Source organism: Epinephelus moara, chromosome 22 (assembly GCF_006386435.1).
Source record: "Epinephelus moara isolate mb chromosome 22, YSFRI_EMoa_1.0, whole genome shotgun sequence".
In the NCBI taxonomy this organism is placed as follows: domain Eukaryota; kingdom Metazoa; phylum Chordata; class Actinopteri; order Perciformes; family Serranidae; genus Epinephelus; species Epinephelus moara.
The window spans coordinates 16,733,002-16,846,745 of record NC_065527.1 but is presented as its reverse complement, the minus strand read 5'-3'; the positions used below and the strand labels follow the sequence as shown (position 1 = coordinate 16,846,745).

Genomic DNA, 113,744 nt, shown 5'->3' with positions numbered 1-113,744 from the left:
AAAATGTGATAAAACGACATAGTATAGTATGACCTAAAAATCTGGAAAAAAAACAACAACATAGTATAGTATGACCTGAAAATGTCATACGACATAGTATAGTATGATCTAAAAATCTGAAGAAACTACATAGTATAGTATGACCACAAAATACGATAAAACGTCATAGTATAGTATCACCTTAAAAAAACGACATAGTATAGTATGACCTTAAAAAAATGAAAAAACGACATAGTATAGTATGCCCTGAAAATGTCATAAAACGACATAGTATATATGACCTAAAAATGCGATAAAACGTCATAGTATTACTATACTATGACGTTTTATCGTATTACTATACTATGACGTTTTATCGCATTTTTAGGTCATACTATACTATGTCGTTTTATGACATTTTCAGGGCATACTATACTATGTCGTTTTTAAAAAACCTTAAAAACCCGAAAAAACGACATAGTATAGCACGACCTGAAAATGTCATAAAACGACATAGTATAGTATGACCTTAAGAAAAATGAAAAGCCAACATAGTATAGTATGACCTAAGAAAAAAATAAATGAAAAAACGACATAGGATAGTATGACCTAAAAAAAAAACAACATAGTATAGTATGACCTGAAAATGTCATAAAACGACATAGTATAGTACGACCTAAAAATCTGGAAAAACGACATAGTATAGTATGATCTAAAAATCTGAAGAAACTACATAGTATAGTATGACCACAAAATGCGATAAAACGTCATAGTATAGTATCACCTTAAAAAAATTGAAAAAACATCATAGTATTGTATGACCTAAAAATCTGAAAAAACGACATAGTATAGTATGACCTGAAAATGTCATAAAACGACTGAAAAAACAACTAAAAATCTGAAAAAAGCAACATAGTATAGTATGACCTAAAAATCTGGAAAAAAAAACAACATTGTATAGTGTGACCTGAAAATTTAAAAAAAACAACTAAAAACCTGAAAAAACAACATCGTATACTATGACCTGCAAATGTCATAAAACGACATAGTATAGTATGACCTAAAAATCTGGAAAAACGACATAGTATGGTATGACCTAAAAATCTGGAAAAACGACATAGTATAGTATGATCTAAAAATGTGAAAAAACAACTAAAAATCTGAAAAAACGACATAGTATGACCAAAAAATGTCATAAAACAACATAGTATAATAAAACCTAAAAAATGTGATAAAACACCATAGTATGACCTGAAATGTGATAAAATATGATTTCACCATATAGTGTAGTGTGCCATAAAAATGTCAAAAACATCATAGAATATTGTACAATAAAAATGCCATAAAAATCATGTGTAACATGCAAAAAATGTCATAGTATTGTATGCAAGAAAATGTCATCGCTGGCCTGTCCAGTAAAAATGTGATGAAACATTATAGTGCCACTAAAAATGTACAGTATAGCATGCCATAAAAATATCATAGCATAGTATGCAATGAAAAATCTAATAATATTGTGCGGCCTGAAAAATGTCAGTGATAGTTTTCGGTAGTTTTTCGATAGTGTCAACTTTTAAATACATGACGACCTCACGGACACCCTGATTTCATCGTCACTCAATCACCGCCATTAATATAAACCTGTGGTTAAATGCAATAGAGAAAATTAAGAAAAAGCATACATTTTAAAATCACAGTAGAAAATAGGATTGATAAAACAGATAAAATTTTATTAGATGACAATAATACTATATGTACTCATTCAGAATCTCATAATAAAAACATCCAGAATTGAAGTAAGATGGTGACATACAACTGGCCATCAATACATTTGGATCGAGATAAACAGGAGAAATGCAAAAGAGAAGATTTCAGAGAATAAAGTCACAAAACAGCATCTAAAAACTGATTACAGTTGTACTTCATCACATACAAAAATACAACCGTGAGTGACAAACAAAATGATCACTTCACACAAAACTGACAATGCCAGCCAACAGTCAACAAGGTAGCTGCCTTCAGCGACATCCAACAAATGACTCATTGTATTTCTCATATGGCTGCTGGGTGCTCGTGGATTTCCTTGATTTCTGCACAGACCTCCTGCTGGACTTCTGCTTGAAAATAGGAGAGCGGAGGAACTGCAAGTCTGTGAACTTGTCTCCACGCCGCAGTTTCCTGTCAAGATGACAGTTGAATTGTTGAGCACACATACAGTAAAATGTGAATTATCTCAAAGCATTTACAGTAAGGACAGCATCGGTGTGTGAACTTACGCATTTAGCGTGGGTTCCTTGTAGTCCACCACCATGGTGCAGCGCCGCTTGCGAGCGACAACAGGGGTGGAACATCGGGCATCGGAGGGACGTGAGCCACCACAGGAGAACTTGCGATAGGCTGCAGGGGACAGATTGGTCACATCACACAGACTCATGCCCCGCCCTGCTGTCCTTACACCAAGCCCACCTGTAGAAACGTGAGGGAAGATGTGATCCAAAAGCAAGAAAAAGAAACAGGAGCTGTGTGTTCATGTGCACACAGCAGTGAGGAGTCAGAGTGTAAAGGAAGCTAATGCATTGTGAAGTGACAATACAATGAAAACATGACCTGGACTAGCCTCCCAAGTGCCTACTGATGTTGTGGTGAAGCTCAACTTTAAGCAGTCATACTGAGAGATTTTATTTCGAAAAGCAAGTTTGGTAAGTGACTAAACATACGTTTCTTGCACGTCTTGACCCTCTGGGGGGTTTGATGGGGTAAAAGAGGAGGAGCTTCACCAGAGGAATCTCCAAAATTGGACAGGACACTGTCTATTCTCATCATCTCAGCTTCAACCAGAGGACTGACAGGCAGCAGAGAATCCTTCACAATAACCCCTCTGTCAGGCTCTGAAAAACACAAAAACAAACAAACACAAATTATTATCAGCAAAAACAGACACTCAAGAGCAAAAACAAGCCATGCAACAATTTTCTAAACAATTCACCCTAATGTTTTTGTTATAGGTCACAGAGAATGTCAAATGAGTAAAGTCATCATAAGCCAAGAGGATAACACTAAGCCAGCTGTTTGGGCTGCACTCAAGATCAGCAGAGCAAAGAGGTGCCTCAATTAAGTTAAAATACATTACGCAGGAGAGGAACAAAATTAGAGTCTTGATTATGCACCATTAATATTGTTAATTTCGTAAGACGCAACTAGTTGATGCAGACCACATTTTATTCATTCAACAGGATTACGACAGACTAAAAGCTCCTTGTTTGACACGTCTGGCCAACAGATGGATGTCTTAATAGTATCTTTTGATATTACTCTGCCTGAAGGCAAGCACTTCATTTTATGACCTCATACGTCTTATCATTTTCAGAATAATGGTTAGTAATTATTGTTTTCATGATGTAGCTTTGAGCACTCATCCAGTGTTAAAGGAAGGACAATGCATTACGGACAATAATATATAAAATCGATGGACCAAGTTGTGAATAAAGGGAAAATTTTTGTTGCCTATTACTATTGCCTAAACCAGTAGTTCTCAAGTTGTGTGCCTTGATGCCAATCCAGGTGTGCCGTGGGATTTCATTATAACCACACATTATTATTGCAATACTCAACTGGACCTATACAAGAAGTTATGAATGACTGTTTTACTTGACTGTGTCAGTATGTTGTGCGCACCCATTTCTTAATAAAAAGGCAAACTCTAGCTAAAAATCTAGTTTAATTTAATATTAAAAAAACCTTTACGGTGAACCTATCTGTCACCATTTGTGTGTGGAATTAAGTGTGTCACATCAAAAGCCCTGACTGGCAGCTAGTGTGAGGAATGATAACATTTAAAAAGGAGAAAGCCATGAGTGGGACAATGGATCTCTTAATTGTACGGAGCAAATTACAACAAAGCACCAGCGAAGACGGGCTACCATCGAAAGAAGGGAGAGAAATAAAAACAGTCGGTGGACAGTATCACAAAAGCTACCTGTCTGCTTTTCTTATTTTTATTGTCTTATGTCGTGATAAGAGTGATAACACACATCATAAATACAGGTGTGCCTTGAGATTTTGACGTGCCATTTGGTGTGCCTTAGGTACAAAAAGTTTAAAAGCCTCTGGCCTCAATAGGCAGACATGCTGAAGACAGCCCATAAATATGGAAACATAATTCATTCACTTGAGAAAGGAAAAACATTCTGCTTGTTTTTCTTAATTAACTAGATGATGTAAAAAAACAACAATTTGCGTGATTATCTTGTTTATTTAGGAACAAGAGCAGACTTTTTTCCCCCATGAAAACGTATCTCAGAATTCTGAGATCTTGTTAATTCAGAAAAACCTGGCAACATTTATTTTTCTTAAATGAATGCATTATGCTTCCTTACATAAATGCACATCAGCACCATGTTTGTTTGCTTTTTCAGTCTCCACAGATGCATTATCTATTGTCTATTATCAGAGACACAAAGCGGATGTGTTGCTAAACAGTGTCTCACCTTGGTGATTTTCCTGTGCCAAAATAACTGGGTCAGGGCTGTTAGAGTAGCTAGAGTCAGGGGAGCGATGAGCTTCTTCCTTTTCAGGCTCTACAGCTTTGGGACTTGACACCTGATCTCTAAAGACTACAAAATACAAGACAATGAAATACATTGTTTAATTATAACAATAAAAACTCTAATAAACCATGAATTAGACATAAAGTTGAAGTGAGGAAGGACAAACCTAAAAACTCACCAGAGATCTCCTGTTTCGGAGGGATGTTTTCTTTCTGACGGACGACTTTAGAGGGCCGGCCTCTTCGTGTGGTGATCACTTTGGTCTTGTCAGGGGAAGCCTGTCTCCGTCTGCTCTTCTGAGGGACATAAAGGCTGTCCTCCGATTCAGAAGATGACGATAACGAGCTTGAGTCAGTCTTTTTGGAAACCACAGCTTCAGTTTGTGGAGTCTCTTCGCTGATGGGCGTGGACGGCTGATTGTCCTCGGCCTTGGCTTTGAACGGTGTGACATGAACCGTCTCTTCACAGTCAAAGTCAAACGTGTCATTAAATCCCAGTGATGTGTTGAGCTTATTCCCCTGTGACGAAGGAGCTGTTTTGGCCCGTGTGGCTGACCGGTCCCGACTCTTGGAGCGAGCTCTGGGTTTGGGATTTTCCCAAGGTTTCTTTAATGGGGCACGTTCTGGTTTGCGGCCTCTCTCTGCTTTCCGTGCCGCAGGTTCTGGTTTGGTACGGGGCTGCTGCTGGGCTTTTTTCCTGCTGGGCTTCTGCTGGTTGCTGTTGCTGTTTTTGGATGGGGCAGGTTCAGGAGTAGAATGCTGAATCTCCTCAGTGTCAGCAGTATCTACTAAATCTGGTTCTGCTCCTTGCTGTGGCTGGTTAGTAATAACACTGTCACTGTGAATAGGACTTGCCATTAAAGGACCCAAGCATGTGGTGGGGTTCCCCTCACTTAACGCCCAATTTTCTTGCAGGCGCTCAGACCTCCTCCTGCTTCTTCTATCTGCATGGCGACGCCTCACACCCACTGTCGATGGCAAGGCAACCTGCTTGTCAGATGGTGCAGTCTTCTCAGAGGGCTGAGGGTCTATCAAAGAAGGATAAAGTCAAAGTTATCATTACAACAGTTCAGTTTTTCTGGATACATGCAATAGTTTATTGCTAAAAGAATAAATATATTAGACTATTTCATTTGAAGATGGAGTGCCTTGGGTTTTTCCATGGTTGTCAGCATTAATTTGAAACGTACTGGATTTTTTTCTTTCACTTTTTTCCCTATTTCTTTAAATAATTAGTCAACTCAATAATCTGAAGAACAGCCTGTATATTCAAATTATTTACAAAATGGTATGAACGTACTCAGCTGACAATAAGTTAACTATTATGGCTATTCATTATCATCAATATTAGAGCAGTAATAGTACTAGTAGGTTTGTGTGTATGTGTGTGTACCTGCACAAATTGGTGAGGCTTTGCACACAAAGGGCTCATCAAGGTTCTGGCTGCTCCGCTTTCTCCTGCAATGGAGAGAGAGATAACAGATCGTCTTAGTCATAACACTCAAGTAAAAGAATGTTATCAAATTTTATGCACTGAATTTTTGTTTTTAAAAAGTTACCTTGCCAAATCCACCTGGCGGCTGGGCTCAACAACTGTGTTCGAAGGTTTAGTCTAAAACAAAACAGGGAAAAAAATATTTCCTTTACAGAGGAACGCAACATTTCAAAATTATATACCCCTAAACTTGTTGATTAGTAAATCAACAAAGGACAGACCACAGAGGTCTCCTAGGTGTACCTCTGAAGCGCTCGCTGCCAGGGCTTCCTGCTCCTTGAGCTTCTTCTTGAGCAGAAGTAGGTGAAGGAACAGGGCCTGTTGCTCCCTTTTCAGCTGCAGGATCACGACATTGGCCTGTCTTGTTTTTTCCTTTTCAGATTGCAGGGCTACAGCCAGCGCCTTGTTGTTCAGCTGGACACCCTTCAGGATGGTGTGGGTGGAGTTAGCCACTGGGAGAAAACATGGGATGGATGTTATCAGAATCAGAATCAGAGATACTTTATTGATCCCTGGGGGGAAATTGTTGGCGTTACAGGTGCTCCTTACAAGAGTAGAGAGATATATTATATAGTGCAAAAAAATATATAGTAACCTATCAAATATACACAGATACAGTGGCAAAAATAGATAATAAACAGAATATACAGTAAAGGTAAAATAAGCTTGTTGAAAGGAATACTTCACGTACAAAACGACCACTTGCAAATCAAAGCCGAAACCTCAAAATCAAAAAGTCATGCCACATTGCCTTGAATTCCTCAAGAAATTGTTGTTTTCTTACATGCCTCCACGCAAAACGTCAACTTATTGACTCACTGATTGACTGGAGACATTTCACAACAGCAAAACCATATCAAAGCATCCTTTTAATAACTCTCACTCAACTCGTGCAGCATCATCAAAGTCTCATGCATCCTGTCCTATGCTCAGCACTTCAGAAACACATGGATTTATGCTAAAAAGCGAGGGAAGTACTGAGCATATGACTGGATAAATAAGACTTGGTTTATACTGCATGAGTTGTGTGAGAGTTTGTAACCAGATGTTTAAACCTTTGATATAGTTTTGCTGCTGTTGTGGCCCCCAGTCAATCAATAAATCAATATGTTTTCTGTTTTCCGTGTAGGCATAAGTTACAAGAAAAATTACAGTTACAAGAAAAATTCATAAATGCAAGATAACATGACATGATGAACTGATTTACATCTGGTCATTTTGTGAGTGGAGTGTTCCTTTAATGCAAAACTTAATCTGTATGTCAACATCTTCTGCACATCTGCGTCTGCCCTTCTAATGGTTTTGGAAAATATATGTCAACATAATTGTGTCTGAAACTTAAATTAAAACTGATTAAGACAGGCCTCATTTACTTACCATTGCTTTTATTTATCCCTCTGGACCGTCCTCTGCTGGGGGCTGAAGCACTGGCCAGTCGTTTGTTCCTCTTCTCCTTCATCCTCTCCTTAATGTCCTCCAGACTCTGCTGGTAGGACTTCTTCTTTGCCCGTTCTTTCACCATGGCTCAGGACCTTTAATCAGTTCAGAGTTTTTCTTTACGTTATCCAACTTATCAACAGCGCAGCCAACTGAAAAACCCTCAGCAAAACAAACGACTAAGCTAACGTGCTAGCCAGGTTAGCATACTATTTAACGTTAAGTCAATTTAACAAGCTATGGCGTCGTATTTGAAAGCAGCGTAAGATAAAACTTACCAGCGCGTGCACGTGTATATCGCCAAACTATCTGGTGTGTAAATTGACGTATTAATAAAATGCGTTAGCGAAGTTAGACAGCGATATAATCCTTGTAACACACATCATATCCGTTTAAACGGATGGTAACGTTTGAATTACGAGCCGCGGCTGTTGATTGGTAGGGATTTGAATATACGTCACTTCCTTTCTTAAAGGGACAGTCCGCTAGATGGCGCTAATGTATAGCAAAATAAAGTCTGTTTCCTCGCTGAGGAGATGTAACTGATTTGGTATTCATAATTCGTCTGCATCCTTTGAGACCAAACAGCAGACCACCACACAGCACACCAAATATCTAATTATAACTCTTGCCTTTTCAATCAGCATCTTTTCACCCTTTTTCCTGTCTGTCTGTTTGTCTGAGGGAGGCAAACAAAGCAAAGTGGAGAACACTCACCACTGGGAAAATGGAGGTACAGTAAATTTCTTTAAAAAATGGAAATTAGATTAGTACCTACTCATCAAGGGTCAGGCTCATTCAGCCCATAAAAAATGACTAATTGGGTATTTATAATTGACTGCTGAAGATAAGAGCTTGAGCGGTGCTGTGTAAAGTGCTCTGCTGCGTGTGGATGGAGCTGATAATTGTGTTAATCTAAAAGCCCACTGGCAGGCAATGTTTGAGTTATATTCCTTGAGGTTTTGCCGAAACTCTTGTGGCTCTTTCAAAATTAGATTGCACAGTAGCTCAGAAAGCAAGTCAATTATGGGATGAATGAACATTTTAATTTGTGCTAGTAAGTCTTGCTCCAGTGTCCGGCCTCCAATTGTATTTTATTTTATTATTATTATTTTTAAACAGGGCCTAGGCTATATACACACACATACTCCTTCATGCAGGTGAAAGAAGTACTCTAATCTTTTACTTATCTAGAAGTAGTAATAACACGTAGAAATACTCAAGAAGTCCTGCATTCAAAATCTTACTTGAGTAAAACTACAAAAGTATAAGCAATATGCTAAAGTGCTCATTATGCAAAATAGGCCAATTTCAGAATAATATATTGGCCTATTATTATTCGATTATATTGATGTATTAATGTGTGCATCACTTAATGTTGCAGCTGTTAAAGGTATGCTGGGTAGTTAATGATAAAGCCTGTAGTAATAAATCATCATGTATTAGTTGATTATATTTTCTATTAATAATCAGAATCTGTAAAGTAAAGCTGTCAGACACATTTAGTGAAGTAAAAATATAATATTTCCTTCTGAGATGCAATGGAGTGGAAATATAAGGTAGCAGCAAATGGAAACAAGTAAAGTATGAGTACCTCAAAACTGTATTTAAGTACAGCATAGAGAGCGTGGGCCCTCCAACAATGTGTTGGGTGGAGAATGGGCCCTTTTGAGTGATTGACACTTTGGAAATATGCCTGTTTTAAAAGAAGAACTCTCATTATATTACAGTCCCTTTTGCTATACATGCCATCTCCATCATGTTTGTTTTCTTTTTTGTAAAATAGGCAATAGCATCTATTACAAAATGATATGCTTATTCCTAAAAACCTACAATAAACTTTTAAAATTGTTAAATTGAATGAATAATTTCTCATTTTCTTTGGTATTTTTTGTGATATACAGAATGCAATGATGATTGCTGGCTAATTTGTATGTTAATGTTATCCAATGTCAAGTCTCTGATCATGTGATGAGATGATATGTGCACAATAGCGTACACTATCTGGCCCTTCATAACAGGGTGTACTGTACTTACGACACTGGTATTTAGTTACTTTGCACCACACAGCTTTGTTAAAGCCACCCTGCTTTCATGCTGTTAAGAACTCATTCCAACCCCTGTCAGGTTCTTCTCAGTAAATGTTCTGTAAATATTGGATTACACTGAATACCTATGATCTCATTTACTTTCCCAACTCAAAGTCAATGTCTTACTTGGCAGGTTTCAGGGAAGAAACTCGCACCTTTCCGGCATGGCACTGCAGTAAATGCAACATCCATTTGGACCTTCTTTCTGTGAGGATCCAAGAAAGTGTCCATGACAGGCCACTGAATGGCATATTGAGGCTACAGGAGGGGTTTGGTAAAGCTTGGGTGTTGTCAGTGTCACCCACTGAAAACAAATGACTTCAGCGGGGCACCTCGGCTGTACTTTTGGGCAAGACCCTCGAGAGAAGCACACAGACAGTTCTAGATTTAGCTGACTTTTCTCACAAATATTTGACACTTTGTACGTTCTCAGTGGGGTTTTTCCATATTGCGTATGTAGGGTTATGTAGCACTTAAGTTTTATTACAAACTAAATAAATACGACCTTATTACCCTAAATCCCTAAACTGCAGCTAACATCATACGTTTTTTTAGTAACACTTTTAGTATGGCTTAAAGGTCTGAGTGAGTGTTGTAGTGCTCTGTTACTAAGTGGCCCATGCAGACCTGTAATGAGTCACTGTTTTAATAATAAGATCACCTCTGTTTACCTAAAAGGTGTATTATTCTTGCTAAAAGCAAGTAAATGTTACAGCTGTTGCCTCACAGCAGGGAAATAGTGAGTGGTGTGTTTTGTGTGTGAGAGTGTTTTTGTGAGTCTGTCTGTATTAAAAAGAAAAGGAGAGAGACGAAGAAGGAGGGAGAGAAACGTCTGAAGACAGGCAGATAGACAGCCAGAGGGACTCCACAGGTTTTAGCTCAGCTTGCTTTAATGGACAAATCCATCACGTAGTCATTTCATGCCACCCCTGACTATCCACGTGTCAGACGCCTGGAGAGAAACGTATTATCACAGGTACAGCTAAAGGACAGAACAAGAGGGACTGATTAAAATAAAAATGGAGACAGTGTTGTGGCAGCAAGAGAAATTAGAGCACACGTAGATACAAAGAACAGATGACAATGAGCATCAGCACATAAATTCATCGCCTTTTTTGGTGCAACAGTAGCAGTTCTATTTATCCGCCGACGTGACGCATTGATATCATTATTAAGAGATAACAAACTCATCTCTGTCCAGTCTCATATCAGGCTCACTCATCGCTGTCCAGACGGTCTGACTGGCCAATGAAAAGATCATCTTCTCTTCCACCAGATGAAAGGTATTAGCTCTAATCTGTGCACTCGCCTCAGCTGGGGCCAAGAATACACAGCCCTACTTTTTTAATATGGAAAATATGAGTATGGTGCCATATTCACAATTTATGGTAATGAAATCATAACACAGGTTGTGTAATCAACCTCAAAAGCAACCTGTAAGACAGAGGCAGCTTGGGAAATCACATTATGACTTGTTTTAGGGATTTTAGATTGATGGGTCAATGTCGGACACGTAGCCAGCTACATCTTAAGCTGTTTTTCTTTGTTTGGTTGTTTTTTAGTTGATATAGGTCACACACTTCTATGAAAAACATCAAGGCAAGCAGTTATTTCCATTATGATCCTTGATGCAAGGTAGCAAAGATGCAGGAGACTAAATGACATTGTGCTACCAACAAAACAACACAAGTAATACCTAACGTTATATCATTATCAATAGAATCACCCCCTATCAAATTAAAGTATTGTAATTACACAAAATTTGTTTCAGTTGTTATTACCTGACACTCTCAGGCCTCCATAGTCAATATGTGGAATGTTTGATACTTAGTTTCTGTACCCCTATGTTCACCTTTGGGTGTACCCTACCTATAAAGTGGTGTCTCCTGCCTTGCCTCTCCACTTTTGCTGTTGTGCTTCACGGGAGAGGTAGGCAACATTGCTCTGATAGTAATTTCCATGTTTTAAGGCTGTTAAGCTATGTTTGGTAACACTTTACTTGAAGGTATCTACATAAGGGTGACATGACACGGTCATGAACCTGTCATGAACATTATGTACATGTCATCAACGTTTATGACTGCTGTCATTAAGTGTCATTCAGTTATTGTAATGACAAGTTGACATTGTTTGAGTTGTCTTGATTATGACAACTTGACATTAATCAAAGTGACATTACCAGAATATGTCTTTGTCATGACAAGTTGACATTCAATTTGTTTGGGATGTCCTTATTGTGAGAGGTGCATTTCTTATTAATGTCATCCTGGTTAATGTAAAGTTGTCATTATGAGGACATCCCAAACAAATTTAAAGTCAGCTTGTCATGACAAAGAAAACTTCTGGTAATGTCACTTTGATTAATGTCAAGTTGTCATAATCAAGACAACCCAAACAATGTCAACTTGTCATTACAAAAACCGAATGACACTTAATGACAGCAGTCATAGATGTTTATGACAAGTTCATGACGGTGTCCTGTCATAGATATGACAGTGTCATGTCACCCTTATGTAGATACCTTCAATTAAAGTGTAACCCTATGTTTATACATTTATTTTTCATCTTAAACTTATTGTATAAGCTAACATATTCATGTGTCACTTAATTTGTGTAGGGGCTCAAGTTTGTATGGTCATAACGGGCGGAGGATTTTGTTTTTATGGAGATCGCTTCCAAAGATATCCACGGTCTCAGCCTCTTAATATCAACGCAGACATCACTTGAGTCCACCGGTTACATATATTTTTTTTAAAAATGGTTTATTTTCCCACATTTCTAGTGAGCTTTAATAGAAACATATTTTTAAAATTGTGGTGGCTGCTTATTGTAATGTGCAAAGGTCACTTATTGCTATTTTCAGGTTCCATAGAAACCAAAAGAGGTGATCATTTGTATATCACGTACACACCCTGTGTTATGATGAATTCCTGAAAAAAATTGCTTTCTCCAATGCCTCCAGTGAATGAAGAATCCAAAAACAGAGAAAATACACTTGAAATCAGATGGGGCTGCATTTAACAGCAAACTGTATCAAAACATGCGTTTACGAACTCTCACACAACTCGTGCAGTATCATCTAAGTCTTGTTTATACAGGTATATACTCAGTACTTCCTTGCTACCTTAATCACTTTCTGTTACTGTGTGACGTCTGGTTCTGATTCACCAAAGTCACACAATGACAAGCAGCTCCCGTGTTCAGCAAGGTAAAATGATTGTTTTTGTAAATGGAGCCTAGCTTTGAAGAGTGTAAAGATAACTTTCAGTTCAGTTCTGCATTGGAAAGCGTTGTTTGGGAGGTATACTGTGCATGTGACTGGATAAATGAGACTTGAATTATACTGCACGAGTTGTGAGAGAGTTTGTAAACAGATATAGTTTTGCTGTATGTATTCCTTTAAACCACAGCAGGCACAACAGTAGCTCTAGTCAGTGTTAGATTAAAGGGTCTGTGGTCCAAAAAATGCCCTCTCAAACCCACACAAGAGAGACGACATTTTGAGGGGATAACTGCTCCGCTGGTGCAGTAATTACTATATCTGGAACATCCCACAATGCATTTCAATATTGCAGAGGGACTCTAATATGACAATTTTCCCTGGATGTGAGCAGTGATGGACTGCACTGCTAACACAGTAAACAGGAGGAGTACTGCTTTACCACTACAGCCCTTTGAAACCAGACAACAGCAGCACTGAGCCCCAGACACACAATCAACTCTCTGTGGGGTGCAGCTTGGTCATTATGCCTTGCAGCCTGCTCTTGAACACCCTGCCGAGCCATTTACTTCACAGCCTACATCCCCTCTGTTTACTGAACTGTTGCTCGATGCCATACCGCTGCACAGCCTCCTCAGGACCGGAAAGCCTCACAGGGACTAAATAAATCCTGTCTGGTGCTGCAAGAGCAAGAATTGCTACTTGCGAGAGAACTTGAATCCACGGCAGTGTTTAAATTAACTCCGGACAACTGTTAAAGTGTGTTGACCCAGACAGATGGTGCTTGTGCCACAGCTCCCCCCTGCCCACTCATCTTTTGTCTACCCACTAGAGCCAGAGAGACACAGCTCCCAAGGGCAGCTTTTACAGTATGTTTGGTGTAGGTGTGACAACCTAAGCTGAAATGTCCAGTCTTAATGCTAAGCTAAGCTTACCGGCTGCTGGCTCCAGCTCACCGTCACCATTCTCCCGTCTTATAAGTATAATAATGGTATTTTTGTGATATATTTCAGCCGACAAGATGACATGATTTATAGCTTCAGAATGGCCCTTGGTATTTATTTTTATTTGACTTAGTAAACTGAATTTATACGGCACTTATTTGCATGCAGACTTCTGAAAGTACTTTGGAAAGACAGTTTTGGTTTGAGTTTCATAAAATATATTTTTTCTACCCCTCATTTCTGTTGGTTGCACTTTCCACACACTGATCCATCACTTTGTTTTATGATGTGACTTTAAGTGCAACGTGCAAAAATCAAAATGCTGCATCCCCACGCCAAGAGCTTATTATAGTCTTTTTCTATGTGAACTGCCCTCACATGGCATGCAAAGGCCTGCTTTATACCTTTGTACTCCCTCCAGGTAGCAGAGAATGAAAAATTCCCTGGATGCCAAGTCAGGCTTTTGTGTTGCTGACATATGTTTGTATGTGTGTGTGCGTGCCCTGCCACGAATTCGCTGGAAGACTGAGAGACAGAGAGGCAGTGGAGAGAGTAGCCGTGAACGTATTGTGAGATAACGAAAGAAAGATGACAAAAAGTGAAAGAGAAAAGGCAGTGAAGGCTGGCGGGGGAATGAGCCAGGGAGTTAAGGGGCCAGAGGAGGTCTGGATTCTGACAGCCCGTGGAGAATTGAACCTTCCACACACAGATGTTCACAATCACCACCCCAGACAATTAATAATAATGATAATGACTGCTGTGACAACTGGGAGAATCAGGGAGACCGTGATTGATTGGAAGATAATTCTCTGAATTGGACTGTAGAATTATTTACTTTGGAGCGACTGTGGGAGGCAGAAGCAAAAAATATCTAATTAGTCCAGTTTGGTGTCAGTTGGCTGATGAAAGACCAAAACAAGAAGATAGTCTGCAAGGTTGTGGAAAGTTGAAAAAGCAGCAATCACACAGCCCCTGACCTGATGGAATAATTAAGACCTTGACCTCTGAGAAAGGCTAAATAACCATTATTCACATTGAATCTCATCAGCGATCACACAAATGCAGCCAGTTGTGACAGTTTTTAGTTGTTTCCTTTTCGCACAAGCCACAAAACGAGACAATCTGACCTATATCCACAGTAAACCACCAGCAGTACACACTCTTGTTATACCTCTTCCAAAATTAACTTCCTATAAAACACGAGCTTACCAAAATGGGCCACACATTGCTTGAGGCTTCAGTGTAGTAAACATCATCAGAAAGACAGACAATAAAGACAGACAGAACATTCCTGTCTTGATTTATTTTGGAGAATGGAGCTGGAGGGGATGTGGAGGGGTGAGGGAGGTGGGGGTGGCAAAGGTTTATCTGTAGTCTTAAGTAATAAATTGTCGGAAAAATATGTTTCATTAAGTCCTCCGAAGCCAAGTAAAGGCTATGGATGCACTCTTTTTTTTATTTTCTTAGGGAAATACCTGAGCACACACCAAGAAAGGACTGTTTTGCGTGCTGCTAAGTAGCAGAGAAGGATGAAGCTGGCTTAGGTCAGTGTCTGAGTGCAGAGTTATGGGTTTGGGCGGAGGTGATGCGCGCCTACATTTCTGGCAGTGCTTGGGTGAACACGTACGCAAGGAGCTGGAAAGACTAACATACATGTTTGTTTCAGCATATGTGTCTTATTTAATACTTCTGTTGGAACAAAGATGTATCAGGACACCATATTTCATTGGACAATATTGAATTAAATGGAGTACTGAATTGGTAATAAAGAATTATCTGGAATCAATCTTGAGTATCCACAGCTATCATTTATTGTAAAATAATAAACATCTTCAGTCAAGCATGCTCTGATTGGCAATCATACTTATATGCATATCTGCACACACAAACACACGCAGTTATAGTCATCATGGAAGTTCACCATAATGCATCTTGCTTATATCTATACTGAATAAGCGGTTTAAAGGGACAGTTTACCCAAAAATCAAAACTATAGAATTTACCTCTTACCTGTAGTGCTATTAATTCATGTGAGTAGCTGAGTGTTGGGGATATCGGCCATAACGATGTCTGCCTTCTCTCAAATATAATGGAACTACATGCAGCTCATGGTGCTCAAAGTGTCAAAAAATAAAAAATAAAAAACATCTGACAAACTGTCTCTTTCCAGAAATCATAACCCGCTTATTTAAGATAATCCACAGACCTTGAAACTAGAAACTATTTTCTTATGACTGACCTTTACCTACCAACCACATCATCGTGCGGAGGGGGCGTCTACTGCTGAGCTAGCTAACATCATGGGTCAGCTGAAGAGGACGCCATTAATTTTTACATCTCATTCTATCACGAGCATGAGCCTTTCATCCATGAGTAGGTGATGCGGTTGGTGGGTGTTGTTGGGTAGACAGAAAATAGTTCCTACATGAAACTGCTCACAACAAGGTCTGTGGATCATTTTGAGTAACCGAGTCATGATTTCTGGAAACAGACATTGCTATTGAGTTGTTCATATTTTTGTTTTTTGGCTGTTTAAGCAACACGAGCCGAGTGCCATCTAGTTCCATTATATTGGAGAAAAGACAGACATCTCTTTGGCTGATATCTCTCAAACTCTGCAACTCACGCCAAAACAATCTAGACTGATAAATAGCACTACAGGTAAGAGGAAAAATATGTTTTGTTTTTCATTTTGGGGTGAACTGTCCCTTTAAGAGGGATTTTCTTGATTGTTATATAGATTATTAGCATCTATAAAACGTGTTTATTTGTGGAGGAATGAAGCAGTAGTGCAGCAAAATGTAAAAAGTTCTATGATGGCTGTATCTGCGCATGCACTCACACACACACACAAACACACTCTCATCAGAAAATACTCTGCTTTTGCTCATTTGCTGTTTTGTACTTCCTCCATCCCATTGGTGGTATGAGCCTTATGGTTTTGGGCCACACAAATAAACTTCAGTCCTGGTCCATGACACCCACAGTATCTGTTGTTAGTAAGCGCTGTGTTATATCACATCACGTCCAAGTCTGCGTTTAACTGTAGTTCAGAGCTGATTGAGACGTCGACGGGGTCAGTAGGGGGAAAACAGAACCGGCGTGTGTGTGGAACAGATGTGTCCAGGGGCCGGGTGCAGCAGGGCCTGAGGGAGGGGCTGACTCTGAAACAGGGCGGGGCTCGAGTTCGATGCAGGGCGTAGAGGGAAGGGGGGCAGTGTTGCCATGGCAGCAGCAGCGGCAACAGAGAGTTGGCGCTGTAGGAGACAGGAGGCAAGAGGTTTGGTCAGGTCTTGGTTCTTCCGTAGAGCGAGACGAATCTGAGGAGGAAAAACACAGACAAACAAACAGCAATCAAGGTTTTTTTCTCTCTCTCAAAAAGAAATTGAGAATTTAAGTAGGAAACCAGAGACGGACGAGGAGATAAAGTCTAAGCAGCTACTTGGCTGACAGAAGTACAGGTTGTCCCAGAAACTGCCAAAGAATCTTATCATGAATCTGCTCCCCTATCTATCATAATCTGCCCCTTTGTCTCACTCACATAGGATTACAACATTTCAGACATAAGATTCTTCAACCCACATCACTGACGATATGTCTCATTGGAAGTAGGGAGTGGAGCTTCCTGGAAGAGGCTCAACAGAGTCAACTTGTTTTCATAAACAAAATGATGAGGGATGAAAGTAAATCAAGCAACTGCAAACTACTCACTGCTTGGAAACTCTGGTGACGCTGGGTGGGAGTGTAAGGGCTGAACTTCGGCTTGGCTGGTTTACCTGCCGCTCTATCCTTATGTCTCCGACTGCTGATGTGCTGGAGTGGAGGAGAGTAACAGACAGATGAACACTAGACAGGCTCAGGCAGTAGCATAAACACAGTGGACAAAGAAGGAAAGCAACCGTCACCGAAATTTGAATAATCAGAGAAGAGGAAATTAAAGGAAGCCTAATCACAGCTCTGATTTTGACAATTCAGGCAGCATGTTGATATTTTGTTGGCTCCAACTTTGAGATCCCAAATATTCATGAGGGGGCGGGTTTGGATATATTTGTGATTTGACTGACAAGCACAAACAGATGGCTACGGCCACACAATCAGCGGTGAACTGCTAAATATTCATGAGCACCTGGCCAAAGTTAACTTTTAAACATTCAGACCAACGCTGTGCATTCATATCACGAACAGAGATGCTAACATCGTATTCAGATGCTCCCTGAAACAGGCTCAGTGGCTTTGTGCTCATTATCTTCAGGGATCTGTGATTTTAACTCACCTGCAGCGACAGGTGTGAGATGTTCACACTGTGATTTGGAATAGAATACACACGGTCCTGAATTGCCTTTCTGTAATACATGAAGTGATGATGAGGAATCTGTTGGTACGTTTTTGCGGCTCCATTGTGTAAGTGGCAAATCTGTGTTACAGCTGACCTTTTCATAGCTTTACATTCAGAAGAGGGACTAACCAGTAAGAAGTGTGATGTGCCACTGTGTCGTGTCACCCACCCAGTGTTCACCCTGCTCGAGCAATGACGCAACTACAGTCACTTAGTCTTCTTTATTGTGTATGTATATTTGCATTTAAGACAAAAAACGTACATATCTAATAATAACAATAATAATACATTTTATTTATAGAACACTTTTAAAGGTAATCAAAGATGCTTTAAATTGGTTAAAAACAATCACAAAATAGACTACAATGAAATACACACAACATCATTCACACATTAAAAGCCATTTAGAAAAGATGTGTTTTGACAAGTTATTTGAACTGGGACAGGTCAGTGCAGTCTTGAATGTGTTTGGGGAGAGTGTTTCAGAAGGAAGGGGCAGCTATGGAGAAGGCTCTGTCGCCCCAGGTTCAGTGACTGGTCCTGAGTAGTGGAGTCAGGAGGTTGGCATCAGAGGAGTGGAGGCTGCGAAAAGGAGTGTGGCAGTGGAGCAGGTCAGTGAGGTAGGAGGGGGCCTGGTTATGGAGGGCTTCATAAGTGAGGAGGACTTTGAATTGGATGCATTGTGGGACAAGGAGCCAATGGAGGTTCTGAGGGACAGGGGTGATGTGATCGCGGAATCAGGAATGGGTGAGCAGATGGGCAGCAGACTTCTGGAATTATTCAGGAGTTTGGATGGTGCACCATAAATAATGCTGTTACAGTAAGTCAATTCTGGATGTGATGAAGGCATGGGTGAGAGTTTCAGCAGCAATGAGGGAGAGAGATGGGTGGAGATGAGCTATGTTTTTTAGGTGGAGGAAGGCAGCACTGGTGATATGATTGACGTGTTTTTCGAAAGAGAGGCTGTTGTAGAAAATGACTCCGAGGTTGCGGGTGTGTGGGGAGGAATGCAGAGTTGAACTGTCAGTGATGAGGCAGAGGTTGTGAGAGGTTTTGGTGAGGGATTTGGGACCGGTGATGATCATGTCAGATCTTTCAGAGTTCAGTTTGAAGATTGTGGCTTGCATCCAGGACTTGATGTTGTTGAGGCAGGTGGTCAGAGTGCACAGAGAGTTTCAGTGGTGATGGATGTAGTGGAGATGTAGAACTGGATGTCATCAGCATAGCAGTGGAAGTTGAGACCATGGCTGCGAATGTGTTGCCAAGGGGAGCATGTAAAGGATGAATAGGAGGGGACCAAGCACGGAACCCTGGGGGTCGCCTTGGGACAGAGGAGCAAGGGAGGAAGGGCAGTTGTTAATATTGATAAACAGATGCCGCTTTGTGAGGTATGACCTTAGCCGGGTGAGGGCAGCACTGGTGATGCTGAGGGAAGATTCGAGACGGGAAATGAGAATTGTGCAGCTGATTGTGTCAAAGGCTGCTGTAAGGTCAAGAAGGATAAGAACTGAGAGGTGACCAGAGGCGAGGAGAAGATCGCTGGTGACTTTGAGGAGGGTGGTTTCCGTGCTGTGCTGTGAGCAGAAGCCAGATTTAAATGGTTAAAACAGGTTGTTGGAAGAAAGGTGGGCATTACGTTGAGAGGCAACAGCACGTTCCAGTATTTTTGACAGAAAGGGGAGGTTTGAGATGGGTTGGAAATTACTCATGTCATCAGGATCAAGTCCAGGTTTTTTAAAGATAGGGGTGACAGCAGCCAGTTTGAGCGCTTGAGGGACTGAACCAGAACTGAAGGATGATTTGATTATTTCTACTTGACTTTTTCCATGTAATAATACTCCATGTAATACATTTTACTCAGACATACTGTATGATGGGCTTTTAAATAACAACACATTATGAAAGATTAACCATATGAACTCTGGTGGAAACCTGGATCAACATCAGTTCCCTTGTATTGTGTTCAGACGCCTTTCATGAGCATTTAACCCTTTGACAGCAGAGCTAATTGGTTTAATTTCTTCCAAAAACATAGAAAAAGGGAAATGAGCAACTTGAGCGACGACATGTCCTGCAAATTGCAAGAAATAAGTAAAAGGTGACAAAGAAATTATTTATTTACATGTAATTTTCTTGTAACTTTTTACTAATCTCTTGGAAAGTTTTGGGCCATTTCTTGTTAAGTTGCTAATTGCCTTCTTTCCATGTTTTTAAAAAGAAATCAAGCCAATCTGCTCAGGTTACGCAAGGTTCCCAATCTTCTGGACTTCTGACCTCTTACGAAAAGCAGTATGTGCTTGGGGCCCCTTGTCATGTTTCAGATGTCTATCTGTGTATTTATCTTGTGACCCTTTGGAGGGCGACTAAACTACCTGACAGTACATAAAGTAGTTAAAAGCAGCTCCACCTTGATGCATCAGTATTAACCAACAAATAATGTCACATATATTATTAAATCAGTCACTCACAAGGGACATTTCTCTGCAAAATGTGTTCTTTTTTCTGCTAGTACTTTATACTTTTACTTGAGTAGGATATTGAATGCAGGACTTTTGCTTACAAGGAAGTATTTTAAACTGTTGCATCGGTACTTTAACTTTAAGTACAGGATTTGAATACTTTTCTCCACAACTGCTGCAGCAGTGAAACAGATGAGAACACAACTTATCAACATTGCAATGCAAGAAAATTCTGTTTTCTTCTGTCCTTAGCTCTACAAATAAAATCATCATATAACGAGCATTAACACATTAAATTGACTTTGTCTTTAATTGAACCTAAATTACACAACCAACAAAGTTTTCTCTTTAGGGAGACCATTAACATGTCTGTTCCTATGGCTTATGGTAGTGTGACTGAATACTGACCATGTTTCCTTTTACAAGGAAGAAACAATTTGTGCTGAGTTTTGAAAATATAAAAGAAATAAATTGTACAAAATTACAGCTTTCCAGGCATTTCCATGCAAAATATCCCAGTTAAAGATTTTTGTAGTACGCTGCTGTTCACACAGATATTCACAAGTCTGTTCCAAAGCAGGATCATCTAAAATTTATGTCTGACATTTGGATTTTTCCATCCCACGTCTCCACTGATGTCTAAAACTGCTCTGAACTTAGCTTTGTAATGAACTGTGGTTCTGTGTTAATCAGCGTAGCAACTAAGCTTCTGAGCTTTTTTAGTAACCAGACATTTTTCGCAACTGACCTGTTTGAGCTGAGTCTCAGAGTTGACGTGCACATCGCAGATCTCACAGTGGAAAGTTTTGTTCTGGAGTCCCGTTGACGACTCTGACGGCACGACCAACTTGGCTTTGACCCCCGTCCTCGGGAAGGACTTGATGGCTCCATCGCCGCTCCTTGCCTCCAGCATCGTCTTGTGCTTAGTGCCTGTGCGGACATAAAGTCACATCAACAGAGCGTCAAACACAGAACAAGCAGGCTTGATGCATCCAGCGCCAACAGTTTCTCACCGCTGTTGTGGGCCTGCAGCTGGGAGGCAGAGTTGACGGCCACCTTGCAGAGGGAGCAGTAGAGAAGACGTATAGCTTTCTCTTCTTCTGTTTCCCCTTCTGGAGCCACATCCACCTCTCCGTCTCTGTGTGTCTCTTTCTCTGGCGTCCTCTGGCTGGGTGACAGGGAGGGGTCAGAGGGTGCATTCACAGTTTCAGTGGGGCCGCTGCTCACTGGTGCCACCTCTGACGTAGGGTCTGGGGCTGAGGGTTCTGAAATAAACACAGAGAGAAACAGAAAGATATTAGTGTGACAGTGGAAGTAGTAGTGCTGTAATAATCCATTGATCTGGATCAATGATTTGATTTAGTGACTGACGATTCAATATAATTGATGCAAAGTAAAAAGATCGACCCATATCATCATCTTTATGATATCCCCATGGCACATCTGTGGCACTGTGTAACAGCGCCAGGCAGATTAATGGCAAGCAGCCAAGAAAAAGACGAGGGTAATTACTCCCCTCTCAGAATTAAATCAGCAGTGATGAAATATTTTGAATTGGGAGAAAGGATGGGTCAACAGACAAAGCATACGCTATATGCAAACAATGCAGTTAAGGGATAAAATACTGAGGAGACATGACAAACCTGGCCAGGCATCTCACTCTGCTTACTTCTTGCTCTCGTTAAGGCAACACTAGCAGCTCTGTTTCAACAATATTAGGCTAGAAATTCAACCGTGCTGTCCTGTCAGGAGATGCAGTGACTTTAACCAGCGGTGAGTAAGAAAAAGTATGAATAAAACATGTAATTTGTTAAGCTATGAGTAAAAGTCCGCTAGCCACTAAGCCAACAATCAGCAGTGTGTGTGTCAGCTCATCTCTCTTTGTCTCTGATTTTACACCACTGACAAATATGTGGAATAAGTAAGCATGGGATGCGTTTTTTTTTTATCATTTATCATAATCACTTAATTTATATCTTGTCTAATATGTCATTTATATTGTTTAAAATAGATGATCAGTGCATGTTCTTCACAGATTTGCTTGAGGAAAAAGTCGACCAGATGCCAAAACTATCACTGCAGATTGTGCAGTGGTGCGTCCAGTGTGAACGACCCAATGGGTTAACATGGGCGCAAGAAAGGTAACTCCACAGAAAATTTGCTGTGCTTTAACGTCCAAACCAGAATTACAGTTGTTGTTGTTTTTTCTTTTATAGCCAAATATAAAAAAAGAAACAGGTGGATGCTTCTTCTGTAAACTTCTAAAAGGGCATATGATCTCATCTCCAAGTGTTCGCAGACCCCTGAGTACTAAAGCGAAATGGTATCATGGCAGACTCTGTGAAATCAGCAAATATTGTAATGTTGTCCAAAGAATCTATATCGTATCATGATTAAAGTGGTGATTTGTGAGAAACAAAAATATGCTAAGAGAAAGAGTAGAAAAAGAAGGCAAGTAAGAGGGATGGAGGCTGAGAAAGTCCGATGAGACAAACTTGAACATTTCTCCACAAATTCCTGAACTCTTGCTGCTTACAGTACAATAAGAAGCACTAATTTCATGACACGCTCAGAGACAAAGATAAAAACTCACCAGGCTACAGGTGATTATGAGCTCTATCAGCCTCTCTAATCGCAGTAATAATCAATGATTTCCCCAAGGATCTGCCTCCCAGCACTTAAACTCACAGTTTTGTAAAGAGATGATTTGGCTCTATTATCTTTTGTGAAACTGACTTGTAGAGGTTCCCTGGAGGAGCGCGTGCTGATTTAAGGATTCGCTCTTTGCTAATAACAATGATTAGCCCTGCCTAGCTGAGTGGGTGTCTGTTTGTTACCATTGATTCTCCACTCTTAGAGGCCGGCGAGGCTGTTTGCTGAAGTAATCTTCAGAGAGCTCTCCTGCCGTCTCATCCACTTCCCTGAAACTAACTCCAAACTGGAAATGATCACTCATTCTCTCACCCTTCAAACACACTCTCGCATCGGTGATGTCAAGTACAATTCTTCGGTCTTTTTCCTTTCTGGCTTGCAGCGAAATGTATTATTTTCATTCTGTAACGCCCACACACATGCAAGAGTAGCACATCAGGATTGGCACACACATATATAGGCATGTTGGAGAGCAGGCGATGCTTTGACACACCTCCACATTTAATGTTGACACATTTCCAGGCACACATGTACTCACACACGTACACACACACACAGTTATCCATGGATCATATTCGCAGCATTTTCAATGTGTTTTTGATCTCAGGAGGCCACTGCTCAGGTCAGTAAATGTAGATATGTAGAAGGAGCAGAGGATAATGCTCAACCTTTAATCTCCTCACTGTGAAACCCAAAGCAGCAGAAGGTTTATCACATCAAAGAGTTAAAGTCATGACTGGGAAAAGAAGGTTTGAGCCGTACATTCATACATCTAACGCTTTCATACATTTGATGTCTGCGCACATACATACACACACACATGCTGATGCACAGGGGAAGCATGCGTGCCTGCAGAGACACACACCTCCTGATGTTGTGTCAGAGCTGGAGGGCTGTGAGCAGGGTGACGAGAGGATTTGCGATGTGGTTTCCTTGGCGACTGGTTCAGAGGTCCTGATCTTTGAATCGGGGGCGTCCATCGCTTTCAGCCTTTTCGCGTGTTTGGTGCCACAGTAATGGGAAGAAGCCTGCACCTGTGTGCACAACAGCAAACAAGATGGTATGAACTAATTGCACAAAATTATTTAGTCATGTTAAACTGACAATGTTTTAGTTTTAAGCCACTATACATGACTGAAATGTGAATGTAGTTTCTGCACAAAGTTTCAGAGGCTGCTACCCCCTCATTAACAGATGAGATAGAAGTTTGAAATGTAATGTAGCAATAGGAGTGGTGAGATTGCATTACAGTTCAACACATAATGGTGCCTGTCTATGAATCATTCTGTAATTAGCACAACAACATGAAAGGTGTGCACATTTCACCAGATGATGAAATCCGGCAGGTCTAACCCAAGGGCCAATCTGTTCAACTGTCACGTTAAGGGTGTGTGTGAGAAACAAAAGCACCCTGAAAGTAAAACAGTTTAAAGTGTGTGTTTCCCACAAGACAACACCCACCTCAGAGTTGAACCTCAGTCGACAGACACCGCAGGAACTATGCTTCCTCTTCAGCGGCGATGTTAAGCCGAAGCCTGGGCCAATCAGAGCTTTATGAACGTGATCCATCTGCAACAAAGGAGAAGTGTAACATTGAGGTCATGACTGGTTTAGGAGTGTGAACAGCAGGACTGAGTAGGTAGTGAAAGTAATCACCTGGGGTGTTAATGACATGCTGTCTGCAAGCTAACATACTCCTTTCAAGACAATATGGATTTATAATATCTCAGGTTAGAGGTGGGGGCTGTGGGAAGGAGCTGAATGGGGGAGTAGCTTGTCTGGCACCCGGTCATGTATGAACACTGCAGAGTGTATAAATGGCATGCCCTGCGCTGAGGCTAAACCTTGACTAACCCCGACAGGTTTGAAGTGACTGTGAAACATTCAGCCTGTGTATGTTTAAAAGGTGGCTGTCAGAGGCTTGTAGTTTGCAGAACAGCAGCTGTGGTCAGCTCACATTCACAGCACATCAGTTTATTAATAGCGACATGTTTTTATGGCAGAAAGTATCAGTGTTTTCATAAACCTGTCAAACCACTCTTTCAGCATGATGCAAAAACATGGCGAGATTTATCTCAGTTCTCTGTTCAGCTTGTAAGCATTAGTTTGTTCAGTTACAGCTTCCTGATTTTCCACTGTAAGAACCACTTATTATTGCTCACTAACTGGCAAACCTAGAATTACAATATATACAGTATTGTGGAGGAGTAGGCACAATCAATGTCTAAGCTATACTCTGTCTCTGTTACTTTCATATGTATTAAAAATTAGAAAAACTTGAATGTAGGCTTATATTTGTGATACTTAGGCTTTATCACTGTTGATTCTGAGGGTTTTTCTAAGGGTTATGGAAATTATAATTCAATGAATGGTTATCTTCTCAGAAGTAGCTTTCATTTATTGCATATTCGTAAAGTCGCTGTACTTGCTTATGATACATAATGTGATATAATAGGAAATGAGTTTTCCAGTGCTGCATGGCTAAAGCCTTGACATTAATGCTGTACTTAATAAACAAAATGCAGCATAACTGAGTAGCAGTTAGATATGTGCACAATCAGTCAACTAGTGGATTAAACATTAAACCCCCGTTAGTCGGCACAAGACATGTTAGTTGGACAGACTTAATGCTAATACTTTAACCTGTTGCCAACTTCTGGCAGCAGGTTGCAGCTGCACTATCTTCAATAACAGCACAAATTATTCCAGTTAACCCTCAAACACTTATTTTAAATAACTTATCCACAATTAATACATCACAATGTAAAAAACGAATATTACTTGCTGGCCTAACAGCAGCAAAAAAAATAATTGCAGTAAGATGGAAACCACCACACACACTTAACATCTCCCACTGGTATTTAACTTTCCTTGATATTATCTATCTAGAAATATCTACAGCCCGAATCCATAATGCAAAACAACAAAATATTTTATTTTGGCATATGGCAGCAGATCAAATTAAAGCCAGACTTGAAAGATGAATTTCAATTGATACANTGTCTGATTTCTGATGACTTATTATTATTATATTATATATTATATATTATTATATATATATTATATATTATATTATTATTATATTATTAATAATTACTTATTATTACTAACGCATTCAGTGAACATTTAACATAATTCAGTATTAACTGTAGCTCCATGTAAAGTGAATAAATGTGATGTTTCACAGCTAATCCTCCACTCGTCTGCATTAAAGACGCAGTTTGCACATTTTTTTTAACTTAGTAATATAAAGAAGTAGCAAAAGAAATAACTTTTGACATTCGTTTTTATACGACATAAAGGAAGTACAGTACATCAGTAACACATTCTCAGCCCTAATGACTAAATACATATTTCAAGGTTTGTTGCTAAGTTTATTTTATAACGAGCAATTTTCTAATGTAGGTTGAGAATGAAGTCAGACGGGGAAAGACAGGGATATCATGTACTGACATTGAGTGACGGACCTGTCAGTCTAGGTGTCATTCTCTTCTGCAAATTCCGATTTAATACTTTTTCACTATGACTTGTGAAACTCTTGTGGTTTTATTTCTCATATTAATGGTTCCTTTTGCAACAGGAACAATCCCATTTTTGTTCTGGTTACATGTTCAACACACAGTTGCTGAAGACAAAAATTTAGCTTAGACTGGTTGTTAGTCGTTACAGACACGGACAGTGCAACAGGTACCAGAGCTCCGCTAAGACATTTTAGAAAAGTTAACATTAGTTAAATATTTGTTAAAAAATCAATCAGTAGTCGCTAAACTGAAGGCAAATTACTTTAGAAAAGAACCAGTGTTGGTGGTTAGCCACCAAGAGTAGCCACTGGGACTAACCACAACTAGCTTACTGCTACTTCCGCTATCTCACTGAAGTTGCGTCCATAATCATTTCTACATTAGTGCCCTCAGGAATAAAGTGGATACGATTGTGCTGACCCAGTGACAATGCCATTGTAATAATCAGGCATGTTTCCTACAGACTTATTTTTCTAAAGAATATTGCTTTCAATAAATGTTACTTGTTAATTTTTATTTAGTAAGTTGTCATGTTTAGTTGGATCATCACACACATTTCAGTTGCATTTAAAATACTATGGCTAGTGAAAAATGTCATTAACAATTAAAATGGTTCTTATAATATACACAATATTTTTTCAGTCAGTGTTTAACCTTATAGATTAAAGCGTGCTCAAGTTTTTAGGAACAACCCTAGTAGCTGTACATGGGCACCAATGGACAGCAGAGTTGTAGCTTATGCAGCAACACACCTTTGAAAAGCTCCTGTGAATGTTCTGATGATGTTATGTGCCACACAGAAACATGTAACTATGTGAGTCCAGTGTGACCACCCTGAATCCCACCTGACCACAGCCTCCGCTCTCCACGATGGCGCAAACTATAAACATTTTACAGCCACCTTTCAAACCGACAGGGGGGTGAGTGCTACATGCGGAAAGCCAGGCCTCACCCAGTCCTTTTCCAAGAAGCCTCAGATCCTGCTGATGGTCTTCCCACACAGACAGTTAGAAATGAAGGCGGGGTTGAAAAACATTCCTCGCAAGGTGGCGCCCACTTTTAAAAAATTGTATTTCACCATTCAGAAGAGACAAAATTGTACAGTTGCAGAGAAAATCAACTAACCAGTGAGGAAATGATGGACCTTTCACCCCCAGAGTAGATTTCTTTATGAGAAACAGGTAATAAACCTCTCCACATCTTGCATGTGTGTGTGTGTCTCTGTGTACACAGCTGAACCAGTATCTGACCACACAGCGCTGTGCACCTCTGGACATTACCTACTGGTAGGTTTAATGAGCGCATAAAACCCAACTGGCCTTTGTGGAGCAAAACAAACCTATTACCTGTGATGAAATGTAGGGAGCTATAACACCAGCCACAACCAGGGAGGCTTTATGGAAATCTGGCTCGCAGTGACGTAAAAATTTATATGTTACTGTGGGTCAGCCAACTAGTGCTGTAAGCCCTGAGAACACTACACTGTAGCACTGCACTGGAGAATTTGCCTGTTTCTGTAGTGCCAAAGATGAATTCTTTGCTCTTCAAATGTTATCTGTCTGTAAGTGTGTGTATGAGTGTGTGTGTGTGCTCATTTTCTTTGATCATCACTCTCGGCTTCTGTACTCGAATGCATATCTGCAGTCTCTTATCTCTCTCTGTTTTCCTGCGGCTGTTTGTCGATGTAAAACTCAGGCTGACACATATAAAAGCAAATATATTTATGTCATATTTGAAATACAAAATATGAAATTATAAAAAATATGAAATCATTGAAAAGATGTCTAACATAAAAAAGTAATACGGCGACTGTATACTGTAGCACATGAATAACAACATAGCCGTGTCAATGTTAAACATTTATGAGAGCAAAGTTTTATGTTGCTCTGACTGAGAGTGAACATGTTAACATCAGTAAAAGCCCGTCTTCTTCCCTCCTCAGCCGCCGCCAAGACTCCTGTATCACCATCTGACCTTCCATCACACATTCCTCACTTCACCCCTCCATCTGCTCCCCTCTGAACTCTCTCCCTTTCGTCTCCGTCTGATCAAAGTCACCTTCCTGCCTCCCAGTGGACTCACTCTCTTACCCTTCACTCCCACTCCACACTCTGGGGTGGACTAGCACCTGTGGCAAAGTCATTTCGCCCTTCGTACTCCTTACCTCTTCTTACTTTCTTCTGCGAGCACACACACACACACACACACACACACCACATCACCCGCTGAATCCAATCTGCCTGTCTCCCTCCTCCTCTGCCTCTATTCATACACTCCCTGCGTATTGTGACATTAAAGTGATCGTCAGATCTTTCAAAGTGGGGTTATATGAGGAACTTATCTATAGTCAGTGCGCTACAAACAGTAGATGTCTGTCGGTTTGGAGAAGCAGGCTGGAGTCGCACACAGAAGATAAGCGATGTATTGCTGTGTGCCGTGGACGTGGGCAGCAGCAAAACATATTTCAGCCACCTAAAAAAGTCCCACTTAAAAAAACAATCTAAAGAAGTTAAGTGTACGCTATATTTAAAATATTTTCACTGCTTTGCCTTGCCGTCAGACAGCGATTTCAGACGGGGAACAGAAGGATTCAGTAGGACTGGGTTGACTTTATTGCCCAAGAGGGAAATTTGCCTTGGACTTCACAGTGTCTACAGTATAAAGCAGTAAAAACAACAATGAATACATCCAAACACAGTAAAATACAACAGTGAAAAACAATAAATACCAAGATCCATTATCTGCATCATCATGAGAAATGCACACACACTACAATAATACTGTGCACAACAAAATAAGAAATACAACCATGGCGTGTACACAATCCACAATAGGTGGTGTTGAGGGCTTTAATGGACCTACGGACACAGGAGTGTCACTCAGGGGGACTCTGTACTGTCTGCCTGAGGGGAGCAGCTGATAATCAGGGTGAAGAACATGAGCAGGATCTGAGATGATTTATTGTGCCTGTCTCATTATCGTTTGTTGAAACACGTCTTGAAGACTAGAGTGTTGATAGACTTCCATAATCTTTATGGCTGTCTGTATTAGTCTGTTGATTTGGGCTTTTAGGAGCTGTAATACTGAGCCCTTTTTAGATATGAATTGTGCAAATTTGCAGGAAAGCCCAATCAGTGTTTTTTCAGCATTGGCAGTATAAAAACAAAATCGGGGAATGCGGCAAATTGCGGCCTGCCTACTTTTGTTTATACAGAATGTGCCTTTTTTGGGGCAATGGGGGGCGTGAGCAAGTAAACATGTGGCTCAGCGTGTGACGTAAACAGTGACATGGGAGGGAAGCCGCGGCTAGTCAGGCGGCGATTCTCTCATAAATCGGCCCGTTCTTCACCGTCCCCGTCATCTGACGGTTAATGGCCTCTTTTTTTGCGAGGACAAGGAGGGTTTCCTTGTCTCCCCAGTTGCTCATCTTTACAATGTCTGTCAGGTTTGAGTTTCCCTCTTGCTACTAGCTGCTTGCTAATTCCTGCTATCAGCTGTTTCCTGTTTATCCACCACCAGTGGCTCACACGTACGGCATCATCAACAGCCCCTCCCGTTGCAGAAGGCCGCCTCGGTCTGTATAAACTAAAAGAGTTCCGCCAATATGACTACCCTATGAGGCGGAAAATTGGGTGCCTCGATCATCTCGCCATTCCGCCTCTGTCTGTATAAACACTCGCAATATGCCGGAAAAACGGCCAAACATTCGCGGAAAATCTGGCAGTGTAAAAGGGGCTTTTGTCTTTGCAAAGCCAGACTCCATTGATAAAAAGAACAATTTTACCTCGCAGAACACGGGAGTTGTGGGTCTACCACTGTCTCGATTGGTTTGTTTGGTGGTGTTGTGTGACTTTGGCATTTAAAATTGTTAGTTGGGATTCACCAAAGCTAACTGATTGAGACAGCGGGAAACCGGCAGTTTCTGTGTTCAGCGAGCCAAAATGAGACTTTTTTTCATATGAGTCTGGATGCTGTCACGAGAGGATAGATGAGGAGCTGAAGGCATTGATGTCATCCTCGTTGGAATGGGCTATCTGACGGCGGTGAAAGTGGTGAAACTGTTTTGTATATATCTTAAGGTGGCTAAAATACGTTTTGGTGCTGCCTACGTCCAAAGCACCAAATTGCGTAGCTTCCATGTCTGACTCTTTCTCCAAACTCGGGGCATGCCGACTGACATCTACTGTATATAATACAATGACTATGGATAAGTACCTCATACAAACCCACCTCAAACAATCTGAATTATCCCTTTAAAAGCAATGTAAGCAAAGTAAATTCAGTTGATGTTGCAGTATATAAAGACATCCACCTCATAGCATCAGTATTAATCAGTACATTCTCTCTTAGTTCCTCACACGCAGCGGTGGTGGCGTGTCAGCCCGACTCAGCTTCACGGAGTGAGTTATTGCCGAAACATATGGCCAAGTGAAGTAAACCAGACTTCTACCTGGAGCTCAGTCAAGAGACTCAACATTTATAATGATGAATGTTCCTGGATTTACATCGTGTACGAGCGTGACAGCTACGGGTGAGCGCATGACGTCAAGCACCTTAAAAAGTGGGTTGGTGATGATGAATGAGCTGCTGCTTTGGGTTTTTTTTTGTCATTTAAATTTGCTTGGAAAAAAAAGCACTTTTTTTGTTTCCATTTCTATCAAACTAAAAGCCAAAAGAGCCGGTGAAGTCCCAGTTTGGATCCCTGGCTCACGACAAACACACACACACACACACACACACAAATGCGCGCAACCCTGTAACCACGACAACCCACATGTGGGCACCAAACAAACTCCTGTGCAGCGCTTTACAGACACACACACACACAGCATCTACAGTCACAAGAAAACACACACACACATGCACACACACACACAGGCAGAAACCCACACACAAAAACACACACTGCAGGATAAAAGGCAGGCAGCTAGAGTTCAGCTGTGTGCCCACTTATACACTTATATCATTACTCTTACTGTGCCCACAGGTTCACATCAGAGGAGGGAGAAGATTCCTTTTAAACTATGCTGAGTTATCCAGTTTGCAGAAAAAAATATGCCGGAGACAAAACCTCATTATATTGTTTTCTGTTTCTCATATTAAGTGCGACCATAAATTTCTACTAAACAATATGTAGAATCAAAATAAAGCAGCTCATCAACATGTATCATGACCTCAAAAATGTCATGTTATCTAATAAACACTGTGGAGCTGAAACAATTAGCCAATCAATCAGTTCACAAATGAGGTCGTCAGCACTCACAAAAAAGTATGTGATACTTTTAATAATGCACTGCAGCAGAAGGAAACAGACGAGTATCAGCCCCTCAGCTTTCTCTATAGCGTTGCTGCTGTGCGTCATTAAATTATACTCTAAAGCAGAGGTGTGACCAAGACATTGTTTCACAGTTCACAATTAGGTCTCAAGTCTTTCTCCATTTGATTAGTCATTAAACTCATCTGATTGTATGTGTTTTTGTTTTTGTTTTTTCTTATTATCTAATCTTACTCAAATACTTCAAGTCTGATTTATTTTTTTTATTTTTTTTATTTATGCTGCACGGCTGTCTGGGGTGGGGGTGTGTGTGTTGTTCTGTCTGTTTAAACTCAATAAAAAGTATTAAAAAAAAAAAAAAAAGTCCCAAGTCAAAACCCAAGTTAAGACAGGCAAATCTAGTCAGGTCCCAAGTCAAAACTTCCAAGTCCCACGTCCTAAACTTTGAGTTATGAGGCGTAAAAGTCATAATGTGCTCTTCACCAAATGTAATGCCAGAGTAATGATATATCAAATTTACAAAAATCATGAATGCTACTAAAAAAAATTATATTTATTTGTTGAAACAAGGTTTTTGGAAGTTGTTGCATCTTCTTCTGAAATTTTCCATCATGTTTTGCACACTGCAATTTGTGTTTCTGTTGACTATCACATAGGTTTTTTTGCATGTGAACAAAATTAGCTTTGGTATTATATTTTTTACATGACGCTTGGTAACGTTACATTAATTCTTCATAGTTCTCTCGCACAGCTTGAGTGGATGCTGTTGAACTGAGTTGATTTGGAGACTTTAGTGTCAACTTGCTGGAAATAACGTTAATGTTTAATACAGGAAATTACTGACACTGATTTGTGGTACACTTTTTTTTTTTTGTGACCAAATTTTTATTGTTATCTTTTTCTTTTTCATTCATCTCAGAGGTAACAATTCATATGAAGGTGCCATAACAGAAGCTGAATTTACATAGCTCATCTATTCAGTTTGGCAGTCCCATAAACCTTATGTAGCTACATTGCTTTCCATTCACATAATGACATGGAATAGAGTGAAATAACCAAAATGCAATAAATAAATATATCAAATAAAGGTTACATATATGCGTATACTCAGGATAGGGCCCAAGATAAGAACATTGGTGTGCTATGTATCAACACCTTTAAATAGAGTTCAATCACAACTAATTAAAAGGACACTTAGACCATTAATTCTACCTTGCGCCTTCTTTGCCCCAACCCAACAATAAATAAATAAATAATTCCTCCAGCATGATATGATACAAAAATTGAATAAAACAACACTACCAGGTAAATTTGTGGAACACTTTTTAAATAATATACTTTTTAAACTTTGGGTTAGGGGGAAGGTGTCAAGTCTTTTCAAGTCAAAGGGCTGAAGTCTAAGTGAAGTCACTAGCCATTTGTTGTTAAAGTCCAACTTGAGTTGCAAGTCTTTTTTTAATTTTTGTCAAGTCAAGTCTAAAGTCACCAAGCTTGTGAACTGCAGTCTGACTCGAGTCCAAGTCATGTGACTCGAGTCCACACCTCTGCTTTAAAGACATTTGAGTTGAGTACGCCAGTTATTTTGTTTGAGCATGAAATTACTCGGAAACTGTTTTGATAGTCGAGTACTCCAGTCATGTCATCTGCTGTTTCTCTGTGTCCTATATAACAGTAAAGTGAATATTTTACAGCCTAAAACAAGACTTTGAATACGTTTTGTTAGGCTGTGGGAAGTATTTTACAATACACATTTTTAGTATTTCCCAATGAAACAATTATTTAAGAAACCATCAGCACATGAATTGATAGAAAAAATAATCGTTGCAGCCCTAACGTCTCCAGAGGTTGCAAAGGGGGCTCTCCGTGTGCATGCTGCTCTTTATTTCAGCCATGTAGCCAATGCTCCTTTTCCAACTGAACTGTGTTAAAAGCCATAAATCCCCCAAATTACACCGAGCATTGTAAAGGTCGTCGACTTTTTACAGGGCTGACAATGTTCCTGAAACAGAGTGGGAGAGGTGCTGGAAATGGAATAAAATGAAAGAAAGGAGAGTTATCAATAGGTGAGAGGGGATGTGACTCAGCGGGGAGGGGGTCATGTGAGGTTTTTCAAAGACATTTCTTCAACCTGTGGTAAGTTATGAGAGAGAGACGACTTTTTTGTTGAGTGGGAAGGTAATCCACCATGAGAAAGACAACAGAAAAGGGAAACTTGAATGATAAAAAAAATTGAGATGTTTAAATTTTTTTGTGGTAAAGGAGGAAGAGAAAACAGAGAGAAGAGAGTAGGTGGGGAGGGTGATGGAGAGACGAGGCGCTGAAAACTCTGAAAGCAAAAAAGAGTGCATGAGAGGGTGAGGGATGGGGAGGATGACAGCAGGAGACAAAGTGGAAAATACAAGAGAGGAGAGCTGAAGTGAAGAGGGTGATGGAGCAAGAGCAACGCAGGAAAGTGGAAGAGATGGATGAGAAGGCTGGCGAGAGGAGGAGAGAGAGGCTGAAATGGAGGGGAGGGGGCCAAGACCTCCTCAGGTGGCTGAATGGCTTTTTGACAAAAAAAGGGAGATGCTACAGAGAGAGAGAGAATAAATTTACCACACTGCACTGTAGCAGTCCAGCACACACATACACACCATCCTCTCTTTCTTTTAAATCCTCAATTTGTCTCTCTATATCTCTCTTCTTAACATCTAAGAGCAAATCATAGCTTGGAGACGAGACCACAGTAAAGAGGAGGGAGGAACAAAAGGAAAATTGTCAATTTTGCTTCAGAGTGGGTATCTGGCCAGACTCAGTGATGGGCTTATGAGTCATCTCAAGTTTAGGTTTTGTAATAGGTTTGGTATTAGCGAAAGTGTGAGGACAAGAAAACACATCATGTTTTCTTGGCTTAATGTCCTCGAAACAAATAGAGGTGTTAGAATCTTTTTTGTATCGTCAGTAAATATATTGTCGTCCAGCTACATACGACACTGATTCAAGCCAGGAAAATGATTTCATACATCACACAGCCAGGAGTACACCGAGATATACGGCACAGTCCCCCCTGTAAACCAGACGCCAGACACACATCAACTCTCTTCGGGGCTTGGACTTGGCCGGCTTTGTTTCTCTCCCCCTTCACCCTTCACAAACAGCGGGGCAGACAGCTCTAAGAAAAGCTGTGTGAGGAATATCAAGGAATCAGCTCCACACCCCAGGTTGTGTGGAAATGTCACAGCTCTCTGCATCAGAGGTGATATATTTGGAAAGGTGTAGGCAGCTCGCTCATGCATCTGTGTATTGAAAAATAACTCCACACAGGCAAACTGCTCTGTGAAGTAAACTCCTTCATGCAGCAGAAATCAGCGTGATGAAGTGAACGATTATGGGGTTTTATTTATTTATTTATTTTTAAGAAGGCACAGTTGGTGAGGGCGTGGTTGACACAGCTACGACGACTAACAGTACTCACGTCTGTGAATCCAGGCAGCAGGTGGTAGGGGAGGAGGGGCTTTGGATCTGGGGAGGGCGGGGTCCTACCCAGCATGGGGCGGGCCAGTGGCGGCAGGGTACTGTGACACACACTACCTGGGAAGGAGACAGCACGGTGGGGGGGAGGGGGGAGACAGGTAGACAGATAAACATATGGAGGAAGTTAAATAATGATGAAAGCAAACACAGCAGAGAGATGAAGACATTCTGTGTTCAGAGCTCATTCTATGATTGAATTGTGTTGTGATGCGTTTCCTTCAGTTTTCCTCTCTAATTTCCATCTCAGCTTCACTATATATGGTGCTTTCATCCATTTGTCAGTTTTAGTTGTGGCAGGAAAACTTACACAGGCACTTTTACATTAATATTGTCAAATGCCAGAGTGTTTTTTCTCTAAATGGGGGAAAATTTCACTCACCTATATTGGCAGTTACTGAAATTAGATCAAATATCACTTTATCTTGTTATGAAACACCCACTGATCCACAGCTGTGGTGGGAGACAGACAACAATGAAAAGACCACCTGAATAGAGCACCTGAGACTGCAACTCCCACTCCAAATCGTACATGTTACTATTCCTAATTCTTGAAAATGCACCAATTGGAGGCACTGATGAGATTACATGTCACTTGAATTGTATCTCATGTGATTCCATGTGACACATAAAATTGATTGATTGATTGTAGACATTGTTTCACTACATTTAAAAGTGCCATATTCTTTGCACATTAAGATTTAAGACACAAAACATACAATTATTTTACAGAATATGATGCACTGTTGCTGCTTACACCCTCATCTAGCGTTAATAATAATAAAAAAAATATATAATATACTGTCTGTAAGATACTCTGATAGTAGCCATTCTTCATTCTGTGAGCTTTCTTTAAGTATGTGGCCTTCAGGCTGCAGAAACAGGACCCTGAGGGTTAATCGAATCATCTACACAGGTGCCAAACGACAGCTGGTAGGCAAACACAAACACATTACAAAACACATTGTTATATCAACATTAAACTCAGTCACACAGACGCATTTCATGTTCAATAGCGCCATTACTTAAAGTGCTGTGTGATAAGCGTCTTGTTGTGTTGCTGAGTCCTGATTATGGCAGCTTGTTCTCTAGTTGAAATGTCCTCTGAGCTTGATTACAGTTTGATTCAGGACCAGCCCGCATGTGTAATCATCATAATCAAAATCACAACACACCCATCCGCTCTGCTATTAGTCTGATTGCCTTTAACAAGGCATGTGCGCGCGCGTGTGAGTGTATGTGCGCGCGCACGTCACGTTGGATCGGTCCTTACATGACTACTTGCTTTCAGTAGAAGGGTGGAATAGCTTACATGCACATGCGTAATACAGTAAAGTTTATGAAGGAAACTCTGCGCGCAAATTACAGCCAGCAGGATACACATGTGCTCGAGGGAGTAAACCTGCAACAAGTCTGGCCGAAACTGCAAAACTGAAAAGAAAACTTAAACAGACTTGTTGCTCTGATCACCTTTAAGTGTTTCAACATGATGACGCGGCATGTTTCAAATACTGTAGCTGTCCTTCCTGTCTGTCTGTCTCATGGGTCTGTCCTCAGGATCAGCAGCTGTCAGTGCTTGCGCTGCGCAGACCATTTGTTTTTACCTCCTTCCTCCACAAATCGATAGTCTGTAAGTTGCTGCTGAGTGCACAAGCGGCGCAGATGCCATATCAGGTGCGCGCAGTCTTGTGCGTCCAGGGCGTGCCAAACGCACTGTAGGTAATTTCATGCCAGACTCGCCTGGCAGACTTGTGGCACAGCTGGATACGGGCGGGGTCGGACCAGACAGAATACCTCATCATATGGGCTATTGTATATTTCTATGTTAGATAGAGGCTGTGACAATCATGGCCAATCACACTCACTTCTTTCACCCCCTTTGAACTCAGAGCGCGTCCCCCCCGTGGTGCTCGGACAGTGTGGGTAAAGTAGGGAGATTTTTTTTTCCTCAGATAAAATATATGATTGTCTGGTCCCTTCATAATTTTACATATGAATTCCTCTGCTAAATTATACTGCTGAGAGCAAATGATGAGTCTTTTAAGTTGAATTTCCTTCTGGAGATGATCGATATGGTCATCGTGTTTTCTGTGCGTAACAGTGATCCATTCACCGCAGATCGCCATAGTGCTATAACATGACAATAAAATTAGAAATTCGGTCTACTTTATTTATTTGCCAGTTGATGTTTATTCTGGGATAATTTCAAAAGTTTGAGTGTTCTGTTCAACTGGTAATAATCAGATAAATTAGGCTTGTTTCTGGAAACACCACCATAAAATTCAATCAGTCAGACTTGGCATCGCCACACCCTTTCCTGCTCCTCTCCACCCAACAGAAACTGTTCAAATCTTTTTTTATCAGACTGTCTCAAAAGCCAACATTATATTTACAGTGTTTGACTTTAACCAGCAGTGGGAGCTGCAGTCCCCACATCGCCCCCACCTTTCTGCGCTCGTGAGCTTTATAACAGAAATTAAAGAATTTATGATTCAAGAAACACCTGAAATGCTTGTCACTTCTTTAAGTAGTGCAAAATGTGATATGTCATCATTAAATATAATTTCTAGAACTTGCATGTATTTAGTTTTCCTTTGTCCTTGCAGGTGCAGTGTTTTCCTTTAGTTTATGATCCTATATGGAACTCGTTGTATAAGGCATTCAACAGCACAGGCATGCACAGTTATCTCTCTTGTTGTTGAAGAATTCGCCCTGTATGCTGTTGTTGATTGTTCATGAGGATTATTGAAGCGCCAAGCGCAATGGAAATGCTCCAAACTAAAACAAACACGTAGATCATAATGTTGGCTTTTAATTCTAAGAGATGTGTGAGCGATAATAAGCTGTAGTAGCACTGCCTCTATCCCACTGTGCAGGTGACTTCACACATCCATCTCCACATAGCAACAAGTGACTCCGCTGCGTTATTATCAACAACACAAGAAACTCTTGATATCAAAACGCATCGTTTACGTACCAAAATACATGGCGGCACCGAGTGAAATCCGTCTGCTCAGTGTAAGATAAAAGTATCTTTCATCTCCAGGCAGAGATGAAGCTTTGCGTCTTCTCCTCCACAGTCTGTCTCCCCTCTATATCTCTTTCCTGCGGCGCCGATGCTGCTCCTTCCCATCTGGATTCCCTCCTCCTCCTAACTACCCGCCCCCTCTTCTTCCTCCTCTTCCTCCTCCTCATCTCTTAACGATTCGTGCACAAGTCTGCTCCTGTATCTACATCTCCCAGAGATCTGTTTTTAATTCTGTAAACAGACGGAAATGACCTTAATGAGAGTACAGTACCACCCCGGATTAGTGCAACCCTCATTGCCAACATACATGGAGCAAGAATTTGGGTTTGATAGAGTGTGTAACTCAATTTAACACCATAAAACAGAAGGAGGGCATCTTGTCTTTGACAAAGTAACTCAGTTTGTCAGGAAATATCACAAACAAACCTGCATGCTTGAAAGAATGAGGGGAAATCCTTCCCCAGCAGACCACAGGGTGACTCCTGTCTGCAGGCTTCCCTCTGGGGCTGCTGTCCTTGGAAGGAGCCCCGTGTTCTTCTTAGGCTTCTGTAAATGGTTTCCCATCCTCGTTTTCCTCCCGGGCCCATGATATTTTTAGATGCCGGAGCTTTCACTGCAAAGAGAGGAAACTACACACATAACAGCAGGGTCCAGCTAAAACATCACAGGCTGTCACGCATTCATGCAGGCTTATGCATATATGCATGCACTTGCACTGCAAAGAACTCTAGCATGTTCATATCTGTCTTTTTTGTGTTGCACACACACACTTACCCACAACCGTAGGGAGTTTAGATGTACTGTATCTCTTGACAGTGACCTGGGTTCAACTTTCTTGTCCTTAAGCCCAGGCATGTTCTCCCCCCTTGTAAGTGAAGTGGACAACAACATGTGTTTTCCCACAATCTACAACTCCAGGGAGATTAACTCTGGAAAGCTGTCAATTCAACAACTGTTCTGAAAATGCACACACACAATGCATCTGTGTGCTAAAACTAAGATGTATTAGGGATGTGCATGGATGGATTACTGAATGGGCCAACCGGGCACAGGCCCAGGGACCTGAAGTGTCGGGGCCCCCCTGGCCTTCACCTACACAATGTCACTCAAAGAGACAGAATCAAAATGAACACAAAAGGCACAAAGGAACTGAAAAGCAACACAAACCTGTGACAAAAGTGTGCAAAACAACCACAAAGAGACACAAAACTGCAAAAAAAAAAAGACGCAGAATTACCTCAAATATCCCATTTGCACCAAAATTAGTGGGTGTATGCAGGTTTTTTTAAAACGCAAAGCCGCTAAAATAGGCGATGGCAGTAGACAACAGCGATGCATACAGCTCTGCAGCAGACGAGTACAACAGTACACATTCCGGAGCGTCGGTAGTGTAGTGGATAGTCCCAGCGCCCCATGTACAGAGGCGATGCCTCGCTGCAGCGGTCGCAGGTTCAACTCTGGCTTGCGACCGTTTCTGCATGTCACCCCCAGCTCTTTCTCTCTCATCCCTTTCACTCTGTCCTATACAATAAAGGCAAAAAAGCCCAAAAAATAATCTTAAAAAAAAAGAGTACACATTCCTCTGCATGTTTTTTTTCCCTGGTGTGTCACATTCAACATCACCTATGGGTCGGAAAATAGGTTAGTAAGCAGTAGAAAGCAGCATGCAGGCCAGTGAAAATGTTGCAGTGGTAACTTCTTTTTTACATTTCTTACTTAGTCTCTCTCTTGGTCTTGGTGCCGACTTATTTAGAACAATATTTGAGTGCAGCTTTCGATTTACTGGTCCATCTACATCCCAACCCTCACCTATGGTCATGAGCTCTGGGTAGTAACCAAAAGAATGAGATCGTGGATAAAAGCGGTTGATATGAGTTTCCTCCGTGCAGTGGCTGGGCTCAGCCTTAGAGATAGGGTGAGGAGCTTGGACAACCGGAGAGAGCGTGGAGTAGAGCTGCTGCTCCTTCGCGTCGAAAGGGTTCGGTTGAGGTGGTTCAGGAAGCTGATCAGGATGCCTCCTGGGAGCCTCCTGCTGGAGGTGTTGCAGGCATGTACCACTGGTAGGAGGCCCCGGGGCAGACCCAGAACACGCTGGAGGGATTACATATCTCATCTTGCCTGGGAACGCCTTGGGGGCCCCCAGAAAGAGCTGGAAAGTGTTGGTGGGGAGAGGGATGTCTGTCATTGTCATTGTCATTGTCAGCCTGTCATTGCATGATGCCAGCAAAGGGGCTAATATTAGTGCATCCACCTGGATGTCGTACTTCCCTCACTGCCGATAGGAGCCGATCAGAGCTGGAGCCAATAAATACCTGTGACTGCTGCAGTTATTTGTCCCGGGAGTGAATGCCAATTGTACATGTTTCCGTTAAATAAAAAAAGCCAGACGTAAGCGGATGTTGGTGGGTTTTTGGTGCCGTGGGAAAGGGGCTACTTTACAAAACAAAAACACAAAAAGATGCATCACAACTACAAAGAGATGCAGGACAACAATAAAAAAAGAGGCAAAACCACCATGAAGTCTGTTTCTTGCTCCTATGTAAAGGCGGTGGGACCTTTTGCATATCTGTGCCCAGGGGCCCGCTGCCTTAATATCCGCCCATGGCGATGTTCCTACGATGGGAAGTTGGGAACATGTTTCTGATTAGACAGTGCAGCCCACACTACAAGAACCAAAACAATAAAGTGAAGTGAAAAGCATGGTATAAAAAAAAGAGCCGAGTCAGACTCATTCTCTGGAACAAAATATTATATGAAATGCATCTGTTAGAGTAACCACGGTATCTCCATGCTCCTGGCTGAGCTGTGTCATCTGGACTGCACCTCTATCCACGAGCCACATGGAACAAAAGCTAAGGAGGAGAAAAGTACACACATGGAAATATCTACTCATAAACTCAATTTAACGCCCCTTTTGTCACTTACTATACTGCCAGACGTTTTGTGTTCCTCTGAGAAAGAACAGAGCACTTTTAAGGGCTGGGTGGTAATATTGCCATTTTTCCCCCCTCCTTTGGAAGGAGCAGCTGAAAAGTTTCTCCCACACTCACATGTTTGGAAGCTCAGGGTTTCACAGTCTAGTTTTAGCCAGGTGTCTGTGGGTAAAAATGTTGGAGCGGCTGTCAGAAATTTCTGGGTCAGTGGATTTGTGGTCAGTGCAGCTCCACGAAACCAGGCAAAAGTCAAGCGTTACGACTTTGGATAAGAGACTTTGTGACTGAAAAAGTTGCCCATTCACCGACTAAAACATGATCTGCCTCCTACTCTGCAGATGTCGTCACGTACATCCACACTCAGTGGGAAGCTCACCTGTCACACGGGAGATAATATGTTAATGACGAGCCTATTTTACACTTTCCGTTCTCAGGTTTCAGTTGAAAGCAGCACTCAAATAATAGTTCACTGCATCACTTTACACCTGCAGCCGTTTAGCATCACACTCACAAACACTGGAGCTGTCATGGCAACTGAGGTATGTAATATTATGTTAAGTGAACCAGTGCTGAGGCTCTCGGCTCTGTTTGTCGCTGGCAACCTGTTTAATTGTACGCCGGAAAGGAATCTTGTGACCCCAGCTGGGCCTTGAATGGGGACGGCCAAGCACAACAGGCTCCATTATTAAATTAGAAGCGTTGCAAAGATGTTAATTGACTGGAGTGTATGGGGAGGTGATACAGCTAAACACAAGAGGGCACACAATGTACACACACACTCATGCAAACTGTTCTTTAGCATTTTTTAATCTCATAACAAGCTGAGCTGAGACTAAAGCCTTCGAGCAGGAGTGATAAACACACTCTTAACATTTTCTCTGCAATCACCTCCAGGCAACAATCCACCACTCAGCTCTCTCTCTCTCTCTCTCTCTCTCTCTCTCTCCACTGCGCATTTCGGGGAGTAGAGAGTCTGAACACACAGCCACCCATCAGCTCACCTCTCCCTTTGATTGGTCGCCATAACAACATCACCATGGTAATCAGCGTGCATTGACTTTGATTCTATTTATGTGATGATGTCAGCTGACGGGGAAATCTAAAAATTTGTGTTCTCTGCTGACATGCACTGACAGATGCAGGGTGATGGAGGAATGTGGGCTGTCAAACACTCTTGTGTTTGGACTTTGGGTTTTGTTTGTGTGCTCGTCTGCACAGATGCAGGCACGCACATACAAAATTATTTCCGCCCACACATGGCGCATCACCCATTATTACACTATGCTAACAAATTACAAATCTGTTGTCTAAGACCTTTGTGTTTTTAAAAAATCTTTTTACAAGGGTGTGGATGGAACATTTGGGGGGACACATATAAAACAGGGTGGGGGTTGGGGGCCAGACTTTTTTTTAGCATCAAACACTTTATATCCTGCATTCTGGTGAATTTGTATGCACCAGTTTATGAATTTCCTGCATCAATTTACAGTGAAAATGTCTTTAATTTTGTTAAAATAAAAGTTCTCTGCTACTTTCATGTTTTTATGGGGGGGTACAAATGCACAGGTTTTAATTATTGAGGGGGATGTGTCCCCGTGTCCATTCTGTTGCTATTTTTAGCCGTAACTGCTGTAAAGACCCACCTAAAAAAGCATTATCACTGTAAATGTAGTGTACTATATATGAAATATTTCCACTGCTCTACCTTGTACACTAACTGATCGAAGCAGCAGTAGACCAGCGACTCCAGTATTTTGCGAACTAAAATGACTCTGGATAATGAGTCTGGTGACTGGTTCATAGTTTGAACCCTGGGATGGAGGAGCCCTTCTGTGTGGAGTTTGCATGTTCTCCTCATGTCAGCGTGGGTTTTCTCCATGTACTCCGGCTTCCTCCCACAGTCCAAAGACATGCAGGTTAATTGGTGACTCTAAATCGTCCGTAGGTGTGAATGTGAGTGTGAATGGTTGTCTGTCTCTATGTGTCAGCCCTGTGATAGTCTGGTGACCTGTCCAGGGTGTACCCCACCTCTCGCCCAATGTCAGCTGGGATAAGCTCCAGCCCCCCTGTGACCCCAACAGGGGAAATGAATGAATGATGAAGAAGTTTTCTACTCAGAAGTTATTCTAAACTAACATCGTGTACCAGTCTGTACTGATATAAGATATCTTTGCTGTCCAATGAATACCCTGAATCTCCAAATTTGGTAGGGAGTAGGGTTCCGAAAATATCCCACAATGTAAAATAAATGAGCCACTTAAAACCAGTAGATTAGCAGAAAAATGCCCTGTCACAGAGCTGCTATTTTTCTTAACTAATGACAAGTTGACATTATGGAAATACATCGCAGGACAGCAATGATGTGCAAAAATACCACAAAATATGTCTTTGTGTGTGTGTGTGTCGGAAATATTCTGCAACTGAGCGACAAAGAGAAACATAAATAAAAGACAAGCGAGTACAGATGTTTTTTGAGATCTTGTGTGAATGTGAACGGAAGTTTATGGGATTTTCTGTCAGTCTCTGGTAATTACACTTGTAAACAAACAAACAAATGAAGGAAGCAGAAATAAACAGCAGGGAAACAACTCTGTGGAGCCCAACACCTAGTCGGAAAAAATCAGGAGTCTATGAAACTAGGAATTAGAGAGTGGAGGAGAAACAGCGGGGCGACAGCAATGATGGATGGAAAATGTGGGTTTTTAGAAAAGATCTGTTTTTCATGGGGGTCAAAGGTCGTAAGAACACAAATGTCACAGTAATATCCATACAGATGTGATGCTGCAACTGTAGATTCTAGGAGGACCAGGTTCCCCATAAAGCCTTACAGGATGAGGTCTTGTAAATGAAAAATGAACAGCTCCACGTTGGAGTCAGAGGTGCCATACCACTCATCACTTTAGCATATATGAGTCCTGGTTTCAGACACACTGTTTTTTTTACAGGCTACACATGTCAAGTAGCATGTGGGTAATAGCCACCACATGTATGTGCTAAATCCAAGTCTTTCCGACCACTGCGAGAGCTTTCAGACGAGGTCAGAAAGCAGTCCGCACACAGATCCAGGAGGAATTTGTGAGAATCTGTAAAGCAGCGGAAGAAAATCTTACTACCCTCATCCTAACAAAGAACAAAGAGCTTGTAATATTTTTTTTAATTTCATGATCTTTGCAAACACGACCCCTACCTCCAGCCTCAGGACAGAGGGAGATTTACAGATATCATGACCAGGCTTTCAACCTGTGCAGCCGGCTCAGCCTGCGTGGATTATTACACCAGATGCTTTTACTCAGCTCATAAAAATACCCTCATTCACAGGAAATAATTAAACATTTACTGCCCGGTGCAGAGCCTTCCCTATCATATTTTCAGAGGAGAAACTTAATAAAAGCATTTGTGGTCATTTCACTGTGGCAAAATGATCTCCGGCAAAGGAGTCTTGCTTGGGGACACCACACACACACACACTCACACCACATTGAAGGCTCCTTATGCACATCTGTGAGCCAGAGATAGAGCACTATCTGTCCAGAATGTCATTAACTACCACTGCTGTAGATTTATTTTCTCTCAGTCGTGCCATATGAGCCTGTCCAATTACATCCATAGTCTGAAGATCATCTGCATACACACACACACATACACACACACTGCAGTAAAGCCACAACACTGGTGAATGAATTTACTATTTGTGGAAAAGGCGTAAATTAATTCTCTACTTCATGGGCACACTGATTAGCTTGTCAAGAGGGCATCAGAGGTTGCTGCCATGGTGACAACACTGCAGCGCCACATGAGCTTAATATTGTGATCATTAATGGAATGAACAGTGGGATTAGATGATGGTATGAGTCGCACTGGAGATAATAAGGAAATGAGCCAGCGGACAAATGCATTGCACAGCACAGCACGGCGCTGATGCTTGAACTCGCAACATCAGCAGTGCCATCTACAGGCTGAGGAGAGACACAACACCTTCGACCCAACAGTGTTCCCACTTGTTTTTGAGTGTGACCCCTAAATATGAGATGTGAGACATTTAATTAGAAGGGTTTCTTCCTCTTAGACTGTTACATCTCAATAATTTTTGAAGGTCTAAAGAGGTAAAACTATTCTGCATTTCACAAAACCAAACAACAGAAGATAAAATTCTACATAATATTGTGTTTTTTTTAATTCAGTAATCATTAAGAGGAGGTTGAGAACCACCGCTGTATGCTGTCTGACTCTGTGTGACAGATATTTTATTCAGGGGTGGAGAGCAACTACTTGGATAGTCCACCTGCAGACAGTTTATGGAATATTTGTAACATTTCAACAGCTCATTAGTTGAGATTCAACAATTCAACTGTTTCACTTTGTCTGTAGATTGTACATTGTCTATAGAGTATATGTGACAAGTCATGGGGGCCTCCCTAGTGTAGTGGTTAGAGCACTCATCCTCCATGCGGAAGGTCAAGGGCTCGAATCCTGCTGGGGTTGACGTCAGCAAAGGCATGCGGTCGCAATCAAACAGGATCAGATTCCTTAAGACTTCAGGATAAGAAGCAACTCTGGAATCTGAGCCAAGTCTTCAACGAAAGCGCATCTCAGGACCGTTGTAGACGGGAGGTTCCAGACGTAAAAGCAAATTCATATGTGACAAGTCATGAATATCCTTAAATTCTCACAATGATTTAGTTGAACTATTCAATTTACCTATGCAGCACAGGTTGAGTAAACATTTCAAATTCAACAAAAGTATTCAGTAAATATAAAGTGAACTGTCACATGTACCCTACAGAGAAACACATACAAAGCGAAACAGTTGAATTGTTGAATCTCACCAATAAGCTGGTGAAATGTCACAAATACTCAAATGAAGTGTGACCACTACCTTTATTCAACTCTTTAAGTTATTTATCTACAGCTTTTAGTTACAACTGACTGAACTGTATATCAGTTATTATCATTATCTTTAGCATTATTATTCACTCTAGTCACTGGTTCTGATTTTAGATACAAAACTTATGATAAACAAATAAAATATTATGCACCTTTTTTTACATTAAACTACACAACAGCATATCAATTAGTTGATATCTGCCTCGTCTGGACCAGCCGCAACATTTAACACTGCTTACATGTTAATGCATCCATAATAACCTTCTGGTGATAAATACAATCATGTAATAGAGACATTCTTATAATGAGTGATGATGCTTTGACTATATTTTGCCAATAAAACACATGTTCTTTTCCTTAAGTACATTTTTTGCGTGGACTTTACAGGTAACAGGACGGTTGGGAGTGGGAAATCACTGCTCTATTTTAAGTCAAGGTTCACAGTTCTTCTTCCACAGCTGTCTTTATCTCACATCAGCCCTCTCTCCTATTCCCTCATCTAGTTTAGATAATGCGTCTAATGCAGATAATGAATTCATGTCTTTGTGTGGTAATTACATGCAGACAGAATAACATAAATAATTTATTCCAAGTGAATCCCAGTGCATTCCTTCAGAAAAGCAATACAACTTTACAGTGCCTCTTTAAAAACATGAGAAGATAAATTGCACAGCTGTTAGTAGTAAAACATGATCAATAGCCACAACAAGAAATATAGTGTATAAAATATAGATTTTCCTTAATATTTGTATGTCTTTGAGTTATATACTGCACAGCTTTAGTGTTTAAAGAGGTTTGTACACTGACTGCAGGTCGAGCAGGTACCTCTCTCGTCAAATTGGGTGTGAATGATGGCGTGCTTTAGCTTGAACAACAGTCAAGCGTGATGCTGGTTCAACGTAGGCAGCGCAGATTGTTACAGTGCAGCAGTCTGTTAGGAGTTCTTGCAGCAGCTGCCGCGCCCCTCCTGTGCCTCGCTGTTGGGTCCGATGGGGCTGGACAGGGTCACGGCACTGATGGAGCCACGGGTCACCTGTCTGCTGGTCACCTTTGTATGGATCGCTGGAAATAATGGAACAAAGATGGCAAGTTTGCACCGTAGGTCATTCAACGAGGGCGTACTGACGACACGCTGACTGAACATACCTGTGAGGACTTCGTTGAAAGCATGTTCGACATTGGTGGAGTCCAACGCTGATGTCTCCATGAACATCAGACCTCTCTTCTCTGGGGTGGGGTGGTCCGAGGGGGCAAGAGCAAGGAAAGGAAAGATCACAATCAATATTCAAGGAGAATCATTTACAGTACTGAGCATTAGATGAAGCATAGGTGTAGATTGCAGGGGGACGCAGTATTTAGAACATTTGTATTTGTCCCAATAAAAACATAGATAGAGCAGAGGACTTTTATTTTCACAAAATAAATTCATTTGCACCATAAATTGATGCTTAAAAATACCCCAGAATGCAGGTAATTAAGTGTTTGATGCTCAAAATTTTCTGGCAGAGGACCCTCACTCCCTTGGTTACATGAAACCTGTAGATATACCTGGTTATAACTGGTTTCTAACTGACCTGCAAAGTCCTTGGCCTCCTCTGTGGGCACGGTCCTGAGGTTCTCCAGGTCCCTCTTGTTTCCCACCAGCATCACCACGATGTGAGGGTCCGCGTGGTCGAACAGCTCTTTCAACCATCGATCTGCGCTCTCATAGGTCAGGTGCTTGCTGATGTCGTAGACCAGCAGTGCTCCAACTGCTCCCCTGTAATACCTGTGACCACCAGGTGGGAGAGTCCAGCAGAGATGGGCTGTATGTCAATTAAATGCATTTAAAATATGTATTCAATTACAACTTGTAATTTGTTTTTAATGGACAGAAAAACAGTAGATGCAATTTGTAACAAAATAGTACAAGAGCTTGTGTTTATGTATTCAAAATACTTAAATTTATGTGTGTAATTTTATTCTAAAATAAGACACGTTCAACCCTCCAGGTTCAATATAGTGATCAGCTGAGAATCCCACCTACGCTGAGGGAGTATTATCCGCCTTAGAAAACAAAATAGAGAAAAGGACTCGGTACCAAACGTGAGTAGAGCTGAACCATGCAGAGGAAATGAGGCGTTTGACTGCCACCCAGCATGAATTCGCAGCTCCCCAACTCCAAAATAACACAACCGGCCTCTTATGATGTGAGAGATTAGAATTTAGATTAGGATAAAAAATAAGAATGGCAATGTGGTGGGGTTAAGGTCATATATATATCGAAGTTACACACTGCCTGGAATGTGGTATCAGTTTGGACAGAAAGTATTCTTGTATTTTCAAATTACAAAATACTTATTTTAATTAATAAAAGAATCTCAGGGGTGTCGGTGGCTTAGTGGTTAGAGCAGGTGCCCCATGTAGGAAAGGCTTCATCCTTGCTGCTGCAGCCCCGGTTCAACTCCAGCCTGCAGCCCTTTGCTGCATGTCACTCCCCCTCTCTCTCTCTCTCTCTCTCTCTCTCTCTCTCTCTCTCCCCCTTTCATGCTACTCTGTCCTATCACTTAAAGGCAAATCAATCTTCAAAAAAAAGGATCTCAAACCAATATTTTCTATTTGATTTTGATACATTTGGTGAGCAAGTGTTAGTAATTTGTAGCAGCATGCTTTGTGATGTATTTGTGCTTTTATCTGGAGACCAAACGTGTGAGTTGGATCTTATTAGTCAAACTGGAAGCTGTTATTGCAAAATGTTTGAAGGAGATGTGACTGTTAATTACATCACTCAAATCTGTGTGACTTAAACAGACACACGTGTGAGCCAGTGCCGACGTGACGATTCTCCCCTTTTTGTTGATGTCTCTACTACTCATGTATGTATGTGTGTGAGTGTGTGTGTGTACCCACGCGGAGGTGATGGCCCTGTAGCGCTCCAGCCCTGCCGTGTCCCAGATTTGAGCTTTGATGGTGTAGTTGTCCAGCTGAACAGTCCGCGTGCTGAACTCGACGCCAATGGTGGTGCGGGTGTCATGATTGAACTCATTCTTAGTGAAGCGGGACAGAAGGTTGCTCTTTCCGACGCCAGACTCCCCTATCAACACCACTGAACAAGCACACACAGGAGAAGCTGAAATTCATTAGTTGTGAGTACTGATTAACACATTGGTTTCATGACACACAAAGTCCAAAAATAATACTGTTAATTGGTCAAAACTTTAATTTTATGTAATGAATGAGACACATTTTATCTCATCTAACACGTGTAGACTCTCTGTCACCTTAAGGAGACACCAGACACTGTGACATCACATAAACGTGGCACTCCGTGGCTGACTTTACTTTGGAATGAATGGAATGAAGAATCATAGGCGGGATACTGTGTGTCAGTCAAGGAAATAATCACAAAAAGCACATAACAGTCTTTTAGTGAAGCAGGGAATCTTGGAGGTTTCTTTTATGGGTCAAAGGTCAAACACATTACAGCAAAACAAACAAAAACAAACAGGAAGCCATCACTTCCTCCTTTTCCCACTTCATCGGAAATTGGAGCAGGCAGCGACAACCACCTGACAGCTTCAACGTCTACACAAGTAACACACTCTGTACACTGTCTTTTTTAGCTCCTCTGTTACAATCACAGCTCGAGCAAACATGACTCACCTTTGAAGACAAAATTGTACGACTCATCAGACCCCATGCTGCATTAAGTGGTGAAGGCTTCCCTCTTTCACTTGGTAAATATCCTGAAGCCACTTTCAATATTTGTCCCCAGCAAAGTAGAGAAGAGTTAGAAAAAACAGGCCAAAGAAAAAAAAACACAGCCTCACTCCTCTTTCTTCATCTCCAGTGTGGAGAGAGAGAGAGAGTGAAGGTGAAAAAAGAGAACAGGTTCAGCTGCTCCCACCCGTGTCCTTCTTGATCTGAGGATAGGGGTAGCTCTGCATAGGACAGAAGGACAGGCAGGAAAGAGTCCTGTGGCCTGCCGATCCCTCATTAGCTGACACCCGAGGGAAGGCTGGGGGGGGTGGAGAGCAGGTGGAACAGGTAGAACCACTTGCAGTAACAGACTCCACCCATCCTTCCATTTGTATGACAATCAGCCGCTCCTAACAGGTGGATCTGTGTACCAGAACGCCATTTTGCCACCTGTCTGATGCCTGCAGGGATGTGAGCAGAGATTTGATTTGGCCTGTCGTGCTAATTTTTTATATCTGATTTTGATTGTTCAGATAATAATTAAAGGAACGCAGGCTGAAAACATTGAGGCTACATAGTATTTTCCGGCGATGGTTATTCTGACTGTAATGTTCTTAAATGTACAATTGGGTTACACTTTATTAAATAGGTCCATACATAGTTATCTTAATAATGTTTTAGAAAGATTCCTGGCAGGAAATATGCAATTTGGTACCAACTATAGTGAAGACACACCATATGGAAAGGCAGATGTTTAGTTGGTTGATTTCCAGAGGAACTCCCTGAACGCCAAGCCGATTTAAAAACGAGAATTACCACCTCACCGTTGTATGACTCCGCCAACCAGTCAAGTTACAGTTTAAATCCATGTCTCAGACTCATATGCAGCCATGACTGTAGAAAATACTCCAAATATGGATGTTGCTGCAGAAACGCTACAAATTCTAAAACACGGCTGCTTCACACACATATTAATCCCAGAAAAACAGAATTAGTGTCACCAATTCAGCATCTGACCGAATGTCTTCCCTTCTGTTCCTGAGATATGACATTCAATAATGGACTGCAAAGTGTTTTTGAAGAATATTATGATGCCACTGTGAAGGTGACCTTTTGGAAATAAGTATCTTCACTTGATCATTTTACCCTATCAGATATTTGTGTGAAATTTTGTCATGATTAGCATATGAATTCTTAGGTTATGGTCAAAAAGGTGTTTAGTGAGGTCACAGTGACCTTGACCTTCCAGTTCATCCTCGAGTCCAAGTGGATGTTTGTGCCAAATTTAAAAGGAAATTCCCTCAAGGTATTCATGAGGTATCACAGTCATGAGAATGGGTCGAATGGACGGACAACCCAAAAACATAGCGCCTTCAGCTATAGCTGTCGCCGGTGCGTAGGCATGAAAAGTAAATATTTATTTATTAGTGTTTAAAACTATTTTATGCTCCCCTTTAGACAAAGTTCACGTGTTTGCATGTTCTCCAAAATTACCTTTGATTAATACCAAATAAATTTATTATTATTATATTTATAAAAAAAATTTTTCTTTTTTAATGCTTTGCAAAGTATCGGATCGGACTCGGTATCGGACTCAGTATCGGATCGGATGCAAAAAAAAATATGTGATCGGGACATCCCTAATACTTGGACCAAACAACTGTGCCTTACGTACTTTTCAAAATGACCATTTGTTACCATAAAACACATCATTTAATCTTACATTTCAAGATTACATTTTCTTGATTAACAACAGAAGCAGATCATAATTCAATTACTCTTCATGAACCTCAAGGCCAAAAAATGCTAATGACTGGAAAGCGACAGGCGCCATCTTGCACCATCACAAGGCTATAATCACCTGACACAGGGCGTCGACTGTTTTTGACCATGTTTTATTCTTTTTTAGTACAGTACTGTTAAAAGTTAGTTTCAACATGTTCAATTGTGAGATGGATTTTTTTTTTCAGCTGAGGTCAACAGACAAAGCAAAGCTATAGAAGCAGTTGCCAAGGTTACCACAACTACAATGCTGAGATTTTCAAAAGAAAAAAAAAAAAAAAAAAAAGACAACCTAGAACTTGATTTTATAACGTATGGTGCCACCATACCATTATTGTTTGTAAAGCCTTTCCAATATTTATTCACTTAATTTTTACTCACTTAATTTCCACATTTGAGACAAATCAAAATTATCTCTAGGTACTAACTGCACCTCAAAAAAAGAAAAATATGATAAAAAAAAAGAAGAATCAGATTAAAATGAAAGGAAAGCTTGTTTGTTTCATTCATATTCATTCTAACAGCATCCTCTGCCTCGGAGCTGCTACGACGCGTTGTTTGATTATGGTTACAGTCCTGGATGATGCTGTGTGGAATTTATTGGGGGTTTCTAATTAACCCACTGAATGGGGGGTGTCATTTGCAGACGAATGCTGTTATAGGGCAGGGAAGGGCAGAAGGCACAGCAGTGGTGCCTCAGAAGGAAAAGACACTGTGCACCTGTGAGTGGGCACTTTTATCTGGAATGACAAATTACAAGTTAAGGGAAGTGTGGAGGGCGTCATTTTCTTAAAGCGCTTGCAATAAATAGTGAAAGTTGTCGGGCAGAAACAGCTATTAATGTAGAATCTCGAGAATGGGGGAAGAGGAAGGGACTGGGGTTGAGCGCCTGTGTGGACAAGATGTCTTCCTGTTCTTGTTGATGATTACTGTCTGTGGACCAGAGAATGTTCATGTATTGATTTGCCAGTTAAATGCTAACAAACTGCTTCACAATGGCCATGTGTGACACAAAGCCAACAGCCAATCACATCACACGGGTTTAATGTGTTTTATGTAAATGTTTGTCTGCAACACTCGACTCCAGTTTTATGTGAAGAAAACAATGAATGAAGAAATGGTTGGGTGTCCCTTTTCAGGAGAGGTTCTCACTCTTTTCTCTGCACCAGAACACCCCTCACGGTGAGAGTGGTTCAGTCCGGCTCTACAGCAGCACTCTGGGACAGAGATCTGATTGGATGGTGCCAAAAAAGTATGGGGACTAGGGAATGATCTGAGAACAGATGTAGAATGAGGGTCTTACAGATCCTGCCCAAGTTTCTTCAGCAAAGTTTGGGACAATACACTTAAATTTCTCTTGGTTCTCTGTAGATGCTGGGTGTGTTTATGAGTTAGGTGTGTATGTGTGTATGCACGTGTCTGTGTGTCAGTATGTACTGTATGTCTTTACGAGGGCTGTGAGCCCAGCAGTCTCTCAATAGCGGCATTGATGTCTCCTCCAGTAGCAATGAGGGCCTGCAGGTTGGCCTCGCGGTTGATGAAGCCCATGGCGCTCAGCTGATCCAGCTGGGACTGGAACCGCACCTCTGGGGTCTGGGTCTACACGGGGGACAAATTAATGGAACTTCAGAAAAAAAAATCATACAGGTGTAAAAGATGATGTATCAGTGCATGCGCGTTTGTGTGTACCGTTGCACTTCCTCCGCCTCCTCCCGCAAACATCTGGAGCATCTGTTGCATCAGCTGCTGCTGGGCAGCGTTTGTTCCCGCACTGCTGGGTGAGGAGGCCGGGTTCTCTGCGGGCATGCCCCCACCTGTGGGTATGCCAGGAATTCCACCAGCTATTCCTCCTGGAATTGCACCGGGAATTCCACCAGGAATACCACCTGTCATCAAACTAGGCCAAAAGAGAAAACAGAAAGGTTGGGAATAAAATCTACCAAGTAAAGCAATATGTGTGTATCTGTCTGTGAAAGCATACCTGGGCATGAGGCCTGGTGCTTCTGTCTGCAGTGTCTGTAGACCCTGTTGGATCTGCATTAGAGCCTGCATGGCCCGGGGATTGGTCATCACTGACAGGGCTTCTGGGTTCTGCATCTGAAGACAAACATAAGTTGCAGCATTTAATTAACCAACCGATCAACCGATTAGCAATCCATTTCTTGTAAAATATAACATTTGTGAGAAACCTAACACATTACACATACACGTACTTACACTGTGGGATTATTCTTATATCTATCATTATATAATTAATATTTCAGCCTGTATACATACACATATGCATATTCTTATACATATCTTTTCATATTTATACTCTTTCACAGTCCTGTGCAGTTTCCAAGTGTGCAATATTTTACCACTTGCTGTGCAATAATATTTATATATTTTTACAGTAAAAAAAATACTATACACCATGTGTTTATTACATTTATCCTGTGCAACTTCAAATCACGGACACTCAATCACTTTTATCCTTTTTTTCTCTTACTTCTGACTCTTGAGCTGCTGTAAAAGAAAACTGAAAAAACAAATTTTCCCCAGTGTGGAATTGATAAAATCTGATCTAATTCACTGTACCATAAAGTGTTAAAAAAGGAGCATCTAAGCGATGTACTGATCAAATGTCTGGAATTCCGACCTTGAGTTTCTGAGAAAATGACTAGTAGCTTATCAAAAACAAATCTAAACTAGTAGCCAAAAATGTATAATAGATACCCACAATCCCAGAGACAAAAATGTTCAGCATGTGCAGATACATGTCTGTGATCACCTTCACATCCCCTTGTTGTAGTGTACTGCCCCCTATAGGCCAATCTGTACCTATCATGTTACACCATGAGGACTGTCTTCATGTCTTATTGAACAAAAAAAAAAATCAAACAAAACAATCTATGACTGGATTATTGGACTGAGATATGTGTGGTACCTGCTGCAGAAAGATGGGCAACTGAGATCTGAACTGTTCCTGCAGCTGTGGGTTTCCAGCAAACAAAGGGTTATTCATCAAAACCTGGTAAAGAAAAAGACAGAAGGACAGTCAAGGTAATGAATGTGTCATTCCACATTTGAATATGATGCTCACTCACTAGAGTTGATGTGTACAATATATTTGCTTAAGCACAGGCAAAATGTTGAAAACAGAAATAAAAGCTTGAGTCTCTCAGTTTTCTGTCACCATTTGTTCAACACTCCAGTGTAAGGTTTTCTGGACTGCCACACAATCAGCATTGTTTGTTAGAACTAAATAAGTCAGAGCTGTGTTGTTTATTCTTTCTTACAATTTGCTGCAAATGCAAATAAGCTTAACAGACAATCCCCTCTGTTGAGTGTGCACTAAATAGCTGGGCTTATTGGCCTAATGCACAACAGGCCTCGCTAGATCCTACTATTTACAATTCATTATAAACTGCGGAGTTCAACATAATCAATCGATTATATGTGGAACACAATCTGAATAACAAAGACTTCTTAAACAAGCTTTGAATCTAAATAACCAGAATGTGCACTGTAATATGATCTGTGGCTGTGGGTGTTTTATGAGCGATGGGTGTGTATGTACAGTACATGTGTTTGTGGACATGCGTCTTTCTATTACATACCTGGGAGGCCAACTCTGGGTTCTGAGCCAGTGACTGCATCATACTGCGCATGTAAGGAGCAGACAGCATGTTCTGCATCAGCTGAGGGTTTTCCGAGATTTGCTGGAGTAAACTCTGCATGCCCGGGCTGTTGAACATCCCTGCAACGCACAAAAAGAAAGGAGTTTAGTTATATATGTGTATTAGTGTTGTCACCATACTGGTGTTTCTACTTCGATATAATACTTTGACAAAAAATCAATATCTGATGCCATTTACCACAGGGGGGATATTGACACTGAGGACATGACATTTAAAATTTTTATTAAAAGATAAACACAAGGCTATAACATATCAGCGACTACTTTTTTTTCTTGGTTAGTAGCAGAGAACAGCAGAATGACTGTAGTAAACATAAAGAGAGAGCAAGAACACACAGCTTGTGCGGGTTTAAATAAGTACTGAAACTGTTTCAAATATTCAGAATCAATATGTACCCATTAATCGATATTTATGACAACGCAAATGTGTATTCAGCTAAGTAAATAAATGCATGCAGGTGTATTAAGAGTCATAGCCTGCTCCGTATTACCATTGCCCAGACTACCAGGATTGATGCCAAGAGGGTTGGACACACTGGGGGTGGTGCCCCCAGTGGTGCTAGAGGTTCCTGTGGTGGCCCCTCCACTCTCAGAAGGGTTAGAAGAATTTGGTGGCCCCCATGGATTGGGCAGGGGTTCTCGGTTTTCTGTTCGTGATGGTTGGGCACCAGACTCAGAATTCCCACCTAGAGCTGAGAATGGGTTGCTACCAAACTACAGAGAAAGAAATTGGACAGATTTGAACACACAAAAAGTCAAAATATAGCTACACAGGCAAGTAAAAACCAGACAAAGGTTACAGAATGTATGAAAACAAATGCTGGGAAGGATTAACACAGTGCAAACAAACAAGGATTTGATAAGTAAACATTCCTCCCAGATACCTGTTCCCTGGCAGCACTAAACATGGGTTCCTGGATGTCTGTGTACATCCTCCGCAAGGCATTGTAACCTCCTGGGATGCTCTCCAAGTTGCTCAGAGCTCTGTCCTGGTTCCGCATCATTTCCTGCATCATGGCTGGGTTCCTGGCCAGCTCCATGGTCTGGGAGTTGAGATAAAGGGAGAGTGGGGGCAAGTCAGTTAAAGTTCATTCTAAACAGAGAAAGTAAAACACTGAATATACAGAAAAACAAAATACAGTGGAAACCTTCTGTAGCTGTGCCTGTGCAAACTATCTGAGTGCCATTTAGCCCCTCTGCATGTCCTTTACCTGTCTCATGAGCTCAGGGTTGTTGAGCATGTGGGAGATCTCAGGGTTGCGTTCCATCAGCTGTTGCATCTGAGGGTTGGCCATGATCATCTGTCTCATCAGGTCTGGGTTGGACATCATGTTCTGCACCAAAGGGTTCTCCATGATCTGAGAAAGCATCTCTGGGTTGGACATGAGCTGCCTCTGCATCTGCTGCTGCAGCTCCATGAAGTTGGCCGAGCCCATGCCCATTCCAGCCAAACCGGCCAGGTCACCAAAGCCAGCTGAGGGAGGTCAGATGGGTGGGCGTTGGTTACACACATTACTATTCTAAGTTAACTAACGAATGTAAATAGTTACACACAAGTGGACTCACTTAGAATGTTGGGCGTCTGTGTGGATGGTGCGGCAGTTCCAGTAGAGCTTGCTGTGGAGGAGGGGTTGGTACCTGGACTAGAGGTGGAGGTATTGCCTGCTTGAGTGGAGGTTGAGCTAGAGGCCGAGGTGCTACCGCCATCTCCTGCCCTACAGAGACAATTTGTAGAGAAATTCAGTATGTATGTAATCTGACTGTGTCTGGACATTAAGTTATACATAAATGCAACAAGAACTGCAGCTCACTGAATTCCACACCAAGACTGTATTGCAAGATCCTATAGGCCTGCTACAAAATGATCTTTTATACCAACATGGATTATATAATAATGTAGCCTTACTTGTGTGCTGTCTTTATGACCAGGTGAACCGTTAGCCCATCCTTGATGCCGTGTTGGCTGAGGCTGTCGCCATCCTTCAAGATCTTCCCTGCAAAAATCAGAACCAACTGGTCCTGTTTGGCTTTGAACCGCCTCGAGATCTCTTCTTTAAACTAAAAGACAGCAAGAAATGAATAGAGATTAGATTGAAAATGAGACAAGAGCGACAGAAGGTGAGAGAGACACAGGAAATTAAAACGGATAATATCAAGAATAAGATGGTTACACCTTAGTAGAGCTGCTTGAATGTGTTTCTGTTCTTTTGCAACCCTCAGGCCTTAAATTCCAATTTCCAAGAAAGTCCTTTGTACTTATCCTATTAGCAGTGGTCTAAACACTCCAAATCTGCAAATCACAGTTACTCTGACTACTATGCAGAGCATAATTTGCACAGAAAATGCATTTATCCTGAAGGAAGCTGCTCTCTTGTTACATCTTTCATTTACACTGCAAATAAGAGCTATCTTATCTTAACACTCCAATCAGCTACATGTAGTGCAGATATGGCCACACAATCAATTTTAAACATTTAAGTAGGATATGAATTCTGATTGCTGAAACAGATGAGACAGAACCACCAAACCACACAGTATCAAAAGTACAAAATCTTTCAAAATTACTAAAAGAAAAGTGGATGAATCTCACTGTTTATGACTTTATGGTCTGTCCTTTCATCTTTCTTGTTCTACTGATGTTATGGGGTTTTAAATAACATATTATTTTATTATTATTTTTAGTGTGCAGGCATGGAAAATCTCTTTGTGGTAGCTTCTGATGATCCAAGTTAAGAATAAAGAAGAAAAAACGCTGCTATTATATTAGTTATCAGCTTTGATGATTTCAAACCAGTGTAATGTCACGTTAAGTGTATATGTATTCAAGAATTCCCAGTGTGTATATCAAATATAATGCCACATGTGGATGAGACCGTAAACTTGGATCTAAGTCCAGTGTTTAAGCATGAAACACGTGTTACTGTGCTATAACCTTTCAACACACACAGCCAGACAAAAATGGCTACTTAAGACCACATAGTAGTCACAATTGCTCGACAACAAAGCTGGAGAGACTACTCTGGCTACATAGGTGGCATTATGGTTTCTCTGTAGCACGTCGCCAAGCCAACAGGGGCTCTGAGAGTACTGTATATTCCCTAGAAAGCTGAATGACTCAGTAGCAGCAGTGAGAATGTTCTAGACTGACACAAGGCTTTAGCATCTCTAAAGCTATTGAGCTGAAATGGGAAATGAAAGCGATTCATCATATCTTCCATCCAAACCACTTCCATGGTTCTATCAGGCCATTATTGCTTCAGTGGAGCCCGTCAGCTGACACTTGTTTGGCTACCGTTAGCTAACGTTGGCTTAGCTCGCGAGCTGAGTTGGCTAACTAGCTAACTGTTACCGTTAGCCGGCTAGCCGGTTAGCCATTTCATACGTTAACGTGGTTATATCCCTCTATTTGATGTTAACGGCGTTAATAACGCCAAACGGTTGTTGACCCAAGCTGTAACAGTTTCATTAAACACAGCCTCTTCAATTTCACACACTATCAGTTAGCCGGTAAGAGTGACGACAAATGCTAACACGGCTAACTAGCTTCCTAGCTGAAGTTGTGGGCAGGGGCATGACGTTAGAGCTCCCCACCGGCGAAATCGACAAACCTGAGTGACAGAGGCATCTTCTGCGATGGCGATTTCTTCTTTGTCTTTAGGGGTTTTTACTGTGACCTTAATAATAGTTCCCTCCGATTCTTCAGGTTTATTATTGTTGTTATTACCAGGATCTGCGGCGCCTTGGTCAGCCATCTTTACTCCGCCGATGGAACAGCTCGGGTCTGGCGTCAGCTTCCGGGTCATAAGAGGTCAAACCTCTTTCCAGAACGAATCTCAGGAGTTCACGTCTGCTTGGTTGTCTCGGTCACTACACTGAAAATATGCTTTTTCTGTTGTTCATACAGGTTTATGTAGTGTTTGATAAAGAAGCTGCCTGTTAGAACTTGTTTCTAAAGATGCTTGTTGGCCTGTGTCAGGAAAGTTGTCCAAATATTTATTCTATTCAACATGAATCGACTGTGACAATTTGCTGCTTGTTCCTATTTCAATGTCTCAAAAACAGCTGAAGAAATCACATATTGTTCTTGCATATACAATGATGGACATTTTCCAGAACTTACTAAATGATCACTTAGTCAAAAATATGTAATTGACACATTAATCTATTATGAAAATAACCATAAGTTCCAGCATCAAAGTAAAGTGGTTAAATCATGTCAAATAATCTTATTTTTAGAGATTTGTGATATATTATCACACATCACAAATGTGCCTCAAGGGGCTTTACACTCTGTGCAGAGGTGTAAACCTTCCTCGATTTGGATTAGTATGAACCCTCCCCCGAGAAAAAAAATGACATATCTAATTGGTCAATAGGGTTGCAACGGTATGACAATTTTACAAGAACCATCTTAGAATATATCACAGTTTCACTGTATCACGGTATATGATATCAGACAATGATTATCATCAGTTACAGTGACCCATAAAGGAGTGAAAACAGTTTTGTTTTGTTTTGTTTTTAGTTGAAAAAAACTCTTGATTAGAAAGTCTGTGTAAAAGTCTGAGAGGCGGTGCAGGAGTAAAGCAGACGTGCACATGCAGATGAGATTTTTTTTTTATCCATTTGCATTTTTGTTTTCCATACTGTTAATAAGCAAACCATATGATAACTGGCCATTTCCATACGGCAGTTTATGTTCAGGATATCTTTATTATCCCTGAGGGGCAATTTCAGTAAAACTGTACACATATAAATGAATGAAGAAATATGCAATAAATACAGAAAAAGACATCACATAGAGTTAGTTTAAAATAAAATGAAATAAAATAAAAAGTATGACATGAAAGGGTCATGTTGGTATAATACTGTTCCTTTACTATTTAGTTTTTGCTTAAAATAATTATATCCCCCAGCAGTCAGGAATTAGAGCACATGTTCACACTAAGTTTTGCTCATATTTTTGTTTAAAGTTGCACCAGTTGAGTATCCAATAAACCCAGGAGCTACAAGTGTGAGTTGTTTTCTAACTACAGTGCATATGGTGTTGATCTGTTATTTCCACACTCACAACTGTTATTGAATCTGAGGAGAACTGACCTCTCTAAGGTCATCATCACTTCACAACATACTGAATTGCTCTGTGGCGAGTATTAACATAACACACATCTGTTTGGAAATGTCAGACTTAATTTCTAGTTTTGATCAACCAGTTAATTACAATACAGTGTGTTAACCACAGATGGGAATGGCTTTTTTGTTAGACGACCCTGGGTTGTGTTTCTTTAGTTATGAATACGTGTGAATATGCATATGCATATATCCCTAATGCTCAGGCTCCTTCGTAAGATCGTAAGGGCACCGCTGTAAGAGCTGGCCAGAGTCTCAGGGGAGCCAAAAGCTGGTCTTATACCCTATTAAGCATTTTGTACCACAATACAATGAGAACTTGGAAATAATAATGTTAGCCTGTCTGACCAATGCTGACCTGTTAGGTCAGGAGTCATCTGATGGGACTCCCACTCCTCTGTTGCCCTGGGCTCCGGCCAGGAGTGCCAGCAACAGTTTATTATGAACACACTTGCCTGACATTTACATTTTTAAACAGTTTATCCAGAGAAGCTCTAAAAAAAGGGCCCTCCATGCATACAGAACTACTACAGTCTCATTGGTTGGCCACCAGTGCCTTCACTAGAGCAGCTGGACCTTAGGTGCCTTGCTCAAGTGCCTCCTCAGTGGGGGCCATTCACTGCTTACCATAACTGCCCTTTCTTGTTTATTTCTTTTCACAGACTGAGACTGAACCATGCTCTGCCTCGTGCTCACACACACACACTCAGACACATGCAGACAAACAGAATCTCCTACAATCTCTCACATTACTCACAACCTGTTTGAACATTATGTACATAGTATGTTATGGATTGTATGTTTGTCTATGAAATACATGACCTGAACAGTTTACTTTTTGTGATTGCCTCCTGGAAAGAGTGTGTGTCAGCTTAAGAGAGAGCAATATGTATACTTTGGGTTTTTTTGTGAGTCACATTAGTTGATGAAAATGTTCACTTTTTTCTTCAGCCACAAAATGACCATTTGTATATCAATTAGTCATCAAGAAAACATACATACCTCCATGAAAAACAGCGAACATATTGATTTATTGAGTGATTGACATTTACCAAAGACAAAACCATATCAAAACATCTGTTATCAAACTCTCTCACAACTTTTGCAGTATAATCCAAGTCTCATTTATCCCGCCATATGCTCAGTATTTCCCATCACTTGCATTTCTGCTTCAAAACCTTAGTATTTGAATCTGGCTTTGAAGAGAGCGCAGATATGTTTCACTTTCAGTTCAGTTTTAAAAAGTACGGTTTAAGCAGAAATTCATGTGTATGGGAAGTACCGAGCATATGACTGGAGAAATTAGACTTGGTTTTTACTGAATGAGTTGTGTGAGAGTCTGTAAACACATGTTTAATGTAGTGTTGCTGTTGTTTAATACAGACCCCAATCAATTGATGAATCAATATGTTCGCTGTTTTCCATAAGGCATGCGAGAAAAACGAAATTTCTTCACAATTCAAAGTAACACGGGGAGTTACATATGGTCAATTGAGTGCAGTATTCCTTTAAGGTGTTGCTCAGCAAATAAAACATATATTTGATCTTAGTTAAGACAATCCTATAGTAGTGGCAGAGAGACACTGCCTGTATAGAGCGCTCCCTCTATATGTGTCCCTCCACACCGCCGCAGTGTGACAGCACTGAAAGAAAAGCGTGTTTCAGCATATTGCATTGACACACACAGTCCTGCATACCTATGCATATCCCCAGTTCTAGAGCACACCATTTACAAACAAACAAAAAATCCCCAAAAAGAAACATGGACCACCACCACCCCTTTTCCAAGGCCCCACAAACCCAGCATAGACACACACAGTCAAATGTACGGGGTCACATGCATCGTGGCCCCTACAGTGTCTCATTCAAGTGCATCCCACACAGGGAGACAGACTGCTGCAAAGGATTTTGCTTTCATCAACAGAAAAACCAGGGGACAACTTTTTGGTTGTAGTATTGTCTGTGACTCTCTCTCTTTCCCCCCAAGTGAGCAACAGCTCTCTCTCTTTCTCTCTCTTTCCCCCTCCACTCGTTTCTATCTCTACCTCTGAAAGGTGGGCAGTAGAGAGGGTGCATTTCCAGAAACAAGGTAAGGGATCAGATTTCTGGGTGTTTTTTGTGTGTATCCCAGTGCAATACATTGTAGCTTATGATGACTGTGATTGGAAAGAGGCTGGCAGAGTCAGATAAAACCTCATTACTGCTGAACAAGCACTGGTGTGACAGGAGGATAGGGAAGGGGAACAACGACAAACCATAACATCAAAGCTTTTACAGTGGTCTTACTTTGCATCTGCTCAACTAATAGTGATGTTTCCACTAAAGAAGAGGTAAATATGTTTGATTTAAAGAGTGTGTCACTTACAAATCAGGGGTTCAAGCAACTATTTGTTGTTGTTTGTTTCATTAATAAGTGGTTGTCGTTATGTTTATGATTGGCTGGCATTATATGTGGTTTTCAATCGGAGCTCCAAGTCAAGTATTTCATTTCACTGAACTGATTTCACTGTCACAACCCTTTCTTGATGGATACTTTGTGAACTGTTGGCAGACTTTGTATGAGTACTAATACATTTTTAAAGATGTTATTGTACAAGTAATGCAATGTCGTGAACGTATTTCAGTGTGTTTATTTTAGCTATTATATATCCATCCTCTTAAGCTGCAGGACTTGAAACAGTATGTGTGTATGTTAAGTGTGAAATGTCTCTGTAACACTGTAGGTCTGTGAACATGTGTGTGCAGCACTAATTCTGCGGTGCCCTTAACTTCCATTTTTCCTCACTACATCACAGTTGCTCTGCAGCGGCCCCATTATCTCAGCTCAAGATGTACAGCTTTATGGGAGGGGGCCTGTTCTGTGCTATTGTTGGTAATATCCTGTTGGTGGTCTCCACTGCAACGGACTACTGGATGCAGTATCGCCTCTCTGGAAATTATGCCCACCAGGGTCTGTGGAGGTACTGCATGTCCAACAAGTGCTACATGCAGACTGACAGCATAGGTAAGGACACTCAGAGACCCCGGCCTACAATTTCAAAGTCCCTATATATTTGAGCACCAGCTAGTCATGGATGGATTACTGAGCGGGCCTACTGCACACAGGCCCAAGGGCCCAAAGTGTCAGGGGGCCTTCACTTGCAAAATGTCTCTGAAATTAACATTTTAAGACCAAGGGGAGACTCAAAATGACCACAAAGAGATGCAGGAGGATTGTAAAGAGACAGAAAATAACTACAGAAACAGGCAAAACAACCATGAGGAGACACAAAATGACAAATAAGACACAAAGTACCTCAAAAAGAAGGCTCCCATGTGGAGGGGCCCTCTTAATCTGTGCCCAGGGGCCCACTGTTTCATGATCTGCCTTTGCAGCTAATGCAAGAGACATGCCTTTTTATTTCAAGTGTGACAAATGTTATTTGATGCCACATACTGCTCAGTCTTGTGCATCTGTTATTTGGAATTAAAGGGGACTATATGTAGATAGACTATAGACGATATAAAGAGGTTTACGAGGATGGCGTATTTGATTGATATTGATTTCTACCTGTTTCCTTCCAGCGTACTGGAATGCCACCAGGGCCTTCATGATCCTTTCAGGGATGTCATGCTTCGCAGGCATCATCGCTGGCATCATGTCCTTCTCTCACTTCTCCTCCTTTGAAAGGTTCAACCGCTCCTTTGCTGCAGGAATCATGTTTTTCGTCTCCAGTGAGTCTTGTTTCTCCTGAATTCACACACACACACACACACACACACATTTACACTTAGCTTAATAATAACTAGAATATAACTCCCTTTTCCCCTCTTAGCTTTCTTTGTTCTGCTGGGTATGGCCATTTATACTGGAGTGACGGTCAACTTCCTGGGGAGGCGCTTCGGTGACTGGCGCTTCTCCTGGTCCTACATACTGGGCTGGGTGGCCATGCTCATGAACTTCTTTGCAGGTGAGAAAAGACAAGGGCCAGGGGGCAATCTTTGGCCAGACATTTATTATTATCATTATTACTCAAAGTTGTGAGAGAGCTCAGAATAAGCAATAACCACAGAAGGTACCATCAAATATTTTTGCCAATCACCTTTTTTTGCTACGCATTTTGACATCATATCTAGTCCCACTGATATTGTGTGAATAAAATCTTAATAAATATTCATAGCCAGATTGTTTAAAGTTCCAGTGTGAGGGAGCAGAAATTGAATATGATATAATAAGTATGTTTTCTTTGGTGTAAAATCACTTGAAAATAAGAATCATTGGGTTTTTGATACCTTAGAATGAGCTACTTATATCTACATAAGAAGCGGGCTCTTTCCCCAATGAGTCTGCCATATTATTTCTACAGTAGCCCAGAATGGACAAATCAAACCTCAACTCTAGATGGGGCCATTCACGTTTTCACATCGGCCTCTGTAGTTCCCCTGCGCTCTTGGCACATTGGAGAAGTTTAATTTCTGCAACCTCACTGTTAGATGCAGCTAAATCCTCCGCACTGGACCTTTAACAACTGCTAGTAGACTGCCAAATGTAATCTGTTATACATCACCTAATACATTGCGTCTGTCTTGCAGGTATTTTCTACATATGTGCCTACAGAATGTGTGAATGCAGGAGAGGAACCGGCCCACGCTAGAGGGAGACAGACAGTTTGTTTTTAAGAAAAAAAAAAAAAAAAAAGGAGGACAATGCCACTTTGAATTAAGGGCAACCAGAAGGCGGTGCTGACTGATCTACTGAAGAGATGACGTTGGATGCTGCTCCCAGAGGCCTTTGACGGCCTGCTAGACATGTCTCCTAAAAGTCATATTCTTGCAATATGGATATTTTGGGAGTAATCATGATGATAGCAAAGAGGAAGTAACGGCGTGTCTGATTATTGTAAAGGGATATTGGTATTATTTAAAGTTCTCATGACTGTGATTTGACACATTCAATAAAACTGGTCCTCGAATGTTAGTGTGATGTTTGCAGCTGTACTGGAAGGCCACCAGAAGATGGCAGCACTAAAGCACTCTGCTCAAAGTATGAGAGCAGAGCGCTTGGATTTGAAAAGGAGGGATGAGGGCATTACATTACAGGATGAGATTCAGACTGTTGAGAAACATCAATCATTTATCTACAGTCCTCTGACTCTTTACACTGGAGCAAATTCAGCATCACAGACAACTGAAATAATGTCTCCCCTCAGGGAATTCTTCCCAGCAGTAGGAGTAATATATAGTAGGAAAGTGTGTAATGTTGAAATATTAGTCTACACAGCAGAGAACAATACATCAAAGGTATACAGTCCATATGTTTGTCTCAGGATTCCCCCTGAGGCTATTTGATTTGGTCCTGCTTCGGTACCTCTGACAAAGATCCCCCCAAACTATGGATGTTTTCTATTAGGTTGTTTATGGGAAAGTGTTTTGCCTCTGGCAGCCAACGTGTTTGTTGACATCCCCTGAGTACACTCAAGTACAGACAGCACATGGAAAATTGGTGTTTGTGTCTGCGTGTGTGTGTGTGCAGAGCAGGCACAGCACAACCTGAGGAGAAGATCATGTCCCAGGACCGGGGGGGAACCAGGGTGGGGTCTCCAGCCACTGATTGTTCCACTGCCTCTGTCTTTAATAACCACTTCCTCCTCTTTCTTGGTACTCGTCCATTCCTCACCATCAGCTGGGAGGAGAGGAGCAGTAGCTGCTGGGGTAATGAATGCTTTGGCTACTTGGTGACGCAGAAACAATGAGAGAAATGTAAACAGTCACCGGACAGATCCCTTGATCCAAGTTTCCATACTTGGTCGCTGTGGCTGCTGTGATGAGATAAGCTCTGTAATATTGTGCGCTCCTCTCCAGATTCTTTCATAACACACTCTGAAGCCTTCGCAGAGACCAGGTCTTAATAGCCTGTGGGATGACTTGGCGAATGTTCACATTTTAGCAAATCAACTAAATGATTTACAATATTTATTTACTGCAGATACACAATGGGAGATTTTATAGAGCCAGGGTTGTAAAAATTGAGAACGTGGGAATGGTGGTGGTGGTTTCATTAATCTGTCGCTTCACACATGCACAAAGTAAACTGTGAGAAATGATCATAACATTTTTCAACACTACAAGGAGCTTGTATGAGCACTTTTTTGTGAGGGATTATAGTAAAAGATTTAAAAGGATTAATAGTTTCCAGGTCAAAGTCCTGGTGTTGTAATCATCTCAGAAAATCATACGAAATTATCTGTAAGTATTGGATGACGTTAAAGTGCTATAATATTATTTTGCCCAAAACAAGGGGAGCAAATGACCAATAGCATATTTTAATTACATGATTTTACATAAAACATAACTTTATTTACACAGCAAAACACATTTTTTCTGGGCATCGATGTGGTAAGAAATAAAATATGAGATTATTTTTAAAGGTAGTGACATTTTCTGTAGAAAAGTAGATTCCTATCTCAACAGCAGGACATTTTTAAGCTTGTAAAACTGCACCAATAGATATTTTCTGCCACGTGTTACCAAGAGAAACCAACCAGGACAAATGTGTACTTATGGTTGAAGTGTAACTTAAAGTGAGCTATACATATACTCCTAATCTCATTAAAAAGTTTCAGAGGTGAACGATTCAATGCAGGAATGCAAGGTTAAAATCACCCCTCCGAGGCATGCCGTGCTGGACGCAGCAGGTCTGTTCAACCTCTTATTAGCCGAAGTTTGTAGAACATGACGTCGGTAATAACACCTGGTAGTTTTCACTGACAGAGTCTGTTGATATACTGTATGTGACGATTCGCTCAACGTGGCTGATTTTACAGACCTGCAACTTCTCTCACTTCAGTTCACTCTCAGTTATAACACTGTCCCTGTCTGAGGCAGATGTTCACCCAGGTGTTTATGTGGGATACAGACATGCTAAACACACTCACACACCAAAACAAATTTAAGGAGGGGAAAATGGAAAGTATATTTGTGTTAAGAGTGAAGATTGGATTCTTTTTATAGAGAGTTTAAAGGGGAACACCACTTAAATTAAGAATTCCAATATGTTGTTTCAGTGGCTCAGGAAAGTTCAATAAATATTTGTGGCCATGAGTTACTCGCTCTCAAAGCCAGAGAAGAAAGTCTCAAACTTTTAAAAGTGTAAAGTCTTGAGCTGCTCCAGAGACAATGAACAGGAGCCTGGTTTTATGGAACCACTGAATGTTTTTCTGTTTTATACTCAAATGAGCTTTATTGTGTTGTAGTGTTCTCAGTTCTGAAACAGAAAATGTGCCCATATACTCAGATCATTCCTCTGGGTGCTTACATGGACACGAATAACTCGTTCAAGAGGCGTATCCCTGTTATGATCATATCCGGGATATGTTTTTGACATGAGCACAGAGAAATCAGTTTATTCATATTCCCCGTATGGTGCCTGTGATGCCTTTAAAAACAACATGGGAGATGACAGAGGCAGGAAATATTAAACATGACACTGTACATTTGATAGTACTTAACAACTTAGCTGCTAATTTCTTCTCAGCTCTGATTGCCAACAGCTGTTTGCCCTAAGCGCATCCACTTTCTCTTTTTCCTTTAACCACAAAAACCTACTAGTTACCCACTTAACATTATTACTGAAAGCAGCTACACTCCTCGTATAACACTGTCCTCCACAGTGGCGCCAGTCTCGGCCTGCCATTATCAAAAGACAAAATTCGGTTTCTTGAGAAGTGAGACGCTGCTGTTTGCATGCCGCCATTTATTTTTTTTCTGTTACATAACTTACTGTTAATTAGTTATTTATGCCTATGGAAACACAGTCGGTGTTATCTTAAACATCTTTCCCAGTTCGTTGTCTGTGGAGCAGCTCCAGACTCAATGCTTGATGACATCACAAATTTGAGTTTTAGCACTGTAGTTTTTGGATTTTGGAAAGAGTCGTTCATGTTTACTAATATTTTTGGACTGTCTTAGACCATAGGGAAAAAGTATGAATTTGTCAGTGGGCGCAGTTCCCCTTTAATAATTGAATTATTAATTTTGTTGTGTTTTTAAAGAGATTTAGCTGAGAGGAAAACACGTACACAAGAAAATAGACAAGAGACAATGTAAACTGTCACAAGTCAGTTAGTCTGTGCATTATTATTTTTGTCATAGTCATTCATACTGTACGGCTACGCGAAGCCAGACTTTCTCTTACATCACAAACTCACTGAAGCCAGATCCACAGTGCTGCGTATACACTTCAACACACAAAAAAAAAGGTCCATGAATCTGACATGATCTAGAAAACCAACTCGGACACATTTCACAATCAGCTCTTCCTCATCGTCTAAGCTCATAAATCACACACAAAAACATCCAACACTTATTAAATATACATTCTGTTCTTGGTTTTTGTGACAAAGCTCACAAACTTAGACGCATCAAAATTAAACAGCCATTATGATTTTTGATCATCTGTATGCCACAATATTTTTTGTGCCACATTATGATGAAAAAATAGATATTTACATCATCAAAGTTTGTACAGTACAAAAGAAAATGAGACTCACTTTCCATTTCTTGCAGATCACACATCTCACACAATCTGTGTCTGAGTATTTTGAATCTGCTGACCTATCTGTGTGGATCTTTGGTTTCTAATTAGGTCAATGATAAGATTAAGAGCTTGTATGTTCTTAATTTTTTTATTCTAATTGTTTAGATTCTGATATTATGATGGATTATGCGCACTCTTGGGCTGTGTCTCCCACTGACTGATGGTCAGAGTTATTGCTCTCAGTGATGGAAGAGTATGCTGACACAGCAGGATCTTATAAAAACTGTCCTCATCCCACCCGGCCTCGTCCCATGGAGCTTCCCCCTGAACACCCTGTACCCAGTCCCTCCCATTGTGGCTCACTGATCCCTGATGCTCCTAAAATCACACACCTTCTCAACCATCTAACCTTCATACATGCAGACTAAATAACACATTTTTCCCCCTGATAATATCACTTTATTTAAATACTTCACGGATACGATACAAACAGGTGCAAGTGTTCACAACGAGACCGCGTGGTTTTGGAAAGACTTTATTGTGCCGCACAAGTGAACACGAACGTGGTATTGCATTTAGTGCACACAATACAAGAGACAGAGAGATAATAAAACATTGCACAGGAAAACAAGAAATAAAAGTATATAATTTACACATCTTGTCATAAATAAAGTCTACACATCAGTGAATATGGAGTGGGTCATTTTACATAAAATACACAACTTCTGAGTGGATGTCTGCTGCAGCTCCTGTTTTTGTTTTTTGGAGGAGAGGTTGTGAAGTCGGAGAAAACTGTTGCTGAAAGTAAGATCGAGTTCTATGGAATAGACTTGGGTTTTGCAGAATATTGTTATAGTTATTATTGGTCCCACTGAAATGTATCTCTCAAAGTTATAATTAACATGGCACATATCGTGTTCCTCATGAACATTTTTTACCCCTCTTTTCTATAAATATTCAGTGTCATATGTAACGATTAGGTCCAGATAACAGTGAATCTTAATGACTGTTAATTAAACAGCAAAATAAATGGACAGTGACAATAAAATACCTCATCTAGCTTTGGTCAGATTCTAATACTCCCCTCTGCATGGAAACTGTTTTTCTCAGGCCACTGATACACACCAGTTCATTCAGTCTGTAACCTGAACCAGGCTGTTCTCATGCACTGTTTTTACATATACCTTCAAAAAGTAAAGCACCAAAATTCGTATATATTCCACGTAATTATGAGTCAGTAATTCATGTATAACCCACGTATTTGATAGGGTTTTGATCACATGACCGACACACTGACTGGACTAAATAAAGAAGTAGTCCCTGTAAAGAGGGCTACTGGGAGAAGTTTTCCAAGAGGGCTTTTTTAGCAGAAAGAGATTTCTTGATTAAGGTGAGGAAAAAAGTTGCGGTTTGGGTTAAAGTAAACAGATTTCTGTCAGAACAGGCTTTTGAGAGAAAGCCTACACAGAAAACTTCTCCCATGTGCATAAAGAGGCAAGTTGGGGTGGTCACAAAACACGGGACATTCCCACAGGAGACTGGTGTTCAGAACCGGGTGAAACCAAGTGAACTCTGACTTATTTTAAGGCACGCTGTCGCCATGTTTCTTTTCCTAAACGTCACTTATGTAACCTTACGTTAAGTACGAAACTTTAAGTTAAGTACGTAACGTGATTCCTGGGGCACTAGCGCTTCATTTCCACACAGTTTTTAATGTCCTTATTTCCATATAGTATGTGCACCTAGTGTTCACACAAGGAAATGCATCTCTTTAAGGATGGATTGGAATTCTTGGAAAGTTCATTTTGAGTATTTTTCATTGTCCAATCTTGTGGAATATGCACATGGAGCATTACAGAGACAATACAGGACCAATAATGTATGGCGACAAATATGTGACAAGGTTGGCCTGTCAGGTGTGTCGCCAATTTTGTCTAAAAGTTTTGTGTCTTTGTTAAAATACGCATGATCCACTATGCGTGAACTCTGCTACCAATAACAGCTAGCTAAAAATGCTATCGAATTTTTCATTTAAAAAAAAAGTATAAATAAATTTGTTTTCATGTGAACTTCCTGTGGCAAAGTGTATATGATCTGTCCATGTGTACACGAGGGAAATTCCACACCAAAAAAACAAATGGAAGAAGGAGTTTCGCAAACACATCGGAGATCATGCAGGTTCTCATAGGAATGAACAGACTTCAGGTGGACTCGCATACACGTGGAAATAAGGTGTAAATCATTAGATGTCATACGAACCGTTGTATGAGGATACGCTACCTGAACTTGTGTATCTCACACTGTCGCTGCTCTTGAGAGGGTTATGATATATTTCCTAAGAATCAATATTAAAAGCTTCCCAATTTCTGGTGAGAATAAATTGTATTGACACAAACAAACAAATCTGTGCACTTTCACTGAGGACTGCACAATAGCAACGTTAATCAATCTCGCAACTTCAGTTTTGTCCATTGATCTTTTTCTCTCTTGTAAAGGAGCTATAGCAACATGCCCACAGATGAAAATATATAAAAGAAGAACCTCCTTCTTTCTCCTGACAGAGGATTGCGATAATCACTCTGCAGGTCAAAGAGCTCAGTTTCACATTGTCCTTGGTGTTGTTTATTGTAAACCTGTCGTGCATCTCATGTTGACGGGCCGCTCTTCACCTTTCCATGCCCTCGCTCACTTCAGAATGAAAGCAAAGAGTCACATTGCATGAGAAACATGCAATAACCACTTATCTATCCACCACATTACACACTGCCTGTCCATCCAGACGTTTCTCTTTGCTTTTTATCTGCTTATACATGCCTGAAGGAGATGGTCCTTAAAGATCACAAGACACGATGATATAGATATAGAAAAAGCCGTTTGAAGTTACAGCTGAAGCACACCAGGATGTAATTTAAGGTAAGTGGTAATAATACACCATGCTTTCCTTTTCAAGTGAGGCTGTGCTCCACAAAGATCTGAAAATCCCTCAATCAGCCCACAATCGGTTGAAATAAAGACATCATAAAGCGGTGCAGCACAGAGAGGCACACGGCTGATAAGTCGCAACATGTTAAAGTTTTCTAGCAGAAAACAATAAAAATTAAAGTGAGAACATTAAACCAAAGAGCTCATCTGCAAACTGTGTGGCTTTCTGCGTTAGTTAGAAGTGGCTTTTACACATTTATTACACAAGAAATGCATCAAACTACAGACTCTGCAGTCAAATACTGTAGCACAGACTGGACTTTAGCAGCAGCATCCCCACCTCATCCTCCTCACTGTGGTCAAACACTTACAACTATGTAGAAGCACAAGCAGGAAAAGCGACTGAGTGATGAGTGTGTTATGAAAGTTACTACATACAGTACATCGTAAAACAAGTAGTAAAATAAATCTTCACAATATAACTGAAACAAAAAAATAACTTCTTTATCTCAAATTGTAACAGTGTACACAGAACAGAGCATATTAAGACTACTATTCACAAAAACTCTCAGTGGTCAAAACAACTCTGTTTCTTTAAGGCATTACAATCTTTTGGAGAATGCATCAGAGTTTTATCTTTTCAATCAGATGGTGGGGTTAAAAATGGCAGCACGGTTGTAATTTATATGTTTATCATTGTTCAAATGATGCATGTTTAATTTGATGTGCTGACACTGTTTAGACATGTAGAAGAAGGTTTAGCTTTTGTGTTGGGAGCCATTTTTAAGGTTGATCATTGTCGATGGCAGTGTAAATCCTCCTAAAAATCCCAAATCAGAGTTCTTGTAATCTGAACGTCACATCAACAAGAGTCTCCAGTGTCCGATTCTACGCTTTTTACTGGAATGTGTGAGAAACTCTTCTGCCTGCAGCTACTAACTCTGTACAAGTGTCCTCTCTGAAACTGAGGGAATGGCCCGAACTGTGCCTCCCTATAGCTGACAGGTAAATGTCAGTAAGGTCATCTATGATATATTATCGTGTTACACACGTTGGCTGGGTGTGTCTCTCTGAAAAGGTCTGATGTCTGATAATCTGGCTCTCGGATTTCCTCTTTTCCAAGCTGCCCCTCTGAAATTGTGTCTGTCTGGATTTAGAAAAGACTAAAGGTTCGGGTTGACAAAGAAGCACGGGGAAGAATAAAAAGATCGGTTTGAGCTTCTCTTTCTGTCACCACCCAACTTTGACATGAACGTGTTTCACCAGATGCTACTCTGAGGAATCTGGGAAGTGTGGTCTTTGGAAGAGTAGGTACCTGAGGTGCCTGAATGTAAGGCGATGTAAAACAGCTTTAGCTTAGTTTGAGTTGTTTTTGGTGCCATAAACCTTGAGTTAAACGGACAGCAGGGAGGGTTGTTCTCTTAAAAGGGGCAAAGGTGGAGGAGAAGGGAGGTTGTATTGAAAAAAGAGGGTTGACAGGCTCTGGGGTTGATTTTGCGGCTGTCCCAGCCAGCTTGATGGATAAGGGGATGTGCTGAGACTCTTGTGTGTGGTTCTCCTCAGGGGGCAGGGGGGTAAAAACCATCTAGAGGTGGGATTAAAAACAAAGGTCTCTGTGGAGTTTAAACATCTGTTGTTTCTCTAAATGTGACGGCGACGATGGTGGTGATGGTGGTTGTGCATGTCCTCCATCGTGATCCTGCCCCACACACCAATCACAAATGTTTCAATCTCACACTCGTTGTCCCCGCGGGCGATACGGAAGTAGCCGTTCTCTCCCCAGTTCTTCCCCCAGGAGTTGGCAGCAATCTGAGAGGAAAAGCAAAGTCAAACTTAGTATTAATAAGGGCAGAATTTAATTTGAGAATGCACATATAGCACCTGGTTATATTCATTCAATGGAAACAAGGCATGGGACAGTATGAAAATTTCATGTCTCGATTATCCTGGCCAAAATAATTGTGATTCACGATACTATTCCCATAATCATAAAGATATGCTTAAAACTCTAAAAATGGCACTAAAATATACTGGATTTACTTTACCTTACATTTTGTTAAGAAACTAATATTGTTATTCTTTGAGGTTGGTGCATATGGAGTACAACCCAATACATTTTTTAAAACTTTTCCATAACGTTTCCATATTCAGCCCCTTTTCCTGACTTTATTTAAGTAGTTTTAAATATGTATATGTGATTGAATCACCAGGAATCACAAGCACAGTGTTGTTTGCAAATAACAAACCCATTAATAGACAACTGTTTGAACTACAGGCTGAGATTTAGTTGGAGACGACAGTCAGATGAAGCTGTAGTGTATGACTGTGACTCACCGCAGCAGCCTCCCGCTAAAGCTAACCTTAGCTATCCATCAGTACTAACTCAACCATCATTCATCCATTTACCTCACTGACAGTGAATATTCAGAATGTCATGTGCCTCAAAGCGCAGTGTGAAAGCATGGGTTGATCCTTTGTGCAACAGTTTTTCAGCTTTTTCCTGCTTCTCTCCTGATGTGACAGGATGTTTCTTTCCCACAAAAGGGTGTGTGACCTTGTCGATGATGTGATGACACTCTGGTATGGTCTATGTGTGTCACATGACACTAGTGACGCTTCAACAGTCACACAGCACAGCACTGGATTTTAAATTGGTGATACGAGGAAAGTATTTCACGTAACGTTAAGGCATGTTTGGGGATTTTTATGAACATATTTTTGTAAACAATGTATATTCAAAACTGTTTCCAGGAATTCTGTAACCATGAGAACACTGATTGTTGGTTGCCCAGCAGTCCCTTCGGGTACTGCTGGACACAATATTCATGATTATCCCGTTAGGTAAAATTCAGTGTTCTTCATTGCAATGCGCAAACAATCAATATCACCCCATCCCTATTAACAAAACTATGAAACACTCCCTTTAAAATGTGAATTTATTCATTAGATAAAGCACAATGTTCAAGACAGTTACTGGCTAAAATCTGGTTGGGTTTGTTTTGCACACTGAAACAACTTACCCAATATTTTTTTGATGTCCCATCAAAGTTTCTCTCCTCTCCCCACCTGGCACACAAAACAGAGAGGATGGTTACTCAAAGTGAAGAGCCAAACAACAGGACAACAAAATATCTTTAAATAGACGTATCAAATCAGCTGTGCCAGAGTTGAAATGCTATTTTTAAAGGATGCCATCCAACAAACATGTCAGGTGTAAACACTTCTCAGGAATGTGCTCACCTAAAACACGCTTGGCATTATTTGATGAAGAAAAGCAGGAAGAGGTATAGGTAGTGTTCAAGAAGGGGGGGAAAACTTTCATCTTGTTAATAACAACATCCTGAAAACAAAGTATTTATGGCTGGACACCGCCTAGTGTCACTCCTACATCATTCCAATCCAAAGAACAAGGAGTTCCCCTTTTCCTCTGCCATTTCCGTACTCCAGACATGAAACAGGAAGGAGAGGGTAGGTTACGAGGAAGTGAACACCACCTCAATCCTGTCACAGACAACAACACAAAAAAATGCACAAATATACACGTGCAGGTCTGAACTTAGAGGCCTATCTTTACCCTCTGTCCTCGCCAGCAACTTTGTTCTCAGGAAACATTGGCAAAGGCCCATAAATTCCCATCATGCCTTGCGCTTTGGTCTTAGCTTAGCCACTGCCAACTTTTAGACGCCCGCCGTTTCTGCTTGTCATGATCAAAACATTCTCCCAAAGCCAATTCCCATCCTGTTTTTGCACTCCAGGCCTTTCGTTTCCCAAGAGACTCCCGGTGCCCAATCGCTTGTTATCTTTTATGAGGTAAAGGAATGCTGGGAAATAGAGTGGCTGGTCTCAGACTCTGCCAACTCAGTAGCCCGCCACCACAACACTGGCAAATAGTGCCAAGCTTCTATCAGCGTGTGTCTTTATTAGCCCACGACTGGAGTCAGATGTCACATCGAAAAGAAGCAGACACGTTAAAAACAGCTGTGTAAACAACTACAATCTGAAACAGGCTGGACGGATGGGATTCGTGTTTGGACTGAGGGCACATTCACACCTGCATATATGTGTGTGTGTGTGTGTGTGTGTGTGTGTGTGTGATCCCATATGCATGCCTGCCTGCCTGCATATTTATTGGTATGGACAGAGCCAGACAGGATCGGACCACTGCTGATCTCTTATCTGGCCTCCAATCAGCTCACTTGCTCACTCCGGGACAATGATGGGCATACCGCTGTGCCCATGTGCCCCGCCCTTCCCCAACGCCCCTCAGCCCACCCCTGACCTCTTCTCCGAGGTTTGATCCCCCTCTCTCTGTCCGGTGCAGTCAGGATCAGCGGCCCAGACAATGCCCTTTCCACCACAGTGGACCTCAATGCTCTTTCCACAAACTTTCCCAGGCCCTGGGCTTAAAGGAACGCACCGCTATGGGATTTGGCCTATGTAAACACACTGATGCCTGTGGCTGGCAGGTTGGAGCTCAAAACACTATGTAACCCCCGCCTCTCTTCGTTTCACTCCATCCGCCCCAAAACCCAGATGTCACTGGTACATCCACATCCACTAGCTCAGTGAGCGCTGAGGAGTCAGTAGAAGGTGCCAAAGAGCAGGAGGCATTCAGGGAAGTTGGGAATCCACATCCTCAGCATCATCTCACATCCTGCATACCTCCACAGTTCACTGACAAACTGAGACTGTAGAGATGCAACTACAGTCCACAGATACTCTTATTCCACCAGATCAGCTCTGGTTCTTGTTGGTTCTGTTTCATTCAAGATTCAAGGTTCAAAATTAGGTGCGAGAACCAGAAGCGGTTCCATGTTGGTGAAAAAGAGTACTGTAAGAGTCTGTAAGAGAGACCTGTGCATCCAGTTTTCCATAAGGGGAGCTAAGAGCAGCGCATGCTTATGAAGGATGTTGTTCAAACAAGCTAAGTACAGGTTGGAGGCTGAGTGTTTGTCACACACGTGCCTAAACCCGCCATCTGATCTGAAAAAATAAAATATACATCCAAGACATGCCCATTAAAGGGACATAAAAAGCTGCTTGTATATGGGTTGTGTTTTGTCTGCACCAGTGGCCGATCAGATAAAAGCAGAGAGACTGCTTTTATCACAGCGCTGAGATACTACCGTATGTCTGGAAAAATGGATGTTTAGGGACGAGCTCAGATGCTGAGGTACTACGATACAGTCAGATGCTCTCAAATACACATTCCTCAGCCCTCATTAGACACCCATTACGAGGGAGCTGCTCGTTTTTATAATTTGGAAAGTGAGACTAGTGCACTGCAACGTATCATTGTCATTACAGGCACACTTCAAAACCAGCTGGAGGACCCCTTGCCAGATATTTACAAGTGAGAGGAATGTGACTTTTTACAGACTGAAGCCTCTCACTGCCCTCCAGACAACACATAAAAACAGCAGTGAACTACCTGTCTGTCTGCAGGTAGTCTAAACGATGACAAGAGTGTTTTGGCTTGGGTATGGAGAGGAGAGAAAGAAGAGGAAGTGGGGTGGTCAGTGAGTCAGATGGCCGGCTGAGGAGCGATGATGGAGACATCACAGAGAGATAGCAAGAAAGCAAGGGGGGGAATAACGAGAGACAGGCGGGTGGGGGCAGGTAATCCAGGTGTGTCAGCCGTCTGCCCGCCTGCATATTTGTGGTTGTCGTAGTTGCTAGATAGAGGAAGAGGGAGGGGGAGGCCTCGTCTGGGGCAGACGGAGGAGTGGAGCCAAGGTGTGTCTCCAAGAGCAACAGACTGGGAGTGGGGGGCTTGTCGACACGTATGCTCTTAGCTGTGTGCAAACACACGTGCAGGTGAGGCTTTGTATCAAATCTGATACCAGCAGCTATTCAATTCAAATCTGATTCATCCCTAATAAACCCTTTTCTGCTGAAATGGCATCTGTTGAGCATGTAGCAACAGTGAAACCAGACATACGAGGACTCGGATCGGGAGGAAGGAGGGTAAATGTTTTTGTCCAGAACCCATTCAATCAAGTTTGTGGAACGTTGCACGTGGTTTTCCCGTCAATAACTCCAACTGAGCAAAAGCTTTCATCATCAAAAGGCATGAAATCCTAGCACAATCTCAAAGGTGTTTATGCTGAGTCTAAACGGGTTTGTGCACAGAGTGAAACCTCTTCTTAGGGCCATGCTGTGAGAGCAAGAGCCTGACACACCAAGCCGACGGTCAGACATTGATCAATGTCTGGCTGTCGGTGAGCGTCTGTCGCTCTAGTTTTGGCGTGTGCCCCACCCTGTTGGCACTAGTTGGCCCTTGTTCTCTTTTTTTCGGCTGATTCAAAATATTGAATCGGAAATGGAGACAGCAGAGCCGTCGCTGAAAAATCAAACTGATTGGCGACTCAGCTCAGCGCAGTAGAATGGAGAAAAGAAGTGAGGAAAGTAAACAAATGACTAAAGTCAAGAGGGTGTGAGATTGAAACAAACTTGTTATATTAGGTAAGATTTTTTTTTAGCCATTGGGCGCTGTAGCACATGGTGTCCTTTGTTCTTTAACATCGGGTTGTGATGTTACTACCGCCACCTGCTGGTATGGAGAGTAATTTCTTTTCACGCAGGCGCGGAATGTATGTGCTAGTTGGCCATTATCTTTGCGTTGTGTTCAAGTGCAAATTTTTGGCTGAGACACAGGCAACATGAGGCGACGCAACAGTCGGCCTTTGTCGCAACTACGTCTTTGGTGTTGGTTTGATGTGTCTGGGCCTTAAAATGCTGTTGTTTCACAAAACAGTGGGAAAAGGGTTGTTATTAAATGTTGTGCACCGTTACTGTAAACTGGTAACTCACCCAATGATCCTGATCGAGTGTGTGCCGTGTTTGCGGTACTGTGAAGGTTTGGTGAAGCTGACGTCAGTGTGTTTGTAGATCCCACTTTTATAGACAAAGAAGTCCTCGTGGACCTCCATAATCGCTGCAAGAACAAACAAGCAGGGAGAATTAGTAGGTGGATATAACACACACACGCGATATGACTATTCAAGCTGCAGAACCTATTATGGGAGGGAGAGATAAAAATCTTATTCAAACAACAATTAATCTAAAAGTAATTACCTAATTTCACCAAACAAATTCCAATTTCCCCCCTGAGTCACACACACCCAGACATCAGACAGGGCAGCAGTCTGTGTGTGTGTGTGTGTGTGTGTGTGTGTGTTTGAGAGAGCTACACAACTGAACTCCATGTGACTTTCTTTTTCCAGTTCAATGGGAAAACTCTCCGGATGTGAGAAATTCACTCTTTCGGGGGACTACCTGCACTAAATCCAGTGTTCTCCACAAGAGAACAGTGTGTGGACCTCCGCTCTCATGAACAACTTCCACTGACATACAATGCATGAGTTCATGAGTCCACACACACCTCTACACACACACCTCTACACTTTTGTGTCAAAGAGAAACTCAAAGGCAAAAAGGGAACTTGGCATGAGGCCAATAAGTTTTCCTGCTTAACAATAAAACAAGACGCTGGCACAGGCTCAGAGAATCACACACACACTCACACACACACACCTACACGTGACTCGTCTATTCAAGTGTACTTGACAAAGGTCCAGATGGGCACCAGACAGTGAGGCGAGCTAAAGGAAAGTCACTTCCACCACACTGACATAAAGGCCCATGATTTTTGACCAGGTGACTCTGGGTCAAAGTTAAAACCCAGGACAAAACCATCATGATGACAAGGTCAAACATGACCTCATCTGAGGTCAGACACCTAACACGAGGCTTCACGGTGTATGTGCTTGGATTTGTGGGTCCCTTGGGAGTGTGGTGTTGTTTCGATTTTTAAAAAAGCAGCGCTCACTTGGGAGCAAATGTTGACACTAAGATATTATTTACAAGTTCACCTTACCTTGCACGGGGCCATTATCCATGATCTCCTTCATGATCTCCTTTTCCTGAGTGAGACGATAGAAGGAGCGATTTATAGGCAGAGGAGAGAGAGACAGACAGGAAGATCATTACATGTCAGTGAAATGGAGAGGATGAAAACAACCCCCCTGGATGTTCAAAGTCAGATAACAAGATTGAGTCCAACAGGGCCCCTTGGCCTTAATGCCTGGCTTATTGACTTCACAGGCCATCGGGAGACAGAAACAACAGGCTGTAATGATTTCGAGAGGCATTAGCCGTCATTTAGCAATGATAGATGCAGGCTGATAAAACCACATGTCGGCTGCAGCTCAGCGGTTGACGGAGATGCACGCAGCTGCATGCAGAGATGGCTTCTGGAAACGGTTTTAGTGAACGTTACATGATACTTTGAGCTCAAAAGAAAGGGCAGAGGTGCTTTCTTCTTGAAGTGGACACGTTTAGATCATCCAGCCTTTTAATTAAATTTGTAATTTTGCCTTTAACGTCAGCCAAGTAGAGAATGCACATATAAATGTACACAGTAGAGTTATTTATCTGTGTTTCCTCAGTGTAATCAGTCAGACCTTTTGGCTGCTACGCTCTAATATCAGCTGACAGATTTTGATTTAATCAACTCCCTATTGCAGCTGAGCATGAATAGATGACATGTAGAGTGATTTGATATTAGAAGGTAAATATTATCTTATTACAGATACACATTTGAGTCTTGAAATGACAGTAGATAATGATTATGGATGATGATATGCAGTCTGTAGATCGGTTTAATTCACTTACTGGCCTGTATACTCAGAGTATTTCAAACCAAACTACAATCAAAACTGATTTAATTCTGTATAATATTTCAATCAACCTTCTCAATCCTGAATCCAACTGCCTGGACCATTAAAAGTGGCAAACATGCAGGTAAAAATACAACTTCTCGCTCGTCATTGATTCAGTGATGAGTGCTGTCGAGAACTTAATCCTGTACATTCCCATGTTCATTCACAACAGAGTCAAGTATGCATGAAGAAAGTCTGCAAAAACACATACTGTAATAAACATGTGAGAGAGATTATAGCCTGCTGTGGCATGAGAAGGTCCAAAAAATGTACAGTGAGCTCATTAAAGCGGAGTGTTCACTGGAGATGTAAGAACATATCGTTCTGGTTGGATGTCTTGTGTTTGTGCAGTGCTTACATTGGATGAGAGCCTGTAGGGTGGTGTGGACTGGTAGATGTCGTTGTGGTAGTTGTGTGTGTTGGGGCAGCGCTGTGTGGCCTGCCTCTTCCCCCGGCCAACCGAGCGACTCTGCATCATACAGCGGCCCACCTCTGCTGGTGTTTCCTGCGGGAGTCGGTATGGATAACAGTCTTCTGTCACCACTCTGTGAGAGAAGAGGAGAGATGGGAAGATGAGCCAAATCTTTAGAGTGTCATCGTCAAGTAATCACCAAAGTTACTGTATGTTGCTTTGCTTTTTTTGTTTCCAGTACATATAAAATGAAGTCTTTACCCTCTACGTCGGAGGTACCACCAGGCTCCATCGATGCGTCCCCCAGCACAGCCTCCCTGGTTGCGTGTGTCACAGGAGATGAGATTTTGTGGGGACAGCTGAGGAGTCATGTGACCCATGGACTGGATGGAGATTCTGTCTGATGCCACAGCTGGTGAAGAGGAGAGGAAACATTACAAAATGTCACACCAAAAACCCCTTTTAACATGTAAGATTATGTCTTCTTCTTTTGTCCTTTAATTCAGTGCTTCTCAAATGCACAGTCCTAAGGTTTTTTTTTTTTACATATGTCAACTTACAGACTGTTAGGGGAAAGGTTTTGCTTTAATGGGGGAGGGGGGCATATGCAGTAGGGGATTTGAGCATCAAAGATTGAATTTCCTGCAATGTGGAAATTCAGTCTATCTACACCTATGGCCATGCATAATTCATGAAATAATTCTATGACAAAACTGCACGTCAAAGCAACTACAGTGCTGTCTTGCTGTTGCAAGATGACAAAAAAATGTTTTGCCATAAAGTTGGTGATGATTTTAAACACCTGAAATGCAGCATTTCAGTGTTGTTGTTTTTTTAAGTCACAAGGTTGTCTGGTAAATTGGACACTGATAGCACAGTGCCATGTTGTATCTCTTTATATAGGGTTTGTTTTTTACTACCAAAATGTTTTGCATTGGTCAGGAGGTAGGTATGTTATTAAAAAGTGTGAGGACCTCTGCTCTAATTGTTACAATTTGTGCCCTCAGGAAGCTACAGTATGTGATAACCAATGTCAATCAATCATCAGAAGCAACACCCAAACATCTGCACAGAAGATGACATACTTCAGCTATAAACTTTAGGAAGACCTTTTCTAGGCAGCACATTTTATGAACTGGGAACAAGGCTGCAGTGTTTGTGTATTTCTTTTGACTTTTTTTTCAAATATGTCAAAAGTTGCTCAACTTTCGTTTTTATTCTTCTATTTCTGTCTTTCCTGTATGTCTTATAATGACATCCCACATTTCCCAGCTTTCATTTATTCTGTTCCTGCTCTACCTGCAGTTGAGAAAGCCCAGGATGCAGCACAGTTGCCCTGGTCCAGTGGCTCATGGATCTTTCCCGGCCACTTCTCTGCTGAGTTGAAATAGAGCGGCAGACGGTCACTCTGAGGATCCATGTTCATCTGACAGAAAGAAAAGGTGAGTTGAGTAAAGTCAGTAGAGCTCAATAACTGTTACACTCCCGCAGAGCAATGCTCATTGAGTAAACATTCATGTTTCTCAGTAAAAACAATTATTATCATAAGTGACAGCCCAAAAATGTAAACAAGGATTTAGATGTAGGCTGCAGCAGTGGGATGACTTCTCTGAAAGTATAGTGTCGGGCTGTGCAGAGTAATTATTTGCCCACAAACTAACAGCTGCAATTAAAATACTTGTGGACGGCTTTGTATGACAAGTTTGGATCATGGGCAGATTACATAAGTCTGCTAATCAAACCTCCACTAGAAGGGACGTATTCACAGGCGATTAGGACCATTTGGCTCAGTGTCAATCTCTGGCGCTGTGGAATAGACAGCAACCTTTGATAACGGTCCTTTCCATAACACCATGAGGCCATTTGGTTACGCTGAATGCGTCATTTGAACCAACTGAACTCAAGGCTTTTGTGGAGGCAGCCATCTCTATTCAAAACACCAGTATCACTGTGATGATGAATCCTAATTAGGGTAAGTCTTTGATGGATTGCAAATATTTTCCTGATAGCGTAAATTCACGCACAGGTGCTTCTCAGATGCCAAGCATACTCAATGTGTTAGTCTCCACTCGAGGGTGGATGCCCTCCTAATCTCCCAGTTATGTGTGATATGAGGGCACACACTTCTGTACAACTGACTTCCCTTCTCTCACTCTCAAGGAGGCTGCCCGCCTGCACTGCATTCCTCCGATTAATAGTGAGGTATTCAAAGTACAAACGGCCACCTGATACATAACTAAGGAATGTGCTCCGGGCCAGACATTTGTAGTTGTGGAAGGTCAAAGTCTAAAAGCACAGACACCTCAAACACCTGACCTACAGGTGTGATAAAAGAGGGAAAATGGCGGCAAGAATAAGTCTGAATTCATTCATGAATTTTCCATCCCTTACACGGGAGCATACAGACAGACATGAAAGGAGAGAGGGACAGAGAGATTTATGAATGGGCTGCAAGACTCTGATGTGGTTCCTGGCACAGGTAGGGACACGCTGACGGCGGAAGAAGGAGGGGGAGCTGTGAGGTTGTTAGGGTGGAAGGAGTCGTGGAATGCTGGGAGAGGTAAACGCGGGGAGTGAGGATGGATGGATGGAGGGATGGATGGAGGTGGGGAGGTGTAGACTGAGGAGGAGGTCTGCTCTTTATTCTCCAGGCAGCCACTATCCCCTCCATCTTCTCTGTCTGATGTTTTGGTTCCGTCTTATGTAATCTGTCTGGGTGCAATGTAAACAAAGACTGAGTGGATCAGAGCGGGCTGAGGTTCCAGACGGCGACGCCATCGCATACCGACGAGCCACCATAATTAAGCGAGAAACGTTTTGATCAGTGCTCCCTTGTTGTAATAGGTTTCAAACCTGCGTATCGCAAATCATCAACTCACAGGAAGTGTGCAGCAGCTTTTAAAGAAGTGAGAAGTCTCAACAAAGCTGTAACAATTCACTTTTTCTCTGCGTTCTCACCTGTCACTAAAACTTCCTCTATCACCTACACATCACTCACCTACATGTGTCACACACTTGTTTTTGACTGGTGTACATACACTATATTTATATAAAGGTTTTTTAATTAATATGTTTTTATGCCAAGAATAAGAGATTAAGAATCATGGCTTAAAATTAGTCAATATAGAGGACCTACAGGAGAAAGGCTATTTAAACTGATGGTTGATCAAATGAAAGAAATCCTTTAATAAACTGAAAATAAATTAGTTTTCTATCAAAACTTATGTTGAAATCTAAAGTTAAGGGCTGACCCGCATGCTGAGAAGCCTATAACTTTCAATCGTTGCCATGGTAATCGATGTCGAAATCAGTGTTCAAATGCATTTTTATAATTACCCCAAAAATCCAAAATAGCCCATTCATCAAGAAATAGTTATCCAAGATTATTCATTATGCATCAACATTAATTTCTTTGAGTTATTCTTAGACAAGGACATTTAAACTTTGTGACAGTTTTGTGACTCAGACTCGCTCTCATCTGGTGTCAGTCACCAGCAGTCATGCACTACTGAAACTGGGACAGTCTGACCACACCTGATAGGCCCACGCTAGCAAGATGTCAAAAAAACCTTGAATTTGCAAAGGTGACTCCCAAAAATCAAGCGCCAGATATGCTAAAGGAAACTAGTATGTTGTAAATCTATTATGAGCTCACCACATCAGGCCCTCTCAAAGCTTCAGTTACTCACAACAGTGAAGCTTCAATGCCCACAAACTTGTATGTGGGACAGCCCGAATCAACATGTCTGAATTAGGGCGAAATGCACTGTATTTAAATCATACAGAAGCAATCAATATCCACACTTGCTGCAATGGTGCAGCTATAAAAGCATGACATCATGCAGCTTCAGTGGGGATGACAAATGTACCATATGTGATTTATGTGACACTTAAGTGTAAAAAGTGCAAATATTTCTTAAAGAGGAATTTTTAGGGGGAAACCCGAGGTTTAAGTGGTTTGACCCAGTAGCAACAAGTAACGTGATATTCCTCCAGTCCCTGTATGGAAATAAGTTCTCGCATGCCTCTTTTTAAAAGCCAGGTCAGAGGTCAAAGGTCAGTTACAAAACTCAGGGCATGGCAGGGTTTTCATGACTTGCCTAAAGGCATGTAAGCAAAGAATATGAGTGCTGAACTTTGTACCTGCGCCTTCAGGAACTTGACCACCCACCTGTGTCTCTATCTACATTTGTCTTTGTCTTATTGACCCCAAAAATCATTTTCAAGGATGAAGGCTGTCCTGTACCTGGATCTCATTCATGTTCATGATAGTCCTGGAGGGTCTCTGTGTGCCCAGGCGGAACCGGATGCCCTCGTCTAGAGTCATGCCGTAGAGCTGACTGTAGTTGGCTGCCTTCCACCTAATAGGAGGAGAATGTGTTTGTGATCATGCATAATAAAGATCTTATTGTAGAGCATTAAATACCATCACGTATGTTAGTTAATGTGTCTGTTTTTTACCCGTAGTTTCCTCTGTTGACGGCATGGATCATGTCAGGATCCATCAGACAGGCGTTCTGCTCACACTCCCAGCGTCCTGTCGTCCCACATGTACTACAGAGGAGAGAGAAAGAGAGATGAGACCATTAAAAGGCATGAGCAGCTGTAGTTGCATGAAAATAGTTCCAATTTCCATATTTATGCTAAAAGCAGTCAACAGCTAAAATAGACAGACCTTGTGAGACATGAACAAATATGCAAAGGCTCGGAGGAATTCCCAAATAAGAAATTAATTGAGAGAAGAATGTCAGTAACTGTGGAAAAAAAAAAGGAAAATAAAAAGAAACTAGGGAGTGAGAAGCAGAAGGAAAGGGCACAGGAAACATTCAGCCTTTTAAGGCTGCAGAGCGCAGATCCATTTTTAGTTTAAAGGCAGTGAGAGAGACTAAAGAATTCAAGATGATGACGGAAGAGATAAGAGAACAGGATATTAATGATGACGACGCTGTTTACTTTGGGGATGTTCAAAAATAACTTGCACTGTGTAGTTTTTGATGACTCACTGTGTGTGTGTTCATGTGTGTGTGTGTGTGTGTGAGCAGTGGTGGGGTGAGTATCAAGATTCTTTAATGACAACATAGAGTACTGTAAAAGTTCTGCATTCAAAGTATTATCAGCAAAACATACTTAAAGAATCAAAAGTTGAAGTATTCATTATAGACTGGCCCATTTCAAAATGTTAGCCTCTGATATACACACTACTGTGTACTGTAATAAATCTTTAATTATACTTCATTATTTTGGATAAACACATTAGTTTAAAAATTATGTGCCAGGAATCGTAGTTGTAAAGTACATACGCTGGAGTAAAAAATATATTTCCCTGTGAATGCAGTAAAATATAGAATGGAAACATTTGGTTAAATTACAAGCACTTAACAAAAGGTCACTCACACAGATGAGTCATGACACACATGACTTCAGTTCACCTTCGGTCGATACTTCAAGTAAATGATTAAAACATTTTGCTGCAGATAAATATTCAGTTTCACCAGAGTCCCTTAAGCTTTCTGATTAACTGTTTAAGACTTAATTTATGTTCATATTCCATCCTGTATATTTTCTAAAAGCAGCTGTGTGGAAAAAACAAAACACCAAAATGGAGGCCTGTCCCTTATAAATGGTATATTATCCTATCAAGATGGTACAGAATAATGCAGAATATTTACACTGATAATACAGTGATTTATACATGACTGTTCCAAAACATAAAAACACTGGTGGGTCAACTTTTGTGTTTTAACTATTCCTGAGACTCTCTAATGTCATATTACTCCGTCATTTCTTGCAAGAGTCGTCTGACATTTTGAAAAATAAACTTTCTGCCAGCTAACGTGGATTTGTCCAAAGGTACAAATCAGCACTTCTAAAGTTCACTTATTAACATGTAGTATCTCATTTGCCAAGCTAAGATAACTGGCTGCAGCCACATAGTTACTGACTTGAAAACAGCATCAATCTTCTCATCTAACCCTCGGAAGTAAAGCAAATAAACACGTTTCGTAAAGTGTCAAACTATTCAGCATTTAAATGCAATCTTTCAGTTTGCTCTATCAATACAGACACATTTCTTACTCATTGTTGCTCTCTGTCCCTCAGAGTTGCTCTCCTTATGTACACATTAAGGTTGGCAGGACTAGATACAGGTATTATGTATCTTTCTAAATAAACAGGTTCAAGCAAGATTCTTTCATTCCCTTGGAGATTTCTTGATGTTTTTTCGTTGCCTGACTGTAAATATTTTCGTTCTCAGGTCCCTCTCACTGAGACTACCTGGTTAAATGAAGTTACTAAGTCACCATAAATAACAGCTGCAAGGTCTGACGCCATTTTGGGAATATTATAATGAGCGACAGCAGAAAGAATGAAGGGTGTTTCCCACACAGGCGTGTATAGACTTCCAACCATAAAGTCTACTGTACATTAGTCGTCATGTTTACAGAGAGGGGAACCTGCCCAGGAGGATCATTAAACACACACACACACACACAATGATAAAGAGGCCAAATTCCCCTTTAGTCACAGTGAAGCCCACAGAGTGTGTATCAACTCTCAAACTGCGCTCCTCCCTGCTGGGTCTCTGAGACACAGGCAAATACAATGTTCAAGCACACACCCACTCAGACACTCAGACACACAGACACTGGCAGAGTTAAGGCCAGGACCGTCTGACGTCTGACGGCTTTGAATTGAGGAAAAAACAATGACCTTCTCTTCCTCCCTTCAGCAGGGACACATCAGCCCAGTCGCCAGACTAAGGTGTGGGCATCGAACATCTCTGCAAACCACCATTATGTAACATATGTATGTGTGATATACATGCAGCGGGGTTCAGATTACGAATATATGAGCTGAGTTCCTCATCAGGAGGAGGGAGGATGGTGTTACATCTAGGTGAGACGGCTGCCAAGCAGCAGACAGGAGCAGACCAGTGTTCAAGACCAACAAAACCAGGTACTTTTAATGAGAGTTTGGGACATTTCCAGCTGTGGTTGTAACAACAAAAGCCGTTTTTTTTTTTCACAAAAGTTAGGGACATTTCCAACTGTGCTCGTAGCAACCACACCGGGTATTTTTAACAAGAGCTTGGGACAATTCCAACTGTGTCTGTAGCGACTAAACTGAGTATTTTAACAGGAATTCTGTACGCTTTGAGTCATGTTTGTAGCAACCAAACTGGGCATTTTAAGCCAAAACATGATGTTTTCCCGCCCCTAACCAAGTGGTTTTCGTGCCTAAACTTAACCACATGACAACGACAGTGTTGTGAAAACATAAAATTTAAGATTGAAACATATCGGCGACATGTATACAAATGTAACATGTCCATGATTTGCAGAAATGTACAATGCCAACATTTATTCTGCCGTTTGGGTTGAACACACACATGCAGCTCAGTGCCAGTGGGGGAAAACAACAATAAATTCACACAGTAATGGTTCTCACACATGCACACACACACACACACACACACACACACACACACACACACACACAGAGGGACGGGCATTATGACAGACTCATGGTGACTGAGACAGAGTGTGACTGATAAAGAAATATGATGGCTCCTGGGACAGTGGGAGGCCATATTTCATATTTTCCGTCACACTCCCCAATTAGAGAAAGACACCCACTTCACCCCTGAGACCATACACACACTTGCATACATATAAACAAACACACACCTGGGTGACATTAGAAGTATTATCTCGCTATATCCTGTTAGATCAGTGGGAGCAGAGCCACGTTTGTATGTGTGTTTACATATGACATATGTACATCATCTGAGAAACTGTACAACAACTAAGAAAGTCCAAGCTGGCGTTGGCTGTTGTCCAATCTGAAGTGCTCTGAAGACAGAGCAGAGCTGCTGCCAAACGGTAGCGGAGATAGTTGCTCCTTCAAGGCTGTGTGAGATTGTGGGCTTGAGCAGGAGGCGCCGTTTTTTAGATGATTTGGAGCAGATAAAGAGTTATCAGGATGCCAACAGCACGGGGAGGAAAAGGTCCCAGCTGGGGATCCCATTAACACAACAATAGACTGCCACACGTATCACGGTACATCTTCACACACACGCACACTACAGTAAACTAAGCATTGCTGTCATACTTCATGCTCAGTCAGGTTGTGTTTATATGCTGTCTAACACTGACACAATCTGCACATGAGGTAGTTAAAGCTAAAAGATAACATTCATACCTACTGTGATGCGGATGGTTGAAGAGCTAATTTTTATTGACAGGGATGTTTGGCTTCCTGTTTTGCTCAGTTGTTAGTCAAGACATGTAGGAGGTAAGGTAGCAGCGAGACTTTGGAGGGAAAAGAGGGAGTCGACACAAGGCGGAAGCCGTTAGAGTTAGGAGGACGCACGTTTGGGAAATTAATAAGTGGAAAGTGTAGGAGTAGGAAAAGGGAGTGTGTGTGTGTCCCTCTGCGCCCAAAGCTGTGGTGCAATTTTTCAAGCATCCATGTGTATTGCCTTAACAAGCACGTGTGAGAGCGTATGTGCATAAGACTCTTTTGTTTGGCGGTGAAAGGGGGAGCTAGCACATACATGCTGTTTTGTGGTGGACACTGGAGGTTATTTTTACCACACAGCTCAACCTCCTCTAGTCTTTCCTCCAGAGGAGGCATTCGCTCCACCATTTATCAGCTGCCAACCTCGCCTGTCAACGCACCCATCAGATGCTTTAGGTCAAACCTAATGAGCTGCCATGATGCGTATCTGACTGACACAGGACAGCTCAGGACAATGTGCAGACCTTATTGTGAGGAGTTTTAATGTAGGGACTATTTTCTCTCTATTGAACTACAACCGCCAAGCAGAGCACAACAAAGAAGGAAGTGTGCATCTACTCATGGAACAACCTTAGCTAGCTTGATGGTGCAAGGTGAGGCAGCAGTAGATGCACGCTTCCTTCTGCATGGTGATCTGGTTGGCGGATGTAGTTCAGGAGAAACAAAATAGTTCCTACATGAAACTGCTCACAACAAGTAGATGATCTAGTAACCGGGTCATGGTTTCTGGAAAGAGACATTGCTGTTGAGTTTTTCAAATTAATTTTTTTGGGCGCTTTGAGCACCACAAGCCAGAGTCCTCTACTTCCTTTTTATCTGAGAGAAGGCAGACATCTCTACAGCTGAAACCACTGAGCAACTCACACCAAAATGATCTAGACTGATAAATAGCACTACAGAAAGCAGGAAAGAATCTGTATTTTTGATATAGTGGTGAACTGTCCCTTTAAAGCAGAGGAACTGTCCCTTTAAAGCAGAGGATGTGGAGATCAGCGGGGTCAGCGTGGTTTGGGTTAGAAGTGTCGTGACAAACCGCGACCTTGTGTTCTTGTTTCATGGAGATAAATATAGTAATACAAATGGATGTTAAATCAACATTTGTGCGCATGCATGTTCACACAGAGTCTTTGAGGAACATCCAATGACACGGACATGAGAAACCACAGTGGAGGACAGGTGAGGAATTCCCATTTCCCTTCTCCCTGCCTTCACTCACTTGACCTCCTCCGTCTCCCTCCTCTAGTCTCTCAATATCTGCTTTGCCTCTCCTTGACTGCTGTCGATATCAAGCACAAATATGACAGCAGCCACGTGGACTCTGTTGCCCTCGGGGCGTAGAAGGCCATGGAGATAAAAAAAAAACACTTTGCTGTCACTGAGAGCTAATCTAAAATACTGCTTTTAGAAACTCTTGGCGTCATGTCAGGGTCACAAAGTGAAGGACTGTCTGTAAGTGCATCCATCAGTATGCCAGAACTGGAAAAATACTGCAAGGAGATCTAATCAAAGAGTCTAAACATGACTGCATCACAATATCCAGCCTCACTTTGGTGCTTTTATAGGATCTTTATCAAGATGAAAGTAAGAAGAGTTCAAAGGCTCAACAGAAAATCTCTTTCAATTATGATTAAATTTGCCAAGTTACTCAGCAGGGGGTATGAAAAACACTGTTGGAGAAGTTGGCACACACAACGTGCTGTAGCTATGAGATGGGATAAATTAGCATGGGGTCCAAAGCATTTGATTTATCCTCAGTTATGCAGCTACTGTTCCTCCTCACCGTCCTTCTATACTTCATAACAGATCATAACAGAGAATGCTTTGGAATAAATTATTACTCTGTTCATCAGCATTAACTGTTTAATACATGGAGCAGACTAAAGACTAAATATTATTCTCCATAAAACTTAAAATAAGTCAAGGCCTACAGCCTGTTGTTTCCCTAACTGTATATAGTGTTCCTTCCTTTTCTGTCTCATCACGCTCATACTGAACTACAGGCCTTTTCCACAGCTGATAGTTTGACTTGTCATAGTGGGACAAACACAGGTGTTACCAATAATATTAACAATGTTCTATTCAAATAACCCAGGAAGCTGTTTCAGTGTGAACGTGCAGGAGCCAACAGGATTTGAGCCATCATTAATTTTAAGATGTACACCTGTGCTTTTCCTACTGTCAAGATAATTTATGAGAAAAAGTGTAAGTATGGCCATAAGTGTAGATTTCAGGGGTACACAGGGGACACGTCACCCTCAATATTAAAAATGTGCATTTGTTCGCCACCAATAAAAACACAATGTGCATCAAAATTCAACAGAATGCACGAAATTAAATGTTTCAAAATGTTCTTGTTGAGGATCCCCACCCCCTTTAATATCTGCCCCCAATGTTGAAACACATCACACACACACAATTATGGCATACAGAGGATATAATATGATGATAATGTGATCAGTGCAAGATTTCAACTCAAAACATTGATATAAAACAGAATATTACGCCACCAGTGGCTTTATTATTAGAAACACATGCTGTGCACACATATTTCTGTAAACCCACCCAACTTTATTTTTAAACTCCACAGCAGATCCCACAGGTTTTAAGAATACCAAGTTCTGTTCGTCAGCATGAAATCTGAAGAACTGTGATGCAGCTTGTTGCAGTGTTGCATCAATATAAACATGTCATCTTGGGCTTGAATATCTCACTCAATATAAGCATGTAATGGTTCATGTGAACTGTTAGAACAAGCAGATGTGGAGCATATAGATGAAGTGGGGGGGAAATGTTTTGAAGCTTTAAGCTACTTAAGGGGACGTTTAAGGGAAAGCCAGGCATTTAAGAGGTTGAAAGAGAAATAAGAGGAAGAAAGAGGGCGGTACATACCATAAATTGCAGTTCTCTTTGTATGTTTGCCCCGTGAAGAACTTGTTTCCATTTCTTTCGCAGGTGCCTGAGAGGAGACAAAGAGGGGCAATTCAATATATATGGCTTTTATGTGGCTTATCGGCAATGATCATATCACTGATCTCAGAGACAAAGCCACGCACAGCCTTAAACACAGATAGGAGTCAGAGATGCACTTTGATATACAGCACTTAGACTCAATATAGTGCAATCACACGGGCAGATTCCTTCACTTGCAACACCAATAAAAGCTTTAACGCTAACTCCCCAGGTGTGCGTGAGTGTGCAGTGTGTGTGGGTCTGTGTGTGCAGTGTACACACAGAATATGTGAGGTCTAAGGAGCTCTGAGCTCCAGTAATCCAGTGTAGGAATGTGGCGTTAGCTTCTTTCCTGCCTTCCCAGGCTTCCTGGGCCCTCGTCATGCTTTAACCAGCTTACACTCCACTCCGCCACCTCTAGTGAGACCAAGGGAGAGGGCCATGAAAATAGCCCGTCCATCACAGCCATAATTAAAGGCGTACTGTGCAGGACTTTCCCCAAAAAACTGTGTAAACTCACAGGTAAAAAGCAAACGTACATAAGTAATCCCTCTCAATTATCACTTGTGAGCCAGTGGAGGTGTGTGGCAGTGTGTGTATCTGCAGACACGACTTCTAATTTCACTGTGTTAGGGATGCTCCTGGGCACAGTGCGCAGGTTCGACTGGGACTTTCAAAGGTAGGGACTTGATGCGAGGCTCTGAGCAGCACGCATCCAAGATGAAGGTACAAAAATCGCAGACAGATCACCAGAAAAATGCTAATACACCGACGCACAAATAAAGTGATGTGAAGCAACAAGCTCGCTCAAAAAAAGAGAGTGAATTTGGGGTTGGCTTTCACTGGCAATACTCTTTACAAACAGTAATCAACAATTCCTGCGCAGTATATCTTTAAGCGCCAGACGCACTGTTCCACTCAGAAATGTCACAAACCACAAAAATGATTTAAAATCTGACCTGTCAGACTTTTGAACCCTGCTTCCTAACAGACTGTTAAAAACCGTACTGGCCTGGTGACAGATTCACAATGATGTTTATCCACAAGCTGATTTACAGTGCCAGTGTGAATTTCATATGGAATTTAGGGAACGAGCTGGCTGAGAATTTACAGCGTGAGCAGGTTTCCTTGCTTCTGGTGTGAGTCCCAGAGCTGATTGTGTGATTTATGACTGAGGCCCTCTGTTACCCGTCATCCCCTTCACAGCTGTCTCAGCCAGTCTGTCACAACTCAGCGACTGCAGAGCTGAAGGGTGTGACAAGTTACTCATTGACATGGAAGGATTTTATATAGGGGCATTATGTTGAGCTGAAAGTATGTGGTTTCATGTAATAGGTTATTGTAACACCGTCACAGCATGATGGAGAGGTTTTTTCTGTGTGTGAATATTAGAAAACTATACACTGGAAGATGTTGATGACATCATGAGAAAAGTCCAGCTGTGTGAAGTATTGAACACTGAGTTATGGACTGCAACAATCTGTGACTGCAGGGCAGCGATAAGAGAAAGGACCTATTGTAAAAGATCTGTCACCTCCTTCCTTTAGAAGTTTTCCTCTAGGCTGTGTGACTGTGTGCTCAGATGCGTGTGTGTGTGTGTGTGTGTGTGTGTGTGTGTGTGTGTGTGTGTGTGTGCATACTCTCAAACATCCATGTGTGTCCCACCTCGTGATCCCCCTACCTTGTCGTCCAGGGAACACATACCTGTACCGACCCCTCTGCCTCCCGTCCCGCACCCTGTCTCTCCCTCTCTCCACATAGCCCACATTCTTTCTCCTGACCTCCATTCATCCCTCCATCCACCCCTCCTCCCTCCCTCTGTCTGGGTTAATAAGAAGCCTACTGTTCCCTGCTCTGTTCTCAGGTAGACCTCCGCTGTCGCTGGCACATTTTACACCTCTGCACTGAGGGAATGGCACTATAACTGTGTGGGGAGTCCAAATGTAGTCAGCTAAACTGGATGGAAAATGGGCTAAATCTTAACTTTTCTACTTAGGGTCTGTACAGAAATTATCAGGGGAGGTCAGAGGATCAGGGGGAGGGTATTCTAATTTTAATCTTCACCTGGAGGGTAAGCTATGGAAGCCCTGAGAGGCAAGTAAGAAAATAAATATGGTCTAAATTGTTTTCTCTCCTTTGTTTGACTTAAGAACAGATGAGATAAGGTTCTGCCAGGATAATATTTGTAAGTTCCTTAAAACAATTCCATCTGCGAAACAGGCAGGGGGGGGGGGGGTTATGCCAGGATCATTTTTTCTAAGATACTTCTTTTTTTTTTATCAGGGAAAACAGGTTTAAAAAAAAAACAAAAAAAGGTTTTTGTCAGGATCAAGTGTTTGTTGTTTTAATACTGATTTCAGCCACAAGAGTCTTAAATGCACCACTGCACCAAGATTGTTTTCACGTGATAAACTTTTTTTTTCCCATCTGTTTTTACAGATGATAAAAAGTAACATAGGGACCGTTCTTTATTTGTCAGAGGAGAAAAGTGGCTGGGGTGTGGCTCTGTTTGTTTGTTTTTTATTTTATTTTATTTTGACACTCCCCAAAGCTACAAATATTCCATCTTGAGCCTCCCTGAGTGACTGGCAGAAAATGCATGGCCCTCCCTTTACCATAAATTAGTTATTACAATTTAAAAATGTACCCTTAGATGTTTGAAAGTTAAAGTTAAAGGTGAAATCCTTGAGTTAAAGAGTCCTGGCTTTTCACTCTTGTCGAGCATGTTGGTTAGTTGGTGCAAACTATTTATTTTTGGCAAAATTTTAAATAAGATGTGTAGAATAAAGTGATTTTGATGAAATATCAGTATTTTAAGCTCAGATTTGGTTATGTTTTTATCTGACACAAGGGTTTGTTCCACATAATGTGTTCAAGGTTCATCGGAAATTTAAAAATCCAGTGATCATTGCCGTTTTTATCATTTCTGGCTGTGATTAAGCAGTGTAATTTTGGCATTTTTTAAAGAAAACATGGCTCCGGAAGACATGTTTTCTTTAAAAACTGGCAGAAAAATAAATACAAAATACAACAATTTGCATGCCCCTCTCCGAAGCCAAAATAAAAAAAACACAAGTTCCACACCAGTGCTTAAAAAAATATTTGACATGCCTCTCCCTTTTTGCATGACCCCCTCCCGTCTTATACATAACAAACAGCCCCTTAGAAAAATAATGTGGCATAACCAAACCAAACACAGGAAAGAAAACTATTTAGATCCGACTTAGAAAATGGATCACCAGATATATTTTTCAGCCTTCCCTTCTGAGATGTATTAATACAGTAGAGACTGGAAAAAAGATGGCAGTCATGTGTCCAATCTTTTTTAGACAGTCCCTTATCTTAAACATGTTTATTTCTTGTGATATTAATAAAGCAGGTATGTAACTGTAATTCGATTTCAGGTGTCATGCTGCTTCTGTCAGTGGGGTTCTGTGCTGTTCTCTGACTGAGCTTAACTAACTAAGACAGGGACACGCACACACCTGCAAAACTCACTGATGCGCACACACAGACACATTCATACATTTGCTTGTGCACCCTTACTTACCTATGAAAGGTGGCTCAATGCCGAGACAATGACCCCAGAAGTCAGGGCAGCAATCAGAGACGGTGCGGTTGCAGAACAGGTCGCAGTAGCAGATGGTGTCCAGGTAGGGGACCGTGCACAGGTCGTCTCTGCCAGGGCAGCAGCCTCCTCTCCTCTCGCAGTAGGAGCCAAACGGGTCCCTGATGCCTCCAACATGGAGCGGACTGGCAAGCTCCCTCTTGGTCCTTCTGGACAAGATTCGATCTGCAGTGCTCTCTCCCACCACCAGGAGCAGCGCCGCCACAATCAACAGGAAGAGCTTCATGATAAATCTGTGAACGGAAGGGGGCAGGAAATAGGATATGAGATGTTTAGCTAAAGGTAATACTATACAATCCATGCCCTTCTATAATCCTTCTTGCAATTTGATAAAATGGGTAAAAGTGTTTGTGAAAGCTGGCCCGCTCTTGCAGAGAAGAGGTCTACAAATTCATGCTTCACACTCCACAGGAAGAGAGGTGAAGAGGTCGCACTGTGAGCAGCATAATTGGGGTATGACTGCTGCCAGCACACTATCCACCTCCCGCTGAGTAATTCACATACACACTGAGGCATATGCACTCAGTAGCACACATGCACACACACAAAAGATAACATTTAAACAGAGCTGGCAGCAAATGCACATGATCCTTGGAGATCATCTGCTTATTTTTCCAACTTTCCTTTAAAGCATCCAAGACAAACAGCAGCTAAATATGAAAATGCACTCAGCAAGAAAGTGATGGGAATAAAGTATGTGACAGTAGAAACACAGAGGCCTTTAAACATGTTGAATTATGTAAGAGGGTCACTTCAGGTCTCAGGGTGAAAGGTTCTTGAGCTACCTTTATCAGTCTTAATCATGCGATTTCCACATTATCCTGTTTTTTTCCTTAATAAGTGCCAGTATGTAATCCCTCTTGCAATGTTAATATTTTCACTAATACAGCACTGTTTGCATTGCAGTGACATATAAATCCAGCGGCACTATAATCACACTATTATTAAATATTTTGCATTGCACCTGCCTGTGCAGTTACAAGTATGAGGGAGGGGATGTTAGCGCCTGAGATTAGCATGCCGGAAACAACGTAATGTCCTGCTGTCAAAGCTAATCTGTCACTCTTGAGGAAATTGTCTGAGTGAACAAATACGGCCCATGTCCATTATTAATGGACCTCTGAGATAATAAAGTTTATCTAAATGCCATGCTGGGGGCACGGTAACAGCGCAGGCAGCAGGAAACCTGTTTAATACGATCACTCTCGTGCTCCAGGTGGTGACTCTGGTATCAACGGGTGCAATCAAGAAAAATCAGCAGATTCGAGAGAAAGTGCTAATGGAGCTGGGTCTGAATCATTTTACAAAGTGCTATTACAGGAACCGTCCTGATCTTGACTACCAGCTGCACCAACAACATGATGGCTGGTATTGTTTTCAACCTGTGAGTCTGTGTGTGTGTTATCATGGCAAAATGCAGCCCAGGTGACACCTGTAGCGGAAACTACCACTGACGCAGTTTTGAGTGTGTTGGCAAGGCTGTCCGACTTATTCTGGAAAGATTTTTGTTGTGCAAGACAACAAAACAAAACGTTACAGGTGTGTAGTTGAGACAATAATGAAGGCCAAGTTCGAAGATGGGTGTAGTCAGTGATTTAACTGTCACACTATGCACTTTCTAATATAGGTGTGTGCACATGTAACACCTTCAAGGACCAGTCTTGTGTGTGTGTGTGTGTGTGTGTGTGTGTGTGTGTGTGTCTGTGTCTGTGTGTGTGTCTGTGTCTGTGTGTCTGTGTGTGTGATTGAGCAATCCACAGCTCTCACTCTTAGGCTCAACAAAGGTCAACAATCATCCATATGTATGGCTGTTTGTGTGGACATGTTTGTGTGTGTGTGTGTGTGTGTGTCTATTGGTGTCAGGTTACTGAATGTGTGAGTCCATATGGGGCCGCACAAAGACAAGGGGTTGGCCCGCTGCTTACATAAATAGCATCATTAATTATCCAATCAGATCTCGGAGCACAATGGACACTCAGCACATAAAGCGGGGCTCCGGAAAAGATCTCTGCTGTCCTTTTTTCTGCATGACTGCGCCTTTAGATGAATCGTGCACACACAGCCCCCCCACACACACACACAGGCGGGCATATGGCAGCATGGGATGGGCAGGTCTCCTCCTTTACACAAGTGTTTTGTTGTGGCAGACTCTGAGCAGCAGTGCAATAAAACACCCACCAGTCTGCTCACCGAGCTGCTGAGGCCTTCAGGTCAAACTGTCAGCGTGAAAAGACACAAGTGCTGATTGTAATGCTGACAGCACTTTAATATACAACTTCCCTACAGAGCAACTTAGGTCTTTTAGTGTAATTTATAGGAATACTTCATCCCTCAAATGACCATTTGCTTATCAATTACACACCGTGTCACAGTGAAATCAGGAAGAAAACATTGTTTCTCTCCCATGTCTCCACAGTGATCAAAGAATCCAAAATTAGAGAACTGAAGCCGCAAAACTATACCAAAAACTGAACTGACAAACTCTTACACAACTCATGCAGTCTTATTTATCCAGTAGGATGTGCAGTACTTCCTAAACACATGCTTTTTCAAGTGTAAGGTTTAAGCAAAAATGTATGTGTTCTGGAAGCACTGAGCATACAGACTTGGGTTATACTGCACGAGTTGTGTGACAGTTAGTAAACGGATGTTTTGATTTAGTTTTGCTGTTGTTAAATGCGGACGCGCCTATGATTTTGGATTCTTCATTCACCGCCGAGGTATGCAACAAAAGTTTTCTTCCCAAATCCAGTGTAACCAGTGGATATATGTTATTCAAATACAAATTTGCATTTGGGAGGTGAAGTATTCCTTTTAACAAACAAAGAAAACATTCAAGTAGCTGCAATATATGAATGTATTCAGAGGTGTTTGGTGCAGCTCTCAGCTTTTAGCTGATGAGTTCATATTCTCAGCTCCTTTTAGTCTTATCAGAGTGTCACAGAAGCTGCCATATGGCCCATCAGTGCTTCTGACAGCTGTAGCCAAGCTACTGATCCCACACTGCAGCCACAGGACAGATGAACCCTCGGGAAGGGCAACCCACACACACACACACACACACACACACACACACACTCAAACACTCACACATACAGTGTCTTAGCTGGACCTTCATCACAGCTTCAGGACCATCTTCACAACTTAAACCTGCTCAACCTCAGTAAACTGAGCAACAGGTTAGTCTTTATAACACACAGACCTTAACGTGAACGCTGACACTACTTTCTACTTTCTTTAAAAGCTTTTAACAGCATGTTGAGCATTTACATTTGTGGGCTCCAAAAATGAAAAGGTGTTCACCTCACCTGTGTTGGGGCGGAGGTAGAAATATCAGCGACACATATCTCAAAACCTGGACAACTAAAAACTAATACTACAAAATGTTATTTTGTAGTCTGGGTGAGCCAAGCCTTTAATGTTCCCCGCTCTTTTACTTTCCGCTGAACTTTGAGCTATCACTGCACCACCCGTCAGATAACTCAGTCATCTTGACTCTGTATAACTATATAAAAGCCCTTTCAGCTCCACTTCGCTCTGGGTCACACAGTCCTTGACGATTATCTGTGCAGCTCTATTTTTAAAACAACCACCAGGTCAAGGAGAACAGAAAGCATTCATAATGCCTTGCAGGTGTCTAATGAGGCCTGCAGTACAACAGGTGAGTGACGGGTAACTGGTTGCGGTGTGTTATCACTCTCATTTTGAATTACACAAGAGGAGCTGCCACAAACTCACTGGACTCAATAACCTCTCATAAAAAAAAAAGAAATCTCAGCAGTCTCCCACTCATATTCTCGAAGGTATTTCTAACTTGAATATTGTGTCCTACAATCCCACACCCAGAAGGTAAATATGTCGTAACAGTAAAGACTTAGCTAACTTACAGTAAGTTCTCTGCACAGAGGAATTAGCTCAAATCTAAGAAAAAAACTGATTAGCAACCATGTGAATCAGGAAGTTTAAAAGTTCCCATAAATCAGAGAGTTAGTTAAGATAGCATGAGATCAGTATAAACCACACTGTGGCATTCACTGCACCTGCCCGCAGTCTGGTGTAACAGAGGGCTGCTGCTGAAAAGTAAAGAGAGCTAAAACTTTTGTTACCTTGAGTTGAGAGAGAAATCCTGGCTTTATAATCCGATTTAAAACAAAAAAAAACAGAGGTTTGCTGATGTGTTTCTCAGGAAGTCATCCACAGGTGGAGAGGTAAAAAAAAGTCCCTTGTCTCTGTTCCTCACTCTCTCACTGGATCTGCTCTGCCAGACTCTGTCTTCTCTATATACAGGCAGTAAGACGGGCTAACCACTCCCCCCCGACCCCCCTTCACTCTCTGCCCTGTCCCCTGCTTCACCGCCTCCTGCTCAAATCTGTGCTCTCTCTCCCTCCCGCTCTCTCTCCCACACACACACATACACACACTTCTTCCCCTTTGCTATCTCTTCATGCCTTTCCTCTCTATATCAAACTGAAACCTTCATACTGAAAGTAAAGTAGTTTTCACTCCTCTTTATTCACTCTCCTTCTTCTCCTTTCTTTCCACTGTCACTTCCACTGACAGTAGCAGCAGTTTCCTCTCCACTATCTGCAGCTTTCCCCTGCAGGGTCAAATCCACTTGTTCCTCTGTGGCAGACACAGTGGTTACTACTGACCTCCTGCTCACCATCTAGTGGTCATGGGTTGCATATCTTCACCCCGGGCAGCCAGGAAATTATTATGGGATAGCCAGTGGAAGACTTCCCTGCTTCTAGAAACTTACAAACTAGCCTCCGGAGGTGACGCTTTGGCAGGTGTTTTAGGGAGGCCAAATACTCTGAATGTGCAAAATATTACAGATGTTTTCTCTCTGCGTGATCTACGTGTCTTGAATCTGTTTACATCATTTGTCTCAGTGTTGTAACGTCTCCTCCCCTTCAGCCTGAATAGACTATAACAAAATAAGTCATCTGTTATTGATGATCTGTTTGCTTTTTTTTTTTTCTAGCAAGTCAGTGAACTTCAAGAATTTTGAATTGAGTAATCAACCCTCTCACGCGCATATGATTCAGTCTGCTGAAAAGATCGATATTTTTATATTTGACACCAGATTGAATTCATCAGTTCCCACTATTATTGCTCAAAGTGATTTCTTTTGTTGCATTTTTCAGGATAAGAATCCTAAATCGGTGTTTAGGAGACCGTCATGGAGGTCCTGAAAGACACAGCTGTGCCACAGACCCCCCTTTGGGTTGATCAATAAGCTACAGCCTGAATCAATAGCTGTGATGCAGAGTAGGTGGGTGGGTAGGGCAGGGCTAAATCCAGGACAAAAGACAACACTGCCCACACTAATATAGGCCTATTTAAATGTGCTTACATTTAATTTGCTCCACATAATTAGCAATTGTAGATCATTTACAGAAAATGGGCAGTGTCCTGTAACAGGTCAGTCATGTCCTTGATGAGCAAATACTCATGACAAATGACCTAATGGGCTCCCCGAAAAATCTGTAATAGGTGAGATGAATAAATAAATGTCAGACAGTTATAGTTATCTACTGTAAGGAAGCGTTCCCTGCGCAGTCTGCTGTTTTTGCTTGTTGGTAAAAACAGATTAAATGTGACAACTGACTGAAGCTTTGATTCATCGCATCCATTGGATTATTGCAAAAAATGAGCTCTGTGGCAAACAAAAGTTTAGACAGAAGATAATCTTCAGAAATGAACACCACTTTAATGATTTTTGAAGCGTTAATGCAATCACCAGAAGTAAAACAGCTAATGCTAGTCTGTAAAAGAACTACACCACAGTCATGACTTAAACGTTACTGCCACTAAGTGTTCCTGTACAGCATGATGATGTTTAATGTCCCAGACAAGCTTTGTAGTCTCAAATAGCCACTTGTAAACAATCACCTTTTGTAAGACAGGTAAGGCCCCGATACACCAAGCTGACAGTCGGCCATTGGTCAATGTTTGGCCTTTGGTGAGCATCTGTGGCCCTATTTTTTGCAGTGCTCAGGAAGAGAAACGGAGGTGAGGAAAATACTTTTTTTTTGCCATTTAGCTCTTTAGCAAAAACGGTCGTAATTGTATTAATTCTTCATAATTTGTTTGCTAGCAAACGGTAAATATTTGTTCTTTCAACACGGTATTGCGCTGTTAATGTGATAACTGGGTAACTAGTGTCTTGAATCCATCCTGTCGGTCTTTTCGTTACCCTTTTTGAAAAAGGAATACAGACTACTGCCAGCTGCTGGTATGGAGAGTTATTTCCTCTCACACAAGCACAGAAACATAGGTGCTAGTTGGCAGTTGGATGTAGTCTTTGTGGTGTGTTCAAGTCAACTTTTTGGCCGAGACACAGGTGACATGAACAGACGCAACAGTCGGCCTCCGTCGCCACGAGATCTTTGACTTTGGTTTGGTGTGTTTGGCCATAAAAGCTTTAAAATTCACAACTGGGGTATTAACTGATGTATTCTATATCATAGAACCAAACATGACAATCTCTTAAGTTTGTGTTACCCACAGACATTATTTCTGGCATCTAATCAAAAGTTAATTTGACTTCAAAACAAAGGAATCAGAAGAGTAAAAATGCGAACTAATTTCCAGGCTATTATCTGAGCAATTGAAACTCTACTAAATCAAAGAAATAGTCCTCCACAATTTTATCTTTGTTCAAGAAATTTTTGAAAAAAATAAAATAAAATTACCACCCTGCGTTCCTATGCCCCTACACCAGTCAAGTTTCTTTTACAGTTTACATCCACGTCTACCAGAAAATGCAGAACCTTATGATGTCACAATGAAGTTGACCTTTGGCCTTTTGGATATAAACTGTAATCACTTTATTATTTTAGCTTAGTAGACATTTGTGTGAGGTTTTGTCATAATTAGCATTTAATATCCTGAGTTATGGCCAAAAACATATATTGTGAGGTCACACCGACCTTGACCTTTGACCTTCAACCACAAAATTCTGAGCAGTTTATTCTTCAATCCATCTGGACTTTTGTGTGTCAAATTTAAAGCAATTTAAAGGTGTTCTTGAGATATCGTGTTCATGAGAATGAGACAGATGCAGGGTCACATTGACCTTGACCTATGACCTCTAAAATCAAATCAGTTCATCGTCGAGTCCAAGTGGACGTTTGTGCCAAATTTGAAATTCCTTGAGGCAATTTTGAGATATCATGTTCACAAGAACAGACAACCCGAAAACATAATGCCTCCGGCCATAGCTGGACTGAAAAACCCTCATAAACTGCTTACGGCCACATACTGCAGATTGGTACTGGCTACTGTTTCATCTCCCGGTGTTATATTACATGCAGCATATCGAAATTAGAACAGGTTTCTCATGCATTTTTTTTTTTTTTAAATCATTGTGATGTTACATTGGTGCTTGGTATCTTCCATGGCAGCCTGGTTGGAACATCCCTTGAAATAAAGACATCAATAATCAATCATCTCCGTCAATAACCTGCAGGATTTACAAACAGTGCCTCTGATTTACATGACAGAAATGAAAAGCTCAAACGGTGTCTGTCAGTAAGTTGAGCAAAGATGAGACAGTTCTGAGTAACAGGTTCACTTTTCAAACAACACTGTAATTATGGCTTTAACACCTCTTACTCAACCTCCTGAGGAAAGGTGCTCTAAGCTGTGTTTACAGTGTTTTATTGTCACCACCTGACCCGATCATTTTCACAGGTCTTACTGTACATGTTGTTTACCATCCAGTCAAGATTGATTCAGTTGCACTAACATGTAGAGAATGTTATTTTGCACATATACTGGCAGCACGAGTCACGTATAGAGGAATATAGCCGTGATGCCTTATTGATGGTAAATGCACAAGAGGTTGATTGTAGCCATCTGCAGTAGGTGTGTGTGTGTGTGTGTGTGTGTGTGTGTGTGTGTGTGTGGACCCTCAGATAAGACCCCTGAATCAGAAGAGGAAGTAACCAGACGAGGGAGTGTGTGTGTGATTCATGTCCAATTCATCAGCAAAGACGAGGAGAGTGAATCACTTTGGATGCCTGTCAGAAATGTTTCACAAGATCTGTAGGCGGTGTGTTGTAAGACTCCTGTATGTACATTCGATATGTACAGACGTAGGCCCGACCCACCCTGTGGTGACTCAGGCCTTAACAAGCCCTCCAGATGTTTAACCGTGACACTTGATTCTTCGGAGCAGCAGCAGTTAAAGGGAACCAGATATCACATCAGCAGTGCTTCTGTTTGTGAGGTCATTTCCCCGAAAATAGACTGAACTGTGGAGGCTGAGGACACACATGGCAACAATAGAGCCTATACATAAAGAACGCAGTGGGTGAACTCTAGTGAGAAGCAACACAAACACGCACACAAAAGGCAGTTGTTTGTACTTACAGATGCATTTGTATCAATGGACTCTAAATGTGTTTAATAAGGAGACTTCGGGAAGAATAATTTAGCACTGAGATTAAACTTGACAGACACATGGCGTGGGCCAGACACACATACACAGTCATCCTGAGGAACAATCCCTCTCTTTCTCCCGATCATTACGTCACAATCCTCCCCTGATGCTACGCAGCGAGGCCGGGAATCCCAGCTGCACCGTGTCAGGGTGGAGGCCTCCTCTCCTGACCCCACGGAGGAGTGGACACATCTCCATCTCTCCATGCTCTCTGGTGTATTTCCTGTTCCAGGAACACGCCGGACGGCTGCAGCAGATAGTAAACAAGAATGGGCGTGCTGGCGGCACACACGTGGACAGAGTGCATCAACAACCTTTCTAGATGTTTCTGAGTTAGCAGTCGGTGTATGGAAACACACCCACATGTTGGTGTTGATGAGAAGCACAGATATTTGGGAGACGATCAGAATTTCTATCGTACTGTTTGTTCTCTTTTTGCTGCAGCTGGAATTACGGCACTTTACAGTTTTGTTTTTGAGAGCAGTGGATGTACTTGTGTTTGGAGGTCACATACCTCAAACAAAACAACCCTTACACAAGCAGCTTCATGGGCTGGAATATGAGATACATCTATACTAGTCTCCTTTCTCTCTATAATCCTCTTGTTCAGGTTGGTTTCAGGCTCGAATTCCTTCTCATGTTGAGTAGAACAGGTCTCAATCCTGTGAGGGGATCTGCATTTGCTCTTGCTCTGCATTTTTCTTAGACGAAACACATGTCAGTGTAACACGTGTATGGTAAAAGGAATGTCTTTTTGTAAAAAGGGACAGTTCGCCCCCAAATCAAAAATACATATTTTTCCTCTTACTTGTGGTGCTTTTTATCAATCTAGATTGCCGAGTGTTGGAGATATTGGCCGTAGAGATGTCTGCCTTCACTTGAATATAATGGAACTAGATGACATTTGGTTTGAGGTCCCAGAGAGCAAGCCATGTAACTTTGGTTCCTACAGCACACTTGTTCCGACAATGGATATCAAGAAGTTGATTAATGGGGTTCGCGCCCACTTAGTTCTTTATAATGTGTCACTGTTCGGTTACAGAGACCAAAATAAAAAGAACGAGGTTTGGGACCGCGTTGGTTGGTCTGGTGAGTTTTTAAGTGTGTAATGTTCGTAACAGAGGAGAGAATTGCAGGCTAATGTTGCGACGCAGCATGCAAGTCTTCCTCGCTTGGTTTGAATGGGATAACATACGTTTCTGTTTTCATTGACCAAACATAACTTTCTGTAGGCCAACTGTGAGCTTTTTGACTGGACAACAGCAAGCAGCAACTACGCTGCTTTCAAGCCACTAGTCCGCTTTGCAGCTCCTTTAAATTGACAAGCACGATCAAATGTTCAATGATTCACGTAATGAGCGACTAGAGCGACCAAAGCTGCCACAAATATTTTTGACAGTCATGCCTCTTGGGCGTCCGCGACAGACTTTGCCTCTTTGGAAGCTTTTGGTCTGAACATACAGTTACGATGCAAAGGTTAGCGGATTTGAAACTAGACAGAGGGTGTTGGGTCAATTCCTGAAAATTACTGAGTTAAAGGGCAGACAAGATGATGGTAACAACTCAGTACAAACACTAGAGATACACACTACACACACACAGTCTTATGGTATCAACAATGACAGTGTTAACTCTCTGTTTTTGTTATACCCAAAGGAATAACAAAGGAAGGAAGAAAATTATGTTTATATGCTCCTAATTTGTTTGTTTTAAGCACATTTTTAGGAAATGAATGGGCTGATCATGGTAAATAGGCAGTTTATAAATTCAAGCTGTTGTTTAGAGTAATTAAAAAAGTAAATTCTCTGATTCCAGCTTCTTAAATGTAAATATTTTCTGGATTATTTACTCCTCTGTGACAGTAAACTGGATATCTTGGGGTTGTGGACATAACAAGACATTTGAGGACGTCATCTTGGGCTTTGAAAAACCATTTTCTGACATTTTACAGACCAAACAACTAATAAAATAGTCGAGAAAATAATTGACAGATTAATTGACAAAGAAAATAATCATTAGTTGCAGCCCCAGTATGAAGCACATGACTCTGACACTTGGGAGCAGCATGCTAAGCGTTGTGTGTGGTCATGTTTAGGCAACAACATTTTGGTTAAGTTCAGGAGAAGACTAGTTTTGCTTAAACATGATACAGTAAACGTGTCGCGTCTTGTCACTTGTGAGCTTTTTCAATATTTAACCAAGAACATGGTCTTTCCAAAATATTAACTATGCTATGAGTGCATAAAAATGTTAAACACGTTTTAGTTGCTATGAGCAGATATTGCACTGCATATAGACGGGACAATAAATGAAACATGTTGTCAGTTAACATTTTGCAGATGTGTTCAGAATGAACATTTTACAATTGACTTTGATTCGTGGAAGAAACATTATATTTTTGGAAAAATGAAATAGTGATTCCAGAGAGAAGCAGACAGAGGGGTCTACAGTCTGTGTTTGAAGGATATATCCAGGATGTCAAACTGACTCAGCAGCAACAACAGGTTAAAAAGACAAAGATAGTTAGAAGCTAAAGCCGAACTATAGGCTACAGATCACAGTGTAAAAGTGAACCACCACATCACTGCTGATCCCCACAGAAGACAATGAATATAAAGGGAAACTTTGCTGATATTGAACCAGCTGTGTGGCATCGCAGTGTGTGCAGATGGTGACTGGCTTCGCCCCCGTGCTGTTGTCAGCACCCAAACCTCTGCCGCCGGACTGTCAGGGATCTCCGTGAGAAGTCAACCAATGTTCATCTGCACACACTGTGATGACACACAGCTGGTTCAATATCAGCAAAGTTTCCCTGCTTCCCTTCACTGGTTCCTGTACAGCAGGGTCGGTCTTTTTTTCACAGTTATAATCATTAAAAAGCAAAAGCAGCATGTGTATACATTCAGTAGGCTATATCTTCAGTAGCTAGCTAGCTAACCCTACACTTTTCAGGGTTTGATTTTGGTTTTGGAACAGGGAAGAAATGTATATCTTTTTCCAACCTCTCCAGGTAACGAGTATCATTAATACACGACGTGCCCCAGGCACAACATTTAGCTCCAAATCCACAAAACCAGCCTGAAAATGAAGGAAATCTTAAACGACTGCATTAGAGTCAATGGAGCACGGCTGTGTTGTTGCCGGACCCTGGTCTGAGCCGGCCGATGCTGCGTTATGATTGGCCAGTCTGCGTCTGGGGGCAGGACTTAGCGAAGTGTCAATTGGCATATTTGTTAATTAATACCGTTTTTTTTTATTACGTTAATGGAAAAAATAATCGAAGCAGCATTATGTTTCCTTCAACGCATATCTACTGTTGCAAATTACTAATACATAAATGTAATTTCTAATAGACAGCTTTAAGAAAAAAACAGCTATTATCTATATTGCATAATATTGCATATTGACCTAGACAAAGCACTTTTTCCACGTTTCCATTAGTGTCAAATACTTTCACAATCATAGGATGAAAAAATGGATTGCTCAGCGTGTACTGCAGGATGTAGATTGCAATAAAGGTCAGTCTGTCTGTCACCTCGGTCACCCTCACATGTCAGGTTCATATTGATTGTGAAACCACTGACTTGCAGATTGATTGTTGCTGACTGAGAGGTGACAGATTCTGAATCATTCAGTCAGGAAAAACTGAATCGCTAAAAATGTCTGAACTTAATTCAAGTCAGCAAAATTAAATCCAAGTTCTGCTTGATAAGATTCATGAATTACAAGCTCAGCAGTGAATATACAGTATGTGTGATCGGAGTCATGTTCAAGACTTCAGATTAGATGTTTCTTTTATGCTAACATCACTGGTTACATGGATATTTAACATTAAGTGACTTAGCATCCTGGTTTAGGATTTATTTGTTTTGATTAACAATTAAATATTCATTGACAGTCATGTTGTCACTTTCAAATTACAGCCTACACCATGCCTCAGCTTTCCCTAAAACACTAAAAACCCAACATGTCATGACTTATTTTGAAGTCATACAGGAAAACACACACACACTTCAGGTATATGGTGAACTGCTTGTCTTCAAGCCCTTTCTTCTTTATCAGGAGTCTGATCTGGAACCATGAAATAATCACTATAAATCCATTTAATAAGATCCCTCTTTATGTTTTATTACTTTAAATTAAACTGCATCATTACTCATTACGAGACAAAGTCAGCGCCTTAAGGTTTCTCTGTGTAACTCAGTGAAGACCTCCAACATTTTATTGCCACAAGCAGAAGTTACTGTACGTGGCATGCAGAGACTTGTTGCTTTGATGCTTCTGTGTTTTTCAGCTGCACAAACACAGGTGTTTCCATGAAAGTGCTAAAATATTACAGATTGGTTGTAATCACCACATCTTTTTATAAAAACAACAGCAATCAATTCAAAGTCTCATTGGGGGGAAAAAGATTCTCTGACTTCCAAAGGGAGGAAATGTAACACTGGACAGTTGAAGGAAACACTTGTATGAGAATCTGGCCAGATTTGAGATGTGTGTGTCCACTGAGAGGAGAGAGGAAGAGCACCTCATAGACTCTCCCTCCAACACACACCCTCTCCCTCGCCTATGATGTCATGTCTTCACTTTAAATAAAAAGACAAGCGGAGGCATCAGGTGGTGCTTCTCGCCCTTCATCCATCCTTCCATCCCCGCAGGGACTCAAGCTATGGTGGTCTTAATACCCTCGCTCAATACCTGTCAACCATGCACTCATCCATCCATCCATCCATCCATCCGTTCACTGAAGGCACTCATCTCTCCTAATGGAGCGCGCACCCACCAGACCTTCATATGGACCACTTCAAAGGAACAGTCACAGCAGTATTTAAAGGAGCAGTGTGTGGGATTTAGTAGAATCTAGCAGTGAGGATTGTAGATTGCAACTAGCTGAAAATTCTCCCGTGTTCAAGGCGTGAACTCGTAGTTAGTTCCTTCAGTGTTCATTGTTCAGGAGATTTTTACCAGGAGCTGAATTATCCGCAGGTCTCCTCCTCTAAAATACATGATTAAAACCAGTAAACACTGAATACATTACCAACAGTCCAGTTCCTAATGTACAGTATATTCATTCAAAATTCTTGGTGAGGCTGTAAACTATACATTTTTGGAATCGCTAGAACATGACGAATATGAAGTAATGTTTCCATTTTGTTCAAACTCTCTATGGTGGCCATTTTGGATTTTGAAAATGGCAAATATTCAAAACTGTTTTTTTTTTTGTTTTGTTTTTTGTTAATGTTCCAAGTTCCAAGCTGTTTACTTTCATGGCTTAATATACATTTTATTTATTCAGATATTCACATAAACTAAGAGCAGTCACTTGGACATGAATTCATTGAATTTGGTGGTGGAAGGTCAAATGTCAAGGTCACTGTGACCTCAAAAAAATCTTTATAGTTGTAACGCAAGAATTCATTTGTTAACGTTTTACACAAATGTCTAACAGGATAAAATGATGACATTTTATATCCAAAAGGTCAAAGGTCAGCTTCACTGTGTCACTATAATGCTCTGCAAAAAAGACTTTTCTGGTCATTATTCAGCGTCATATTACAGGAGCAGAAGGGGAGACATTTGGTCAGATGCTGAATTGGTAACTTTAATTTTGGGCGTCCACTTTTAAACTGTGTTGATTGTATATATCTTCTGTTCTGTATTGAAGATGTGTGTGAAGCATCCAAGTTTTCACAGACATGGATGTAAACTGTAAGAGAAACTTGACAGGTGGGTGGAGACATCCAAGCACGACGCAGTTTTGGTTTTTAGATCTTGAGTCCTGGTCATTCTCACATTGTTTACTGCAAAAGCAAAGGTCAGTGCATTGTAAGCCTCTTGACCTACAGGAACATCTTTGTGTAGAACAATCTCCTTAGTGGTGGTATCTTACCATTTCAGTGATGGCCTGAGGAGTTTGCAACTCAACGTGTCCTCCAACGCGTTCAGCGCGTCCTCTGTAGGTGGTAGCTTGTTACTCTCTGCCTTATACTTAAGGCTTAACTTAGATAAAATCAGTGTTTCTCCTACGCTGTTTGACTCATTGCAGACGGGCACCTGCTAATGTGTGCTCACCTTTTTTCTTTGACAACTTACGACCCAGAGATTCCGGAGTTATTTTCTGGGAGCCGAATTATCCGCAGAGGTCTCTTTCTGTCCAAAACAAAATGACTCAGTGATTTAAACTGCTGAAAACACTGGTAAAGCAGTTTCACACTGAAAATCTTTGTTTTTCCAATGATGTTTGGATGATCGCTAATGGCACTTCAGTAGCTAACGAAAATGCAAAAACACAAAAGTACCTATCTAGAGCCATAGTTTAGTCTACTGTAGAAACAACACTCTGTAGACGAGGACCCGCTCCCTTTTTGGGTATAAATGGCTCATTCTAAGGTAACGAAAACACAACAATTCTTATTTTCAGGTGATTATATACTAAAGACAGCATACTTTTTATATTATGTTACATGTTGGACAGTACATCCACCTAAATCCGTCACACTGAACCTTTAAAAACTATAACATTTTGTGGCAAAATCAATAATTTTCAAGAGCATCACTAAGATCGTGTGAGTCTTTACAATTTTTCTGTGTCAAGTTTAACTTGGGTGAACTTTGACCTGTAAATTAGCATCATAGACCAATAAAAGACTCTACTACACTAAATGCTATTCACAAATAAAATATCATTCATTACAACAAAAGAGTTCAACTATGTTGTCATGTCGTGTTGTTAAAAATGCTGAGTCACATTTCAAATATTCACTTAGTTTAAGAAATGCTGTCTTATGAAGTGATAAGCTATATGACTCATTGCAGCGTGACTCGTATGCAGCTTGATTTCTTCGAAACTATCATTTCCACAAATAAAGCGGAGGCAGGTTTGGCCCTTAAGGAAGGAATTGTTTTATTTGGAGCAGACTGAAGTTCAGAGGGCCAACGGTGAGGCTCAGGGGGCGGCAGCACCTCTCCTGTGTTTATCATCTGTTTATCCTGCCTAACTCACACAACTGTTACGTAAGCTGACTTCTACGGGGATTCGAAACTAAAGAAACATCTCATGATTTTAAACCGTTTGGTTTGTTTATGCTGGTAAATTAAAGATTTTATTAATCGGCTTGCCCAGTGTTTTTTTAGGTCAGTATTAGATTAGAAAGATATTCTTTGGTCATCTGATCTCTGCTTTCTCCCACTCCTCAAGCAAGTTGTGTACAATTTATTCTTTGGCCTCAGTGGTTTGTGTTCTGAAACAATGGGACTCACTGACCACAGGAAGTGTGTGTGAGTGCATTAAATAAGCATACAACACATGCATGAGCAGGGGTGTGTGTGTTGCTGCAGAGGCCTGCGTTGGGTCCAGGGCAGCAGACTGTATGAGCAGACCCCTTGTTGTTTACCAGTCAGTGTCACAGGAGGAAGATTGTCTCCCTCAGAGGCGACAACAGGCTGGCCAAGACTTGAGATTACATTCCTGGACGCCTGCGGAAAATCCAGCATCATGTTCCATATCGAGGCAGCCGTACACGGACTGTTGCCGCGGAGACCAGAACAGAAATGGGCTAAACAGAAGTGTCGAGAAGCAGGACGAGGGGAGCGTTTGGGTTGTCTCACAAATGTCAAGTGGCCGAGAGTCATCAAATGATAGGAATGGAAAGTGTTGTTAATACGAAATGCACTTCATGTACAATGCAGTTGTGTCATGTTTAAGTGGAAACTACTGACGGTCTCATGTTAACAAACGAGAGCAGTTTGTCATCTATTCACTTCTCTCTTCATCATGGATGAGTCATATGACATTCACTCAGCAGAGGCCTTTTGTCCCAAGTGACTTAAATATTTCAACTTTACTCATGTACAGTGGATGTTTGGACGAGCTACAACAACAGCTGCTCCTTCAGTAATTTGTTCAGTAATCTAAATTATAGTTCTGTTTTATTTATGTGATACAATATATGGCGAAAAGTATGTGGACACTTGAATAAAGCATTGAAGTATTTGAGTTCATTTCACAGTGCAATCTAAATAAATGTAAAGTCCCATATAAAAGAATTTGTTTATTACCTGCTGTATCATTTAGACAGCTGATCTGATTTGCAGATGTATTCTAATTATGCTGCTTTGTTTCCAGAAACTATGGAGTAGTTACTCATTATCATCCACCCACCAACTGCATATTTCCCTTGACCAAAAACCATGGTGCTCATGAACAAAACACTTGATCCTGTGATGACTGGTGACTGAAAGCAAACATACAGGCTGAATGCAAATGTTCGGACATCACTGCACGTGCAGACTTGAGGACTTTGCGAGCGTGTTTTCAGGAAGTCTGCGAGTGACGGCTGTCTGAATCCACAATTCATCCAGTCCATGCGGGGCCTCAAGGGACCTTCTGCTGACTTCAGAGAGTCTGCTTGGGGTGCAGACTTCACTGATTTAATTACCCACAATTCACAGCAATACCAATGTAACAATGTAGGTTTTCCAACTACTGACTAAAAAACAAAACTTTTAATGAATGTGTAAAACAATTACTGCATTAAAACATTACTTACCCCTCCATCTATCCATTGTCATCCGCTTATCCGAGGCCGTGTCGCAGGGCCAAGCAAAGCACCCCAGGCATCCCTCTCCCCAGCAACGCTTTCCAGGTCCTCCTGAGGGACCCCAAGGCAGTCCCAGGCCAGATGAGATACGTAATCCCTCCAGCGTGTTCTGGGTCTGGTTCTAGGACGTGCTCAAAACACCTCCAGCTGAAGGCACAGAGGTGGAATCATGATCAGATACTCGAACCACCTCAACTGACCCCTTTCAACGCAAAGGAGCAGTGGCTCTACTCCGAGCTCCCTAAGGATGTTCGAGCTTGAATTATGTGGGGCAGAAATATTATTCAACCACATCATGACACAGAAACATGTAAGGGTATGCTTCACAGTGGAAAGTAAAACAGACTTGAGGCCTGTCTATCAGCGCTGTGGCCAGAGTTTTGCACAGCAGCGACCGGATCTTTGCTCTCAAACCACAAAAACATGTGTTGGCACAACAGTCTCCTTCAGTACATTATTCTATGCTTTCTTTTGATTTTCACATTGGCTAGTCATCCTGTTTAATTTCTGATTAAATCGGAACCGCTGAAAGTTGTAGGAAGCCTCTGCAAGTAATTGGTTGCTGGCAGACACTCTGTGCTGCAATAAAATGGTTAATCAGCAGTGCCGTGCACTGTAGAGCCGATGCGCTGCTGGTTCTGCCGGCCTGAACAGAATATAATGTCTA

At 41.4% G+C, this 113,744-nt stretch overlaps 6 protein-coding genes across 7 annotated transcripts; 1 reads left to right on the top strand and 5 right to left on the bottom strand.

The window, feature by feature from the left end:
* Nucleotides 1-1,691: 1,691 nt before the first annotated feature.
* On the bottom strand, nucleotides 1,692-7,870 carry sgo1 (shugoshin 1). The gene is made up of 10 exons (XM_050034383.1): nucleotides 7,736-7,870; nucleotides 7,398-7,552; nucleotides 6,264-6,472; nucleotides 6,085-6,137; nucleotides 5,919-5,983; nucleotides 4,705-5,553; nucleotides 4,467-4,592; nucleotides 2,697-2,867; nucleotides 2,256-2,445; nucleotides 1,692-2,157 (listed from the first exon to the last, which is right to left on the bottom strand). The coding sequence occupies exons 2-10, from the start codon at nucleotides 7,540-7,542 to the stop codon at nucleotides 1,998-2,000; spliced, it is 1,968 nt and encodes a 655-aa protein (XP_049890340.1). The 5' UTR covers nucleotides 7,543-7,552; nucleotides 7,736-7,870; the 3' UTR covers nucleotides 1,692-1,997.
* An 8,660-nt stretch (nucleotides 7,871-16,530) lies between these two features.
* Nucleotides 16,531-38,570, bottom strand: LOC126383817 (zinc finger protein 385D-like). The gene is made up of 8 exons (XM_050034520.1): nucleotides 38,442-38,570; nucleotides 35,409-35,524; nucleotides 24,620-24,727; nucleotides 24,024-24,192; nucleotides 21,520-21,771; nucleotides 21,255-21,436; nucleotides 17,423-17,524; nucleotides 16,531-17,031 (listed from the first exon to the last, which is right to left on the bottom strand). Exons 1-8 carry the CDS (start codon nucleotides 38,449-38,451, stop codon nucleotides 16,789-16,791), a joined length of 1,182 nt encoding a protein of 393 aa, XP_049890477.1. The 5' UTR covers nucleotides 38,452-38,570; the 3' UTR covers nucleotides 16,531-16,788.
* A 7,729-nt stretch (nucleotides 38,571-46,299) lies between these two features.
* LOC126383672 (ras-related protein Rab-25-like) lies at nucleotides 46,300-51,728 on the bottom strand. Its single transcript, XM_050034263.1, has 5 exons — nucleotides 49,952-51,728; nucleotides 49,199-49,394; nucleotides 47,884-48,077; nucleotides 47,456-47,536; nucleotides 46,300-47,371 (listed from the first exon to the last, which is right to left on the bottom strand). The coding sequence occupies exons 1-5, from the start codon at nucleotides 49,986-49,988 to the stop codon at nucleotides 47,244-47,246; spliced, it is 636 nt and encodes a 211-aa protein (XP_049890220.1). The 5' UTR covers nucleotides 49,989-51,728; the 3' UTR covers nucleotides 46,300-47,243.
* Nucleotides 51,729-52,025: 297 nt separating this feature from the next.
* LOC126383671 (ubiquilin-4-like) lies at nucleotides 52,026-59,254 on the bottom strand. The gene is made up of 11 exons (XM_050034262.1): nucleotides 59,060-59,254; nucleotides 57,358-57,509; nucleotides 57,018-57,166; nucleotides 56,663-56,925; nucleotides 56,336-56,494; nucleotides 55,943-56,165; nucleotides 55,372-55,511; nucleotides 54,699-54,782; nucleotides 53,751-53,866; nucleotides 53,459-53,666; nucleotides 52,026-53,368 (listed from the first exon to the last, which is right to left on the bottom strand). The coding sequence occupies exons 1-11, from the start codon at nucleotides 59,252-59,254 to the stop codon at nucleotides 53,216-53,218; spliced, it is 1,842 nt and encodes a 613-aa protein (XP_049890219.1). The 3' UTR covers nucleotides 52,026-53,215.
* A 3,166-nt stretch (nucleotides 59,255-62,420) lies between these two features.
* On the top strand, nucleotides 62,421-65,533 carry LOC126383773 (lens fiber membrane intrinsic protein-like). Of its 2 annotated transcripts, none has more exons than XM_050034443.1 (5): nucleotides 62,421-62,670; nucleotides 63,377-63,585; nucleotides 64,146-64,295; nucleotides 64,397-64,531; nucleotides 65,154-65,533. In XM_050034443.1, the coding sequence occupies exons 2-5, from the start codon at nucleotides 63,411-63,413 to the stop codon at nucleotides 65,213-65,215; spliced, it is 522 nt and encodes a 173-aa protein (XP_049890400.1). In that variant the 5' UTR covers nucleotides 62,421-62,670; nucleotides 63,377-63,410; the 3' UTR covers nucleotides 65,216-65,533. The 2 variants fall into 2 exon arrangements, with proteins under 2 accessions (XP_049890400.1, XP_049890399.1); XM_050034442.1 differs by lacking the exon at nucleotides 62,421-62,670 and adding an exon at nucleotides 62,737-62,911.
* Nucleotides 65,534-69,615: 4,082 nt separating this feature from the next.
* Nucleotides 69,616-100,293, bottom strand: tinagl1 (tubulointerstitial nephritis antigen-like 1). Its single transcript, XM_050034597.1, has 12 exons — nucleotides 100,135-100,293; nucleotides 95,951-96,261; nucleotides 92,341-92,407; nucleotides 85,615-85,707; nucleotides 85,400-85,514; nucleotides 82,453-82,579; nucleotides 81,415-81,565; nucleotides 81,100-81,286; nucleotides 79,898-79,943; nucleotides 78,832-78,955; nucleotides 75,039-75,084; nucleotides 69,616-73,827 (listed from the first exon to the last, which is right to left on the bottom strand). The coding sequence occupies exons 2-12, from the start codon at nucleotides 96,252-96,254 to the stop codon at nucleotides 73,660-73,662; spliced, it is 1,428 nt and encodes a 475-aa protein (XP_049890554.1). The 5' UTR covers nucleotides 96,255-96,261; nucleotides 100,135-100,293; the 3' UTR covers nucleotides 69,616-73,659.
* Between the last annotated feature and the right edge of the window lie 13,451 nt (nucleotides 100,294-113,744).

What these genes read in the sequence shown, in the direction of transcription:
- LOC126383773 (XM_050034442.1), top strand. Translation starts at nt 62,892, where the DNA reads ATGTTTCCACTAAAGAAGAG. An exon ending in CATGCAGACTGACAGCATAG is followed by an intron (nt 63,586 to 64,145) that starts GTAAGGACACTC and finishes GTTTCCTTCCAG; the next exon opens with CGTACTGGAATGCCACCAGG. An exon ending in AATCATGTTTTTCGTCTCCA is followed by an intron (nt 64,296 to 64,396) that starts GTGAGTCTTGTT and finishes TTCCCCTCTTAG; the next exon opens with CTTTCTTTGTTCTGCTGGGT.
- tinagl1 (XM_050034597.1), bottom strand. Translation starts at nt 96,254, where the DNA reads ATGAAGCTCTTCCTGTTGATTGTGGCGGCGCTGCTCCTGGTGGTGGGA. An exon ending in TGGTACCTCCGACGTAGAGG is followed by an intron (nt 81,287 to 81,414) that starts GTAAAGACTTCA and finishes CTTCTCTCACAG; the next exon opens with AGTGGTGACAGAAGACTGTT. An exon ending in CCTACAGGCTCTCATCCAAT is followed by an intron (nt 79,944 to 81,099) that starts GTAAGCACTGCA and finishes CGTCTCACTCAG; the next exon opens with GAAAAGGAGATCATGAAGGA.
- sgo1 (XM_050034383.1), bottom strand. Translation starts at nt 7,542, where the DNA reads ATGGTGAAAGAACGGGCAAAGAAGAAGTCCTACCAGCAGAGTCTGGAG. An exon ending in AGGGATAAATAAAAGCAATG is followed by an intron (nt 6,473 to 7,397) that starts GTAAGTAAATGA and finishes GTTTTCTCCCAG; the next exon opens with TGGCTAACTCCACCCACACC. An exon ending in AGCCTCACCAATTTGTGCAG is followed by an intron (nt 5,554 to 5,918) that starts GTACACACACAT and finishes CTTCTTTGATAG; the next exon opens with ACCCTCAGCCCTCTGAGAAG.
- LOC126383672 (XM_050034263.1), bottom strand. Translation starts at nt 49,988, where the DNA reads ATGGGGTCTGATGAGTCGTACAATTTTGTCTTCAAAG. An exon ending in GTACAATTTTGTCTTCAAAG is followed by an intron (nt 49,395 to 49,951) that starts GTGAGTCATGTT and finishes GTGCTTGTTCAG; the next exon opens with TGGTGTTGATAGGGGAGTCT. An exon ending in GGAGGCCAAGGACTTTGCAG is followed by an intron (nt 47,537 to 47,883) that starts GTCAGTTAGAAA and finishes ACCCCACCCCAG; the next exon opens with AGAAGAGAGGTCTGATGTTC.
- LOC126383671 (XM_050034262.1), bottom strand. Translation starts at nt 59,254, where the DNA reads ATGACCCGGAAGCTGACGCCAGACCCGAGCTGTTCCATCGGCGGAGTA. An exon ending in AAGATGCCTCTGTCACTCAG is followed by an intron (nt 57,510 to 59,059) that starts GTTTGTCGATTT and finishes GCTGTCTTTTAG; the next exon opens with TTTAAAGAAGAGATCTCGAG. An exon ending in TCCTGGTAGTCTGGGCAATG is followed by an intron (nt 55,512 to 55,942) that starts GTAATACGGAGC and finishes TGTGCGTTGCAG; the next exon opens with GGATGTTCAACAGCCCGGGC.
- LOC126383817 (XM_050034520.1), bottom strand. An exon ending in GACTGAGGTTCAACTCTGAG is followed by an intron (nt 24,193 to 24,619) that starts GTGGGTGTTGTC and finishes TTGTGCACACAG; the next exon opens with GTGCAGGCTTCTTCCCATTA. An exon ending in GCTGCAGGCCCACAACAGCG is followed by an intron (nt 21,437 to 21,519) that starts GTGAGAAACTGT and finishes ATGTCCGCACAG; the next exon opens with GCACTAAGCACAAGACGATG.